At 40.4% G+C, this 144,179-nt stretch overlaps 3 protein-coding genes across 4 annotated transcripts in view; 2 read left to right on the forward strand and 1 right to left on the reverse strand.

The window, feature by feature from the left end:
* The window catches only part of LOC149012978 (upstream activation factor subunit spp27-like), a 23,425-nt gene extending 16,930 nt beyond the window's left edge, over positions 1 to 6,495 (forward strand). The window contains exon 2 of the mRNA XM_089157876.1: positions 5,913 to 6,495. Coding sequence (XP_089014002.1) covers positions 5,913 to 6,038 — 126 coding nt within the window. The 3' untranslated portion in view covers positions 6,039 to 6,495. The remainder of the gene's footprint in view (positions 1 to 5,912) is intronic.
* A 34,263-nt stretch (positions 6,496 to 40,758) lies between these two features.
* Positions 40,759 to 66,503, forward strand: LOC149012979 (pentatricopeptide repeat-containing protein DOT4, chloroplastic-like). Of its 2 annotated transcripts, XM_089158404.1 has the most exons (3): positions 40,759 to 43,005; positions 43,133 to 43,191; positions 65,314 to 66,503. In XM_089158404.1, exon 1 carries the CDS (start codon positions 40,870 to 40,872, stop codon positions 42,703 to 42,705), a length of 1,836 nt encoding a protein of 611 aa, XP_089014530.1. In that variant the 5' UTR covers positions 40,759 to 40,869; the 3' UTR covers positions 42,706 to 43,005; positions 43,133 to 43,191; positions 65,314 to 66,503. The 2 variants fall into 2 exon arrangements, with proteins under 2 accessions (XP_089014530.1, XP_089014529.1); XM_089158403.1 differs by lacking the exon at positions 65,314 to 66,503 and having other exon boundaries at positions 43,133 to 49,126.
* Positions 66,504 to 82,066: 15,563 nt separating this feature from the next.
* Positions 82,067 to 99,917, reverse strand: LOC149012980 (wall-associated receptor kinase 2-like). The gene is made up of 4 exons (XM_089160233.1): positions 98,931 to 99,917; positions 98,620 to 98,808; positions 82,550 to 83,582; positions 82,067 to 82,370 (listed from the first exon to the last, which is right to left on the reverse strand). Exons 1-3 carry the CDS (start codon positions 99,835 to 99,837, stop codon positions 82,579 to 82,581), a joined length of 2,100 nt encoding a protein of 699 aa, XP_089016359.1. The 5' UTR covers positions 99,838 to 99,917; the 3' UTR covers positions 82,067 to 82,370; positions 82,550 to 82,578.
* Positions 99,918 to 144,179: the final 44,262 nt, after the last annotated feature.

Raw genomic sequence — 144,179 nt, forward strand, 5'->3', positions numbered from 1 at the left:
ATACAATCCTCCACACCATGCCAAAATGTTGTAGAAAAAGTTGTTTCAGCTACTTCTTCCCTGCTTCTGTCTTAGACAAATTGGAATTTGTCCACTCCTCAGAAATGAATAAGTGCCTTAAATCATCCTTGTGTTTCAACAAGCTTTGCAATGTCAAGAATGAAGTGGCAAACCTAGTCACTGCAACCCTCACAAGATCTCTGCCATTTGTCTTCTGTCTCAAGGCCTCCAGCAATCTTGTGTGCCTATAAATGAAAGTGGTAATTCTCTTCCCCTGAATTATCACTTTCTTATATTGTTTCAAATTCCCAATGTCCTCTAACATCAAATCAAGACAATGGGCTGCACAAGGAGTCTAATATAATTTAGTCCTCTTCTCCATTAATAATGCCCCTGCTGCTTTGTAATTTGAGGCATTATCAGTCACCACTTGAAGTACATGGTCTTCCCCAACTTCTTCAACTTTGCTATCCAATAACTGAAAGAGCATGTTTGCATCTTGCACCTGGCTAGATGCATCCACAGAACCAAGGAAGAATGTTCCCTCTGGACAATTGACAAGAAAATTGATGAGATGCCTACCCTTTTTGTCAGTCCACCCATTAGACATGAGTGTGCATCCATACTTCCTCTAATACTTTTCATACTTTTTCCTTATCTCCATTGTTTTTTCTTTTGCACTCTTCAACAAAGGCACCCTGACTTCATGGTAACTTGGGGGATTATACTTAGAACCATATTGTGCAATAGACTCAACCATCACCTCAAAGCTTTTAGCTTTAACTGCATTGAATGGAATGCCACACTGATACATCCAATCAGCAATGTGGTTATCCACTCGCTTCTTTTCTTCAGGAGATCTCATTCTATTCAAGATGGTTGTTTGAGTAGCACCCTTAGCCCTCATTTCTTCAACAAGTTCTTCAGAAGTGCGTCTAACATGCATATCCATGGGACCCCTTACTGGTGCCTTATTAAGGGCACTTTTCAGTCTCTTTGATGTAGTCCCAGAGCTTGGTATCTTGGAGCACACCTCAACCTCAGACCCCACACTAGGTAATGTAGTTCCTCCACTAGAGGGCCTAGAGGCAAGAATAGGATGTTCTTCTCCAATTTGAATGTCATCATACTCCTCATTATCCAAATCAGTAACAACAACCCTCTTTTTATTTTTCATCAACACTTCATTCATCTCTTGGGCAATTGCTGCAGTGGTCTTGGTGCACTTCACAACATCCCCATATCCACCCACTAGATGTTGCTTCAATCTTTTAATTCCTCCTTTAAAGTTTTTGTTGCACAAACTGCATCTGACTGTATTTCTATCAGCAACATCTGGCCAATACCCATATTTCCACCCTGGGTCATTTGACTTGGCTTTTCTCTTTGGGTCTTTTGAGGGATCATAGGCTTCACCCCCACTAGGAATAGGCTGACTAGGAGCAGCCGCTTGATTATCACTTGAGGGCCTTGAGGTCATTTTAAATAACTAGTAAATATCTACAACAAAAATCATGAAACATACACATATAATCAGCCAAAATAAAAAACAATAATAAAGTTGATAATGATACCGTATAATTTTAATTTTGCATCATACCGCACCACAATAAAATTAAAAATACCCCTCTTATTTAAATATGTTCACCCAAAACTAAATTCAATGGGCAGCAACAATATTCATGATTTTCCATGGAAGCAATAGTGCAATACAAGCTGAATGGGGTAGCAAATGCATTAGTGTTGTGGTACTATGATTCTTGCACACTCTAATGCCAATCTTATCATTCCAAGTGAAAATGGCGGCTCTACCTTGCTAGTTCCTTGCCAAAAATAGTTAAATAAATAAATAAAAAATAAGTTGCAAGGAAATCCTCCCAAAAAGAAAAAGTAAACAATTGAGATCTAGAGTTTGTCAAAAATAATCCATAGGTAAAATGGGGCTGGGGTGTTCCTTTTAAGGAGAACTTTTGTCAATTTAGAGCTGTGAGATCCCAATATATGATTGTTATCCACAGTGCTAACAAATGCATGCAGCCAAAATTAATAGTTTATAAAATCATAGTATTAAAGGCCTCATAAATCAGAGCATTAAATACAGACTATTGACAAAATAAAATCTTCATCCACAGGTAACTATAACAACAGAAAAAGGAGCCTTTCAGCAACTAACATCACAATTCACAAGCCATTAAAATAGCATGGAAAACAAAAACTATCTAGCCATCGAGCTTTAAATTACCATACAAATTTTAGCAAAAATTCATCCTAACAAATTGCAGGAAAAAGAAGAAAAAAAAAAGGGCAACACACAGTGATAAATGATAATATAGTCTAACAGTCATACACCAAGCACTCAAGCAATATATGAGTATATCAAGAATGCAACAACCAAACCAGAAAAAAAAAGGAAAAAAAAAAGCAAGTTGTAACAATCGCAGGAAAAGAAAAAAAATCCGGCGACAAACCGTCGCCTGAGATGGTGACCGACGCCGCTACAATTTGGTCGCTGCAACTACGGTGGCCTATGAGGGGGGGGGGGGGGAAAGAATCAGCAGAAGTAAGAGAGTAGTATGATTCGCATGAACATTGCAGAAGTCGAGCAATTAATTAAAATTTGGACTGAAAAACAGGGTACAATACCCTATTGGTGTCGCCTGAGATGTTTCCAGCTGTCGCCGACATTGCTGGCTGTCACCGGTGATGTCTCTGACTGTCACCGGTGTCGCTGGCTATCACTGGTGGTGTCGTCGATGCTCAGGGAGAGGAGTAGCAGAGGGCGAGACGAGAGTAGCATTGTAGCAGAGAGCTAGAGAGGAAGAAGACTCGAGACTACGTCGCCGGTGTCACAAAGGGCGTCGTCGATGTCACTGGTGGTGTCGTCGATGTCGCCGGCGGCTTCGCCGACGCTTAGGGAGAGAAGTAGTAGAGGGCAAGACGAGAGCAGCACTGTAGCAGAGAGCCAGAGAGGAAGAAGACTCGAGACTACGTCGCCGGTGTCACAAAGGGTGTCGTCGATGTCACTGGTGGTGTCGTTGATGTCGTCGGTGGCGTCGTCGATGTCGCCGGTGGTGTCGCCGATCCTAAGGGAGAGAAGTTGCAGAGGGCGAAGAACCGAGAGGGAAATGAGAGTTAGGGATTTGGGTTGGGTTTCGTTCGATTTACCCTTTTTGCGTGTTTTTATTTATTTATTTATTTTATTGAATTAATGTTAGAAACTGATCCCATGTTTCTCAAGTAGCATTTTATGTAACCATTCAGCCATTAGATGATTTCCAATTGGAATCTACTTTTCAATTCAGTTTTGGCCTTTGATTTGGAATCAATAAAATTGTAAATTTTTTAAAGCCATAAGGCGGTCGCCTAGCAGTAAAATGCGTCCAAGGCGTCGCCTTGGACGCTTAGGGGACGCCTCATAAGCTGAGGCGAACACCTTATGGCATGCCTTTGAGGTGACTCTCGCCGCACTCTCTCTCAAACCGCCAGGACGCCAAGGCGTCGCCTTGACAACTATGATCCCTTCCCCTAAACTATAATCCCCATATCACTTTCCTAAACCTTTTTCTTATTTTTATTTTTACTTTTATTTTTCTGAAGTTTTTGCACTTCTCTAAGGACCTAAATTCAAGCTAAGATTTATGACAATCTAACTGTTAGATCTGCCCCAAACAATAAGAACCTCATCCCTCCAACCCCAGTGACTTTTACTCCCAACTTCAGCTAAATCAGATCAACCAAACCCTAGTCTAAACCTAAATTCTTTTGCTGCCCTACGTTCCCAAAAAGACTGAACCCTAGGACTTCTGGAATTCAAGCTTGCTGTTTTGAGCTTGTGTTTAATAAAACCTAGTTTTAAAGCCTACACGAATCTACTATCCCTTCCCTACAAGCCCTAACAACCCTGTCAGCCCCTATGCACTAACCTCAAAGCTTAGGAACCCTACAACTTTGTACTGCAGAATTCAATTTGATTGATCCTACAACTGGCCCTCAATTTAGCAGTTACATCATCAATCCTTGCAAAAATTAGAAAAAATAGAACCAAGTAATAGAATTTTGGATAAGGGCTGTGAAGGGTTGTTTTGGGGATTTTAGGACCCTGGATTGAGGTGTGGCTAGAGATTGTAGGCCCTAATGAAGGACCGTTTCAGCCTATTCCAAATTCTCCTAATTTTTTGGGGATTTAGTTGAGTTAAATTAGGAACCATTAATTTAAAAATTGACCCCGAACCAACAGCGGAAACTTCACTCTGCCTATACTTGGTACTTGTAGCCTATGATGCATGTAAACTGAAACAGCAAAATAACTGAAGCAGTAACTCGTTCATATTCTGGAAGAAATCTGAATCCTCAAGTTTGCACTGGCTAAAAAATCCTTTCTTATTCTGTCTTTCCATGTTATCGTTTAACAGCTTCTTTGTGACTAGTCTTTCACTAAAGGTTGCGCTACATCTTTCATTCCATTCCCCTAAAGTTGCAGTCTCATTCATACCCTAAAAACACATTAACCTAGCCCTCCAAAACAACCCTCAACTATCTCCTAACTTTTAGGAACTTTCGAGATTTCACCAATTTAAAATCAGTGCTAGATCTGACTTTGTTAAGTACTGTGCTAAAGCGCCATCTCCATTGGATCAGCACAGCCTACAAAGCCCTACACAGTTTGGTTCAAGTTCCCCAGGTAATATATTGGTTTTGACCTTTGGTTGGTCCCCAATTTCGATGCTATCTTATGCTGACTTTAGAAAGGTTTGCTATTGTGGGCTTTCACAGGGGAAAAAGAAAAGAGACAAAGAATAAGGAAAACAAAGGAATACACAGGGCAAGGGGGAAGGAACCACACAATCTAACTGCAAATAACACTCAAAATTCTATCTCAATTAGCCCTAATAATGCTTGGTTTCAAGCATGTATTTAAAGACAAAAAAACACATCCTAGTTGAAATGCAATTCAAACTCTTTATCTCTGACGTAATCCTACATAGGAAAACTAACTTGATTAAAAGACTGAAAATAAAAAGTCTTGGACCTGTTTTTGTTAGGTTTGTGTTGCCAGTCCAACCAATCTATTAATACTGCGTCAACATCACGGTGAGTCTCTTGTATGAAGCATTGTTTGATATTTGTGGTGGTGATGTATTCATGTAGAAGAGTTCATCATTTTTGTCAAGTTGATCAGACAATTCAAGGAACGGGAAAGTGGAACCTGCCTAGGTGTGCAGTATGTGTAATATTACAATTACTATATAGAATGTGACTAACTATATATAATTATGCTTGTATGCAATATAAATGCCATATCAATGTGATATGTTATTATTATTGCTAGTAATGACCGATTATGACGAAACCAATGCACAAGAAACAAAACATGTGGCTGTTAGATAAACATCTTAGTGGAAAAAGAAGTTTCTGTTAGATAAACATATTCATAATAAAAAAAGTTGCTACAAAGTACGGCATAAACTTGTGAAGTCAAACAGAGACATTCTGTGATAGGATTATAACAAAACTCATAGGTGCTTGGACAACAGTACACAGCTGCTTTGGGAATTGTGGTTCATTGTATTTTCCATTGTATGCTTAAGTCCTGTTTTATATATACACAGAAAGGCCTTCTCCTAGAATCCCCAAGCACAAGTTGGGGAAGGCATTGATTCCTGGTCAGTGTCCAGAATAGAGAACTATGGATGTAATGATTTGTCTCACAGTTTAACAAATTTGAATTTGATAATTTTTTCTTGAACCATTGCCAGTTCGATTAAACATGTTTGTCACATAATACAGTTATTTGATTTCGGTGAAAGCTTTCCATTTTGGATTAAACATTTCTGTCAACAAAGTTGCAGTTGCTTCGCAAAGTAAGATAAGACTTGTTATCTCTGATTGCGTGCCTTATGGATGCTTTACAGAACCCTACAAATAAAAGGGAGATACGTTGTGATGCAAAGTTGAAGACTATATTTGATGGGAAAGATACGGTTGGGTTCCTCGAGATTGGAAAATTGCTGACTCCCCATTTTGTGAAAGCTGGCTGAGACTAATCACACAGTATGTTGGTACATACTTTTTATCATTGTTCACTATCATTGTTAACTCTTGGTTGTGGTGGGGTTCATTTTGTTAGTCTTTTTAACTTTTGAAGTGGAATTCGTTCGGAACTCGCCTTAGAAACTTAGGATGAAGTTTATGTACAAAATGGTTAAGATGGACTTTCTTCGTTTAGGTTCTGGAAGGAAGTTTGCCCACTGCTATTCTTGGCTAGGTGGAAACTTGTCATCAGTGCCTGGCATCAACAATGCCTGGAGTTACCCACATTGCTAGCCTCTACTTTATTCATGATCTATACATTCAGATTTAATCTGGTCCTTGGCCATGGTTCTTTGATGGATCAGAAAAGATGGAGTTGATTAATTGGAAGCTGTAGGTCAGGTTGTTTGTCATTTAACAATAGGTGGAATTCAGGGCCAATGGTTTGCAATAAGAGATTCATGAAAATGAATTGGTAACTAGATGATATTAGTTGTACTTTTTTTTTTTTTTTTGGGGGGGGGGGTGTTGAATATTACATTTCTGCTAGATACGGGCTGAAGATTGATGAACATATTTACCTTGTGGGTAAAATTCGACCTTATTAGGAAACTCACGGGAAACTGATGTAGTCTTAGTTTGCTTCCTTCAGTTCTGGGCATTTAATGCACTGACGGTTAACCTATACATCTTGGCCCGTCGGATGGAGATTTTGTCGAGATCGAAATCTCGACTGTAATTTTGGATCCGATGGTTTGAAATTTCGTTTGACCATTAATGCACATGATGGAAGCAATTTGCGTCTTGGTCTTAGTGATAATGGTGGAATAACCATAGAGTGAAACACCTTTAGGCATCAGCCATGGACGTGATATGCGTTGAAGTTGGATGGATCATGGAAAGAGCATCTAATAAATGAACACCGAAGATGCTGGCTATCCTTTAGAGGAGATAGAGACTATGCTGGCAGCGCTGGAGTCTCCACTTGAATAGGTTACTGAGAGCTCCAAAGGCTCAAAAATAGCAGTGATTGGGACAGTTTATTCTGAGCGAAAGATTATCTGTGCTCCTATATATCAAATAGGTGACGGACATTAAAAACTTGATTTTAAATAAAAAAGTTCCACTAGTCTTTTATTTCATCTTAATTTTAGTCTTCTATTTAGCGTATAGGTGTGTACGTACTGCCGTTCGTAGCAGAGGAATTCTTTTTTAGTATAGCCGTGTGTCTTTTCTCTCTGTCTATTTACGGTTGCTACTTCAGTATGATTAGTCCTCAATTTTAGATTTTCCATCACTCGATCTGGGCGAATTCGAAATGTAAGTTAGGCCCTTCCTTCGATTTGTCCACGCTTGAAGACAAAGTTGGCAATCGTTAATCAGGCCTTTAGTCGCCCTAGGCGTCTTCGGTGCTACTCCTCAGCATCACTCTCAAGAAATAAATGAATGAGGTTCACCAAAGCATGTCTATTTCTCAATACACCTTCAAGAATTTCTGATTCTTTCGCAGAGGACTAACCTTTTATCACATCCCATTCTGTTTTCCGCCGAATGACAACCAAAAGTGCGACTCCCAACCTGAACATTTCAACCAAATCAGGATATCGATGTTTCAAACTTACGTTACGTATCTCAAATAGTAGATGAAGACAAATATCGAAGTACTTCATAATTGAAGTAAATCAAGTTGTGTTTAATATTTACTTGAAGTTTGCGATGAAATAACATATTGATTTTTAATTGATAGCTGTGAAGGAATGAGTTTGGCCTTGATGATCTGGACTCTCCCTAACCCATCTTGAGCCCAAATAATGTTTAAGTTTTGTGAGGCAATTGACTTGACCACTCTTGGAGAAATAGTTATGGAAATGATCCAATTACCCTTCAAGTGTTTTGATGGTCACAAACACATTTAATTGAAGAATAAACACAAATTAAATGTAATTAAATACATTTTTGATTGAAGAATAAACACAAATTAAATGTAATTAAATACATGATATTAAATGTTTTTATGGTCACAAACACGTTTAAGATTTTTCTTTTCATAGTGCTTGAACTACTCGGATGCGTACGCTCTTTATTTGTCTGATTAAGATTAAGATAAACACATATAAAACCAACCACCCAAATAGAGAGTGTACGCATCGGAGTAGTTCAAGCACTATGAAAAGAAAAATCTTAAGCAGTTAGAATTTTGTTTGAGAGAGAATTTTTTCACACAAATTTGTGAGTGAGAGATGTATATTAATATTATTTAAATTATAATTCAAATATTTGAATTTGAGTTACAACTTGTCTACAATCAGACTCTACAATTTGTTGATACTTCAACTATAACTCAGACTCTTCTTGATCAGTTGATATAAGATCAATCGAGGATAGAGTTAGTTACCGTGGATTTGAATTTGAAATTGAATTTAGAGGCTTACCCTTTACTCCTCTGCAAGGTCATTGGTTGAGAACAAACAATGAGCTTGGATTTTTAAAAAAATTGAATAGCGGAGCTGATAAGTCTTTGGTGAGAATGTCCGCGATTTGGTCTCCTGTGGGAACGAATCGGATTGAAAGATTTTTTGTGGCGACTTGTTCGCAAACAAAATGATAGTCAATCTCGATGTGTTTGGTTCATGCATGAAAGACCGGATTAGCGACAATGTAAGTAGTTCCAATATTATCGCAATATAGAGTTGGTGCAGAAGTGACAACCCCAAGTTCATGTAGTAGCTGACGTAACCATATCAACTTAGCGGTAGCATTAGCAACCCTTTGTACTTAGATTCTATAGAGGAGTGGGCAACAATGGGTTGTTTCTTGAAACTCCAAGATATTAAGTTAGGGCCCAAGTAGACACAATATTCACTTGTAGATTGTTAATCAATAGTTGAACTGGCCCAATCAGCGTCACTAAAGGCAGTGAGAGAAAGATTAGTTGTGGGCCGAAATAGAAATCCATGGGATGGGGTCTCTTTTAGATAACAAAGAATTCGTTTAACCGCAACCCAATCATCAATTGTAGGGCGATGCATTTATTGACAAACCTATTGACAGCAAATGTTATAACAGGGTGTGTGAGAGTCAAAATCTGAAGGGCACCCACTGTACTTCTATATTGGGACGGATCATCATAGAGGGGACGTTCCTTAGAAGTTTCCTTGGTGATGGAGGTCGGGGTTGCTATTGATTTTGCTTCATGCATATTGGTCCTTCGCAAAAGATTTGAAGAATATTTTGACTGGCAAAGATGTAAACCATGAGACGACCCCTAAAAAGTAGTTTAAATCACCGATCTTTGATGGCGAATTCCTTGCCAATGGCTATAATGACAGAATTAACCTTGGAAGAACTAGATCCAATAAGGAAAATGTCGTCCACATATACAAGAAGATAGATTGTTTGATTTGCTGAAGTATGGAAATATAGTGTTGTATCAGATGAGGACTGTGAGAATCCCAGAGTGAGAAAATCACTGCCAAGTCAATGAGACCATGCCCTAGGGGCCCGTTTTAAACCATATAAAGCGTTCTGAAGGTGACATACATAAGTAGGTCTCTCTGGTTCAATGAAACCCTGTGGTTGAACCATGTAAACCTTTTCAGATAATTCACCATTTAAAAATGCATTTTGAACATCCAATTGGCGAATAGTCCATCCGTGGGCAACTGCTAGTGATAAAATCAAGCGTGTTGGAAAATGTCATATCAGCATTGCCACATCTGCCTCCATTAGTTTTGATGATAATAAACATAATTTACTAATGTCTACATTAAGCTGTGTTTTTTGTCTAGCTCATTCCTGAAGTGGATCGATTCCAGCTCATTGGACCAAACTCATTGGATACTCAAGCCCAAGTCAAGTCAAGCAATCTTGGACAAAGAACCAAAGTCAAGATGAGTATCAAGTTCAATGCACAAGAAGATGCAAAGATCAAATCTAGAATAAAGACTTAGATGAATTTAGGACTTATGACACTTTCACATACATGAATATGTAATCACACCAATTATATGCATTTCATGTCACTAGACTGACCTAGGACATAGTAGGAAGGTTTATGTGGCTTGGGTTTGACAAAAAAGACCAAAAACCCAAGCCAAATCCAAGTCCTAAATTAAGTCAAGCTATTGTGCACCAGACGGTCGTTCGTCTGGTCACAGTAGGCCAGTCGGAATATCCGTCTAGCTTGTCGTATGTCTGGTCCTGATTCAAGCCCAACGGCTATTTCTTGAGACGGAGCTCCTTCGGAGTAAAATTTCACTGAAATTTTATATTCGTGGGGAGGTTGGGCCAAGCAATTGGAGGACTTCTTTATAAGCCCAACCACCCCCATTTGAGGGGTTCTACCTTTCCATTTGACCTATTACTCCCTCACAAGTCTAAAAGAAATTACTTGAGTGATCTAGCATTGATTACTAGTCTTCCAACTCCATCCAACTTTGAAGAACATTCCAAAGTTGTCAAGCAAGCTCATTGAAGTCAAGCTTGGAGTAATTGAAGGTCATTAAGACTTCTTATTGGTGCATTGCATTTCTTTAAGCATTCATTCATTGCATCACACTCACACAAGGGGTAAAGTGTTACTCCTCTTGTTAGGTAATATCCATTGCTTCTTATACTTGTATTGATTGTTTCAATTCTAGTCTAGATTGATTAGAATTGGTAGAGGGTGCTCTTGTGCTATTTAGAACAAAGATTGTAAAAAGGTGCTCTTGCCCTACTTAGTGAACAAACATTGTAAATAGTACTCTTACCCCGTAATAAAGATTGTAAGGGTTTGATTCTCTACCCCCCGTATTGAAAGATAATCAATAGTGGAATACTCTCATGAGGCCAAGAGAGGAGTGGACGTAGACTTGTAAAGTCGAACCACTATAAACTCTTGTGTTGTGATTGCTTGTTATTAACTAATTTCATTTATATCTTCAATTTATATTGAAATTACAATTAAACCAAGAATTTGGGACAATCCACTAGATACAACCTAATCACCCCCTCTAGGTTGTATTAACAAAGCGTATGGTAGTAGGTTTGATAACAACACTAAAAGTATCAAAATAATCAATTCCTTCACGTTGATAAAATCCTTTAGTGACCAAACGAGCCTTAACATGAAACAGAGCCATCATTGTTTTGTTTGATTTTGTAAACCCATTTATTTCCAATCAAATTCATTTGGGCCGATGAGGAATTAGACTCTAAGTACCATGACGTAAGAGAATCAAATTCGTCACTCATAGCAAGCCTTCATTTGGGGTCTTTACTAGCAGTGGTATATGAGGTGGGTTATGTTTCAAGATTATCAACAAAAGAGGTGACTAGGAGGTTCAGTTTAGAGATGGGTTTGGGATGACCCGTCTTGGATCGGATTTGCACATGGTAAGGTTAAGGTTGAGTTGGTTGGGATGGTGCAGGTGGGTTATGGGCAAGGGTTTTGGCTAGGTTTTTAGGTGGGTTATGGGCTAGGGTTTCGGGTGCAGTGAGAGGTTGAAATAGAGTTTTCAAAATTTCAAAACTTGAATTTGAATTTCGACTGGGAAAGGAGAGTTCAAATTTTGAATTTGAATTAGAAGTTCGGGTGGGGTGGGAAAATTCAAATTTTGAATTTGAATTGGAAATTCCGGGTGGGATGGGAGATTTCAAAATCTGAATTTGAATTTGAAAAGAGATTATCAGCTGAAACTATGGTAGGAGTGGAGTGAGAGTGGGAAGGGTGGTTGGGAGGTTGAGTTGCGAAGGGAAACTTAGTTTCATAAAAAAACTACATGTCTAGAGATGTAGGATTGGCCAAGAGTTGGATCATAACGTACATACCCCTTGTGTGAGTTGCTGTATCCAAGAAAGATACATTGCTTGGAGCGATATTGCAGCTTGTTTTTGTTCTAAAGCTGTAACCAAGGAAAACATGCACATTCGAAGATTTTGAAAAATCAAAGATCTGGATCTTTGTGATATAATACCTGAAATGGAGATTTATTCCCAAGTATTTGTATAGGCATTCTATTAATTAAGAAGATAGTCATTTCAAAGGCAGCTGGCCAGAAAATAAGGGGGACTGAAGCACGAGCCATATGAGCGAGATCTGTTTCAACTATATGTCTATACTTCCGTTCCGCTCTCCCATTCTGTTCAGAAGTGTGTGGGCATGAGTACTGATGAGATATACCATTCTCTTTAAAAAAAATGATCAAAGTATTCATATTGGAATATTGGAATTAAAGACATTGGCTGCATAATAATAGAATTGCTTAAATACTGAAATTGTATCAGAACAACATACAAGTGGAAAAAGCCATGTAAATCTACTGTAATTATCCAAGAAAGAAATATAATAACTATAACCTTGCGTAGATGGTGACAGAGGGCCTCCAAATATTAGAGTGCAATAACTGGAATGGAGATACAACCCTTGATTTATTCAACTTGAAAGGTAATTTATGTGATTTTCCCATCTGGCATGGGACACACAAAACTAGTGAAGTAGATAAGGTTGGTGCAGGCCAAAACTGCGAAAGAGAGATCCAAAGTTCTCTTCGACGGATGCCCTAATCGGTCATGCCACACTTCTTGAGACACGTTCGCTAAGATGAACAGAGGGAGATGCGGATGGTGGATGGAAGTGATAGAGGCCAACTTCAATTGATCCTTGAAGTATAATAGTCCCCATTTTGAGATCCTTTACAAAACAAGAACTTAGATGAAATTCCACATAAACATCATTATCACGCGTAAATTTACTCACAAAGAGAAAATTTTTAATAATAGAAGGAACATGTAGCACTTCAGATAAAGTAAGAATTTTTGAAGGGGTTGATAGAGAAGCACTTCTAATATTTTTTATATGCAAACCTAAGCTATTACCAATGTGAAGTTGATCAATACCATAGTAAGGCATTGTTGTATCCTTGTGGGTTACATTGGATGTAACATGATGAGTGGCATTTGAGTTAGGGTATCAAGAAGGATCGAATGAAGCAGTGGGTGCTGCTAAGAAAGCTTCTAGAGAAGAATTCAGCCTGAAGACATTGTCACTTGGTGCATAACGAAAATAACATTGCATCGCCGTATGATCAGTTTTGTTGCAAATCTGACAAGAAACCATCGGGGTAGGGAGGATAGGTGGAAGATGTTTTGCATGTCGACCCCGATTGGAGTAACCTCGAGCTTGTCCTCTGCCATAGTTGTGAAAGGGGCCACGATTTCGGTTAGTGGGTGGGTGGGGGGTTGATCTAGTGGATAAATTAACTTCTGATGAAGGCAAGAAAAGTTGTTATCTTGTTTGATCTTTGAAGATTTTTTGATTCAGTAAAAGGCCTATGAAATCATTAAGGGGAAGAGGGTCAAGATGAGAGGTAATAGAGGTGGCAAGTGATTCATATTCATGGCCTAGGCCATGAAGCATTGTGAGGATAATATCAGCATCAGAAACTGAGTGAGCAGCAACGACAAGATGATCAACAATAGATTTAATGTTCTTAATATATTTGGCCATAGAAGAGTGGCCTTTGCGAATTTGCAAGAGTTGGTATTTCAGTTGCATTATGCGGGCTTGAGATTGGAAGGCATAAGTCCGTTCAAGGGAACTCCAAGTAGTGTGGGAAGTGGTGAGACCAACAACTTGAGAAAAAACACTTTCAAAAAGGGAGGAGATGATTCAAGATAAGATCTGGTATTGCTTGCGCCATTAAGAATATGCAAGGTTAGGAATGGATGTTGGTGTGGGTGATGTGGTGGAGGGATTGGGTATGGTTTGAGGAGGAGCTAAATTGGTTCCATTGACATAGCCATAAAGGTCATGTGCAGGAAGTAAAGGGAGAAATTGCGATTTCCAAAGGAGATAGTTGCTTCGATCAAGCTTTACAGGTAGGAGAAGAATTATGTTGGTAGGTGATGAGCACATTTATGTGTGAAATCTTAGGGCATAAAGCATGCATTTTACATACTTAGAGTGGAGCTACCTTATGTTTTATGTTGTTTTTGCAGATTTTATGAATTTTTAGGACTTGAGCGAATATCTGGAGTTTTGGGTATTAAACATGCGATTTTACATATTAAGAGGTCCATTCAAATTCTCAAGTGTAAAAGTGAGCCTGATTTGGAGCATGATGGGCTAGAGATACAATTATGGGCCAACTCCAAAATACCTTGTAAAATTAGATTAGGATTTTATTTTATTTTTCTTTATTGTAATTGAGAATTGTATGGGGCCCACAATTAGTCAAAGATTAGAATTTTCTATTTTTCTAGAAGATTTTATTTTTTTAAAATTTTATTTATTTATCTAATTAGTTTTTCTCTCTCTCTCTCTCTCTCTCTCTCTCTCTCTCTCTCTCTTCCCACTTTCTATTCCTTTCACTATTTTGTTTTCCTTAATTATCCCAAAATCACTTTTCTAAAAGTATATATTTTCTTTCCTTTCCTTCTTCACTCTTTCTCTTTCTTCTCCACATCCACTACGTGTAAGTAAAGTAAAGTTTTATATTTATTTATTCCTTCTTTCCACTTTCCCTCTTCACGTATTTTTTCTCCACACATTCTTTCTCTCTCCCTTGGAATTTCTAACGGATTTTGCTCTTTCTTTATTTGCTTTCTTTTTCTATTTTACTCTTTTGTTATTATTATTATTACTAGTATCATTATTATGTATTATTATTTTATTTCCTTGTTTGTAAATTACTCTCCTTCTCCTATAAATATTACCTCCTCCTTAGGTCTAGTTTACACTTTATTTTTATCTTTAGTTTATTTTAGTTTTGCACTTTCTATTCTCTTTAGCTTGTGATACGGGAAAAATCATTGTTGAACCGAGTTTGCCCTTGGTTTAACCCTCGACCCCGGTTGGGAAGAAACGAACCGACTCGCATCTGAGCGAGTCGGTTTAAAGATAGCTTGCTGAGGAAGAAACTTGACTCAGTGAACAAGCACACCCGAATTTGTAATTACCGAGTGGACGAATCGTCAAGGAGACAGTTAACGACACTTACGGGAGCAAACGATCATGCTTACTGGGATAACTGTCACGCTATGATCGTGCTAACAAAAATAGTTATTCATTATACCTCCAACGAATGGATCTATTATCAACGGATCTAATCGTTAAGATCGGACAAAGAAGGCTCAAAAAAATCCAACGAAGGAGATTCGAAGGTAAACACTATATAAGACATGACCTACGTGCAAGAGAGGTATTTGAATCGTATTCTCAATACTTGCATTCATACTTTTGCTCTGTACTCAAGCAGAGCCTTTTATGATCAGTTCATCAACTGACTTAGCCTTCGGAGGTGGACTCCTGACCCCAACAGTTGAGCCACGTCTAATGATTGTTTTGCAGGTCATTCATCAGTGATCTAAGGGCTGAGCGGATTTTGGATGCATCATTTGTCACACCCCACCCAGCTGGATCCGGTCATACCCGAATACCCGTGGGGGTGATACACCGCAAGATCTAGGTTCAGTGACAAATCCATACAAAACAGGATATAGCATAATTAATTGGACAAAAATAAATCAAGTTCAAGTAATAAATTATCAAAATCGAAATAATGGTTACAGTCATCCATTACGTCAAAATAAAAGGTATAATCAGAGTTTTGAAAAGAAAAGAGAGTAGGTTTATTCGCAGCGGAAAAACTAAATTAGACTAGTTCTCTAATGGAATCCCACCCAAAAGAATAGTCTTGATACTGGCATGAAGCTCCATGTGCATCCACTTCTTTTTCGATCACTCCTTCAAGAAGATATGTTGGTAACGCATCCTCCATTTGGAAGAAGTCCTCATAACCTGCAACATAATCTAAAAGAAAAAAAGACATATAAAAGGAATGAGTTCAACAGAACTCAATGAGGTCAACTCAACATCATATCACACATTCATTCTCAAGATTCCACATCACACATATAACATGAATATCAATAATGTAATTAATGACAATGATATGATATGTGAATGATTATGCTCCTAACTCTATCATGAAGTCTCTATGGTAGACACGCATTAAGTCATACACCAGTCTTCTTTGGGCGGTCTCATCACTCTTCCCTCACGGCTCTGATGCACGTCTGTTGGGTTCTCCGCGGTTGTTGTGTAAAGTCCTGTCAAGCCATGGTTGGGGATTAGGTCACCACTCTCTCACATCACCATTGGTATAAGATCTGGCGCGTGTCAAGGATAATCCTAAGCCAATGCAAAGTCATACGGTCTCGTACTACATGTGGTATAGATACTTCCCCTATGGCACCAACCAACTCGGTTCAGTATCCAATATCTCCCCTCATGCCTAGTGCCCTGTTGGTTCGAAACTTTCCCACCTAGAGTCAACGTATCCTATGGCACCAACCAACTCGGACTACGTTGACCCCTAACCCTATAGTCATCCACATATAATGGACAGGATGTTCTCCATGTCCTCTCACGGGTCATTTCACTGGTCTTGAGAGCCCATGAGCCCTTGTCTATTATATGCAACCCTACCATCTCATGATGATAGTGGGCCTGCTTGACACACAGGACCCAGCCACTAACATCACAGGTTACCCGGCTTCAATACCCCTGCCGAAAGGGTAGTAGTACTCATGAGGTCACCTAACCAAACACTTCTAGACATGCCCTAAATATGTAAATCAGTAATCGGGAAAGAGCCAAGGGCACCATAGGAATGCGTCTCATACCGCCTCCTCTGGTATCCTATGGCAAGAAATGCCAAAAGGGCATTCCCCATTCCCAACCACAATATAAGCAATCATATAATATCACTAGGGCAATGGGTGAACCCACAACCCTAGTAGAAAATACAAGGTAGAAGAAATAATAATATTTCTCTCTCATACAATCACATTCCATTTCATAACAACAATAATAGATTTCAAAGCAGGAGCAACATCAGAAGTAATAATAAACATATATTATAGCAATTCATATTTAACAAAAGACATAAAATAACCATAAGATAATACTAAAACAATACAAGATATCAATAATGAAAAGTAACTAACATCATTACACATGTAATATAAAGTTAAGTATAATCCTCACCTTTTATTTTGTTCTTCCTCCAAATCCAAGAATCCACTCCCACAAATTAGTGATTAAAGATATATTAACCTATTTATGCAAAAGAAATAATTATCACAAATTAGAGCCAATTTGGGTTTCAAAGAATATCCTAAATCTTCCAAAGAAAACCCAAATCTGAAAAACTAGGTTAAAAAAGGTAGTTCTCAACCTTACTATTGAATGGTCTTTAATTCGTCACCAATTCGAAGTTTATAATGAAGCAAAACTTTGGAAAAGTCTAATTGGAAACAAAAGGATCCTATGGGTACCTTCAATTTTATTAAATTTGACCCATCTCAAAAAGCCCCAAATTTGACTATCATAAATCACCCGTGTGTGACCAGAGGAGTCAAATTCTAAAATCTTTTGCAAGGAGATAAACCAATACTCCCAAATTCAAGGGAAACATTAATATAAGAAAATATAAGCATCTAGGGTACCTATCATTATTCCCTTTCATAGATCCCTTAAAATAAGATTAAAGAAATTACTCCCACAAACTAGGAAGGGACATTAATATAATAAAGGAAAGCATCCAAGATACCTAACAACCTTCCCTTTCAAGATCTCCACAAAAGAAGAGAAGATAAATTCTCGCCAACTATGATTAAAGGGAAGGGTTAAAGAAAACTAACCTTTCGTAGTAATTTTGCAAAGATTCCGATCACATACACCTTCAGAAGAATGGAAATTGCTCCTCTCTTTCATTTCTCCTTTTCTCCAAAGCCTCCGCCTCTTTCTAACCTCCAAAAATGCGTTTACGGATGAGATAAAACATAAATAGGGCTTAAAATCCGTATTTCCAATTTTGCCCCTAAACAGAAAATGGGATGGGGTTGGTTCACCCAAACGAACTTCGATTTCAATAATTTTTGGCTCGTTGGAAAGGTCTTTCGATGATATTCAATTTGATATCTTATTCGCGTCAATCGGATTCTCCATCATTGATCTACAGATATTCCAAAATTACCCTTTTTACACTATCGAGACTAATCTTCTCTCTTCACTTAAACTCTAAGAGAGTTTTTGAGTCATTATAAGGGTCATCTACCAACATTGATTCAATTTCCAATCCTTCGGGCTTGAATTGAATGGTCCACAATTGTCGCCGAATCAAGGCCCAGGTTCTCGGTCTTAAAACCATGGGTTAAAGGGGTAGAAATCCGAGGGATTTCACATCATTTGGTGCCGTTTGTGGGAAACGCTTCAGAAAGTCATGGTTACCAGATCAGCAGCAGCAGCGGCTGGGGCGGCTTAGCGAGATGCTAACACTCAACTTCCTATAAGAAACCCGAATGATATCCCTGAAGGAAGTCAAGATCGTGAAGTACGTGAAGATGGTGGACAAGGGGGCAATGACCAATAACATCCTCCTAATCCACTCCAGCAGCAGTTGGATCAACTGCAGCTCCAATTTCTAGAGATGAATTAGACGCTTTGTACGTTGGTCAGACAAGTGGTGGTGCCGCAGGCTCTTGATCAGCGGGAAGCGAGAAGGCATGTAAGAGAAGGAGATGAAGTATTTACCTCTCTTCCACAAGGGCATTCCCCGCGAAGGGAAAGAAGGCTTCTGGAAGACCAGAATGTTGGTCAGAATTTCCGGGAGGATGCCCGGAGTCAAGGCAGAGAATCAAGAAGAATTGGAGAACTCCTTAGAAGAGACGAGTGATTTGAATGACCGCAAGGAAGCACAACATATTCAACAAGAAGGTTGGGCACAGGAGTGCGAACTCACTCCTCAACCCCCAGGCGTGCAGTTCGGGACAAAGCTCGTGTCACCGGTGGACATTCAGTGCATATTGGCCAAGAATTGGCTAATATTAATTAGAGACTCGGACAACTGTCCAGAGGAAAAATAACCGATGATATATATTCGGTCATTAGAAAGACCCCGTTCGTTGAAGTAATAGCCGGTATCAATTTCCTCATAATTTTCGGTTACCAACTTTTTCTTCATTCGATGGTTCGGGAGATCCTATTGCTCACATTAGTTACTACCAGCAAACTATGGCTATAGCTGGTAACTCAGATAAAATCCTGTGTAGGGTGTTTGGTTCTTCTTTGATAGGAGCAACACAAAAGTGGTTCTTGAATCTTCCCTCGGGAGGGATCATGGACTTTAAGGAGTTGGCGAGAAAATTTATTGGTAGATTCCAAAGCGAAATTCAGATCAAGAAGACCGAGGAAACCTTGTTCACTATAGGCAAGGGAAAAGTGAGTCAATTCGGGAATACCTGAAAAGATCCAATAGGGTCACGATGGAGATCGAGAATCTAGATGAACAGGTAGCTAAAATTGCTCTGTTCACTAGACTCACCAATTGGAGACTCTTGGAGTTATTACTTCAAGATATGCCTACCACCTATGCTGAACTGGTGCAAAGGTGTCAGAAGCAAGCGGAGGTAACAGAGATCCTGGATGCACATCAGGGAGACATGAAGGCCTCTACAAGAGAGCAGAAAGCTCCTGAGATAAAGCAAAAGCCCAAACAGAATGTTCGGGATCAAGTAGGAAGGCCCCGTACGGCGTGGTGACAGAGGTCTCTTGATCAAAGTGAGTATACACCCTTGAATACTCCTCGGGCAGACATCTTGAATATCATCAAGGGACAAAATATCCTAAAATGGCCACCGAAGGTCCCAGAAAAGCCTGGGGATCGAAATATGGAAAGGTATTGCGTTTTCATAAGGATTACAATCACTATACCAATGATTGTAAGCACCTGAAGGCCGATATCGAGAGATTGATATCTCAAGGTCACCTATCCAGCTTCATCAAGGGGAGATAGTCAGGGTCGCTAACAACTGGTGACAAAAGCGAGCGTTCGGTAAGTCGAGAGCGGCCGACCAAAGCTCCTAGGTCTAAGAAAGGCAAAGAAGTGATCGGTGCCACCCGATCACCCATATTGACAATATTCGGAGGGCCCGAGCCTCAGTCGCTCCGAAAACTGAAGGCCAAATCCAAGTTCATTGGAACTGGAGAAACGCAGAAGCAAAAAGACCGAATGGTGAGGGTTCAATCACCTTCGGTGAAGAAGATGAGAGAGGCATCTGTATACCTCATGATGACGCCATAGTCATCAAGGTAGAGGAGAAGTCTAACAAAAGATACGGTACAAAAGGAGTGAGTTTCAAAAGAAACCCAGTAAGGCAAGTTAACTCATAACAACATAAATAACATACGGCAGAACATAACAAGATGCATTGCAATATGAAACAGATAATGTATGTAATATCTAGCCCTATTCTAACCCTGACCCTAACCCGGATCCACTGTTGTATTTAAGTCCGAAGACCCAAAGCTGTGGTAGAAGAGACTTATGGACCATTCTGATTGATGATCATGATTCAGAGACTGAGCCTATGGACATTGATGATGATACCCTTTGCTTAAATGCATTGTCAGTGTTTAAGGAAAGTCTGCACATCGGAGAAGATTAACCTAATTGATGTACCTAATGACCTCCTATGCACAATCCGAAGGTGTTCCCCGAAACTAGACTTCTTGATTGAATTGTGGAAGAAAACCTCACTCAAATTGACCTTGTATAGACTTTCAAATCCCTACTTGAAGTTGCTGAACTAAACCTGTTTTTCTGCTGAGAAAACATTTTGGTTGATCCTTTTGGTTGATGCCATTGACCAAAGTTTCCTAGTCTGCCAAGTTAATGATTCCATGGAATATTCCCATTCTATTTATTATAACCTCGAGCCTTGAGCCCTATTGCAATCATTTTCTCACCTGAAATCGTGGGGAGTGCTTCCCAAAGCAACTCCTTGGCTAATGTGAAGGGCACCTCATCAAAAACTCATTGTTTACTATTGATTCTTGTCTACATCTTCCACAGCAAGGTATGAATCACCATTCCACTCTCTATCCTACCATTTTCTATTCTTTTCTATTCCTATCTTGCTTGTGAGACATTGGAAATGGTGCTGCAACCTTGCAACCACCACTCCAAGTGTCTACACATGATTAACCTATGATCTTCTTAACCATCCATTGATGCTATGCCTCCATCTCATGCCTAACATATGTATTCCTTAAATTTTCTATTAACATCATGCCATTTTGTACCAAACTGAGTTATAGGGCATGCTATGTTCATGTTTATCACTACTATATGATTCCAATCGAAATTCTATTAGTTCCCCTAACTACTACATGCCATTTCCATGTCAATGCAATCAATCCCAACTCATGCCACGATGTTTGTCACTTGAACTTGTTACCTCAATTTGGGGCTTTTTGTTTGGACCATTGGATTGGGTAAATTTCTTGACTTATAGTGTCCTACTACTGTTGTTAAGCATTCCTCCAAGTTTGATCCGAACACCGGAAAACCAATTTGGATGAAAACCCCCAAAATCTACTATTCTGTCCCGAAGAGATTTTTGGTCGATCCTTTTGGTTGATACCATCGACCAAAGTTGTTGCTGACAGCAACCTTGGCCAGTTTTGATCCAATTAATATCCAATCTTTCCAATTTCTTCTCTAACTTATTATTGATGTTTGTTTAGGGCCTTAATAATTATTTTGGACTATTTCTTGATATTCTCAATTCATCATCAATTCAACCCAAGGTAAGGATGGTGATCTCTATAAACATATAGATCACCAACTTATGATTTATGTTCTTGTTTATGAATAGAATCTCTTGATTACTTTTAAATCTTTATAAGACTGTTATATATGTGTTAGAACAGTAGTGTTGAAATCTTTATACTCTTGTCATGTTACATTACTATTCTTGTTTACTTATGTCTATGATGATTCATTTCAATATCATGATTTAACTTTTATGATAAGATGTATTGGATGCATGAAAGATGATGAACTTGAATATGTGATTGCTTATGTATTGACTTGGGATTGGGGAGTATTCTATTGATACTTCTGTCCTTAGGCATCGGAGGGAATAGTATGGGATGTTCTCCGATGGTGCCAATCGACACTCTCCCGGGTTATTGGATGATATACATAGGACTATCTAGTTGGGTGGCCAGGTTTATCCTTTTCGTGTCAGACCCGAACCGGAAGGGCATTGAGACCAAACAACCTGTGGTAGTGTATGGTTGGATGGGCGCTCTAGGCCGGTAACCTATCCGGTAGGGGACATAAACCATACTACGGATACCCGAAAGGGGCCATTTATTGGTAGGGTTGCAAATGGCTAGAATTGGGCTCACGGGCACTCAAGACCGGTAACCAATCCGTGAGAGGACGTGAGAGCTTCCCGTTTACTATTTGTGGATGACCAATAGGGTTGATGAGTCTGAAATCCGGGATTTCGCTGACTCTAGTGTGCAAGATACCGGAAAGGATCGCCGGGGGCGAGGAATGGACGTATTTGGATCTAACTTGACCGACTGAGTAGATGACTTGCATTGGGCTAGGCTTTACTGTGACATGCGCCAGTACTTATACCAAACGGTGATGTGAGAGAGCGGTGACCTATTCCCTTACCATGGTTTTTGAGATGACTTTATCGAACTTCCATGGCAGACCCAAGATATCTTGTATGATTGAGGGGGAGTGACTGACCACCCAAAGAAGTATGGTGCTATGACTTAAAGCATGTCTACCCTAGAGACTAGCATTCATAGAGTTAGAATCATACTACATCATATGTTCCATATCACATTGCATTATGTATGTTCTGTATGTGTATGATTTCTAATTATGGAATAACTACGTTGCTGAGTTCTTCGAACTCATTCCTTTTGTACAAATGTTTTTAGATTATCCTACAGGTACTGAAGATTATGATGCCACCCCCTTCGAGACGGACTATGATTCCGCATACTACCCTTCGGGTAGTGGCATCTGTGAAGATCCGAGTGTTGGTGCCGAGGAGGGTTACTATTCGCACCAGGGTTAGCCCCACGGTTGTGCGGGAGCGGCAAAGTTGGGTTTACTTCATCCGTATCATTGAGGAGACTATTATTAGAGTAGAGGAAACCCTAACTTTGTGCCCCATTTCCCTGGTGTATTTTTGGAGTACTTGGACCTGTAATTAACTTGTTTTTGGATTATCTTTAAATACTTGGACATGTAATTAACTTTATCACACTTCTTTTCCACTGCTCTGAGAGAGTGGTTATCATACCTTCTCTCACCTTTATGACTATCTTGACACTTTGATATTGTCTGTCTTCCGCACTCTGATTTATTTAATCTTACCTTATTCATGATACTTAGTATTAGTTGTTTTTACCTTGATTATCATTGTTCATGATTATGTCATTGTGTATGTGGGATGCATGGACCTACGAATCTTGATCCTTGGACTGTGGATCACATTCCCGGGTATCCCAAATGGGGTACCGGCTGGGTGGATTTGACAATGTATGTATGCATCTAAACTCTATGTATGCTGGTCTCTATTGGCAGACATGCTTTAAGTCCTAGCACCGTACTTCTTTTGGTAGGTCAATCATACAACGCCTTTTAGTAGTGGGCCGGCATCCCTCGGGACATTCCATGGCTAGGGGTTAAGTCACCGCTCTCTCACATCACCGTTGGTCTAAGTACTGGCGCATGTCAGGGTTAAGCCTAGCCCAATGCAAGTCATCTACTCAGTCACATCAACTCAGTTCCAGATACGTCCATTCCTCGTCCCTAATGATCCTTTCCGGTATCCTTCACACTAGAGTCCTAATAGTCCCTAACTACGGACTCATCAACCTTATTGGTTATCCACATATGGTAAACGGGAAGCTCTCATGTCCTCTTACGGGTTGGTTACCGGTCTTGAGCGCCCATGAACCCAAGTCTATCCATATGCTACCATCCAATAAATGGCCCCCACAATGTGATTCCCGTCCTCTCACGGGTTGGTTACTGGTCTTGAGCGCCCGTGAATCCCCACTGCTGCCACGGGTCGTTTGGTCTCAATTCCCTTCTGAATCGGGTCTGATATAACGGGGACATCCTAGCCAAACACTGCTAGACAGTCCTAGGTATGACAATCAATGATTTGGGAAAGCGTATATGGGCAACCCCGGAAGCATCCCATACTATTTCCGATAATGTCCAAGGACTGAAGTGTCAAAAGGACACCACTCAATCCCAAACCATACCTAATCAAACACATTCTCAGATCAGTCATATCATATCCAATCAACACTTCATCATATAAAAGAGAATATAAAAGCATAATCTAATCATTAAACAATATAGTAATAAGCAATTCATATAAGCTTGAATAATGAAAAAGAAAACATAAGTGAAGTGCTACTGTACTTGCAGTAGTACATCAGAAGTATAAAATACAAGAACTATAAATAAACTCAGAGTTTCTTAAAGTAGAAACAAGAGAGTATGCGATCTATGTTATTATGAAATAACTGTCCTTACCTTGATTATCGCCGAAGATAATCCAAAGATCAAAGAGAGAGACTCCAAACTTAGCAAATAAACCCCTAACAATCATAGATATAACATTAGGAAAGATACCTAAAAGATTAGAGAGCAAACGAATCAAACTGAGCGAAAAATGAAGCTACTGCCTTCATTGGTCGAGTGCTTGGTCTACTGACCCAGTCGACCAAGCAGTCGACCAACCGAGTCAGTACGGAATTGCAGAAACTAGATTGGTCATAACTTCTTCGTTTGAAGTCGGATTGATCCAAAATTCGAAGGGGAACTTCCTAGAATGTATTAGAACTATATAGGAAGGTAAAATCATCAAGTCAAGGTCAAGAGATGGGTTCATGATTTGAACCAAGAAACTAGGGTTTCAACCTTATGGCTCCCATGAAAAGGCTATGATCATAGGATGAAAGGGAATAAATTGCTTGGCCAAATATAACAAGAAAATCATTGAATAATCAAGTTTAGATTAATCTAAACATTACCCATGAGGTTTCCCTCGCATGGGAGGTTACCAAAGGTTTCCAAAAATCAAACAAGGGTCAGGGTTTCAAGAAAATATTCGGCTAGGGTTAAGATCACAATGATGATCATAGATCTCAAAGAATAGAATGAGATCATGGAATAGATGGTTGCAAGAATGCAGCATCTTCTTCCTGATCTCAATCAAGAACAAGATTGAAGAAAGAATAATTTAGAATTTAGAAGAGATACTAACCTTGAATTATCAGATCAGAGATGAGAGGCTTCAGATCTCCGGTGGAATCTTCGAAATCACGGAAAAGAGTTTTGGAAAGGTCTTCCCACGTTCTCTGGGTGTTTAGGAGGCAGCCGTAACTAAGAAACTCGAAGTAGGGTTAAATAGAGAGTGAAAAACCCTAAATCGAAGATTTTCTCGGATTTAACACACCATTGGTCGATTGATTGGTCTACTGGCCCCAATCGACCAACCAGTCGACCAATGCACAGTTCAACAACTTCGGATAGGGATTCAGAGGGCTATACTGGGTCAAATTGAGTGGGATTTTCTCCTACAAGTCAATCGAGAAGTCTACTTTCTAGAAATACCTTTGGATTGAGAATGGGAGTTCATTAGGTACTTCAAATAATTCACCCCTCTTCGATGCGCATTTTCTCACTAAACACTGGCAATGCTTCCAAGTAGGAGCACCATCAACAATATCCATGGGTTTCGGGTCACACACCATGTCATCTATAGAGAGGGCCCACAAAGACTTATTCCTTCACTTCGGGACTTTGAATTTACCCTAAGGAAAGGTTTGACATGACTTCCTAAGGCTTTCAAAGGGTAGTAACACTATTATTAAGGTCCAACTTCAAGGTCAAGCATTAAACTAATCTTTCTTCACCCAAAACAGGTAGGGTGTCCTGGCTAGGTTTGGGCCGGATTTCACATTCTCCCCCCCTTAAAATAATTTCGTCCTCGAAATTGGGAGAGTTCCTGGATTCCGAAAGACAAGGGTACTTTCCTATTATCTTGGCTTCCTTCTCCCAAGGTCCACGGAAAACAAATAACAATAAGTCTTTTTGTAAGAAAACAAGGAGTAAATCTGACATGCTTTGAAATCAAATCGAAGTATGATCATGGCTTCATGAAGATTTCACAAGGATCATGGCGAAGATCAATATGAAGATCATAAAACCTTAAGAATTAAAGGAGATTGTAGAAGAGATGGTTGCAAGGATCAATATGTTGCAAGGATGCAGCATCTTCTTCATAATCTCAATCTCAAAGAATAAATCATAGCAAGAGTAGATCAATACAACACAAGAGAGATTACAAATCTTTGATTGAAGAATAGGAGATGAAAAGCTTGAAGTCTTGAAACAATTAGAAGGAATAACAAATCATGAAGATCACACTTGATTTCTCTTCGAAATCATCATGCGGAGAATTCACAAGGTTATAGAGTGTATGGAGATCCACTCTAGAATAGCAGGGATAGAAGGATCAGTCATGGGAATGATTTAAGATCATCCTCCTATCAAAGGGAATGCAAGGCACAAGAAGAAATCGTGGAGAGAATAAATCAGCTTTGGGGTAAACTTCTACCAAACGAAACTAGGCAATTCGTACAACAGAGAATAAATTGAACAATGCATATGGTATATATGCATTTGGTACCACAGCAAGGTTAGGGTTAGGTGGGATCTCACACCTTTTTTTTTCTTTTTTTTTTTGTATGTTATACTAAACTGTACAGATGGTTGCACGTCGTCGGAAATTGGAGAGAATTTGTATGATCGAACCCTCTCGTATGAAGAGGATGTGGCATAGTCAGTGGGAGATGGAGATAGCTTCTATGAAGCCTCCTGCGAATGCTTGGATTGCGCTTATAGCACCCATTGATGGACGAAGAAGGCAGATTGCCAGATATTTTGAGGTCTGTTTGGAGAAGAACTGGAGAACCCCCTTTCTTGATAAATTTGAAAAGCATTATTTAGCTTTAGAGAAAGAAACTAGAAAGAAGATAATTTAGTTTATTTGTTTGCTTCCGCTGAACTCGATATTTCTTTTGAACTTGATTCTTTATTGGAGTATTTGGACTCCTATAATCCCTTTAATTAATTATTTGAACTTACTTTTGCTCTTGCTCTTGATTATCTATTTCTTGCATTATTATTATTATTGATGGATAAGACCGTGGATCTTGTAACGGATTGCACCCACAGGTTGTTGGGTGGGTAGCCAAGACTGGTAGGTGGGGTGTGACAAGAGGTGGCATCGATCAACTAATCAACTCGTGGCAATGGGTAGTAGTCTTTTCGGTAGGCTTTGTTCAGATCACTATAATCTATGCACATTCTACATTTGCCGTTATGCTTTTTCACCATCACCACATTTGCGAGCCATTTAGGACATTCAATTTTCTCTATAAATTCTGATTTTTTTTCAGCTTTTCAACTTCAACTTTGATTGCTTCATGTTTTCTAATGAGAAATTTCTCCTTCTTTGATTCACTGGTTTGACAATACTATCAATCCAAAGACAATGTTTTGCAACTTCCCTGCTTAGCCTTGGCATGTCTTGGGCTGTGAAACCCAGCCCTAACCTTGACCCGGAAACCTTGTTGTTTGTAGGTTCGACAACCCGAAGTAAGGCAAGAAGTCAGCTTTGGGCCATTTCAGTAGAAGACTTGGTGGCTGGATTGAAATCCATGAGTGTTGATGTCAGTGTTCCATTTATGGAAACTGCATCCTGTTGAAAATCGGATAAGTTGATGGACTTGGAGTGCTCTCTGTATTGGTTTGAAGGCATTTCTACCTACTAGGTAAGTCACTTTAGGTGTGTGCAAAACCCCATTATGTTTGGACTTGATCTGAGCCTTCAAATCCACTGTTTGAATTTGCTGTCCTCATTGGTCGACTGGACAGTCGACCAATCCAATCGACCAATTGGTTCTGTTTTGCTAATTAGGACGTGGCTACTCTATTTAAGTCTAAATCTCAGGATTACTCCGCCTCCTCTGCCTCCTAAGCCTCTTGAACGAATTAGAACTCCATTCTAATCAATTTCCTTGCATCCTTGGTTGATATCTCGCAAGAACTCAAGTAATCTCCTTCTTCCTGCATCAAAGGTATGTCTACGCTCTCTTTTTCTTCTCCATCTCTGAATTTCTTTTCTTTAATCTTGTTCTTGATTGAGATCAGGAAGGAGATGCTGCATTCTTGCAACCATCTATTCCATGATCTCATTCTATTCTTTGAGACCTATGATCATCGTCATGATCTTAACCCTAGCCGAAGATTTTCTTGAAACCCTAACCCTTGTATGATCTTCTGGAAACCTTTGGTAACCTCCCATGCGAGGGAAACCTCATGGGCAATATTTATGTTAATCTAAACTTGATCATTGAATGATTTTCTTGTTGTTTTTGACCAAACAATTTATTCCCTTTCATCCTGTGATCACAACCTTTTCATGAGAGCCATAAAGGTTGAAACCCTAGTTTCTTGGATCTATTTTATTTGATCATATTAGTAGTCAATCAATGTGTTTTCTTTACAAGATTTGTAACCTATTAACCTCTAGTTCTTTATCCTTGATCATACCATACTTTCTTCATGATCCATGATTAACCTAATTAGGTTAACTTTTTGGTTCCTAATTTGTAACTTGAAAACTTGATTTCAATTAGTGTTTTGATGTCCTCTATATACTAGTATGCTGCCATTGTAGTTTCCCCCTTATTTTGTACCCTTTTAAACCACCAAATTCGGTTCTATTTTCCCAAAATTTTGATTCTTGAAGGCCACTGTCTCTGTTGGTCGACTGGGGCAGTAGACCAATCCAATCGACCAATGAGTACAGTAACCTCATTTTTGGTCTATTTTGATTGTTTTGATATCTTTCCTTCTAGGTATCTTTCCTAATATATTGTATACACTTGTTTAGGACTTTCTTCTTAGGTTTAGTCAAGGTCTTACTTGATTCCCTAAGATTCCTTTGTGAGTTATATAAGGTAAGGATAGTTATTTCCTTAATTACATAGATCGCATACTCTCTGGTTTCTACTTTTTGAAACTATGAGTTTGCTTACTGTTCTTGTACTTTATACTTCTGATATACTACTGTAAGTACAGTAGCACTTCACTTATGTTTCTTTTAATTACTCAAGCTTATATGCATTGTTTATTACTATATTGCTTAACGATTAGCTTATGCTTTTACATTCTCTTCTATATGATGAATTGTTGGTTGTGTATGTCATGACTGATCTGAGAATGTGTTTGATTAAGTATGGTTTGGGATTGGGAAGTGTCCTTTTGATGCTTCTGTCCTTGGACATTGGAGGGAATAGTATGGGATGTTCTCCGAAGATGCCCATCAACGCTTTCCCAAATCATTGGTTGTCATACCTAGGGCTGTCTAGAAGTGTTTGGCTAGGATGTCCCGTTATATCAGACTCAAATTGGAAGGGTATTGAGACCGAACGACCTGTGGTAGCAGTGTGATTCACGGGCGCTCAAGACCGGTAACCAACCTGTGAGAGGACGGGAATCAGATTGTGGGGGCCATTTACTGGAGGGTTGCATATGGCTAGACTTGGGCTCATGGGCACTTAAGACCGGTAACCAACGCGTGAGAGGACATGAGAGCTTCCCGTTTACCATATGTGGATAACCAATAGGGTTGATGAGTCCGTAGTCCCGAAATATTAGGACTCTAGTGGAAAGGATACCGGAAAGGATCGCCCGGGGCGAGGAATGGAAGTATCTGGACCTGAGTTGATGTAACTGAGTAGGAGACTTGCATTTGGCTAGGCTTTGACCCTGACATGCGCCAGTACTTAAACCAATGGTGATGTGAGAGAGCGGTGACTTAACCCCCAGCCATGGATTGTCCTGAGGGATGCCAGACCCACTACCAACCGGAACCGTGTGTGTGACCTTCCTAAAGAAGTACGGTGCTATGACTTAAAGCATGTCTGCCAATAGAGACCAGCATACATAGAGTTTAGATGCATACATACATTATCTGTTTCATATTGCATTGCATCTTGTTATGTTCTGCCACATGTTATTTATGTTGTTATGGATTAACTACCTTACTAAGTTTCTTCGAAACTCATTCCTTTTTGTACAATCTTTTGTTAGACTATTCTATAGGTACTGACTACTATGAAGAACAATACAATGAAGCGCAAGCCGATGAAGCATACTACACGCAAGGTGTTGGCGACAATCAAGATTACTCTGATGATCCCTCAGGCGATCACATTTCGTACTACGATTAGAGACAACGTGGAATTGGAACATCTCTGTTGGATTGATGAAGTCCACTATTTTGAAGATGTCATCTATAGGATAGAAGACTCTTAAGTTTAGTTATTTTCTTATTTCTATTGTTTCAGTTGTAATTCCTTTTAGACTTACATACTGCGTTCCACTGTGTCTGTGGAGTGAGTTTCCACCTCTCTCTACTTCTTTTGATATCTTCGGATATCTGGTATCATTTTCTACACTCTGATTATATTGTTTATTCATTTCTTGACTTTAAATCTTTTGTTTATAATATTAAAACCTTGATTATTTCTTGTTTATGATTATGTTATTGTATATGTGGGAGGATGATTTCCTCGATACTTGATCTTCGGGGCTGTGGATCACACTCCCGGGTATGCCAGTTAGGGTACCGGCTGGGGGGATGTGACATGGGATAACTAGGCAAACACATCCACATTCTTTTAAAGGAACTCCTTCAGCAAAACTTTATCTTGATCAGTCTGATCAGCTCCAATCATGGTCCCCTTCTCAGGATTTTTGAGATTTAAGGAAAATTTCTCCAATTTTTCTACTAGTTCCCCTCTTTGAATTTTCTCCTCATCTCTATTATCCATAATTTCAACAGTTAGGGCTAGAGCTTTACCTTGGGACTTTGAGTCTTTCAAGAATGTAGTATAGCACTGCCTGGAGTGTAATATCCAGCCCTATTCTAACCCTGACCCTAACCCGGATCCACTGTTGTATTTAGGTCCGAAGACCCGAAGCGGTGGTAGAAGAGACCTAGGGACCATTCTGATTGATGATCATGATTCGGAGACAGGGCCTATGGACATTGATGATGATACCCCTTGCTTAAATGCATTATCAATGTTTAAGGAAAGTCTGCGCATCGGAGAAGATTAATCTAGTTGATGTACCTAATGACCTCCTGTGCACAATCCGAAGGTATTCCCCGAAACTAGACTTCTTGATTGAATTGTGGAAGAAAACCTCACTCAAATTGACCTTGTATAGCCTTTCAAATCCCTACTTGAAGTTGCTGAACTAAACCTCTTTTTCTGCTGAGAAACATTTTGGTCGATACCATCGACCAAAACCATCGACCATGGTATCGACCAAAGTTTCCCAGTCTGCCAAGTTAAAGATTCCATGGAATATTCCTATTCTATTTATTATGACCTCGAGCCTTGAGCCTTGTGCAATCATTTTCTCACCTGAAATCGTGGGGAGAGCTTCCCAAGGCACCTCCTTGGCTAATGTGAAGGGCACCTCATCAAAAACTCATTGTTTACTATTGATTCTTGTCTACATCTTCCTCACTAAGGTATGAATCACCATTCCACTCTCTATCCTACCATTTTCTATTCTTTTCTATTCCTTTCTTGCTGGTGAGACATTGGAAATTGTGCTGCAACCTTGCAACCACCACTCCAAGTGTCTACACATGATTAACCTATGAGTTTCTTAGCCATCCATTGATGTTATGCCTCCACCTCATGCCTAGCATATGTATTCCTCTATTTTTCTATTAACATCATGTCATTTTGTACCAAACTGAGTTGTAGGGCATGATGTGTTCATGTTTATCACTTCTATATGATTCCAATAGAAATTCTATTAGTTCCCCTAGCTATTACATGCCATTTCCATGACAATGCAATCAATCCCAACTCATGCCATGATGTTTGTCATTTGAACTTGTTACCTCAATTTGGGGCTTTTTGTTTGGACCATTGGATTGGGTAAATTTCTTGACTTATAGTGTCCTACTACTGTTGTTAAGTGTTCCTCCAAGTTTCAGATTGATCTGAACACCGGAAAACCAATTTAGGATGAAAACACCCAAAATCCATCATTCTGTCCCGAAGGAAATTTTGGTCGATACCATCGACCAAAGTTGTTCTTGATAAAGACAACCTTGGCCGGTTTTGATCCAATTAATATCCAATCTTCCTAATTTCTTCTCTAACTTATTATTGATGTTTGTTTAGGGCCTTAACAATTATTTTGGACTATTTCTTGGTACTCTCAATTCATCATCAATTCAACCTAAGGTTAGGATGGTTATCTCCATAAATATATAGATCACCAACTTATAATTTATGTTCTTATTTATGAATAGAACCTTTTGATTACTTTTAAATCTTTATAAGACTGTTATATATGTGTTAGAACAGTAGTATTAACATCTTCATACTCTTGTCATGTTACATTACTATTCTTGTTTACTTATGTCTATGATGATTCATTTCAATATCATGGTTTAACTTTATGATAAGAAGTATTGGATGCATGAAAGATGATGAACTTGAATATGTGATTGCTTACGTACAACTTGGGATTGGGGAGTGTTTTATTGACACTTCTGTCCTTAGGCATCGGAGGGAATAGTATGGGATGTTCTCCGATGGTGCCTATAGACACCTTCCCGGATTATTGGATGACATACATAGGACTATCTAGTTGGTTGGCTAGGTTTATCCTTGTCGTGTCAGACCCGAATCGGAAGGGCATTGAGACCAAACAAACCGTGGTAGTGTATGGTTGGATGGGCGCTCTAGGCTGGTAACCAATCCGGTAGGGGACATAAACCATACTACGGATACCCGAAAGGGGCCATTTATTGGTAGGGTTGCAAATGGCTAGACTTGGGCTAACGGGCGGTTAAGACCGGTAACCAATCCGTGAGAGGACGTGAGAGCTTCCCGTTTACTATTTGTGGATGACCAATAGGGTTGATGAGTCCGAAATCTGGGATTTCGCTGACTCTAGTGTGAAGGATACCGGAAAGGATCGTCGGGGGCAAGGAATGGATGTATCTGGATCTGACTTGACCGACTGAGTAGATGACTTGCATTGGGCTAGGCTTTACTGTGACAATGCGCCAGTACTTATACCAAATGGTGATGTGAGAGAGGGGTGACCTATTCCCTTACCATGGTTTTTGAGATGACTTTATCGAACTTCCCTGACAGACCCAAGATATCTTGTATGATTGAGGGGGAGTGACTGACCACCCGAAGAAGTATGGTGCTATGACTTAAAGCATGTCTACCCTAGAGACTAGCATTCATAGAGTTAGAATCTTACTACATCATATGTTCCATATCACATTGCATTATGTATGTTCTGTATGTGTATGATTTCTCAATATGGAATAACTACCTTGCTGAGTTCTTCGAACTCATTCCTTTTGTACAAATGTTTTTAGATTATCCAACAGGTACCGAAGACTACAATGGCATCCCCTTCGAGACGGACTATGATTCCGTATACTACCCTTCGGGTAGTGGCATCTGTGAAGATCCGAGTGTTGGTGCCGAGGAGGATTACTATCCGCACCAGGGTTAGCCCCACGGTTGTGAGGGAGCGGCAAAGCTAGGTTTACTTCATCCGTACCATTGAGGAGACTGTTATTAGAGTAGAGGAAACCCTAGCTTAGTGCCTCATTTCTCTGGTGTATTTATGGAACCTTTGGTCATGTAACTAACTTGTTTTTGGATTATCTTTTGATACTTGAACTTGTAATTAACTTAATCACACTTCTTTTCCGCTGCTCTGAGAGAGTGGTTATCATACCTTCTCTCACCTTTATGATTATGTTCACACTTTAATATTATCTGTCTTCCGCACTCTGATTTATTTAATCTTATCTTATTCATGATACTTAGTATTAATTGTTTTTACTTTGATTATCTTTGTTCATGATTATGTCATTGTGTATGTGGGAGGCATGGACCTACGGATCTTGATCCTTGGACTGTGGATCACATTCCCGGGTATTCCAAATGGGGTACCGGCTGGGTGGATGTGACATGGAGAATTTTTTATCTGACCAGCACTCTCCAATGCCCGGCTTCGCTGGAAATTTCATCTTTAAGTGCCTTGTTGAGACAATAGCACCAACTGAATTCAAGGTTGGTCTTCCCAGGATCACGTTATATGCTGAGAGATTCCTTAATAGCAAGAACTTGGTTACTGTTGTCACATCCACCCAGGGGGTACCCTATCTGGATTTCCCGGTGGAGTGATCCACAACCCAAAAGATCAAGTTTAGGAACAATCATATCCACTTAGCACAATAATATAATCAAAAGCAAGAACAAATTTTTGTATTCAAATAATTTGATAAAGAAAGTCGAGAAAGGATCTTAGAAGGATCACAAAGAACATTAGAGTGCGGAAATGATACCAATAAAATAAATAGTCAAAGTGTGAAAAGAAGGGGGAAACCCATTCTACAACAACAGCGGAAGTTAGATCAAATGAAAGAAAAGGTTACAACTGGTTCCCAAAAGAAGGGAAAGAAAAAGATAAGCAACTAAGTTACAGTTTCTTCTAACTTATACAATGTTTCCTCAATAATATAATCATATGAAACTAGACAAGGCCGAATCTGCTCCTGACAAATATTAGTCTCGTACTGATAGTCTTCACCAACGTAGTCACCATGATCAGTAGTGTATGAGTCATCAATTTGGTCTTCATAGTGTTGAGCATCATAGTCAACAGTAGTAGTACCTGCAGATAAGTCTAACAAAAGATGTTGCAAAAAGGAGCGAGTTCAGAACTCCCTAAGGCAATTATTCCATAATAACACAGATACATGATACAAAGCATAGCATGATGCAAGATGATATGAGACAAATGATGAAAGTATGAAACTAACTCTATGTATGCTAGTCTCTATAGGTAGACATGCTTTAAGTCATAGCACCATACTTCTTTGGGTAGGTCTCAAATCACTCTTCCCTTAACCATTTAAGGTATCTTGGGTTCTCCGGTGGTATTTGGGTCCTGCATCCCTCTCGAACAATCCATGGCTAGGGTTTAAGTCACCACTCTCTCACATCACCAATGGTATAAGTATTGGCGCATGTCACGGTAAAGCCTAGCCCAATGCAAGTCATCTACTTAGTCATATCATGTCAGATCCAAATACGTCCATTCCTCACCCCGGGCGATCCTTTCCGGTATCCTTCACACTAGAGTCATGGATATTACTTACCGGACTTATCAACCTATTGGTCATCCACAATTAGTAGACGGGAAGCTCTCACTTCCTCTCACAGATGTGACTAACAGATCTTCGAGCGCCTATGAGCCCAAGTCTAGCTATTTGCAACCCAACCAATGAATGGCCCCTTTTGGGTATCCGCAATGCGATCTATGTCCTCTCACGGGATGGTTACCGGTCTTGAGCGCCCACAAATCCACACTACTACCACGGGTCGTTCGGTCTCAATGCCCCTTCGATTCGGGTCTGATACGACAGGGACATCCTAACCATACATCTAGACAAGTCCTATGTATGTCATCCAATAATTTGGGAAAGCGTCGATGGGCACCTTCGGAGAACATCCCATACTATTCCCTCCGATGTCCAAGGACAGAAATGTCAGTAGGACATTCCCCAAACCCAAATTATACCTATTCAATCACATTCCCAATCCATCACATCATATACAAATGATATTTCATCATATAGAAGATATTGAATAAAACATGATCAATTGCATATGTAATTAGCAAGAATGAACATTCATGATAACAAAAGAATAGATAAACATAGCACTATTGTACTTGAGGTACTTACAGCAGTCATATGTTATAAGAAATATGATAAAGAAGGTGAGTATACTAAGTTTCCAATCATAAAAGTAATATTCACATAATCCATGTAATTATGGTAATAACCGTCCTTACCTTAATCGAATTGGGAATAATAGCAAATACCATTTAGAATAGTCTCCAACTTAGTGCTTGAACCCTAGACAACATATATGCAACATTAGAGAAGGAAACAATCAAATCGGAGATCAAACGGAGCAAATTGAGCAAAGACAGAGTTGCTGTTTTCCTTTGGTCGACTGACCAGTCGACCAAGCAGTCAACCAAGAGGAACAATAATGGGCAGCAATGGAAATTTGGCTCAAAACCGATCTTCCAGGGCTCAGATCGATCCGAAACTTGGAGGGAATGATTATAGCAGTATAAGAACACTATACAATGAAAATTATCATGATCCAATGGTCCAATTAGGAATACCCAAATTGAAGCCCTATGTTTTATATGCTAACATCAAGAATTGAAATGAAATTTGTTGCAATGGCAAGGAATGATGGGGAATCAGCTAAGGAAGTGGTAAGAACTATAAGAGAATCATAAACCAATAGTAAATCAGACCTAGCATACATCTACAGATCACTTTAGATCAATAAGACAAGTTGGAATGACAAGAATCATAGAAATGCAATGCTATTGATTGTATTGAATGCATAGCATAGCAAGAATGAAAAGAAATTAATGGAGATGAAAGGGGAAACACATGGCCAAGTGTTTGCAAGGTTGCAGCACTTCAGCCATGGTCTCAATAGTAAGAAAGAGTGGAAGAAAGAGTAGATTAGAGAATGAGAGAGAGGAATCATACCTTGAGGAAGTGATGGAGAGGGAATGCAATGATTGAGACCAAGAATCTTCACCAACTTCAAGAGAGGGCTTTGGGAAGCTCACTCCTCGTCTATGGAGTGCCAATGATTAGGTTAAGCTTCTATTCACGGGTTCCCATAAAGTAGGGTTAAAATAATAAGGAATTTTGTAATTTTTGAATTTCCTATTTTGTTGGTCGACTGGCCAGTCGACCAAGCCTGAACAGCAACTTCAGACAGGGATTCGGAGGGCTATACGGGGTCAAATTGAGTGGGGTTTTTTCCTACAAGTCAATCAACAAATCTAATTTCAAGAACTACCTTCGAATTGGGCTTGGGAGCTCATTAGGTCGACCAACTAAGCTCATCTTCTTAACTGACACTGACAATGCATCCGAGTATGAAGCACCATCAACCATATCCATGGGTTTCGGGTCAATTACCATGTCTTCTACAAAGAGGGCACATAGAGACCTCTTCCTTCACTTCGGGACATGGACCTACCCTAAGGCAAAGGTCTGACATGACTTCTTAGGGTTTTCAAAGACAGTAACATTGAAATCAAGGCCCAACATCAAGGTCCAACATCAAACAAGTCTTTCTTCACCCAAAACAAATAGGGTGCCCCGGCCTAGGTTTGGGCTGGGTTTCACAACTTTGGTAACCATTCATGGATGAGTCCCCAATGTTACAGTTAGTTTAATGGTTCCTTCCACAGGAGTAGATTCTCAAACAATCCGAATAGCCTAGTCCCGCGTGGCTTTATCGTCATAGAATCCAACTTTAAACGCAGGAAAGCTTCATAAGACATGATGTTTACTGAATATCCCATATCAATTAAGACTTTGTGAACATCTCTGTTTGCCACTTCAATGACAACCACAATAGCATTATCGTGTGGCTCTTGAATCCCAGTCATCTCCTCTTCAGTGAAAACCATTTCTTTCATTTTTCTGATTCTTTTTTGAACAATATGAGATTCAACAGAGTGGACGAACCTCGTGTGAGCTCTAGATTTGGAAGCTAAATTTAAGTGTAGGCTCCCCAGTATGGTCATAATTGGAGACTATTTCTGTTGAACTCTTTGGTTTTCCTGGTCCCCAAGCTCTTCTACTGGAGAATCAGATTGAGAGTCTTTCCTCGTCTAGTCCTCTCTTTCTGGTCCTCTATTATTCCATCTTCGAGGCTGATCAGTAGCGTTTTTTCTTGTGTCCTCTGTTTCATCTTTGAACGTACTGATCCAGTCGTCCTTAACTGATCATTCGTTCAATTTCATTCTTAAAGATTCTATAATCACTTGTGTCATGGCCATGAGCTTTATGGAATTTGCAATATTTGTTTGGATTCCAATCTTCTGCCTTTGCAATCATCGGTGCTGGCCATTTCACAAATCTCTAATTTTGAATCTGCATTAGAATTTCTGATCTCCTAGAGTTCAAAGGCATGTAGTTTTCTGGAAAAAAGACATGGAATATCCCTTTTGATCTGGTGATCATTTTTTGGATAGTTCCTGTTGTTCCTTCGATCCCTCTGATTAGATCCTAGTGTTTTGTTTTCCTTCCTTTTGCTGCTATCACCGTTAGCCTCCTTCCTCGCCTGCAAAATATCTTTCATGTTTGCATATTGGTTGCATCGTGATGTCAACTCTGCGATATTTGTAGGTTTTTTCATGATTAAGAACTTCAGTAGATGATCGACAATTAATCCTTTGAACATTGCATCATAGGCCACTACTTCATTGAGATTCTTAATTTGAATTGATTGAATCTCTTCATATAATTCCGCACTGACTCTCCTTGCTTTTGACGAATTGTTGCCAGATTATCTACTATCTTACTACTCTTCATGCTACTTTGAAATCTTGACAGAAAAATTCTTGTCAAATCTTTGAAGTTTCCAATTGAGTTTGGTTGTAGGCTAAAGAACCAGGTCGTTGTAGGGCCTTTTAAAGATGAAAGAAACGACCGGCACTTCACCACATTAGAATTTCCTGCTAGCATCATGATAGAATTGAATTGAACTAGATGCTCCAACGGATCTGCGCTCCTATCATACATAGTAAACACTGGAAGTTTGAAATTATGCGGCAGTGGAGCTATCATTATTTCTCTTGAAAATTGATTTCGATCCATAGTCTCTTCAACATTTTCTCCAGTGTCTTTATTTGTTAATCTCTGAATCTGATCATTCATGATATGAAATCTCTTACTGATTTCAAATCCATGAACCTTAGAGTGGCTGCTCATTAATTGCTCCCTTTCCTTGCAATCTCTATAACTTCCAGGAGTTTTTCTTTTCCTACTTTTGGCTTGATTGATTTCTGCTTGAAAATTGATCATCAAATTCCGATGGAATGAAATGTGGATCAATACTTTCTCCTTCAGCTTCTCTGAGGTCCGACTTTCTTTGGTTTTGTCTCAATCTTGCATCCGAGGATTTTGGTTAGAGACCGCCTCAACTAGGGAAAGAGTACAAGATCTAATGACTGGTGTTACTGGAATTCTCCTTCCCTCCAGAATTCCGATCTGCTTTATGTATGACCTCATCAGATTCTGTGTTTCTAGAATCTAGCGTTGCATGCTTTAAAACTGAGCAGTAATATGATTTGAATCAAATCCTGGTTGAGAAATCATGACAGGTGCTTTTGCAAGTTGTTTCTCTCTGTTATGGACTTCAACCAGATGTGGTGAATGCTCCTCTGTCATCTTTTGCTTCTGACGACTTTGTACTGCTGAAATTTGCAGCAATGATGCTGCTTCCTTCGTCTTCCTCTTTGGATTGATCCTTCTTGGCTCTTTTTGACTACCCTCCACCATTTCATTCACTAGAATCGTCTCCTCTCACTCATGTGGCTGAGCGATAGCTTTTGTTCTGAATTTGCTTAAATTTTTCCCACAGACGATGCCAAATGTTGGTGTAGATTTCGCCTGGATCTCTGAACCAAGAATCTCACACCAGTCGTTCAGATTTGGATCGATCTGGTTCAAGCTCACACTTCCTATAAAACAAGTAATCTGTTAGAAACGGAGTTGATCAGCTGGAACGGTGTTCCGTCTCCGACCTCAGTAGTTGACAAGAAATAGGGTTTAGAGCTCTCTTGAGAGCTTCTAAAGAGCTTTAATGGAAAAAGCAGGAAGAGTGTGAGTGTTCTTGAGAATTTGAATGTGTTACCTTCTGCGTGTGTGTGTGCTTCATCCCTCTTTATAGATTTCATGTGTGGCTCTCTATTGCTGATAACCATCGGATGAAAGTTTAGGTTGGACAGATGTGATTTGATCCTTGTTTAATTTTCGGGCGGACCCATAGTATAACTTGTGACTCCGGTTGAATCTGGTTGGACCAATGTGAACCAGAGTTGGGGTAATTTATTCACAAGAAGAACTAAATCTGAAACTACACATACATGGTAGATGCGAAGGCAAATGATAATAGTTTAGTGTAAAACAAAAATGATTCAAGTTATGTAGCAACTAGTAATGCAACACAGGAAAATCACAAAGGTTTCGGGTAACCTTTTACCTTTGTGAGATTAGAGAGTAAGAGTGAGTGAGAGAGAGCTCCCATGGAGACAAAATAGAAGTTACCGCCATGAGCAAAGAGGAGAGTCGAGAAAATGACAAAGGACTTTGCAAATTCGTGAGGTGAGAGGAGAGAGGAAAATAGAGTCTTAGAAAACTTCTTATTTTGGTTTGAATTAAGCTGACCACTGAATGATTGTATACTAGATAGCACAATCTCAAATAGGAATTATAGAAAATTGCAAGAAAAGAAATTATAGAGGATATGAGGAATTTTATCAGTTCACCATCCATTTTCCTTTGGATGAAGGACAGTTGTATATGGATCACATCCAAAGGTTGAGGTTAAATTGAAATAAATAAAAAAATTTATCTTCAAAAATATTACATCCATTTTTGGATTTGATTGGTGATAAGTGTCATTCATTTGGAAGAAAATGAATGATTCATTTTTAATAAAAGTCCGAGGATATGAACTGAGAAAATCTGCAAGACACATCTTCTGAACCCATTATCATTGCCGGTTCGATCTCCAAGCACAAACGAATGAACCGGTTTATAACCGATTTATCAAATTCACATTCGACTTCTGGCGGAACAAAAGAATACAAAAACCGTTCTGGAAGTGCGTTATCAACAGCGTATTCAGTTCTGTTTCCATCCGTTTACCAATGCATCATATGCGTGTCTATTTCTGGAAAAGGATGCCCGTAACCAATGCATCGTTCGCATCACCTCGTTTACAATGTGAAACGGTCGTTATTCCTATGGAATTTGATGATTCGAACTTCTGCAAGAGATGGGTTATTCACAGAAACACTCGAAATTTACTCTTCCATGTTTAAATCTGGGGTTCGCGGCAGTAACTTCACGTTTCCTTTGATTTTAAAGGCATGTGGGAAACTTGGTTTGCCAAGAGATGGTATAAAGATACATGCTCATACGTTCCTGATGGGTTTCGATAATGATGTCTTTGTACAAACGGCTTTGATCGACATGTACGGCAAATGCTCAAATTTGGCTGCTTCTCGTCAAATATTTGATGAAATGCCCATGAAAAGCTTGATTTCCTGGAATTCCATGATATCAGCCTACTGTGGTAATTCTTTGATCAATGAATCATTTAAGCTGTTAAAGCAAATCGTGGTACTCGGTTTGCAACCAAGCTTGGGTACTTATTTGAGCATTGCTTCTGGTTGCTCCGGGTCCGGCTCTGATTCCGTCGTTTGGCATGACTTATTGATACACTGTTGTGGTATTAAACTTGGGTTTGAATCTGACTTGCACTTTTCTAATTCAATTATGAACATGTACGTGAAGCGTGATGATATCAATGCTGCGCTTTCTATCTTCCATTCGATGGCTGAGAAATCAGTCGTTTCCTGGACAACAATCATTGGCTGGTATTTGGATAGTGGGGATGTTGCCAAAGCTTTTGATATTTTCAACCAGATGAGAGGAGAAGATGTTGGTTTGGACTCTGTCGTGTTCATTTATCTTACGTCAGGTTGTCTCCAAGTGGGGAGTGTATCTTTAGTTTCGTTGGTCCATGCTTTGATCTTTAAATCTGGGTGCAACTATGAAGAATCAATCCAAAGCTCTCTTATAAGCATGTATGCAAAGTGTGGAGATCTTGTATCTGCTCTAAGGGTTTTCAATTTAGGGGATAAAAAAAGTGTAGTCCTATGGACATCAATGATTGGTGGATATGCCTATTCTGGGCATCCAAGTGAAGCCTTGAAACTCTTCAAAAATATGTTGGGGACAAGTATCAGGCCAAATAGGATAACGTTAACAATTGTACTCTCAGCTTGTGCTGACTTGGGGGCATTGAGCATGGGAGAAGAAGTTGAGGCTTATGTTAAGTTGAATGGATTAGAATCAGACTTGCACATTCAGTCTGCATTGATCCACATGTACTGTAGATGTGGAAGCATAACGAAGGCAAAAGAAGTATTTGATTGGGTCTCCAACAAAGATCTAGCTGTCTGGAGTTCCATGATAAATGGTTATGCCATCCATGGGAAGGGAGAAGAAGCTTTAAATCTCTTCTTAAACATGCAGAATGACAAGGCATTAAAGCCAGATGCAGTTGTATTCACTACTGTGTTATCAGCGTGTAGACATTCAGGCTTTGTTGAAGATGGTCTGAAGTACTTTCAAACTATGCACAGGGATTATGGATTGGAACCTACTATAGAACATTATTCATGCTTAGTTGATCTTCTTGCTCGAGGTGGGTACTTGGAGTTAGCTTTTAAAACCATCCAAGAGATGCCTTTGCATGCCCAAAAAGCTCAAGTATGGATGCCATTGCTCAGTGCATGCAGAACCCATCACAACTCTCAGCTTGGGGAGCTTGTAGCTAAGAAATTATTTGCTGTGAAGCCTCAGAGTCCTGGTAATTACGTATTATTGGCTAATACTTATACATCTGTTGGAAAATGGACAGATGCAGTGGCAATGAGAAGGTTGATTAATGAGAGAGGAATGGTGAAGGAAACTGGGTGGAGCCAGATTGAGGTTAGTGATTCGTTTGGTTCTTGCCCATAAGAGATGAGTCGCCACCATTGATCCTTTGAGATTTATGCTGAACAAGGAAATCTAAAGAAGGTCAGACGTGTAAGGTGTTGCAAATTGGAAGTTGTGATGCACTACCTTGAGTAGGAAGAGGATGCATTGAGATTGCCAGTTTGTCTATCTTAATCTTTTGCTTCTTGCTGAGTCACGTTCTACCATGCAGACCATGAAGAATTGATGTTCTTTGCAGTGACTCTCATTATGTCCTCATGGTTTGTCTTGAAAATCACTTTCCTGTTGCATTGCCCCACTCTCATCCAATTCTTGATTGTGGTATGTTTTTGCATGCCTAAATTACTGGTTTCTGTTGTGGTATAAATTACGAGTTCTCTAATTTACTAGTTTGGAATAAATTACCTAGCATTCCTTACATAAACCTATCACATTTACCGAATTGCAGATTGAAGAGATTGAAGAAAGCACATGTTTGGGAATTTTCTGTCTTCTGTGGTTATTTTGGTGAGCAATTATTTTCAGTTTTAAAATGTCACGACTTACATATTTTACTTGTGGCTCATAGAGCCTTAAATCATGAATTTCCACAGTAGAATGTTAAAGTTAACTAGTTTATACCACTTTGTGTTGGTTGTGGGGCACATGATAGATATCTAATGTTGTGTGATGTACATATCGTAAGCTGTTGTTTATTGTCTTTTATGAGCTAGGGAATCTTCTCTCACTGGTTTCTTTTTTCCTTAAAAACAACAACAACAACAATAAGCCTTGTCCCGACTAAATGGGGTCGGCTACATGGATTCTTGCCTTCCAATCAGTTCTGTTTGAGGCCATGCTAGATACAAGGCCTAAGCTATGCATATCCTTTCTGACCACTTCTCTTAAGGTTATCTTAGGTCTACCCCTAGCTCTGGTTTCTTTTTTCCTTAAGTTCTTATTTTATTGACCAAACTACTAACTCAAATATTATACAAATCTATAAGCAGTTACTTCCTATTTTGACTGTTCACTTATTATATAGAATCATTATATTGTAAGTGACTTTTTCCTCCCTGGTGAAAGGTCAGTTTATTAATGAAGGAATAAGAAAGTATAGAGTACATCAACTCATCAAGTAAGCTATAGAAACAATCCCTTAACATCAAACCGGGCTGCGCCCTAGTAATTTCAGAACCAAAATCTCGGTCTAGCATCCATCTCCATCTCTTTACAGATGACACTTGCCACCAGGTCTGAACTCTATCCAAAGTCTGCTCCTTCACAGCTGATTTGGCCAGATAGTCTGCATTGACATTTGTCTCTCTGTAGCAGTGAGTAATCTGCCATTTGATCGCCTCTAAATATGGCTGCATCTTCCACCATCTCTGAAGCACAAACCTGGAATTTCCTTCTTATTTTCCAAAATTACCCCTGCGTTTGTGTCTGTTTCTACCCATGTCTTGTTCCAACCTTGTGCGTGTGCTTCCTCCAATCTCGTACCAGTGCCTCAAACTCAGCTTCAATTTTTTTTTTGATGCCAAGAAAGAAACAGAAGTGATGCATCATCGGGTCTTCTGCATCTCCAAAATTTCCTCCTGCTCCTGCTATGCCTGGATTCCCATGGAACTCCCATCTATGTTTGGCTTCATCCACCCTGGAGATGGCAACACCCAATTAACTTCATCAGGCCATCTTTTTGCACTTGCCAACACTGTCACCCTATCTTCTTCGATTGAATCAAATCTGATTGCAAAAGGTTGTCCTTGTTCACCTTGATAAGCCTCCAGCCAACTCATTTCTAATCACTTTGATCGCCCACATATTTGGTCAGGGCATACCTTCATATCTTCTCAAATTCCTTTGCATCCATATGAAGTAAGCTGCCAATATGAAGCCTTTCAACCATGCTACACACAGCACAGTTGTCTTGTTCTTCCATCACCACCAGCTGCACGTACCCGCTAAATCCTGTTGCTCTTCCCATTGTGTGTTGTGAAGTTCTCTATGATATTCTGCCATATTACTTTTCTGTATGAACACCTCACCATAATATGATCCAGGTCTTCTTCCACCATAGTGCAGTACTCACATGTGACACAAGTTGATTTCCTCTCTTTTAATTCCACATCCACTAGGAGTTTACTCTGGAGAAGCCTCCACCCAAAGGAGATTGTCTTGGCAGCAGAATCTTCCATGGCATATTGGCCCACTCTACCTTAGGATACTTTCTCCTAGTGCAATTCCGTGCCGATTATAGTAAACCTCCCATAGTTGTTTAGGCGACAATTTGAGGTGAGGCGAGGAGATAGAGGACAACGAAAACCAAGGTGACACCAAGCAAGACGCCAAGGCGTCACCTAGGCAACAGGGTGACACCGAGTTGCCTTGACCCAAAAAAGAGCCAGGGTGCCAAGGCGCCAAGGTGTCACCTAGGCGATGCTTAGGCGACACCTTTACAACTATGCTACCTGCAGATGCATTTATCTTGTGAACTCAAGCTTGGCAGCTGGGTTTTAGATGCCTCCTCTACCAACAAAAACCCAAGTTCCATGTGAGGGAATCCCCGTTTACCTTCCTGAATAAAATTTGCCATGACTGCCCTCCCTTACTTGGTGTCCCCCTCTTTTTCTGTAGGGCACTCTACAGTAGAAAAAGGTACCTATCCACCAGTCATACCAGATCCTTCCATTCCAGACAAGCCACTGCTGTCCTTGCTTCTCTAGGTGTTGTACTTTCTTCAACCTTGGAAGGACCAACGAAGAAATGTTGCTTGACTTAAAGAATTAAGCTCTAAGACATTCCCCCACCTTTGTCTGATCATATTTAGTTTTCTATACTAGCCTTATCAAGCATGCCCTGTTAACATCCCTTAATTTTCAAATCCCTAAATTTCTCTCATCCTAGGCATGATCCCACTTTACAGTGATTTTTTCACCGCTTCTATCTTCCGTGTCCAGATAAAGTTCCTCATCCATTGCTCTGCTAACTTGATTGTGCTTGAAGGTCACCAATAAATTAAGAAGTTGTGAATTGGCATACTTGATATCATTGACCGAACCAGCTCCACCCTCCTTGCTTGAGATTGTAATTTTCCCCTTGATTCTTGTAGTCTATTCTTTGTTTTATCCATCATAGGCATCAACCTTTCCCTCATTACCCTACCTTTGAACTGATCTACACCAAGGTATCATGTTGGCAAATCAGCTGTTGGGACACCCAAAACTTCATAAATTCTTTGCTGCCTATGCCATGGTACCTTCTCAAAGAAGACCTTGCTCTTCTCTAAATTAATTTTCTGACTTGAGTAGGCTTGATAATGGTACAAAAAAGAGACCAACTCTTTGACATACCTCATTGATGTGTTGGGAAACAAGAAAATGTCATCAGCAAACAACACATGGGACCTCTACACGTCTTTGTTGGTTGAGTCCTACTAGGAGTCCAACTATATTAGAGTTTTTGTTCATGTAATTTTCTATTTTCTTGTTACCCAAGAAAGGGTATTTATGTAATAGTGTTCTTTTCACTTTATTATATATAGAGGGATTGAGATCACATTGATTAATTCAAGCCATTCTACCAACATTGTGTTTCTCAACATGGCATCAGAGCCTAAGTTCGATTAGGGAAGAGAAAGAAAAAATAAAAAAAGGGAAAAAAGCAAAAATCTCTCTCTCTAGCTAACAAAGACCAACCTCCACTGCCGTTGCATCTCCTCCGTCACCGAAACCATCCACTGCATCCTCATCTTCTTCAGCAATTGCTCTGCCTTTCTCTTCCTATCGCCCACAATTGAACCCATCTCTGCACTTCTCTTCCTTCTGTCTTCTTCTTCTGATTTCTTTCTTTCTTTCTTTCTTCTTCTTCTTCTTTTGAAACCATTGGGGAAACCCAACACAAACCCATCAACCAACATCTGCCCTTCTCTTCCTTTTGTCTTCTTCTTCTTCTGAAACCATCACAGAAACCCATCGCCCATCTCTGATCTTCTCTTCCTTCTATTTTTTTTTCTTTCTCTTTTCTTCTTTTAAAACAAGAGCTTAAAACCTTTATAACCCTTGAACCATTAAACCATTGAACTGAAATCATGGACCAAACCAGACCAGGGGTCTAATTATAATTGCATATGTATGAAGGGGTCTCTTTTGAGAATTCAAAGATCTACATGGTCTTATATGGAATTATCAATATTTCCAGGGGGCTATCTATAACTATCCATATTTCCAAGGGGGGTTATTTGCAATTTTCCATATTTCTAGGGCCTATTTGCAATTTTCCATATTTCCAGGGGCTATTTGCAATTATACATATTTTAAAGGGTCCATATGCAATTATACATAGCTCTAGGGGTTGAAATCCCACATGGTTTCTCCAAGGATAATACTGCAGGGAAAGTTTGTCGGTTGAAGAGATCAATTTATGGGTTAAAACAATCTCCTAGATGTTGGTTTGGACGCCTCCTAAAGGCAATGAATTCTATTGGGTACAAGCAAAATAATGCTGAACATACACTGTTTGTCAAGAAGTCAAGTACTAATATCACACTTCTCATTGGTTATGTGGACGAAATGTCATCACAGGGAATGCTGGTGAGGAAATTCAAAGGTTGAAGGAATTTCTTGGCAAAGAGTTTGAGATTAAAGATCTAAGGAAGTTACAATACTTTTTAGGGATTGAGGTGGCTTTGATATATACCTATTCCAAAGAAAGTATTGTCCTAGATTTATTATCAGAAGTGGGAATGTTGGGGTGTAAAGCAGTTGATACTTCTATTGAAGTTGGAGCTAAGCTTAAGGAAAAAGAGGGAGAACCAGTGGACAAAGGAAGATACCAAAGTCTGGTAGGGAAGCTTATTTACTTGTCCCATACCAGGCTAAATATCACTTATGCCATGGGGATAGTAAGGACAGTCCATACATGATCCATATTTAGCTTATATGAAGGCTATTACCAGAATACTGTAATATTTGAAGGGAACTCCTAGAAAAGAAATACTTTTGTCGCCCACATATAATTTAAGAGTAGAAGCATACACTGATGCAGATTGGGTTGGATCTCCTGACAGGAAGTCGATTTCAGATTACTGTACTTTTGTTGGAGGTAATCTAGTAACTTGAAGAAGTAAAAAACAGAATGTGGTAGCTTTATCCAATACTGAAGCTGATTATTGAACTATGGTTCATGGAGTTTGTGAGCTACTATGGTTGAAAGGCTTGCTAGAAGATATTGGAGTCCAAGTTCCAAATCCTGTGATGCTATATTGTGACAATAAGGCTGCCATTAGTATTGCCAATAATCCTGTACAACATTATCGAACTAAGCACATTGAAATTGACTGGTTTTTTGTCAAAGGAAAGCTAGAACAAGGGCTCATCTGCATGCCTTTTATGAGGTTTGGAGATCAAATGGTAGATATTTTCACTAAGGGTTTGAAGGAAGGAGATTTCCTCCTATTGGAGGCAAGTTGGGCATGACTAACATCTATGCCTCAACTTGAGGGGGAGTGTTGGTTGAGTCCTATTAGGAGTCCAACTCTATTATACTTTTTGTTCATGTAATTTTCTATTTTCTTGTTACCCAGGTAAGGGTACTTATATATTAGTGTTCTTTCCACTTTATTATAAATAGAGAGCTTGAGATCACAGTGATTAATTCAAGCCATTCTACCCACATTGTCTATACCTATTACTTGATATTGCAGTCCAAATCTGGAAGGCTACTACTGAAACATATGGACAATTGGGGAATGATGTACAGGTTTTTGAGCTATAGAAGAAGCTTCATGAGACTACACAAAAGGAATTGACTGTGGCCCAATATTATGCTGAGTTGCAATCTCTTTGGCAGGAATTGGATCATTATGGGGACTATCACCCCACTAATCCAGATGATGTGGCTACTTATAGGAAGCATGTTGATAAGATTTGGGTATATGACTTCTTGGTAGGTTTGAATGTAGAATATGATCAAATTAGAGTGCAAGTATTGAGTCGTTCTCCTTTTCCTACACTTGAACAGTCTTATGCCCTTGTTCAATGTGAGGAAAGCCATTGATTAGCCATACTTTATGCTCCTATTGTGGAGAAATTAGCCTTATAGTTTATTACTTGAATGTCATCATCGAACAACATATGGAACCTCTACTCGTCTTGGCTTTCAATGCATTTGAGTTGCCTTTCTTCCACCAAAATTTTGAGGTTTCTACAAAACACTTCCTCCACAGTAATAAATAAAAGCAGGGATAGGGGTCACCTTCATGCAACATTTTTGTACCCTTAAATACCCCACCAATCCTCCATTGAGAAATATCGAAGGCCTTGATGATTCTAGCAAATTTCTCACCCAATCACTCCATCTTCTTGGGTACCCGAACTTAAGTAACACATTTAAGCAAAATTCCCATGCCATTTTGTCATAATCTTTCTGGACATCTGTCTTTAACCCCAGGCCTCCCCCTCCTCGACTGATGTATGCATCAAATTTGTCCACTCGATGCCCAGGTTGATTTTTTTAGAAATTATCTTTCCTTTCTAAAATGGCCCTTGCTCTTTTGAGACTAACCAAGGAAGAAAAGGTTTTAAACTGATCGTCAAAATCTTAGAGAAAATTTGCAAAAAAAGTTAGATATTACACAGGCATGAACTCATCAAGTGACACTGTTGTTTCTGTGATGTAGAACCTGGGTTGAATTGAACCGGTTTCCATTGGACCAACTGGTGGCCAAATTAAACGAATCACCTAGTCTTCTAAAAGGATCAAAAAGAGGCCAAAACACTGTTCACATATACAGTAATGTGAACAGTGTCACGGACCTTTTTTGGCCTTAAAAGGAATAGTTTTGAAGACTTTGTGGTGCCCAAGAGTAGGTTATATGAAGTTCTCTTATAAAGATTGGAGACTGAAGACTATTAATTTTAGGGTAATTTTTAGTTGAATCCCTGAGGTTTGGCCTAAGATTTAATCCCAAACAAATTGTGTTTTGCACTTGGCTCCCCTGACGTATCCAAAAACTATTGAATTGTCCCATGCCATTAGTTGATTAACAGATACTATTAGTTTAGTAAATTTTATGACAAAAGTAACCTCATCTCTATTAAATAGGAATAGATTCTTTCTTTCTCTCCTCAACCCATCTCTTCATAAATTTAGTTGCTCTTTGCTTCTTCCACAAAAAGCAAAACCAAGCTTCGCTCATTATTTATGCCTACAATCCCTTTCTTTCCCTTCTCAATGAGACTAGTTATGATTGCTGCTGTTGGCGGGGATCCTGAGAGCCTAAGAAAGGGAAACCCAGCTTTAGAGTGTTTAAAATCTAATAATATTGAATTGTTCCTTCAACCATATTTTTCTGCAGAGAACAGTAAGAGGAGCTCCGCTGTATAGAAAAAACAATGCGATGAAGTTGTGGATGATAGAAAAAAAAACTTTATCAATAAAATTTCCAATCAAAACTTTTTTGGGTACATTTTTTTCGCTATTCTTCAGTGAATGACTGAAGTTCTGAGTCTTCAAAGAAAGGTTCCAAAGACAAGGACTTAGTTGGAGAGAAGGTCTCTTGCACTAACTGCTTGTAGTTTGCGGTACCTAAACTTTGTTTTTTTAACCATAGAAGAAAATTCACCAAAATTGTCAAAATTTTGGTCGAAATGTCTGCATTTTTAAAAAACGAAATGAAATTCCAATTATTTTGGAGAAGTGTCAAATTTCAACTGAAATTTTGGAGATTTGGACCATTTCAACATTCCAATTAGTTTTTCCTTAGTTTTTGTTGATTTCTATCCCATTTTCACCTAATTTTCATGACTCCTTTGCCTTCAAACACCTCTTTTGCTAATGTTTTGCCTCCAAACACCTCCTAAGCCACAATAGCGATAAAGGAAACTCTGGCAACAATAGAATGTGAAGCATAAGCCATACCCAATAGTTCCAAACTTCCGCTATTTTTATTGTTGTTTTGTTCATGCCTTTAAATGATTTTGTATTGCCTTGAAATTAATATATGTTTAGCCTAGGGCTATGATCTTTTAAACTTATCTTTTTATTATTTGCTACCATTTTTTCATTTTCTGATTTTAATAATTATTTTCTAAAATTATGTACTTCTATTTTATGTATATATATGATATATAGGCTTCAACTTAATATATGTTAGACACCATCACTTGATCTAGTTGGTCATTTTATTTTGTTGTCTTGTTGTATATGTAACCATTCTACCAAAACATGTCATGTATGCTGATGATTTTATGCCTGTATGCAATACAATTTGCACTTGTTGGAACCAGTCATTTGTTAGTATACTTGAATGATAAATTTTCAATGATTTTTTTTTAGCAAAATACTAGTTCCATTATGTTTATTATGCTTGAAATAGGTAGTATGCAAAAATCAAATCATTTTAAGTCCATATGAGGCTTGAAAATGAAGTTTCAATTTCTAGAAAAAAGTGTTCGGTGTCAATCGAAATTTCAACTGAAACATCAAAATTTCGGCCTTTTGCAAGGTCAAAATTCTTGTTTTGGTCAAATTTTCTTCCTTGGTTTTAACAGTTTTGTTCCAGCTATTCTAGTTCAGTTGAAAAATATGTTAGGAAATGTTTTCAGAAACAGGGTGCCCAAGACAATTGAGACAATTGCTATTCAGATTCACACAAAGATTCAAGATCATCAAGGGTGACATCTAAACTGAAGTAGAGGGATTGTGTTCAATTTTGTAGGTCATTTCAGAACATGGGCACAACATTTTAGGAAGGGGACAATTTGTCGCTAGAAATCTTTATGGGTTTAATATTTTTGACAATCACCCAAAATCTCCAGATATTTGACTAGGGTGACCAGCAAACATGTCATACGAGTTCTTTTCAAGCTAAAACTTTGCCTTTGCCTAAATTTGATCACTTAGGGGTAGTTACAGGTATACTTAAAGGGAAAAAGGCAGATGTTTTCACTTTCTTGGCAACTTGCAGTTTGCAAAAGTTGGAGGTGTGCCACCAAGTATGGTAGGAGTGACTTCTTCTGTCAAAGTTAGAGGTGAAGATGATGTCTCTGCCAGTAATAGGGAAGAAAGCAGTCACCTCAGATTGATCATAAAGCAAAACCATAACTAGTTTCATAGAGAAGGGAAAGAAAGCTTTCAAAGGTGTGAATGATGAGCGAAGCTTGGTTTTGCTTCTAGTGGAAGCAACTGGATTTATGGAGAGATGGGGTTGAGGAGATAGATAGCATAGGTAGGAGACCTATCTATTCCTGTTTAACTATTTAACAAAGATGATGGCATTTTCATCATAAAATTTACTAAAGTAAGAGTATCTGTTAATCAATTAATACAGTGGGTCTATTTGATAGTTTTAGTATCACAAAGAAGCCAAATGCAAAATGTAATTATTTTGGATTAAATTTGACTTAGGCCAAACCTCAAGGGGTCCAACTGAAGATTACCCTTAATTTTATTTAGTTTTCTAATTTAGTGTTCCCTAAGCTTCTAAAAGTTAGTTTCCATTTTAGCATTCAAGTATGTGGCTGATTTATAAGGTGTCTATTCTTTTTTATTTTATTTTATTTTATTTTAAATTTTAGTAAGTTCTATTTTCTTTCTTTTTTGAGATAATTAGCTAGATCAGTAAAAATTCTCTGCCCATAATTTCTATATTTTATGCAACTTGGAGATCAATTTATAGTGCACTCTCTCTCTCTCCTCCCCTATATATATATAGACACGCAAACACTGCTCGCTCGCTCCAATCCTTAACAGTCTTGAAGGCCTCCTTGCAGTTCTCCCTTTAACACCAACGGTAGATAGGAACCGAACTGTCTCACGACGTTCTAAACCCAACTCACTAAATAATTAACTTAAAGTGGGATAGGCTAAATAATTCTGGGCGTAAAAAGGGCCATTTAGAAGGTTTCGACTTTTTTAGAGGACTCGTTGGAGTTCTCGACGAGCATTCCCCAGCGTCGGCAGGTAAATCTACCTCTCTTTAAGCAGCAAAACAAGAGTTGCGCCTAGCTAAAGCAGGTGAAGAAGGGAATGGTGTGGAAGAAGAAGATCCCAAAACCGTGGAAAGTGAAGATATTGAAGAAGAGATAGAAGCAGATGAAGGCTCCGTGATAGGTACCCAAAATTCTAACGGCGGAAGCGCTATATTGAATGTCAAGATGGTTTGGATCATTGTTGTCAAAGCATTCGCTTAGATGCGCCTCGGCGGGCACCTTGTCGCCTTGGCCCATTGTTGGGAGGTGACTTCGTGTCACCTTGTTGCCTTGGTTTTTGTTGCCCTCCATCGCCTAGCATTGCCTTGGCGCCTTGAACAACCATGGTTTGGATTGATTAAGATTTGATATATGAATAAAGGAGAAAGCTGGAAAGTTGAAAGAAAAGAAATAGTAACTTAACAATAACTGGTGCAAGCTCTCCCACTCTGATAGAAGTCTGTCAGCCAAAAACCTAACTGAATTCTTTGATAGCGTCCCACACTCCTCCCCTCCCCCCCTTAAGCAGAATTGCACTCCCCTGCCCAACCGTTTCTTACCCAGCCAATCAGTTGCTGGTTATTTCCAAAAGGCCCATTCTACCCTTATAGATCCTTTTTATTAGGGGTCAATACTCCCCACCGAGCCCCCTAAAAGAAAGGGAAAGTCGCACCTTGTCTTCAAGGTGAAATTCCGGGTAAAGCTGTGCCACCTCAAAGAAATTTACCTATGTGTTTTTCCGATAGGGGTACAAATCCCCATTAGATGAGGACTTCAAGATCTCTTGTTTCTGAATACTGAGTGGCCATCAGTGCTTCCAGATAGAGCTGTGACTCCCAGTCTTCCACTAGACATGGTGGCAATGGCTGAGCTGGTGTGTGAGGACCAATTAGTTTCTTGAGCTAAGATACATGAAACACTGGGCGAACTTTAGACTCAAGCTGCAGCTGCAGCTTGTAAGCTACCTTTCTCACTCGTTCAACTATTTGATAGGGTCCATAAAACTTGGGGCTTGGCTTCTCAATAGGTCTCTAGACCAAATTTTGGAATCTGTAAGGCTGAATGCGTAAGAGGACCTGATCTCCCACTGCAAACTCTCTCTCTTTGTTTTCCATAAGCATAGTGTTTCATTTGGTCTTGAACTCTAAGGAGGTTTGCCTTCAACTCATCCACCATGTAATCCACTGCTATAAGTATTCATTGACCTCGTTTACTTTTGAATTGTGAGCTTCCCAGTGGTACAACCCAGGTGGTTCCCTCTCATAAACAGCTTTAAAAGGTTTCATCTTGGTTGTGCCATGGTATGTAGTACTATACCAATACTCAGCCCAAGGAAGCCACTTACAACAGTATGTTAGGACCCTAGAATGAGGCCATGTGGAGGAGAGAGAGAATTAGGGTTAGTTGGGGGTAATAAATAGAGGGACAATAGAGTGGAGAGGGGATCGAATGTTTTGGAGAGTTTTCTTGGGTAGTCGTAGGCTAAGGGACACCTTTGGGTGTGGGGGTGACTGGCACCATTAAAACCAGTTCTATCTTGTATTTTCATATTGATTTTTTGAAGTATTAGTAGGGTTCTATCAACTGGCATCAGAGCATTCAAGATCCACGGAGGTGATCAAATTGCCTTCGTTTTTTGGTGAGGGAGAAGTTCAGAGATGGATTCTAGAGGTTCTTTTGTTCTGTTGGGAGAACTAGATCAAGGAATAGCAGTGGTTGGGGTGGCGATCCAACATTTGGAAGGAGAGGCACTCGACTGGGTCTATTGCAAGAACTGGATGGAATTTACCTGGACGTACTTCAAGAAGGCGCTGGTTATCGATTTTGGTAACGGGAAAGATGCAAAGCTTCCTCATATCGAATCTGCATCGGTTCTTAGAGAGGAGGAATTGCAGCACTACTTCAATCAAGCGTAGGGAAGTGCGCAGGAAGCGGCCGAGGGTTGTGACTGATTAAGTGCAGAAGATGTTTCTCACCTAACCATGAGAAGAGTGCCAAATAAAGGTTTAATGGTTGAGGTTATTGCTCTTAGCAATGGAATACAAAACAAGGGTCACACAGGGAGTGGAAGCTGTTCGGAAGCGCCTAGTGGGCACCTAGTGGGAATCAGCAGACGACGGCGAAGATGTCTGATCGCAGAAAAGGGAGAAGACGATGGAGTTTTAGAGTTTTTGGGGTTGGTTCGGCTCAACTCAATCCGGGTTATGGGTTTGGTTCACATATTAAGAGCCAAAATTCTTATCAATTGGGCCCAACCCAAGTATCCAAAGTATCAACCTTAGGCCCAAAGAAACCAAGTTCAAAGATTGGGCCGTTAGTTTCCCCAAGAAACCCCCTTGGGCCCAACCCATTCCATTAGACCCCAGCCCATCTTAAAGTCATCGAATGTGGTGCGTGGGTGCTGCTTATGCTCTTCCATGTTAGGGCTGTGAACTAAGATATCATCGAAGAACACCAAGATGTAATGCCGCAACTGCTGTCTAGAGACATCATTCACTGGGGCTTGAAAGGTGGCCGGAGCATTGATTAGACCAAAAGGCATGACTAGAAACTCATAGTGATTGTTGTGGTACAAAAGGCAGTCTCCTTGATGTCATCCTCAACAACTCTTAGTTGGTGATACCCTGATTTCAGATAGCTTGCTGAACACTGTGGCCTTCCCTATCTCATCCAAAAGCTCATCGATGGCAGGTATTGCAAACTTGTCAGGAATGGTTATGCTGTTAAGGGCTCTGTAGTGGACACAAAAGCGCCAGCTGCCTTCTTTCTTCCTCACTAGTTAGACGGGGCTTGAGTATGGGCTGGTACTTGGTTGAATAATCCCAGCGGTGGTCATTTCTCCTACCAATCGTTCTACCTCTTTTTTTGGGATTGTGGATAGTGATAGGGCCGTATGTTTGGTGGCTGGCTGCCAGCCACTAAGTGGATAGCATTGTCATGGTCCCGCCGTGGGGGTAGCTCAGTTGGTTCTTTGAACAGCTGCTGGTACTCCTCCAGGAGCGGTTCTAGTTGTGTTGCTGCCACTGGTCGTTCTTCTGGCACGCTGGTTTGGAATGCTTGTTGTAAAAAGCCTTCTCCCCCAGCTTTGATGGCTTTCCAAACTCCTTTGAGTGTGGCCTCAAGTTGTTGAAGAGTTGGATCCCCTTTTAGTTTCACACTTTCACCATTCCTCCTTGCTGCTTGAAACTCATAGTATGTAGTTTCCAGTTGCTCTGAATTTCTCCCAAGGTAGACAGCCAAGCCATGCCCAGGATGATATCGACATTCCCCAAAAGAAACGGAAAAGTCTTCAACCATGGTGATTCCCTGTAGCTGCAAACCAAGTACTTGGCAAGCCCCTTTGCGTTGCTCCTGTTGTCAATTCCCAAGTAGCACCTTAAACCCCCTATTCTGCACAACAAAGTTGTGGGGTGCTCCACTGTTGATAAGGACCACAACGTCAACTCCCTGCAACACGCCTCTGATTTTGAAGGTTTTGGGAGTATGGATTCCAACAACTGAATGGTGGGAAAGCTCAATTGCTTCGTCTCCTCCAAGCACCCTTGCAATTTGGGTCCAGGACCATCGCTGTGGTCTTCCGTCTTGCCATCGTCTTCCCACAGAAGCACAACCTGCAATTGCTTGTGTTTGCATTGGTGATTGTCATGGTATTTTTCGTCACAGTGAAAGCAAAGACCCCTATTGAGTTTATCACGCCATTCTGCATAGGTGAGATCCTTTATGGGAAAGCTTTGATGTTGCTGTCCCTCCTGCACTGCAAACGGTGGCTGCGGAAGGTGGTTTCGAGCCTCTGCTGTTGCTGATAAGGGAAGGGAAGGCAGAGGATAGGCCATCGAGGGTTTTCTTGTGGGGCTCGTTACTAATGGCTTTGGAGGGTTATTTGGGCCTGTTCTATTAATTCCAGCCTTCGGGCCATTGCTTATGTAATTAGGTTGTAGGTTATGATTTTTAATGGGGCCACTTAAAGCCCAGTTCTTGACTCAATACACTGGGCTAAATTCATCATAGAATCCAGCTCTGGGGGTGTGAATATTTGTATTTCAGCTTGGATTTTGAGTGGGGGGGGGGGGGGGGGTGTGTGAATATTCGTATCTCAGCTTGGATTTTGGCTGAGAGTCCGGCCAGTAAGACGCCCTTCAGCCACACCTCATCTACGTGTCCCACTGTTGCCGTCAAAGCCTTAAATTTTTCTGTGTATTCTGCAAGTGTCCCAATCTGCAGCAGAGAAATGAGTTCTTGAGGGGTCTTCAATTGAGCATTGCCAAAACGATGAATTAGTTCATCTTGTAACCGTTCCCACGATTCATATGGTTTCCTCATCTCTCGGTATTGCATCCATCCTACAGCTGCACCTTCGTTGCACACCAGGGCAGCCAGAATTTTTTCCTCCAGCATCAAGTGATGGTGAAATATTGCTCTATTTCTAGCAATCCAACCCAATGGGTGATCTCCATGAAAATGTGGTAGTTCAAGACGATATGATTGTTCGCATGGCGCATTAGTCACTTCAGTTCCTGATATTTGAACAACCCTGGTTGAGATCCTATCAAAGCTTCACCTCCAATGTTCGGCAATGTTAGTGGTCCCCCATTAAACGGCATCACCAACCGCTGTTCTTCGGTTTGGTTTGCCTTTCCCCGTATTTGAGTGCTCGTGAACGCCTGCATGTTGCTCTTGAATTTTTCCATGGCCTCAAACATTTGTTCACTTTTCCTAATGTTCTGGATCAGAGAATCTAACTTTGAGTCCACACTGGACAATTGTTCCATCACGTCCTTTACGGTGCTCTCCAAATCTTTCACTCTACCCTCCATTCTTGATTTAACCATGCCCCAAGATCAAACTTGCTCTGACGCCACTTGATAGGTACCCAAAATTCTAACTACAGAAGTGCTGCGGTGAGCTTGGATTGATTAAGGTTTGATATGTGATTAAAGGAGAAAGCTGGAAAGTTGAAATAAAAGAAATAGAACTTACAACAACTGGTGCAAGCTCTCCCACTCTGACAGAAGCCTGTCACCCAAAAGTCTCACTGAATTCTTCGATAGCCTCCCACTCTCCTCTCCTCTCCCCTTAGCCAGAATTGCAGTCCCTTGCCCAACCGTTTCCCACTCAGCCAATCATTTAGTTGCTGGTTATTTCCAAAAGGCCTATTCTGGTCCTCCGTTTATAGATCCGGTTTATTAGGGGTCTATCATGTACATACGTATATACATATATGTATGAAATTGGCTGTTCTAAGTCATGCACAGATTTATTAAATTGATTATGAAGCTTTGCTTTGTGTTATTTTCTTGCCTTTTCTTTGATTGACAAAGAAGGGTGAGGACTTAACTGTTGAGAGCTAACCACCTAGGGCTGAAGGAGCCTTGCTGTCGAGAGATAAATCCATCTATCCCCATTCTCTGTTCTTTTTTATTTTTATTTTGTTACTTCTAATTCTCTGATTTGTGGGTTTAATTGGGGCTAAGTCATCCTTGATCTTAGCCTTACATTATTTTCTATCAGATCCATTGTGGAAGAGGTCAGTTCTGAGTTCTGACGACCCTAACCATGCTCTAGTTTCATATAATAATCTACTTCAATCTCTATGAAGGCTAATGGACAGATTGGACTCTATGGAAAGAGCAATCCATGAGTGGAGCTGAAGATTGGACTCTATGGAAAGAGCAATCCATGAGTGGAGCTGAAGTTTGTCACAAGTACCATCCACCTCCAACAGATACTACACTAAAGTCATGAAAGTTTTGAAGATGGATGATTCCAAGAAGATAGGCCTGGTGAGTACAATATTTGAATCCGTTGTGCAAGTTGGTGTGTTGAACCAGAATATGGAGATGAAATGGGTTGTTGATGTTGCCCTTGAAGTAGAAGAGTGTGAAGACACCATAGATGGAAACAATGACATCTATGAGGCTAACGTTGGAACTCCAATTATCGTTGCAATTGAAGAGTCAATTCTTGATATTTCAAATATTAAGAATTGCAGTGAAGAATTCGCAGCCAAAAAAGTTGCAGCCATGGGCAATGTAGGAAGTGATTGAAGAAGCCATGTAAAAGACCATGAATGAGAAGAAAGATATTTATTGTCCTTGAGCTTGAAGGAGTTGAAGACCCAATGCATACATCTGGTGATGTGGAAGTTGGACGCTTGGAATTTGTTATTCCACCTAAGTACTTGAGGAGTACTCCACGTCTTCTAGATTATATTCATATCTTCATTTCACTATCTAAATATTAATATGGATTGAAGACAGACGTGCACAACATAAAGTTCAGACCTACTCTACAAAATTTGAGGAAGAACTTTCTCTAAGAAGGGGAGAGTTGATGTAAAACCTGGGCAAAATCAAACCAGTTTCCATTGGACCAATTGGGCCAAGTCAAACAAGTTTACCTGGTTTTCTAGAAGGGCGAAAAAGAGGCCAAAATGCTGTTAGCATGTACAGCAACGTGAACAGTGTCAGACCCTTTTTTGGCCTTGAAGGAATATTCTTTGAAGATTTTGTGGGGTCCAAGAGTAGATTATGTGAAGTTCTTTAATGAAGACTAAAGACTGCTGACTTTTATCTTATTTAGTTTCTATTTCAGTGTTTCCTATCCTAATTTTCTAGAACCTAGTTTGGTTTCAAGCTTGTGGCTCATTTATAATGAAAGCCCAAAGAAGAAATAATAGCACATAGTCCCCACACATTAGAACGAAAAAGAGAAAAGGGTATCAGCCAATTATTGACCTGAGGGTGATAGCTCATGTGATGAAGCTTCTGCAACTGGCAATTCTCAAGGTAAATAAGAAATTGAATAAAAACATTTGTCTAAAATTTCCAAATTGTCTAATGAAGGCTGGTCCAGACAGCATGGTGAAGGATAGATGTGCTTGAACATGCAATAGGGGAAACATCATCAAACATGTCTCCCAATTGCCTCTACTAAGCGCGTGCTTTGTTGTAAAATCTTGAAACACTCAATTACCATGTAAGAAAGTAACATAATTGTTGTAAGTGGTCGTTAGTTTATGAACAGGTGATACATTAAAAGGAAACTCAAGTACCAATAGAACAGAGGATAGGGATAATGTGGGTGTGAGACTAATAGTTCCTGTGCCTTAAACATTACCATGGAACCATCAGCGGGGGTGACAATGGATGGGGATGGGTGAAAAGATGAAAGGTTACTTGAGACACAGAGATATGGTTAGACGCCCTTGAGTCAATGATCATGGGATTGAAAGTAGAAATACAAGCTATAGCATTACCTGTTGTTTGAACAAAGGTGGCGATGGGAGGTTGAGACTGAATCGCGTAGAACTTGCTAAGCCAAAGAATATTTTCATAATCTTCCCATTTAACTGTGGAGTGGCAGTAGTAGATGGCTTTGTTGATGCAGCTATAACATGGTGAGGCGGCTTGCTGTGAAGTTTACAACAAAACCTCTATATATGACCTGGATGACCACATTTGTGACAACTCCTAACTGTTGAGAAAGTTGATTGTGGTAGAATGACTTATATTGATCAGTGTGATCTCAAGCCCTCTATTTATAATAAAGTGGAAAGAACACTATTACATAAAAACCCTTACTTGGGTAATTGATAGGTCACTTAATTGCATTAATATTATATCAAATCCTTTGTATTTTAATGAGACTAATTGGTTGTTTTATTTGGATATGGATAGACTATAGCCTTTGGATATCAAATCCATAAAAAGAATGGTTAGAACCATATTGACACATTTTTAAATCAAATCAAAGAATCACACCCAAATTAAGATGAAAGATTTGATTATGTCCAAAGCTAGAGGTTTGATCTAGCCCAAATCAGAAGGATTTTCGTCAAATGTCTTAATTCAACAAGCAAAATATTTCGTTTTCTCTTGCAATCAGACATCTAAGGAAGAAGCTGAATTGGAAAGTGACTAAATTGGAAACCATTGCATTGGCAAAGAGGAAGAAAGGAAACAACTGAATTGGGAAGGATTGCATTGCCAAAGCGAACGATGGAAATAACAGAATTGGAAGGAATCCTCTATAAGAAGGAACGCATTTTCAGAGATTGAACATCACAAGCTATAACAAGAGGAAGCCACAATTCTGAGGAAGAACGGCACAATGTTTTCTATTTTCATTTCTTTGTTTTTCTTTTCCATGTCTAGCTAATTCCAATCTTTCGATCAAGATTAATGGATGTTTGATTTTCGCCAATTGTGAGATTTCGGATTATTAGTTTTCTTTAATTCTTAGGTATTTATGGGTTTTCCATATTTATTATGTTATTGTATTAATCCTTAGACAAGAGGCCTGTTGTTTTATGATTAATACAATATTTAGTCAATTAGAATAATTATTTATTATTCTTATATAAGTGACAAATAGCATTCTCGAATGGGTAATCAATGCCCTGGAGATTTTGCTATGAGAATGTATATCCTAGTTTAAATAAACAAGGCTTTTCCGGGTTTATTGACTAGGGATTGGGTCTTTCAAATTTTTATGCGATTAATAGACATAACTCAAAGGACAGATCCGAAGGTTATGTTTATTAATTAGGGAATAACTCAAAGGACAGATCCGAAGGTTATCAATAAAGTAGGGAAAGATTGGTTGTTAGAGGACTGATCCTCAATGACCATAACCAATCTACCCGAAATTAAAAGTTTTTATTTTTTAAGTCAATGATCAATTGAGAGAATCAATTCTGAAGTTGAATCTTGATCAAAAGTATTGTTATTCTAATTTTCTTGTTAACTACTGCATTCGTTTATTTTTATTTAATTTGTTCATTCAAAACCACCCAATTTTTATCAAAGAATAAATCTTCACCAATCTCTGTGGATTCGACCCTACTCACTACTAATACAAATTCAGTTGAGAGAAGGATTATCTTTGGTGGATTCGACACCCATCAGTAATAAGAAGAAATTTACATGAACAAAAACTCTAAAAGAGTTGAACTCCTAGTAGAACTCTACCAATACTCCCCCTCAAGTTGAGGCATAGATATTAGTCATGCCTAACTTGCCTACAATTAGAAGGAAATCTCCTTCTTTTAAACCCTTAGTGAAAACATCTGCCACTTGGTCTCCAGATCTCACAAAAGGCATGCAAATAGTCCCTTGTTCCAGCTTTCCTTTGACAAAAAACTTGTCAATTTCAACGTGTTTAGTTCGATCATGTTGTGCAGCATTATTAGCAATACTAATAGCAACCTTATTGTCACAATATCATATCTTAGGGTTTGGAACTTGGACTTCAACAACTTGTAGCAAGCATTTCAACCATAGTAGCTCACAAACTCCACGAACCATAGTTCTATATTCAGCTTCGGTACTGGATAAAACTATTACATTCTGTTTCTTACTTTTCTAAGTAACTAGGTTACCTCCAACAAAGGTATAATAACCTAAAATCGACTTCCTCTTTAGAGATCCAACCCGATCTGCATCAGTGTATGCTTCTACTCTTATATTATCAATGGGTGACAAAAGTATTCATTTTCCAAGAGTTCCCTTCAAATACTATAGTATTCTAGTAACAGCCTTCATATGAGATAAATATGAATGATGCATGAATTGGCTAATTATCCCCATAGCATAAGCAATGTTTGACCTGGTGTGGGACAAGTAAATAAGCTTCCCTACCAGGCTTTGGTACTTCCTTTGTCCACTGGTTTTCCCTCTTTTTCTTTAAGTTTAGCTCCAACTTCAATAGGGGTATCAACTGCTTTACACCCCAACATTCCAACTTTTGATAATAAATCTAGGACATACTTTCTTTGGGATAGGAATATACCTTTCTTTGATCGAGCCACCTCAATCCCTAAGAAATACTATAACTTTCCTAGGTCTTTAATTTCAAAGTCTCTGCCAAGAAAGTTCTTCAACTTTTGAATTTCTTCACCATCATTCCTCGTGATGACAATATCGTCTACATAGAAAATGAGAAATGTGATGTTAGTATCTGACTTCTTGATAAATAGTATATGATCAGCATTGCTTTGCTTGTACCCAATAAAAGTCATTGCCTTCAGGAGGCGTCTAAATCAACATCTAGGAGATTGTTTTAACCCATAAATTGACCTCTTCAACCGATAAACTTTCCCTGCAGTATTGTCCTCGAAGAAACCATGTGGGTTTTCCATATAGACTTCTTGCTCTAACTCCTCATGTAAGAAGGCATTCTTTACGTCTAGTTGGTGCAAGTTCCAATCTTTGTTCACAGCTACAAACAATAAAACTCGACAAGTGTTCAATTTTGCAATAGGTGCTAAAGTCTCCTGATAATTAATCCCATAAGTCTGGGTAATCCCCTTTGCAACTAGTCTAGCCTTCAACTTGTTGGCTGATCCATCCATATTTTGTTTAACCACAAACATTCATTTGTAGCCCACTGGTTTTTTTTCCTGGAGGAAGTGTAACTAACTCTTTAAGTATCATATTTCTTCATTGCTTGCATTTCCTCTACCATAGCTGCCTTCCATATCTTATTAGCATAGGCTTCCTGCCAACTTTTAGGAACAAATATAGATGACAAAGATGATATAAAAGCACGGTAAGAGTCAGACAAAGGGTCATAAAAGACATATTTAGCTATGGGATGCTGAGTACAAGATTTGACTCCTTTTCTAACGGCAATAGGAAGATCATAAGAAGATACCTTAAGGGGAACAGTAGAATCTGATTCTGGAGCAAGAGACTGAAGTGGAAACGTGTTACCTTTCTCCACATGCTTTAGCCGGTTGTAATTCTTCCTCTGATAAGTCTGTACCTCCTTATTCTGGTCAATCTTGGTTTGAAAGACCTCCACAGTGTACCTTAAAAGAGTGGTCTTCACCTGGCTAGGTTCTTCACATGGTTCAGAAAACAGAGGGGGAGAATTAGAGTCCTCAAGTATACTAGATGAAGTCTCCCCCTGATCAGGAAACACATTTTGAACTCCTAATTTGTGTTCGGGTGGTGTGATAGAAAGGTCTAGAGTTGGAAAGAGCACATCTCCTCTAGGACTCTCCCCCTGGAGACGTGTATAGTAAGGGCAAGACTCATTAAAAATGACATCCATAGAGACAATGGTTTTCCTAGAAGGAGGATGACAACATTAGTACCCTTTATGAGTAGCAGAATACCCGAGAAAAATACAGCGTAGGCCGTGGGGAGCCGGCTTACTTTGATGGGCTGTGATTCTAGCATAACATACACATCCAAAAACCTTTAAGGGAATAATAAAAGAAGAGGTTCATTGGAGAAGCTCATTAGGACATTTAAAACCAAATATCTTATTAGGCATCCTATTAATAAGGTAAGCGGCAAAGAGTATAGCATCACTCCAGTATTGGTCAGGGACATTTATAGCAATCATAAGTGAACGGGCTATCTCCAAAAGATGTCGATTCTTCCTTTCGGCAACCCCATTGGGCAGCTGTATCAACACAACTGGTCTAGTATATAATGCTAGAGTCAGAGAGATATCTTTGAAATTCACCATCAATATACTCTGTGCCATTGTCACTGCGAAGGATCTTCACAATGGCATTGAACTGAGTTTTAATCATATTATGAAAATCATGAAAACATCGAAAAACCTCATTTTTTTTTTGTTTTAAAAGATAAATCCATGTAGAACGAGAGTGACAATCAATAAAAATAACAAAGTACCTATGGCCAGTAATAGACACACGTCGGTAGGGACCCTACACATCAGTATGAATTAGCATAAAATGAATAGTTTTTCTATTATGAAGAGAATGTAAATAAGTAGAATGAGTCGGCTTTGCAAAAATGCAAGCTTCAGAATCAAAATTATACTCATCTAATAAGAAATCATAGGTAAAAAATATATTTTCTTAAGAGTTCAACAAAAGGGGGATGACCTAGCCTACGGTGGCCAACTTGATGAAGGTCCGATCGACCAACCGAATGGACCAAGGATTAGAAGATGAAATCAGCCTCAAAGTCATATTTCACACTCCCCAATTGGCATTTCTAACAACTAAAGACCTTGGCGAGTTTGCCACGAGAAAACATTTCCAATGTTTATCAAGGTAATTCAAGGTGGTTTAGTGCTTCTACAACAACACCACAACATACTTTGATCTTCAACACAAGGTAACCACTTCACACTTCTCTCATATCATGTTCTTCTCTTTGATTTCTTTCAAAGCTATAAAATGTTTGCTGTTCTTGGTTAGAAACATGTTTAGGGATACTTAGAAACATGCTCCAACAATTTTCCATACAATGCCAAGCCTTAACAACAAGTACAAACACAAACAAGCTCACTTTTACTATTCACACAACCGAAAATTCTCCTTTTGAAAAACTTCAATTATTTTCAAACCGCAAGGAATTTTAACACCAAATCAATTTCTACATGCTTGATATGATATGGTAGTTGTGTGCATGCAATTTGATTGAACCAATTTCAAAAATTCCAAAAATCCACTTTTGACCTAAAATGCAAAAATCTCCTTTCCATTCTTGTTGAATATTTACCTTTAGACCATGAATTTGATGGATTTTCCTCAAACAAACCTCTTATCATGTTATTCCAAGTATTATGCACATACTAGTATGTTCAAATTGCAACTGTGCCAAAATCAAAATTTTCTGAAAAATTACAAAAATACCCTTCTTGATGAATTTTCTACAGAAACACTAACATCAAACTTCTTTTGTCTTCTCCACAGATATACACATCATGCCACCACAGGGACATCTGGTAGGTGGTAGGAGAGGTATAGGTTCGACACCATGCAGTGGACACATCTCTTCATTGCAGATTTACCCGTATATCTAGAGTTGGTGAGGTTGTTCTTCAGCAACCTATCATCATTCAACGAGGTTAGAGCTCGGGGTTCTTTCCATTTGATCATTGAGAGTCAGGTCCGGGAGACACGCATCCGATTCTCTACGAGGACATTAGCACAGATTCTGTAGGTACCGTACTATTCACATGAGTGTAGATGGATACCTACGGGTGTCGATGTATATTCCTTTCTTCTTCTGTACGAGCTTCACGAGATCTGTTCCATGCTTTGGAACGACGATCATTGTTACATTCCATAGACGAGTGCTAGGTGAGACCTTCGGCTAGAGTCATTGGTCGTATCGTGGGCCAGAACATCATACCGAAAGCCGAACATCACCATTGGGTCATAGTGATGGAGGCTTTGGTCATCTACCGCATCTACATGGGGTTCGAGATATATTTGTCCTTCATCATTCAAAACGCCATGGTAGAGATAGTAGCGCATCCGAGTACGAGGAACCTTTGCTTCGGATGGCTTTTGACTCTCATCTTCAGGTACTTCGAGGTGAGACTGGAGGACACAGTTGAGCTTACTGGAGCCCTAGGCTATGCCATTGGGACGAGGACTATCAATAAGATGCAACTTAGCCATGCTGAGAGATCTGAGGGTGAGGGTGATGATGAGTCGGATGAGGATGCTAGTCCAGATAGTGATGACTAGACAGGAGATGATATAGAGATGCATGAGGCTGATACCAGTCATCATGAGATTCCCACATTATCACATTTCGAGATTGGAGGTCCATCACATCAAGGTTCGACATGTCGACTCGTGTCGCCAAAAGTCGCTCGACTTTTGGCAAGGGTTCGATGAAAAATCAAACCCCTGTTTCGAAGGGTATTTAGGTCATTTTGACATGAAATTTGACGTGTAACCTAATTTGAGGCCAATAAACACATTGGGAGTGTTATTTTGACCTAAAACATCACCGAACCTAAAGTTTATAATTGGCACATGTCCAGCTATATGCGGGCAAAACTGGAAGTTTGGAAAATTCATATAAACTAATGTAAATATGCAAAGAGAACACAAATACACAAGTAGTAAAGAGATGTACTAAAGTTTACAATTCATTATACAATTATGTTGAGTATGGCTCATGCTTCACATATTGTTGTCTACGAATATGGGGGTCCCGCTCACTTTGGCAAAAAGCAAACGAAAAATCGGCAAAAAACAAACGAAAGGTTGTTATATATGGCGAATGTAGCGATATATTGCCGATTTTTTGGCGATATATCGACTTGTCGGCGACATATCGCCGACACAGGGCGATATGTCGCCGACATTTGGTATATATCGTGTCGCTGGGGGAGTCGTGTCGCCCCCCAGCAGCATGGCGACATATAGCCCTGTGTCGACGATATGTCGCCGACACAATGAACCATGCATCACATGCAGTTCCTGAGACACCAGACTTGTATGCACAGATGTTAGCTATGACTTCCATACTGGAAAAGATAAAGGTCAGTCAAGAGCAGATACACAGTAGACATGAGAGGATAAAGTCGAGATAGGAGATGATGGAGTCTTAGCTCACTCAAATTACAGATGATGTTAGGACACTCAAGAGATCGAGACGGTCTCCTAGATAGATTGTACTAGGATTTCCTTTTATGCTTTAATAGATGTAACTCTTGTAAAAATTCCTAGAAATTAATAAAGTTCACTTTGTTTCACTTTATTATTGTGTATTATGCACTTTTCTTTATTGCACTAAGTGATGTTTGTTAAATCATAATTATTGTGTATTATTCAACAAACAAATTATGCTTCATTTATTAAGTTTCTAGTACAAGTTATCTATTATTCACATCTAAGAATACTTGAGTCATTTTTGGATCTATGACTCAAGAATGTTCCATTATTGTTTCCTATGGTTAAGATTTCCTTTAACTGTGGGCTCTGATACCATTTTGTCACATCCACCCAGCCCGGTACCCTATCGGCATACTCGAGTGTGTGATTTCCAGCCTCAAAGATCAGTATCGAAGAAACCAACCTCCCACATTTACAATATATTAATCGCGAACAAGACATAATCAATGTTATATTACATAAACAAAGAGATCAAGATAAGATGCAGAGAATAATAATATAATCAGAGTGCGAAAATAATGATACCAATATAATAATCAATGTAGATTGAGGCGGAAAATCACTCCACACAACACAACGGAATAATATATTGAATGTCAAAAGAAAGATTACAACTGGTTCCAAAAATGAAAGGAAAAGAAAAGAATATTCAACCCTAAACTAAGGTCTCTTCTAGCTTAAAAACACAACACCTAAAAGTGAAAGTCTCAAAATCAAAATAGCGCATAACAAGCATGCGAGTACGACTAATCCTGACACGATATATCATCACCCATGAATTCTTCACTTTCATAGTCACCGTAGCCACCTTCTTCGGAGTAGTATGTGTCATCAGTTTGTGCTTCATAGTACTAGCCTTCATAGTCTTTAGTACCTGCAGGATAGTCTAACAAAGATATTTGCAAAAAGGAGTGAGTTCAAAAGAACTCAGCAAGGCAAGTTATATCCACGATAAATTAGTAAACATGATAGCAAAACATAACATGATGTAGTATGATATGAGACAGACAATGCATGTATGAATCTAACTCTATGTATGCTGGTCTCTATTGGCAGACATGTTTTAAGTCATAGCATCATACTGCTCTGGGTAGGGTCTAAATCACTCTCCCTCAACCATCTTGGTATCTTGGCTTCTTCAGTTGGCAATGGGTCCTGAAACCTTCTCGGATAACCTTGGCTGGGGTTTAGGTCAACACTCTCTCACGCCACCATTTGGTCTGAGTATTGACATATGTCAAGGTTAAACCTAGTTCAATGCAAGTCTTCTATTTAGTTTTATCAAGTCAGAGTCAGATACTTCCATTCCTCGCCTCTTGTGATCCTTTCTGGTATACTTCTCACTAGAGTCAGTGTATCCTATGGCTACAACCAACTCTGACTATGGACTCATCAACCCTATTGGTCATCCACAAATAATAAACGGGAAGCTCTCATGTCCTCTTATGGATTGGCTACCGGTCTTGAGCGCCCATGAGCCCAAGTCTACTACTTGTGACCTTACCAATGAATGACCCCTCACAATGTGATCCATGTACTCTCATGGGAGTTACCTGTCTTGAGCACCCACAAACCCACATTGCTGCCATGGGTTACTCGGTCTCAATACCCTTCCGAATCGAGTCTGATATAACAAGGGACAATCAACTCGAACATCTAAATAGGGAGGCCAATCTTCTGTGCAACAATGAGATCAACCTTACTATCCATCATCTCTTTCGGAAGGTGTTGGGTAATTGTATTACAAATTCTAAAAATACAATAATTGAATTACAATACAATTAAAAGTATGAAGATCCTTAGCTAATCCAGAGAACTTGTGCAATTGAACGAACCACCAATGGATGAGGTTGAGTCACACCTTGAGTGTTATCTTTAAGGTAATTGATGCACCCTACTACCAAGGGTTCTTCACACCACCACCTCCAAGATAAAACAACCTCCAACTAGAAGATGAGGTAGTTCTTCTAGTCTCTTCAAGGAGCCAAGAGTTTTAGCACAACACTAAGACAAATTCAAAGGAAGAAACTTTGTAAATAATAAGCAACAAATAATGTAAGTGTGAGGAATGTATCTGTCGCACACCACATTCAAGGAAGAGGTTGGGTTTATATAAGCCCAAACCACACCTTACACCCCTTGAGATTCTCAAGGTAATGAATTGGGTCATTCAATCACAATAACTCACCTCCTCACAAAGGGGAGAATCAATTCCCTAATAATGGAGAATCAATGAACTTGTCCCTTCTCCACTAATGGCAATAAACCACCTTGACCTAACCTCCCCACTAAATGGAGAATTAAGTTTCATATTCACTTATTTTGCATGAATTGGATTTAATCCATTCAATAGCTTAACGTCACTCATGGTAATGGCTATGAATGGTCATAAGGTGCAATAAGAACTTAAGGTTGATGGCTTGGATTTGAGTAAATTTTACCCTACAAGTATGCTACCTCATCACTATGATCAAGACCTTTAAGATTCTCATATCAATTGCAATTGATATCATAACCACCTTACACCCCATGATCAATGTCATGAAGAGCCTCATAATCAAGGTCATGAAGGGCCTCCTTTACTCATAAGTGCCTCATTACCACCCTTACCTCATGGGTCCCACACACTAACAAAATAAATAAAAGAAAAGAAATGCAAAAATTAATTTTGAAACTTAATATAGATTTTAATAAAAACCTAAGAATGCCCCACAAGTTTCAAAATTGCACAAACGGACACATGTTGTAACTGTATTAGACACTGAAGGACACATCATTGTAGGTGTCTTTAAGACTTGAACCTACACTAGGTTAAATGAGTTGCGCTACAAAATATGTGTAGAGTCAACTCCTTGAACCTTTCCTCATTAGTGTAGTTGACCGTCCCATCATCCTTGTCATAAAGGTCGACTTTTGGAGCTACCCTTTATATTACACTTTGGATTTTTGAACCGGCCTTGTACCTTATCTTGGATTCATGAATGTTTAGAGAACTCACCTATAAGTTTTCATTGGCGGCGGCCAAACCCCCAACATCCACTTAGGTTGGTCTCTGATGTGCACCACAACTAACACACCCCCACATTCCTTAGGATTAGATTAATTAAGAGCTTCACACAACCTTTCCCTTGTGGTAGTTGTATTACCTTCATCTACACCCTAGAATGGACAATTAACACACCCCCGCATTCCTTAGGATTAGAGTAATTAAGAGCTTCACACAACCTTTCCCTTGTGGTATTGTATTACCTTCATCTACACCCTAGAATGGACAATTATAAATAGTAGTACTGAGTCGGTCATCCCATGACTTCGTTTGTAGGTATTTGGCCTCTTCACATAGGCAAGGTATCCATCATGTAACCCGAGGATTAGGCCTTAACCCCATTCCTAGAGATGCAATACACAAGTTTGTGAAGAGGCCAAAACCAAACGAAGCGGGGCCGCCCAACAAAAAAACAGGATTAGGCCTTAACCCCATTCCTAGAGATGCAATACACAAGTTTTTGATAGGATTAGGCTTTGTGAACATGTCAGCTTGATTCCTTTTTGACTCCACATAATCGATAGCTATGATTCTTTCATCTATGTACTATTGCACAAGATTGTGCTTAAGGCGTATACGCCTCCTTTTGCCATTTTACACTTTATTCTTGGTTAAGTGAATAGCTGCTTGGTTATCACAATGTAGTGATACCGATGGCGTCGATTTTTCCCACAACGGTATATCCGTCTTAAATTTCTAAGTCATTCAGCTTTTGTTCCTGCCTTCTCTAAGGCTATGAACTTAGCTTCCATGGTAGAGCCTGTTCCACATGATTGCTATGTGGACTTCCAAGGGATTCCACCAAACTACTAGTGTAAACACATACCCATTAGTGGCTACGAATTTGTTTGTATCCGAAATCCAATTGGCATCGCAATACCCTTCTAGAACCGTTGGATTACCACTATAGTGTAAACTATAGTTTACAATACCTTTTAGGTACCTTATTAATTTATCAATTGCACTCCAATGCTCCTTAATTGGATTTTTAATATGTTGACTCAACTTTTCTACCTCAAGAGCAATATCCAAACATGTACAATTCATAAGGTATTGCCTTGCTTGACAATCTTGATCCCAATAATCATATCAGCTTCCCCTAAGTCTTTTGTGTCAAAATTAGACATCAAAAGATGTTTAGTTTGATTCACTATTACCAAGCTTGTCTCCATTATCAACATATCATCTACATAGAATATAATAAATACACCTTTCCCACCAGGAAACCTATTAGATAAGCATCTTTTGGCGTTATTGATAACAAAGCATTTGAAATTAGAGCATTGTCTAACTTTTCATGCCATTGCTTTGGCGCTTGCTTCAATTTTGTCCTTTTACAATACAACATTTTGGTTGTTTATGTAAATTTCATCTTCTAAATCACCATTTAGAAAAGCAGCTTTTACATCCATTTGATGGATGACCAGGTTATGTATTGATGCTATTGCCAACATAACCTTTATTGAGGCAATTCTCGACACAAAGGCAAACGTGTCAAAATAATTGATGTGTTGGTTTTTGCCTAAGTCCCTTGACAACAAGTCTAGCCTTGAAACAATCAAGTGATCCATCACTTTTTAACTTCTTTCGAAACATGCACTTGGTCTCCAAAGTTTTAAAGTCAATTGGTAAATCCACCAATTCCCAAGTATTATTTGCCAAAATTGAATCAAGTTCACTCTTGATTGTCTCCTTCCAAAAGATGGCATCGAGTTGTAATAGCCTTTTTATAATTAAGAGGATCCTTATCTACCAAGTAAACAAGCCACTCATCATCCTTATATTTGGGTCTTTTGAGTCGCTTGCTCCTTCTTGGTTGATTTGCATCATTATAAACCAATTCTTGATTGATATTCTTTTGAATTGGGTCCAATTCCCCGTTGGTCAATTGGCTCTCCTTACTCATAGGTGAGGCGGAGTTAAAGGGGAATATACTTTCAAGAAACTCAATGTCTCTTGATTCTATGATGCTATTTGGTTCAATAACATCATCCATGGATTTAATTACCATGAATTGGTATGCTATGCTATTTATCACATACCCCAATAACACATAATCACATGTTTTGGGGCCCAATTTTCTTTTCTTGGAATCCGGTAATAATACCTTGGCCAAATAGCCCCAAACACGTAAATGTTTTATACTTGGTTTTCTACCAAACCATTTTTCAAATAAAACCATACTGGTTTTATTATGTGGGATTCTATTTGATAGATAACATGCTATTAGCATGGCTTCCCCCAAATATCAAGTGGTACATTAGAACTCAACAGCATAGAGTTCATTATCTCTTTAAGAAATCTATTTTTCTTTTCCGCTACTCCATTTGATTTCGGTTGGTATGGAGCGGTTGTTTCATGGATAATTTCATTTTCCTCACAAAACTTATCAAGATTAAAATACTTAGTCCCTCTATTAGTTCTAAGTCTTTTAATCTTCTTGCCAAGTTGATTTTCAACTTCCGTTTTGTAAGATATAAATGTTTTTCCAGCCTCATCCTTTGATTTGAACAAATATGTCATGGTATAGCTAGAATGATCATCTATGAAAGTGATAACATAATTATTTTCTCCCCTTGAGTCATATGACATATAGTCACTTAAGTCACTATGGATTAATTCCACGAGATCACTCTTTCTATCCATAGTCTTGCGAGGCATTTTGGTTAACTTAGCCTCTACACAAGTTTTACACTTGTCCTTAAGAGATTCCACCTTATCGGTGATCATGCCTAACTTGCATAGTTTGGTGATATATTTCACACTACTATGGCCTAACCTACCATGCCACAAATCTAAAGAATTGGACGAAACAACAGAGTATGTAAAAGAAGTACTATCTTTTTTATTACAACATTGGAAACCCTAAGCACAAATAATCCCTCACTAAGGTATCCCTTCCCACAAATACATTGTTTTTAGTGATAATTGCCTTATCACTCTCAAAAGCCAACTTCATTTATATTTTATTAAGAAAAGGAATTGAAAACAGTTTTCGCCTAATATCCGGCACATGGAGAACATTTGTGAGAACAATAGTCTTCCTCGAAGTGAGTTTCAAAGTCACCTTACCTTTTCCATAACAGGGGCACTTTGAAAATTTTTCATAAATATCTTTTCATCATTTGAGCCCATGGAATAGGAGAAAAACATCTTGAGATCACTACAAATGTGTCTTGTAGCACCGTTACCCAACACCCAATCTTTTGTTTTTTCAACCAAATTGGCTTTTATGATCATAGCTACAAATACATCATCTTCAACTAGGTTTACCTTTTCAATCTTTTTCTTCTTGAACCTACAATCCTGCTTTAAATGGCCAATATTTCCACAAGCAAAACAAGCCAATTTCCTATTCTTAGAAGATTCATCATTGTCTTGATGACTTTTCCTCTTCTTGTTTTGCTTGTTGATTTCCACCAAGGTTGCTTTTAAGCATTTTTCTCCAAGGTCTTTTTCACCCTTGTCTTTGAGCAGATTCCTTTCTTTAATTTTGATCCTTACAACCAACTGATTTAAGGTCAATCATGTCTTCTTATGTTTCATTGAAATCTTAAAAACATTTCATGGAGGTCAAAGTTTCTTAATCAAGGCACCGGTCATGAACTCTTCTAGTAGGACCATTTTTCCTTTTGCTAAATTCCCAACCAAAGTTTGAAATAAATCAATTTGGTTGATATGGTGTCATTATTTTTCATAGAAAAATTTAGAAAGCTAGCCACCAAGTATTTCTTTGAACCGGCATATTTAACAGAATACTTCTTAACCAAAGCATCCCAAATCGAATAAGCATATTCTAATGAACTATACATATAGTATAAGTTATTAGATAATGCATTCAAAATTCAATTCTTTCTTTGGTAGTTTGCTTGAATCCAAGCCACCCATTCGCTCTCCTTTACAGGATCATTTCTTTTCCTGGCTTGGGTTCAGTCAAGGCAAATGCCACCCCAATTTGGGCTAGGGAAAACAACAACATTTGCCTCCATTGTTTGAAGTTTTGACCTCAAACTGTTTGATTTTGTTAAACTTAGTGACAATCCTCATCTTACCCAAGTCTGGGATAAGATCTGTCACTGTTGGGATTACATTGGTAGGGATTGAATCATGGGTAGCAAGAAAATGGATATTTCATACCATCATGGGTAGCAAGGAATGGATATTTCACTATCATGATCGATGAATGTGTCCTCTCTTTGTTTGTTGACATTTCCTTCAATGGTGTTGTTTGAGGGATCTCCTCTTGTATTAACTCTATCAACAACCACAATGTTGTTGTTCTCGTCTTTATTGAATATTTCATCTCTAAGGTTTTCCATTTGAGCTTTCAGAAATCAATTACCTTAAACTTGTTGGGTAATTGTATTACAAATTCTAAAAATACAATAATGGAATTGTAGTACAATTGAAAGATGAAGATCCTTAGCTAATCCGGAGAACTTGATGTTGCAATCGAACGAACCACCAACGAATGAGATTGAGTCACACCTTGAGTGCTATCTTTAAGGTAATTGATGCACCCTACTACCAAGAGTTCTCAGCATCACCACCTCCAAGATAATACAACCTCCATCTAAAAGATGAGGTAGTTCTTCTAGTCCCTTCAAGGAGCCAAAAGCTACAGCACAACACTAAGACTAATTCAAAGGAAAAAAATTTGTAAAATAATAAGCAACAAATAATGTGAGTGTAATGTGAAACCCAGCCCTAACCTTGACCCGGAAAACCCTGTTGTTTGTAGGTCCGACAACTCGAAGTAAAGCAAGAAGTCAGCTTTGGGCCATCCCAGTGGAAGACTTGGTGTCTGGCTTTGAATCCATGAGTGTTGATGACAACGTTCTATTTATGGAAACTGAATCTTGATGAAGATCGGATTAGTTGATGGACTTGGAGTGCTCTCTATCATGGTTCGAAGGCATTTCTACCTATTAGGTAAGTCACTTGGTGTGTGTGCAAACCCCCTTTATGTTTGGATTTGATCTGAGCCTTCAATTCCCTGTTTTGAACTTGCTGAACTGATTGGTTGACTCATTGGTCGACTGGGCCAGTCGACCAATCCAATCAACCAATGGGTTTTGTATTTGCTAATTAGGTTTTGCTTGCTCTATTTAAGTCCAATCTCGAGTCTACTTCGTATTTTCTGCCTCCAGACTCTTTGGAACGAACCAAAGACCTCTGCAAGTCATCTCCCTTGCGTTCTTGGTGTTTATCTTGACGGATCTTTGTCAAAACTCGTGTTCTTATACAAAAAGGTATGTTTACACTCTCTTCTTCTTCTTCATCCTTGTTTTCTTTCCTTTTTGAGTTGAGACAGTAGAGGAGATGCTGCATTCTCTGTTGCAAACATCTCTGAACTTATCTCTCATGATCTTTCTAAGGATTTATGGCTAAAGTAATGTCCGTAATCATGATCATTGCAAGCTTTTGAAGGAATCATGATCTTGTCTTCGTTCGTCTTTGATTTAAATTCTGATCTTCTTAGATCTATTTTACTGCTCATATTAGTAGACAATCGTTGTGTTTTCCTTACATGATCCATGATCTATCAATCTCTAGTTGTTTCTCCTCTATCATACCATGTTTTCTTCAAGTATCATGACTGATACATCTATGGTAAGTTTTGTTTCCTTATTTAGATTCATGTTCTTAGATCTAATTCTTGAAAATCTATGTATGCCTTCCATGATATCTTTATCAAAATCAATGATTCATTCTCCTATTGTTCTTGTCTATGATTTGTATTTTGAATTCTTCAAGAACCATGATTAATCTAATTATGGTAACTTTTATTTCCTAATTTGTAACTCTAAAACTTGATTCGATTAGTGTTTTGAAGTCCTCTTTATGTTAGGATACTACCATTGTAGTTTACCCCTTGTTTAGTACCCTTTTGAACCACCAAATTCGGTTCTTTATTCTTAAAACTCTGATTTTGTAGGCCACTGTCTCTGTTGGTCGACTGATTGGTCGACTGAGACAGTAGACCAATCCAATCGACCAATGAGTACAGCAACTCCAGATTTGGTCTGTTTTGGATGTTTTGATATTTCTTTTAGGGATCTTTCATAATATGTTGTATACACTTGTTTAGGACCTTCTTCTCAAGTTTGTCAAGGTCTTACTTGAATTCTTAAGATTCCTTTGCAAGTTATAAAAGGTAAGGATGGTTACTCCCTTAACAACATAAATTGTATATTTTCTATATTGAATCTTGTTAGTTTATTTCCTTAATTAGATTCTTACAATGTTATACTACTGTTGTACTGTCTTGATATCAGTAGCATTACTTGTTTATATTAAATTGACTCATGTATGATTTACTTACCAGTTATATACAAGTTGAATGTTATTATTGATTTCTTTCCAAAGATGAAGTTACCATACATGTGAAGTTATGGATTGATGCTTGTGTATGCTTAAGTATGGTTTGGGAAGGAGAGGTGTCCTTTTGACACTTCTGTCCTAGGACTACTACGGGAATATTATGGGATGTTTCCGGAGAGGCCCTTTGGACACCTTCTTAAACTGTTGGATGACATATTAGGAATGTCTAGTAGTGTTTGGCTAGGATGTTCCGTTATGTCAGACCCTAATCGGAGGGGTATTGAGACCGAACGACCCGTGGTAGCAATGGGGATTCATGGGCGCTCAAGACCGGCAACCAACCCGTGAGAGGACAAGAATCACATTGTGGGGGCCATTTATAGGTAGGGTTGCATATGGGTAGACTTGGGCTCACGGGCGCTTAAGACTGGTAACCAACCCGTGAGAGGACGTGAGAGCTTCCCGTTTACCATATGTGGATGACCTATAGGGTTGATGAGTCCGTAGTCAGGGACTATGAGGGCTCTAGTGTGAAGGATACCTGAAAGGATCGCTAGGGGCGATGAATGGACTTATCTGGATCTGACTTGATGTAACTGAGTAGGAGACTTGCATTTGGTTAGGCTTTGACCCTGACATGCGCTGGTACTTAAACCAATGGTGATGTGAGAGAGTGGTGACCTATACCCCCAGCCATGGAATATCCTGAGGAATGAAGGACCCATTACCAACTGATGATGAGTGAATGAGACTTTCCTAAAGAAGTACGGTGCTATGACTTAAAGCATGTCTGCCAATAGAGACCAGCATACATAGAGTTAGAATCATAATGCATCATGTGCTTCATACCATATAGCATTACTCTGTTTGAAATCCTGTTATATCTGTTGTCATGGTTTAACTGCCTTACTGAGTTTCTTTGAAACTCATTCCTTTTGTACAATGTTTTGTTAGATTACTCTACAGGTTCTGAGTATCATGACTACTCGTATGAAGAAGCGCAAGGAGAAGAGGCATATCTCCAGGAAAGTGATTGCGGTTACGACAATTACACTGAAGATTCCGCGGGTGGTTATGCTCCGTACGATGCTTAGTCCGACCATAGAGTGGAAGCGCCCTTGTGCCATTTATGAGATTTATACTTATAGAGACGTTGTCTATAAGATTGAGAACAATTTAGTTACCTATTGTACCTGCTATTGGGATTAGATTTCATTCTGTCTTTTTCTTTTAGAACTACATTTCTGCTGGTTGTAGAGTGGGATTTCGCCTCACTTTACTTTATTGATTTAGACACTTTGATTATAAATCGTACTCTGATTATATATACGATTTACTCTTTCTTTATTTGGATCTTTGGTTTATCTGTTGCACCGATTATTATTGTTCATGATTATGTTATTATTTATGTTGGAGGTTGATTACTCGATACCTGATCTTCGGGGCTATGGATCACATTCTCGAGTATGCTAGTTAGGGTACCGGCTGGGAGGATGTGACATGTAAGGAGTGTCTATTGCAAACCACATGCAAGGAGGGGTGTGTTTATATAGGCCCAAAACACACCTTACACCCCTTGAGATTCTCAAGGTAATGAAGTGGGTCATTGAATCATGATGAGCACATTTATGTGTGAAATCTTAGGGCATAAAGCATGCATTTTATACACTTAGAGTGGAGTTACCTTGGGTTTTATGTTGTTTTTGCAGATTTTAGGACTTTTCAAGATTTAAGCAAATATTTGGAGTTTTGGGCTTGAATCATGCTATTTTACATGTCAAGAAGTCCATTCAAATTCTCAAATGCGAAAATGGGCTTGATCTGGAGCATGATGGACTAGACATGTGTGATTATGGGTGAACTACAAAATATTGAAGAGATAAAGAAGGCAAATCTGATCTACGGCTGAGATTTTAAATCAAATCTACAGAGATATTATTGAGAGAGTCCAAATGGAAAAGAGTCCTTGCATACCTCAATATCTTATTTCCTATCTTGGATTTAATTAAAGAAAGAAAAAGAGGAAAAATAATTATATTCAGAAAGAAAAAGAGGAAAAATCTCGTTTTTGAATGCCTCTGTTCAGTTTAGATCAAACCCTTCATCGAACGGTCATCCGATGTACGATCGTGCTGATTTTTGGAGGAGAGCTTCACGACTACTTAAACCTCAAATCCAACGGTGGAATTATGCATCTGATCTCTCTAAGTCGGCGCGATTACTACGTCAAAACCCTAATTGGCTGAGTCAGATAGAAACCCTGAGTTTTATTCAAATTCAGCCGTGCTTCATATCTCATGTAAACTCTATAAAAGGAGATCATATTCCATCAAAGGAGAACATGTTCTAGAGCTTAGTAGAAGCATTCTTTATTCTCTCTTTAGTTTATTAAGGTTTTCTCTAGTTTTCTTTGCTTGCATTAGTGAGATTTAAATTTCTAAATTCAATGTTTAGGTTTAATCTTTTTATGTAATGCAATTCAAGTTCAAGCTTCAAGTTCGAGTTTCAATTTTTTTAGATTCGTTTTTCTCTGGGTCTAGCAATTGCAGATTTAGATCATTCTAGATCTAGATCTGGTTGTTAGGGTTGGTTGAGATTCGAATCGTTTGTTCAATTCGCAAGTAAGTAACTTTCTTTATTAATCTTCTCTCCTCCCTCCATTCCCGCTTCTATCTACCCCTCCATATTCTTAATTTAGGATTTACTTTCAGCATTATTTATTGTTCTGCCTATTCATTCATAATCTCGGAGCAAGCCTACAGTCGTGCCTCTGCTTCTGGTGACGGGTGGTGTTGCATCTGCATTTTAGTTATTTCCTTTTCCTTTTATTGCTTTGTTTATTGCTTTGTTATTTACTTTTTGTTATTTACTTTCTGCCTATTCATTCATTATCTCGGACCACATAACCGGAGCAAGCCTACAGTCGTGCCTCTGCTTCTGGTGACGGGTGGTGTTGCATCTGCATTTTAGCTATTTCCTTTTCCTTTTATTGCTTTGTTTATTTCTTTATTTATTGCTTTGTTTATTGCTTTGTTATTGTTCGCATTTTTTTTTTCCTGTCTTTTATTTATGCATTGATTGTGTTTAATTTATTTTTCGTTTCAATTCAATTGCATTAGACATATAGATTAGGATCGTTTAGTTTAGTTAATTAGTTAACAAAAATTGAATCATTCCACTCTCGCATTACTATTAAGAAGTTCAATTCTAAGTGGCATATCTCCCTGAGATCGACCCGTTAGCTACATGATACCGTGTGCTTGCGGTTACTTTTAAATTTCACAGACAAATCACAATAACTCACCTCCTCACAAAATGAGAATCAATTCCCTACTAATTGAGAATCAATGAACTTGTCCGGTCTCCACTAATGGGAATAAACCACTTGACATAACCTCCCCACTAAATAGAGAATTAAATCTCATATTCATTTCTTTTGCATAAATTGGATTTAATCTACTCAATAGTCTTAACCCCACTCATACATGACCATGAAAGTGCAATAAGAATTTAAGGTCAATGTCTTGAATTTGAGAAAATTCCACCTTACAAGTATGCCCACCTCATCACCATGATCAAGATTTTTAAGATTCTTGTATAAATTGCAATTGAATTCATAACCACCTTAGGATTTTGCTTGGAAGCAGTGCCTACGTGGCACTGCTCCAAGCAGTGAACGCCCAAGATTTAAAGTTAAGAGTTAGATGAAATCTATACTGTTTATTATTTACATGTGCATTAAACACTAACTTAAGTGACAATAAACCGTTTTTACTTCAAACAAAACGAACCATATGGGGTTCAACTGGACCAAACCAACGTTAGTTTTCATTCTAGAACCAAAGCCACCTGAAATTCTGCCTCTACCGCCAAACTCTCCCCTGACATCATCCCTCACGAGCTTAGAGGAATTCTTGAAGAGCCTCTTGGAAATGTGAAGAAGAAATTAACTCACCCTTTTAGTACTCTTGGACATGCGGTCAAGGGTATGCTAACAGCTTGAGGGAAAGATGAGAATAGTGGGTCAACAAATCTCCTTCAGATTGAAGCTCCTTCACTCGATGTTCTCAAAATACCAAAGCATCTACCTATAGGCTTGCCAGTTATGGGTTTAAATGGTAAAGATGACCGGATCTTGTCTTCTTTTGGTTTTCAAGGGAAAGCTTGAGATAATGTCTTAAACTCTTTTATGAAGGAAGGATCAGGAACTCATGTGCCCTTGATTCCGACGAAACCAGAGGCATTTCTGTTGCAACAGTAATTTGTTTACATTTAATTAGTCTGTTGGCGAAGATCATGTAGAACTAATAGCATTTGATTTTGGTAGAACTAAGAGTTTTCATGATGCAAGGTCAGCTTAGGCAGGGCTTGATCTGGCAGGTTCAAGGATGAACTCGGCATCATCGTTGTCTTCTTCACCGAGAGGTGGGAATTCTCAGGTGATTCCTGTGAATTCTGTTGGGTATGAGGTGTTCTTGTTGCTATTGCAGTTCTACACTGGGATCCACAGAAAATAAGTGGGATCGATTTGGGTTAAAATTTTCAAGTGGGAAATTTTCTATTTGATGTCTTTGAAATCTATTATCCTTTGATGAAGTGGGTGAGTTGGATTTCAATTAGCAATCCAACTTTCTTCCCATCGTTTTCTTTAGGATATGATAATTTATGATCTCATGGCCATTTGGAGTTTTTTTGAACTGATTTTCTATGGATCTCTTTTTTTATTTTTTTTCCCTTCTAAAAAGAGTGCAATACTTTTGTGTTGTATTGTGTTGTGGGTTTCTCCTATTATTCTTCTTCTGCTGCTGCTTCTGCTTATAGAAAAAAAAAACCCTGTTCTTCTTCGTCTTCTTCTTTTGTTGCTGCTTTTGTTTTAGAGAAAAAACCCTGTTCTTTTTCTCCTCCTCCGCTGCTTCTAGCGAAAAAATGATTTGGGGTTTGATTTGGTTGAAAAGAGGTCTTGAATTTTTTAAATCCTGGCAGTGTACCGGATTTTCCAGTCCCACCAACACCATCACCGCTTGGTCCCAACATGGCGACATTGCCGGATAAGTTCCACCACCATCGGCTAAGGTCGTACCACCCTTGAATGAAAACTAACGTTGGTTTGGTCCAGTTGAACCCCATATGGTTCGTTTCATTTGAAGCAAAAACGGTTTATTGTGACTTAAGTTAATGTTTAATGCACATTGTTAATAATAAACAGTATAGATTTAATCTAACTCTTAAAAAATCCACCACCTTATACCTCATGATTAATGTCATGAAGAATTTCATAATCAAGGTCATCAAAGACATTTTTTATTCATGGTGCCTCAGTACCACCCTTACCTCATGGGTCCCACAGACTAATAAAAAAAATAAAAGAAATACAAAAACTATTTTTATAAAGGTTTGAGTTTTGCCGCTGACCCAGTTTTCACTGGAATCATGATCATAGAGAGGTGGAATGACATCACAATAGTCAGCCGGCTAGATTCTCAGAGAAGGAAACACGACACTCAGCCAGAAAAATCTGAACTTCTAAAATAAGAAAAAGTTGTTGCGATCTATAATATCTTTTGAAATGGTTGTGCTATCCGGTAAAGTTGATCAAAGGAAGACGAAAAAGGGGCACAAATTCAATCCCTCAACCCCTGTCACCCTCCCAGTAGAAACAAAATTCGGTGAGTCTTCTGTCTTCCAACGATTTCAATTGTGAATAAGTCTCGAACAGTGACATCCACACAAAAAAATAAAGATAGATTGTAATAGAAACCAATTAGCATAGAAAACCTAAACCAAATGCCTAATATCCCAGTCCACACAATAAGAAGAAAAGAAAAAAGAAAAGGATCAGCAACTGCTTCAGCATCCAACAGAACAACATGCCTTGAAACGGATAACTCAATAGCAGGTTTCAACAATCCATTACTGTAACCATGTTGAACATGTTCAGCAGAGAAGTATCCTTCTTTCTTCAAACCTGAACAAAAAAAATAGACTCATTAAGACAAAATTTGAAATCCTGGAATCTCCCATTCTGCTCATCTACTTTGCATTTTGAGACTACCGAGCTACCCAGCCTATAGAATTAAATAAATAAATCAAAACACCTAGCTTAGTTGACCCATTCATTCGATCCAGCCTTCAGACGATATTTACCAGATAATTTCAAGCTGCAGTAGATCATGTCATGGATTACTTGCAGATAAGAAAGGTTCAAGCTCCTTTTTAACTTTCTTCATTGCGGGCCTATCTTCGCTTCTATCCTGAAGGCACTCCATTACAAGCTTAGCAACTACCTGTAGTTGTTCTTCCTTTGCATCCTTCGCTATCTTCTGATCCAGAATGGTAGAGAGATCCATACCTTCTTCCGTTAGTTTCATTAGGTTGGATATGAATACGGGTGTATCTCTCTTTTCCCCAGTCAGAAGCTCCACTAGAACAACACCAAAACAATAAACATCACATTTCTCGATGGCTTCAAGTTCATCACTTTTATGATCAGATTCACCTTTTAGAGTTTGATACAGAGGAGCCAATCTCGAAGCTTTAAAATCACAGACTTTAGAAACCAATTCTGAGGACCCATCATTCTTCTTCTCTTCTCGTAGTAATATATCAGAAGATACGAATTTCCCATGAAAGACAGGTACTGATTCTGAATGCAAATAATCCAGTGCGTCGGCCGTCTCTGCTGCAATTCTCAAGCGATCATCCCATGAAAGATGTTGCATATGCAGAAGCAGGTTCTCCTCTGGAGAGCAATGCTCATAAACTAACATTGGAATCTGTGTGCCCAGGCAACAACCCAAGAGTTTGACCACATGTTTGTGATTGATCCGAGAGAGAATATCAACCTCATTTACAAACTGTATGATCTGCTCTTTCATCTGGTTTTTGTTCAGTGGATATCTCCTAACCATTACTGTCTTGCCATCTGGTAAAGTTCCTTTAAAAAATGAACCAAAAACTCCTTGGACAGGTAAGACTTCAAGGAAATTTTGCGTTGCCCTCTTTACCTGGTTTATGGTGAAAAATTTGAAATCTACTCTGGCCTCTTTATGTGAATCCAATCGTTGCATCAATAGTTTACCTCCATTTTCTTGGAAAAGCATCATGCGTTCTCTTTTCTTTTTTGCCCAATACAAAAACCATATAAGGATAGGTAGAACAAGGAAGCTTGCACTGATACCTGAAAACACCAGATTCAATATACATTTTAAATTTTTATTATTTCAAACACATTTCTTTAACATTAGGGCTGCTGCACCTTGCAATAACAAAAGTTGGGAAATTGGTAATTATTCAATGCGTGAGCTCAAAGCAGTGTTTGATATATCTCTTCATGTCGCCGTGTCGGTGGCTGGTGACACCACTGACACGGCGATATTTTGCCGATACTTCGGCGATTTTTGGATATATGAGTTGCAGGTTGGAGAGTGCAGAAAAACTATGTTTTGTCATCTGTGATCCTCCCTCTCCTTTCTTGAGATCAACCACATAACTCTCCTCATCAAACCCAATTTTCTGAGCAAACAGAGGATAAAAGGATTAGAAAGGGAAGCAGCAAGCAATAGGGCTCCAAATTAATAATGAAAGGAAAAGAATAACAGAAGAAGAAAGGAGGAACCTTGGGAGCGATATTGATCTGATAGACGAGGCCAATGTTCTTGGTAAGCTCTTTACCGGCGTCGGAGGCGAGGTGAAGCTTCATCTACTCCAGTATCGCTGCAGATTTTAGATCGGTTTTTTACATGGTTAAAATCTGAAACAAAATTGGGGATCTGACGGAATAAAGAAAATGCAAGCAGAGAGAGAGTGGGAGAGAGAGATATTGAAGAAAAAGTTGCAGGGAACAGTAGCGGTAAAGTTTTCCGTCCTTAGAGTTAGAGAAGGTGAAGAGCCAGCAACGATAGTTCGATTTTGGCCGATATTTCACCGATTCGCCGATTTTCCAGCGACTTTCGGTCAGTGTCGTATCGAAGCTCGGTTTCTCGTCGCCCTTCAATGAAACCAAGCTCAAAGTCTTGGCTTTGATTATTAATGTTTCGCCGATTTATCGCGACATTTCGGTGACATAATGTACCATGGCTCAAAGTCTTGGCTTTGATTATTAATGTTTCGACTAAAATGAAAATTATAAGATGCGAGTTAGTCCAGTTTTGTTAAAAGCAATTCCTAGAAGAATTTTGAAGAACAAAGCATATCATTTCAACTCATGGACTGTGAAATCTTAAACCCTTTTAAGTCTATCTAAAGGTATTTTCATCCTCTACAATTCGGTTTCTGTAATTCCCTCCATGTAGGTATTAGGATTGTGGCACCTAGCTACGTAATATGCAACAGTCAGTCTTAAAATCAAGATTAGGAATTAACCGCATTATCTCCTATAATTTCTACCCTAGTTTTTTTGTTCTTCTCTGGTGAGGTGACAACCCAACTTTTCCATTCCAAACCTTTTTCAAAATGAATGTATGGAACTTTTTGGAAAAGTAAAATATAGGACCCACAATTAGTATTTTTCTACATTTTTCTTTCATTTCCTTCTCTTTTTGAGAGGCTATGGAATTAGCACAACTCTTTTTTTATTTATTTTTTTGTTAGAAAGATAATTTATTGAAAATCAGGGCACAAGGAACACTCGACAACTTGATTTCAAAGATAAATAAGCCAAGGCAAGGAAATGGGCCAGGATGTCTTACTTGCCAAAGAAAATGCCTTCCTATCTAGAGCATAGACTACACAATTAGCCTCTCTAGAATAGAAAAAAAAAAAAAAAAAAAAAAAAGGACAAAGACCAACCAAGGAAGAGCTGTGAAAGATCTCTAATATCCTCTAGAATCGGTCAATCCTCTAACAGATCATCAAGACCATCACCATAACTAGAGAAAGCAGCTACTGGCAATCAGATTCAAAGCACACCTGGGAAAAATTCGCTTCAATCGCTGCAAGGAGCCCCTCATGAAGAGCTGCTGCTTCACCACACAATACTGAAGGGTATAGACATGGATCAAAAACAACAACGCAAATTGAACCAGTTGAGAGTCATGGATGATTACCCTCACCTCGCCCTTCTCACCCGAACTATCATGCGCATAGTCCGAGTTGACTTTGAAGCCTTGTGTTGGGCTGTCCAAATGGGCATATAGTCCAATTGATCACGTTTGTAATAGTATTGGGCATCATTCCATCCTCCATTGTAGTCCAAAACTCCATATGGGCTTGCTTAGCTTTATTCACTATTTTCTCAAGGCTCCAATATTTATCATTAAAGACCAAATCATTACGAGCCAGCCACAGGGTCCAACACCCATATAGAAGTAGGCTTAGCATCTTCTTACTTGTTCTCTTATCTGGAAATTTAACTTTGCTCTAGTTGTTAAGGACCTCAGCTAAAGATGATGATTCCCATGAAGCTAGAACAAAGGCTAAGTCGCACCCAAACCAAATTGCCCTAGTATGTTCACACTCAAAGAAAATGTGATTACTGGTATCCATTCCTTTTCAGGACCTCCTACATTCGATGTCCACCCTACCTTTCTTTGATACAGCCCCTCACCAGTTGCCAAACCTTCATTTAGGGCCTTCTTCTATATGAAGTTTTCTTGACCTTTGGAAAACACTTAGCACTCCAAACATACCTCCAAGTTTGTGGCTCCACTAATTCCCATTCATGCCTTCTTGGTGACTAGCCTTCCAAGCTTGCTACAAAATCCCTACGGTTACATAAGAGATGATAGGTAGTTTTCACAAAGAATTTCCCATCCTTAGCTGCACCCCGCACCAGTTTGTCCTCCCTTTGTGTCCTGGATTTTAAGGATTGCCTTCCTTTCTTCTTGTGTAAATAATCAGGTGAGTAAATCCCTTTTCCATAAATTATTAATTGGGTCAATCAGTTCATGTACCCATACTCACTTCTGCATTTATTGGCTGCATAGATGTGATCTGAAAAGTGGGAAGACTCGGGACCCAGTTACATCCCTAAATCGGAGTATTTTCTCCATCCCCAATTGTGTTCAAAAGGCCCATTTGTAATACCTCCCTTCCTTTCAATGTACTCTACCAAGGCCATGATGCACTTGAACCTTTGCGGGCCTCTCAAAAAAAAGTATTGGAAAAGTACACGGTCTTCGTAAACCGTGTCCACAATGTAGCTCCTCCCACAATCTCCAAGCCACCTTTGCAAGGAGGGCCTTGTTATGCAGAAAAAGAGTCCCTGAAGCCCAGCCCACCACGGTCTTTGGACCTACATAACCTTGACCAAGACACTCAATGGAATTTCTTCTCTTCCCCAAATTGCCCCAAAAAGAAATTAGACAAAACTTGTTCGGATTTCGTCATGGACCCCCTTAGGAAGAGCAATGTGTGACCCTTCAAAAGTTGCCATAGTTGAGCCCATTGATTTAGTAAGTACTTCCTTGCCTGCTTGAGAAAGTAATCTGTGCTTCCACCCTTGGGTCTAGACACCTTTTCTCCAATTTCCTTAAAGAGCTTGGACTTAGAGGTCCCGAAGTTTGTGGGAAGGCCCAAATATTTAGCTAGCCCCTCACCATATTTAATCTTCATAACTCTTGAGAACCACCTCCGAAATCTCATAGGGTATTAGGGCTAAAGGTAATGGTTGATTTCTTCAAATTGATCGCTTACCCACTTGTGTGACAATACAGATCTAGACAGGCCTTAAGGTCACACATATGGTCTAATTTCATGTCCGAAAATATTAAACAATCATCTACGAAGAGAATGTGAGAAATACTTGGGGCCCGGTTTTTGACACTTATCACCCTAATGAGTTGTTCTGATTCAACCCTCTCAATCACAAAACTTAACACTTGTGAGCTTAGGATGATAAATGGGGTAAGTGGATCACCCTACCTAGTTCCCCTTGAAGGAATGAAAGAACCCTTCTCTACCCCATTCACCAGCAGAGTGTATATAATTGAGGTAAGGCACTCCATGACCATATCCACTCATCTAGAAGAGAAACCCAACCTCAAAAGAGAGACCCAAATAAAGGGCCACTCCAAGCGGTCATATGTTTTTTTCATATCGAGTTTTAAGGCCATAAACTTTCTCTTACTTTTCTTTTGATGCCGCACATATTGATAAAGCTCATGCACAATAAATATATTATTAGAAATCTACCATTTAGGAACAAAAGTAGACTATTGGGTGAGATGATACCTGCCAACACCACTTTAAGCCTCTTAGCAAATATCTTTGATACAATCTTGACCACAACTCCGCATAAGCTGATTAGGAGAAAATGTTCTGGTAATTTTGGGCTCTCCACTTTTGGAATCAAGCATATGTAGGTTCTATTGAGATCACTGGGGAGAACACTATCTATGAAAAAATTCTGCAAAAATCTACACACCTCCTCCTTTTTAATGTTCCAATATTTTTGGTAGAAAAGGGGAGGATAGCCATCAGGATCAAGGGACTTTAAGGAGCCAATTCAGCATTAACCTCCATGGGAACTAGTGGTTGCATTGTAGCTAAGGCTCGGCCCAAGGAATTTTGGTCAATTCTTGCAGTTGTTACTACTTCACAGAAGTGGTTCAACAATAGTGTATGAAGTTGCTCTTCTGATGACGTCCATGTTCCGTCACATTGCTCAAGTTTGAGGATTTGGTTGATGTGGTACATTTGTAAGGTTGATGCATGAAAGGAGGAATTTCTATCTCCCCACTAGATCCACTCAACCATTGATTTTTGGCACCAAAGAATCTCCTCTCTTAATAATTCTTCTTCTAGTTTGTTTCTCACCTCACCTCATTTTCCTCTTCTTGATTAACCTCGTCTTCCCCTTTACTTTGTATTGCCCCCAACAAAAATTTCAGCTCTTTGATTTTAGACTGGATATGCCCAAATTCATCTCGATTCCACTTTTGAAGAGCCTTTTGCAATTATCTACCTTCCTGATTATTGGGTGAGACTCTGAGTTATCTTTTGATGAAGACCAAGCTTGTTGAACCACCTCCTTGCATTTAGGTTCCCTGATCCACATTGCTTCAAACCTAAATGGACATTTACCCATCACTCTTCCCCCATCCGTATCAATGAGCAATAGATTGTGATCTAAGCACACAGCAGGCCATATAAACACACATGCATTCTCAAACATTACCCTCCAAGCATGATTGGCCATAGCTCTATCCAATTTGATTCTAATATTAGCTGCACCCTTCCTCCTATTATTCCATATAAAGCATGGACCTTTGGAGCCAAGATCTATCAACCCACATTGAGAAACCATGTCCTTGAACCTCTGAGAATATTTGTCCACTTTATCAATACCCCCCGCCTTCTCATACCAACCAAGTAGTTGTTAAAGTCCCCAAAGCAAACCCATGCATTAGTTCGGTTACTCCCTATTGGAATTAATTGATCCCACACTTGCTAACGTTCACTTCTAATTAGGTTACTATTGGGAAATGCCATGTTACCATTGCCACATCAGCCTTCATTAGTTTTGATGATAACAAACACAAAATTACTAATGTCCATATCAAGTTGTGATGGTCTAGTTAGTATGAAAGCAAGTGCACCAAACCCAACTCATTAGACCAAACTCACCGAATGTCTAAAGTCAAGGCCAAGACCAAGCCAAGATGGACATGAATTCTAAGTCAAGATGAGCATGAAGAATGGATTACAAGAAGACTCAAGAACATCAATGATCATCAACTCAATCTCAAGCAAGAAGACTTAGCAAATTAGGACTTACGTCACATCATGTACACTCATATGTAATTGCACTCAAGTATACACATATCATGTCATTAGATTGACCTAGGACATGTTAGGAAAGTGTATGAGGCTTAGGGTTGGCTAGAAATACCAAAAACCTAATCAAGTCCCTGTGCACCTAACTGTGCAATTTGTGCTTCAGATGGAATTCTGTTTGGTCACAGAGAGCCAGACGGACGTCCGTCTGGTACTGACTTAAGCTTCAATTGCTAGTTGTTAAATGGTCACTTCCAAACGGACGACTGTCTGATTAGACGGACATCCGTCTAGACTGAAATCTGGACTAAAATTATGTCCGTTTTCTATTCGTTGGGGATTGGGCTAAGGCACTCAAAGGCCATCTAGATAAGCCCAATTCACCCCATTTGAAAGGCTTGAACCTCACATTTGATCAACTACTCCCCAAGGTAATCTCAAGCTCTCAAATCACAAGAAAGCAATTGTGCTTTGTCTCTCATCCTCTCTCCAACCTTGAAGAACATACCAAGGTGTTAAGTAAGCTTGTGGAAGTCAAGCTTGAGGTGATTGAAGGCTTTGGTGGTGCATTCATTTTATAATTGAGCATACAATTCTTATTGCATCACACTCACACAAGAGGTAAGTGTCACACCTCTTGTTAAGTAACATCCTTCTCTTGTAACTATTTCAATTCTAAGTCTAGGTAGATTAGAATTGGTTTCGAGTGCTCTTGCCCGTGAACAAAGATTGAAGATGGTGTTCTTGCCCTAGGATAAACAAAGATTGTAAAGAATACTCTTGCCTCGTAACAAAGATTGTGAGAGTTTGATTCTCTACCCATTGTATTGAAAGAGAATCACTAGTGAAAATCTCTCTTGAGGCCAAGAGAGGAGTGGACGTAGACTTGTAAGTTGAACCACTATAAATCTTGTGTTGTGGTTGCTTGTCATTGTTTAAATTTATTTGAATTCTCAATTTACCTTGTATTTCCAAACAAAACGAAAAATTTGGACAATCCACTAGTTGCAACCGATTCACCCCCCCCCCTCTAGGTTGCACCAACAATTGGTATCCAAGAGGGAGCTCAATTTGAGATTGAAATCAATCTCTGAAAGAGTAAAAGATCATGGCTTTTCCTTTTGACCAAGTTCCTTCAAGAACCAAAGGACTTAACACTTCTGGACCTCCATACTTTGATGGAGAAGGTTTTGCCTATTTGAAAAGTAGGTTTGAAGATTTTGTTTGTGCACATGATTTTGATGTTTGGAACATCATCACATGTGGACCAAACGAAGTTCATAAAGTAGATGAACAAGGCAATAGAATACCCAAACCCAAAGCCAAGTGGACTTCAGCCAACAAGGTTAAAATTCATTTAAACCACAAAGCAAAAATGTTTTTGCAATGTGCTTTAAGTGAAAGAGTCTACAATAGATATGGGATTTGCAAGAGTGCTAAGGAAATATTTGATAAGCTGGTCGTCACATATGAAGGGACCGACCACATCAAAAAGATGAACTTAGATGTCTATATGCTTCAATATGAAGAATTTAGAATGTTAGATGATGAGAATATTACTTCCTTATTCACTAGATTCACTAACATTGTTAACAAGTTGTATAGTCTTGGTAAGGAGTTGGAAAATGAGGATGTGACAAGAAAAATTCTAAGAGCCATTCCACCTTCATGGAGACCCAAAAAAACCACCATTCAAGAAGCGGGAAATTTATCCAAAAATCACCCTTGATGAACTTATGGGATCTTTGCTTGCTCATGAAGCAGAGCTTGAAGAAGACAAGCAAGCAAGTGTGCAACAGGATCGAAGAAAGGATTCTATATCCTTAAAAAATGCCACCAAGAAAGAAGAAAGTGAAAGGGAAGGAGAAGACTAGGACACTAAGAAGAAGCTTTACCTAATTGCCAAAGAGTTCAAGAGACTTCTCAAAAAGAAAGGAGGAAAACATCCTCACAAAAGAGAATCCTCAAAGGAACACAAAGGTAAAAGTCCTTCTAAGGAAAGAACTTGTGTCTCTAATGTCACTTGTTGTAAGTGTAGGAAACCGGGTCACATCAAATCCGAGTGCCCGAATGAAGAAAAGAAGAGAGCTTATATGGCCGAAACATCCTACATCACTAGTGATGATGAAGAAGAAAAGGAGGAGTCCGATGAAGAGAGAATTAACTTGGCTCTGATGGCAAAGTCCAAGGAAGAACAAGAAGACCTTGAGGTAAATTCTTCCTATAGTCTTAATTCCATTAACAAAGATGATAGGGGTTTATATGGAACAAATGACATGGATAGGGACAACTTAATTGGAGTCTTGTCCAAAATACTTAAGGATCCTGAAAAAGGTTATTAAGAGAGAGAGTGTGGTGTTCTTTCTTCCTTTATGCATTCATGTAGGGGGAGAGTGCATATGTGAGGGAGAGAAATTGTTTTTATGCATTAATTTTAGGGGGAACATATGTTAAGGGGGAGAGTTATTTGAGGGGGAGCATTCCATGCTTTTCTCATTTTTTTTGTTGATGACAAAGGGGGAGAAATTTGGGGAACACAAACATGTATATGGTGTTTTATGTAATGATCCATGATTGGAGGTATTTAGGGTACTTCATAGTGATATGCCTTTCTGGGGGCATTTGAAGTACATCATGCATAAGTGATGATTTTAATGTCTACAATGATCATTCATATGTTTGATCACTTGTGTGTTTGTCATCATCAAAAAGGGGGAGATTGTTGGGAAATGCCATGTTAACATTGCCACATCAGCCTTCATTAGTTTTGATGATAACAAACATGAAATTACTAATGTCCATATCAAGTTGTGAATGTCTAGTTAGTATGAAAGCAAGTGGACCAAACCCAACTCATTGGACCAAACTCACTGGATGTCTAAAGTCAAGGCCAATACCAAGCCAAGATGGACATGAAGTCTAAGTCAAGATGAACATGAAGAATGGAGTACAAGAAGACTCAAGAACATTAATGATCATCAACTCAATCTCAAGCAAGAAGACTTAGCAATTAGGACTTTAGTCACTTCATGTACACTCATATGTAATGGCACTCAAGTATACACATATCATGTCATTAGATTGACCTAGGACATGTTCGAAAAGTGTATGAGGCTCAGGGTTGGCTAGAAATACCAAAAACCCAATCAAGTCCCTGTTTGCACCTAACTATGCAATCTATGCTTCAGACGGAATTTTCTCTAGTCATTGAGAGCCAGAAGGAGCTGGCTTGTTGAAGCCAGACAGAAGTCCGTCTGACCAGATGAACGTCCGTCTGGTTTTGAATTAAGCTTCAATGGCTAGTTTTTAAACGGTCACTTCTAAACGGACGATCGTCTGGTTAGACGGACATCCGTCTGGACTAAAATTATGTCCATTTTCTATCTTTTGGGGATTTGGCTAAGGCACTTAAAGGCCATCTAGATAAGCCCAATTCACCCCATTTGAGAGTCTTGAACATCACATTTGATCAAATACTCCCTAAATAATCTCAAGCTCTCAAATCACAAGAAAGCAATTGTGCTTTGCCTCTCATCCTCTCTCCAACCTTGAAGAACATACCAAGTTGTTAAGTAAGCTTGTGGAAGTCAAGCTTGAAGTGATTGAAGGCTTTGGTGGTGCAATCATTTTACAAGTGAGCATACAAATCTTATTTCATCACACTCACACAAAAGGTAAAGTGTCACACCTTTTGTTAGGTAACATCTTTCTCTTGTATCTGTTCCAATTCTAAGTCTAGGTAGATTAGAATTGGTTTTGGGTGCTCTTGCCCTTGAACAAAGATTGAAGAGGGTGCTCTTTCCCTAGGATAAACAAAGATTGTAAAGGGTACTTTTACCCCGTAACAAAGATTGTAAGGGTTTGATTCTCTATCCATTGTATTGAAAGAGAATCACTAGTGAAAATCTCTCTTGAGGCCAAGAGAGGAGTGGGGGTAGACTTGTAAGTCGAACCATTATAAATCTTGTGTTGTGGTTGCTTGTCATTGTTTAAATTCAATTGAATTCTCAATTTACCTTGTATTTTCAAACAAACCGAAAAATTAGGACAATCCACTAGCTGCAACCGATTCACCCCCCCCCTTAGGTTACCATAAACATAGATCATGAAAAATTGCTTTCCCTCCACTTGCATCTCCAAGTCCAACAAATGTTCATCAACCTCCAAAATACTAACTTGAGCTGAATTATTCCATAACAGTGCCAACCCACCAATACACCCCACTACATTAATAGAAAAAACCTTATCAAACTTCAACCCTCTTCTTACCACTTTCATTATCTATTCTTGACTTTTAGTTTCAACAATAAATAGAACATCCATTTTCTCAGCACTAGAGAGATTATGAAGGGCCCGAATTGCCTTGGAGCTCCCTAAACCTTGGCAGTTCCACCCAAGAAGCCTTATAAAGACCCGTGGGACTGATTCACCCCAGTCCCCATAGGTCCAAAAGTAAAAAGACTCCTCCTTAGAATTATTAGCCACTTTTCTACCTTGTCGAGCTCTCTTCACCTTGGTTTGGAAGAGTCAAAAAGGGAAATTTAGCGTCTTCAACGGTTGTTGCAGAACGAGAACACTAGCTATGTTTATAGAGTTGATAAGAAGTTCAATAGGTCGACTCCATACCGTACTCCATCATTTCAGCCTAGCTGTATGAGATATGGATATGGGAATGCACATAATGGACAATATGGACAGAGTGGTGTCAATCGACTAGTTGGTGCTACTTAAGCCCCCAAGCTAGTTTATGCTAATCAACGCCAGTAAATCAAAGACCTCTGGCACCAATGATAACCGCAGGACAGAAAGAACCTATTTGTTTCTACTGCCAAGACAACATGCTCGTATTTGCCCTCACCAACCATGTCAGCAAACTAGAATAGTGGCAGAGCCAATACAAGCCCCTCCTTTTGGAAAGTTATATAGCATTGGCAAGACTACGCAAGATTAGAGTCACGATGTTGTGACAGGCACACTATTTATAGCCTCAATTCCTTTCTTCGTTTTATTTGACACTTGTACATCTCATACACTCATATCATTTGCAATTGTGATGAAATTTTTTCTCTATTGTTTAAGAAGTTAGCCAAGGGTCTAGTGATTAGTACACCTACTAGATCTACAGTTCGACTAGATGAAGTAAGTAGAATCGTGTCCTATAACTATAGATGGTAGAACTAGGAAGCCCACGTGGTGGTTTTAGACAAGAAGGACTGATCTAGAGTTTCAAGTTGGGGTAAGAGCTTTTCTAAAAGTATCACCTATGAAGAGAGTAATGATATTCAACATCAAAGGAAAGCCTAGCCCTCAGTACATCGGACCTTACGAGATTGTTGAAAAGGCTAGACATGTCGCATACCGTTTGGCTTTACACTCATCGTTGGCCAGTGTACATGACGTATTCCACGTGTCGATGCTATGTCAATGTGTTGAAAATCCTTAGACTCTTCTCCAGTAAGAACTGGAAGGTTCAGATGCAGGCCATACCTAAGAAGAATAACTAGTCAAGATCCTGGATAGGAAAGACAAGCAGTGTGGAATAGGACCATAACCTTGGTGAAGATCAGGTGGAAGAACCAGACCACTGAAGAAGCTTCTTGGAAAAATGAAGATGAGATGAGAGAGAAGTACCCTTACCTCTTAAAAACCCAGGCACACTTCCAATTTCGAGGATGAAATTTCTGTAAGGAGGCAAGGATGTGAAATCCCTCACAATCCTAACCCAAAAATCCATATTATAGATTTGAAAACCCACAGTGCAGGTAGAAGGCAATTGTGGGCCATTCAAATAGAGACAACGGGATTGGAGTCTAAGCCAATGGAAATAGATGGAGATGATGCTGAGTTGGGAGTTCTATCAGAGTTTAGAAAGAGATCTAACTTCGGCGTTGTTAGACTTGGAAGATGGATCAAGTATACTGTGATGACACGTGTAGAAGGTCCCAAAATTTTATAGTATAGAATAGGAACTAGGGCAGAGCATGGGCTTTCAAGGCGTTGATTCTACTCTTGGAACAAAAGTTCCATGGGTTGGTCGATTGGCCTGGTCGCCTTAGGTGACCAACCTGTTTCCGAGTGAAAAAGGGCAAAATTGGAATTTTAGTTTTTGAAGCCTATTTACTGTGTGTTTGTTCTAAAACTTGTCATTATGATATGAAGTCATCAGAGAACATCAAAGCTCATTAGAGAACACTCTGTGAAGGTGAAAGACAATGTGGAGAGCATCCGACAAAGTTTCTGAAAGACAATTTACTTTCTTGATGGTTAGCATTCATCTTCTTCTTTTTGATTCTCTTCTATGATTAATTCCTCCCATTGCCTAGACCTAGTTGAAGGCTTCTAGTTACTATATCAATTTTATTCTTCTATCCTCTTTCCTCTAGAGTGAATTCCCATTCACTCTAGCTTATCCATGAATCTTCCGAATCGATTTCGGAGAAGACCTAATGTAGGATTCGTTAGGTTTTCATTCCTTTCGCACTTTGATTTTGTTTGTGATCCTTATGAGATCCTTGTTATTTGATTTACCTCTTTAATATTATATATGACATTGATTTATTTTTGCTCATGATTGGACTATTGTATGGAATGGTTTGTGACTATTTAGACCTGATCTATTGAGCTGTGGATCACTCCCTCGGGTATTCGGGTGGATTATGAATACCGCGGGCTGAGTTGATGTGATACTTTACTTGCTAGATGGTAAAGACCATCACCATTGACTATAGTTCCCAATTTCTCTTCTCTTGCTTTATTTTCTTTTCTTTAGTGGCATTATTGTGTCTTGGCCAGCCTGCTTTGTCTAATTTAGCTAAACTTTTTCCTAATTTAATCAAACATTGTAATCTAAATGATTTTCATTGTAACACTTGCATTTTTGCAAAACAAACTAGACATATTTACTCCGATTATAAAAAATAAGACCTTTGAGATTTACAAAGCAACCACTCGAGATATAGATGGTTTGTCACTTTTATTATCATTGCACTAGAGCCATTTGGGTATATTTGTTTTACCAAAAAAGGTTGTGTTTTCTTGTTTTCAAACTTTTCACAAAATGGTAACCACCCAATTTGAGGCTTCCCTAAAAATTTGTTGCCCCAATAATGGAACTGAGTACATAATTGGGAGTTCCAAACCTATTTAGCTAATCATGGCATCATCCACCAACTAGTTCCATTGACAACCCACCTCAAAATGGGAGGGCGCCGAATGCAAGAATAGGCACCTTCTTCAAGTTACTCAGTTATTGATACCATGCATGTTCCCTCTTGTTTTTTGGGCAATCAACAGAATGTTATCTCGTGTCCTACAACAACGTTGTCCCCTTGAGGTTCTATTGGTTTCCACTTCCTTTATAGTTCCCCCTAAGGCTTTTCGGTGTATTGCCTTTGCTCAAAACCATCCTATTGATGGTAAACTTGATCTTTGGGGTTTAGAGTGTGTTTTCTCTGGGTTGTGAAATTCCCTAGGATCCTCACCCAAAACCCATCTTGTAGGTCTGAGAACCCAAAATACGAGTATAAGACAGTTGTGGGCCACCCAAGTGGAGACCGTTGGATCTGAACTATAACCAATGGAATTGGATGGTGGAGATGAAGATTTTGGTGTTTTATTGAGTTTTAGAAGAAGATCTGGGATGAATAGTGATGGACTAGGGGTGGATTACGAATTCAGACATGGTGCATTCTAAAAGTCCCCAAATTCAGGTAAGACCCTCATATAGTGTGTGTGCTAAGTGGTATGACAGTGCCACAGTGCAACCACTCAAGAAAACCCCCTCTTCTAGGGGTGGGTTGCCCCAAGCAACCACCCTTGACGTCCGTGGGTGAAAAAGGGTAAATTTGGGTTTTTTGACTCTGTAGACCCCTATTTAAAGCCATTTTCATCCAAAAACAGATTATTTTATTCCTAGCCATTAAAGACCACAATCACATGTCAAATAAGCCTTTTCAAAGAAAGAGGAAGTTGCGGAACTAATTTGAAAAGTGATCTGAGTTTTTTACCATAAAATTGAAGGTTAGTTATTCCTCCAACTTTTCTACTTCATCTTTTTTGATACTATTGACGGAGGAAAACATGAGGGGAAGATCAATTTATTCTAGGGAACCTAACCTGATTAGATCTAGAAATACAAACTTAACTAATTCTAGGCTAACTTGTGCAAGGTCGGATTACTTTTGGGAACACTCAATGTCCATATTGATTGGAGTAGGTTAAACATAGTACTTTGTTCTTAAGCTAGTCAAGTTAGAGTTCTTCTGTTATTTTTTCTTTTGGAGGAACCAGGGGGTCCAAATCCAACCACAACAAGTGGCCGTTTTGTAAGTACCACCAAATAGGACAAAATTATGGCGGTTTTATATGTACCGCCACTAAATAGGGACCCAATTAGTGGCGGTTTTGTACGTACCGCCACTAAATGTGACACAATTAATGGCAAATTTGTATGTATCGCCGCTAAATAGGGACCCAATTAGTGGCGGTTTTGTACATACTGCCACTAAATGTGACACAATTAATGGCAAATTTGTATGTATCGCCACTAAATAGGGACCCAATTAGTGGCGGTTTTGTACATACCGCCACTAAATGTGACACAATTAATGGCAAATTTGTATGTGTCGCCACTAAATAGGACACAATTAATGGCGGTTTTGTATATAGCACCACTAAATAGGCTTAGTTTAATTCCCCCTCCCACCTGTGCAAAGACAATTAGTGGCAGTATTATCTGCCACTGGTGTATATTCATCTGATTAGTGGCTGTTTTATTAAACCACCACTATTTGCACGTTACATGCGTGGTGCCTTCCGTGGCAGATTTGTGTTGGTTTCCAAAACCACCACCAATCAAATGGTGGCGATTATCCGCCACTAATAGCGAATTTTTTTGTAGTAGATGCTAGGTTTCTCTTGCCTTGGATGGGAAGGAATTTCAGCCAAGGGCTTCAAATTGAAAATCTAGCAACTGAAAGTCCTAGAATGTAAATAGAATATAACCGCCACTAATAGCGATTTTTTTTTGTAGTGGATGCTAGGTTTCTCTTGCCTTGGATGGGAAGGGATTTCAGCCAAGGGCTTGAAATTGAAAATTTAACAACTGAAAGTCCTAGAATGTAAAAAAAATAAAAAATAAGAAAAATAAGAAAAATGGTACTTTACAAGTAAAACCATCATATTCAGTTTGTACCATCAAATCTTATCTTGAAGGCATGGTTTAACCCCAGAAGACACAAGGCAGCTTACCACAAGCTTCCAAGAAAAAAATCCCAATTTCCCTCAATTATTCTTTACCCAAAAAAATAATAATGAATAAATAAATAATTAACCACAAGACTTCTCCCAAGTCTCAACTAAATGGGTCGGCCACATGATTTCTTGCTGTCCAATAAAACTTGGTTTGAGGCCGAATAGATACAAGGACTAAAGTACATTTATTCTTATTTTAGTGTGTGCTTAAGGTGGGGGTCGTTGTGGTATCAAGACACAGAAAATACCTGCAATAATGGGTAAGAGATTGCCTTGGCACTCACTTCCTTTTCTGGTCTCACCGTACAAAGAAGTTCCAATTTCCCAGCCATCCCCATGATAGCCCAGTGGACAATGACAACTGTAGCTTCCAATGCTATTCTTGCATTTAGCAGTTATGCTACAGTTATGGGAGCGGAGTTTGCATTCATCTATGTCTTCGAAGTTCGAAACATCAACAAAAACAACAAAGAAAGATATAATCGGTCAGTAACAAACAAACAAACACAGTAAAGTCGATAGCTGGGGTTGTGACTTGTTAGTTTGTATATATGATTACCTTGGCATCCGCGTTGAAGGTACGGGTTCCCTTCATAACCACTTGTACAATTGCAGTTGTAGCCACGGTCATTCTTGGAGGTGACACATCTGCTCTTTTCTGCCCTGCATGCGTAACTAGTCTTGTTTTCAAGAACTTCGCCACAAGACTTGGTCTCTATTGCCCAGTCTAACACGAGAGGGACGAGAGGGACATATGTCGAACCATTTTTTGTATAATGTGGAGTAGTAAAGTTGGAGAGATATGAGCTTGAGAAGTTGAAGCAGCTAATTTTAACGATGAAAGCGTAGCTGCAGGGATTGAAATCAATGACCTTTGTACGGTTTTTATTACTGCTAACAGATATACTAAAGTTTGAAAAGCCCTTTGGAATTAAAGTCCGACTGCACCCGATGCCCGAGCAGGAACCATTGATCACATCAGTCTTGTTTGGGCAAAACATTGTAGACCCACTCTGGAAATCGCAGCCATTGGAGCCTCTGAGTTCAGAGGTGGTATCACAACCCAAAGTGATGAATCTGTTCTCTGTCTCAGAGACGCTGAATTGAAAATTGGTCCACACGTTCCACTCGTCCCACACGTCCCAGGATGACCCGCAGCTTGAAGCGACAGGAGATAATATAGTAAGTTGCCCTTCGTATGAAGGATCGATAACCTCTAAATCTTCAAAGGATAGTTTTGGAGGATTCACGCTTTCGTTGCAGAATAGCTTAAAACGTTCGTCGTAGAAACACTCTTCATCAGCTCCGAGGCCGAAGGGGTAGGGAACTTGGATATCACCACATGTGGATTTGCAATTGGGCTTTGTAAGTGGTAACGTTGATGTTGCCACCGCCAGACACAAGAGGAGAATGAAGAAGAAGAAGAAGAAGAAGAAAGGAATCAAAATCATAAGATGCTTACTCATTGCTAAATAAACTCTTTGTTGCTCTTAATTCGTTGGCTGCTCTTCACCAGTTATGCTAGCTATGGTAGTTTCATCTGGGTTCAAACCCATAAAAGAATGAGAAGAGAGAAACATGCTTTTTGCTTTGGGATAAAATTAGGAAACTTTATTTTGTAATCTATTCGATTTTTTGTATTGGCACATCGAGTGTGACCCATGTTCTTTTCTTTTTTTTTTAATCACAAACTTTGGACGTTAAAAATCATCATAGAATTGTTTGATTGATAATAATCAAAACCTCATAGAATGTGTAATATTCCCATCCCATATAAAGTGCCCCTTACCCCCTAAAAAAAAGTAAATCCCTAAAAAAATCCATGTGTTAACTTTTGCAAAGTAGAAGCAAAATACTAAACAAAAGTTCCCATAAAAAAACCACTCAAACCAACAATAATTAGATGAACCTCATCTAACCTGAATAAGAAACACTTTACTTAAAGTCGCATGGCATCACTGGCTTTTTTTAGAAGGAAACTCTTGGGTTCCATGCCAAAGCTCAAAAGAAAAAAGAAAGACCATTCCGAAATCGGAAGCACATTGTCATGCTGTGTGTTCTTTTCTTATTCAAAGATTCTATTCCACAGCCGAAAAGACGAAAAAAAAGACCATTCTCAAATACAAATCGTATCCTCATGATGTTGCGTGTTCTTTTCTTTTTTTAAAAGTTTGAAAAAGCTAAAAGAATTCCCCAAAGCCATATCATTTCTTCGTATTCCACGTTTTAAGGTGTTAGTAGACCTTCGCGTGCAAATGCATATTGTTGGTGTCGAATATGCCAAGATTATGGATCGCGAATCACACCAAGTGGTTTTTGTTCTGGCTTCAACTGATTGGATCCACTAATAACTGTAAATTCACTAGAAGATGCTGTAAGAAACGGTGTCGATAGTTTTGATCGACGATCCGTCTTCGACGATTAAATCAGCGGTGAGCTAAGTGAGATCAAATTAGAGTTTAGGTGAACCCTAGGTTTGAAAGAGCTCAGAGCGGGAAGCTGCAGGTTTTGTAAAGAATGAAGTGACGTACCTTTTTTCTCTCTTCCCCTATTTATAGATTTTCCTTACAGATTAAGTCTTATTTGAACCGTTGGATGCGCGCCTTTAGATTGACGGCTATGAGTAGATACTTATGCACTTGATGGTTCCGCCTTGTGTTCTATTTGAACCACTAGTTGACTTAGTGCAAACCATTAATTAATGGTTTACCCATAACACGAACACCCAAGCTTGCTAACACTACAAAAAAATTGGTATTAGTGATGGTTTAACCACCCAATAATACTGCCAAAATCCTCCACCAATTTGAAAGACCATAACGGATCTGTTATTGGTTTGAATTTGAATTTTGAATTCAATTTTTGAATTCAAGTTTTGAATTTTGAATTCAAATTTTTAATTTTGAATTCAAAATTGAATATTGTAAACGAATCTTGTACAACAGTCATGTTTATTTATAAATACATAAGACTTACCCATCAAGGTGAGTAACATACTTATCAAAATTAGAGTTTTTCTTTGCATTCTTTCATGGTTTTAAAGCTAAGGTTTTGATAATTTTTTTTTCTTTCCAAAACACTACATTTTCAATGGCCACTGCTAACACTCCATTCCCCATTACCAATCTCTCCAATCTTGTTTCTGTCAAGCTTGATGGAGCAAATTATCTCATGTGGAGAGAACAATTAGAATCCATTTTTATTACCTGTGATCTTATGCATCATCTTGATGGTACTGGATCAATGCCAAATCAAACTATCACTACTGGAGAAACTCAAACGCCGAATCCAGCATTTCAAACCTGGAGAAATAATGATCATTTTGTTCGAGCATGCATCAATGCCACCCTCACACCGTCTCTTTCTTCTCATATTATTGGCCTTCAAACAGTGAAAGATGTATGGGATTCTCTTGCCCAATTTTTTCAACAACAGTCCATTGCTCGAAGGACTTATCTTCGCAGTGAATTGCAGATGATCAATAAAGGAACAAGCACAATTATGGACTATCTTCACAAAATTAAGTCCATCGCAGATTCCTTAGCGGCAATCAATGACAAGGTAAATGACTCTGACTTGGTAGCATATACATTAAATGGTCTTGGGTCGGATTATCTCACTTTCATCATCATTGTGGAAAATATTACCCCACCCGCCACCTTTACCGACCTAAGGGCCAAACTACTTACTCATAAGCAACGATTACGCCGTGGCTATGGGAACACCCAATCAATCTTAACTGATTCCCATTCCTCTACTGCATTACTTGTTACAGATCAACCTAAATTTAATCGGCCTAATAATAGTATTAATTCCTATCCACCCAACAACCGAAACCCACCTAGATCTGACTTCCGAAATTCATCAAATGGCCCCCCAAGATCTCAAAATTTCTATAACCGAACAAACCAAAACACATTTAATACTAATTCCTTCAAATGTCAAATATGTGCTAAGCAAGGCCATTCGGCCAATAGATGCTATTTTCGTTATACCTAGAGCCGAAATAATCCTAATCCACCACCTCACATTCCTTATGCTGGCTTACATGGTACCCAAAATACCCAACACATTACACCACAGAATGATGCACAGTGGATACCGGATTCAGGTGCTACCAACCATATGTCATTTGATCCAGCCATGCTACAGCGATCTGCCAGTTACAAAGGAGAAGACCAGGTTTTAGTTGGTGATGGTAAGAAACTCCCTATAACTCATATAGGCTCCTCAACTTTGAAAACAAATTCAAATCATTTATCTCTTAATGACATACTAATAGTTCCCCAATTGTCAAAGAATTTAATTTCCATTTCTCAACTTACATCTGACAATAATTGTTCAGTTGAATTTTTTCCATGGGGTTTCTGTGTTAAGGATTTGGAGTCAGGCATCACTTTACTGAAGGGTCCAGTCAAAGATAAATTGTATTCTTTCTCGGCCAATGCTATGCCTCCTTTGGCTCTTTATGGAAATAAAGCTCCTTCTGATATTTGGCATCGCCGGCTTGGTCATCCTTCTTCTGTAGTACTTACTCATTTGAGAAATAAAGTCTTATTTAATTCCTTTGAAACACTTAGATCCAATAAAATTTGTGATGCTTGCCAACTTGGCAAACATCACAAAGTACCCTTTTCTATTTCAGTTAGTAGAACTACTCAACCATTACAGCTTATTCATTGTGATTTGTGGGGTCCCACTAAAATTTTGTCAATTAGTGCATTCAATTCATATATTATTTTTGTTGATGATTTCAGTTGATTTACTTGGTTTTATCCTCTGCGATTTAAATCTGATGCAATTCATTGTTTCAAGCATTTTAAAAATATGGCTGAAAACTTGCTTTCTACTTCTATTAAATTTTTTCAAAGTGATGGAGCCTTAGAGTTAACAAGGGGAGCTTTCAAAACCTATCTTGATGAATGTGGCATTGTATCTAGGATTTCATATCCTCATACTCCAAAACAAAATGGAGTATCAGGAAAAAAAAACACAGACATATTACAGAGATGGGTTTATCCCTTCTATTCCAAGCTCACATGCCCAAAGAATATTGGTTAGAAGCCTTTACTGCTGCTGTCTATTTAATAAACCGGTTACCAACACCAGTATTGCAGGGAAAATCTCCTCATGAAGTACTGTTTGGCTTCAAACCAGATTATTGTTTATTGAGAGTTTTTGGCTGCCTTTGTTACCCCAACTTGACACCCTACAAAGAAGACAAATTATCGCCAAAGTCCAAGGCTTGTGTCCTTCTTGGTTACAGTCTCTATCACAAGGGTTATAGATGCTTAGATAAGGACACTGGCAAGGTATATTTATCCAGACATGTTATTTTTGAAGAAAATGAATTTCCCTTTTCAAATCCCCCATCACATCAATCATCAAACAAACCACCAGTCGAACTTATTTCTCTACCTGTTTTCATCCCACACACCCCACCAAATGTGCCTCCACTCACTTCACATTCTTCTTCACCTATTTCAAACAACCAACCATCACAAACAACTCCTACAACATCATCACCAGCCATATCAATGGAAAATCTAACCCAAGATGTTAATCAATCCCCACCCACAATAGACCAACCACGGCCCTAACCATCTCATCCTATGATTACTAGGAGTAAAACCAATTCTGCCAAACCAAAAACCCCCCTCTCTTTACTCACTATTAGACACCCAATACCTCAAACCTTTCTTACCACCATCTCCAACATCCCAACTGAACCTAAAACCTACAAATCAGCCTCAAAAGACCCAGAGTGGATTGATACAATGCAAAAAGAATACAAAGCCTTGATAGATAATCAGACTTGGAACTTGGTGCCTTATTCCAAAAGTATGAATATTGTAGGTTGTAAGTGGGTGTACAGGATCAAGACAAAAAGTGATGGTTCCATTGAGAGATACAAGGCCCGATTAGTTGCCAAGGGGTTCAACCAGCAGGCAGGAGTGGACTTTCATGAAATATTTAGTCTAGTTGTAAAGCTAGCCACCATTCAGACAGTATTAACCGTTGCACTCTCAAAGTCATGGGCAGTATATCAACTTGATGTGAAAAATGCCTTCTTGGATGGCAACTTAGCAGAAGATGTTTACATGAAACAACCACAGGGGTTTGTTTCCACATCTAAACCAACACATGTTTGTCATCTACGAAAAGCACTTTATGGTCTCAAGCAAGCTCCACGAGCTTGGTTTCACAGATTCAAAACCAACCTACAAGGAGAAGGTTTCAAGCAAAGCGTGGCAGATTCTTCCATGTTTACACGCAAAATCCAAGGTACAATGATAGTATTGCTGTTATATGTAGATGATATAATATTGACAGGAGCCAATAAAGCTGCAATTCAAGAGGTTATTCAAAGCCTGAGCAAAGAATTTGCAATGACAGATTTGGGACACTTGCATTACTTCTTGGGAATTGAGGCTAATCGAAGTTCAGATGGTCTTTTACTCACTCAAAGTAAATACTCCATTGATTTATTAAAGTCTACAGGAATGAAGACTTCAAAGCCATGCACAACCCCAATTGTTGTTGGAACAAAGTTATCATCAACAACAGGTTATCCCCTACCTGATCCAACACCATACAAACAGTTAGTAGGAGCCTTACAATATCTGACGATCACGAGACCAGATATCTCCTATGCAATCAATCAAGTGTGTCAGTTCATGCAATCTCCCACAGAAGATCATCTACAAGCAGCAAAACGTATTTTACGTTATGTCAAGCATACTATTGGTGATGGTGTTCTCTTGAAACCAACCCAACTTTCTTTCATAGCTGCTTACACTGATGCAGATTGGGCAGGATGTCCAAACACACGCCGATCAACTAGTGGGTTTTGCATTTTCCTTGGGGATAATTTGTTATCATGGTCTTCCAAGAAACAACCTACAGTATCTAGATCAAGTACGGAAGCTGAGTACAAATCCCTTGCTGTCACAGCATCTGAGTTACTATGGATTTCTTATGTTCTACGTGATTTGCAAGTACAACTTCCAAGAGGAATGGACATTTATTGTGATAATTTGTCTGCAACACAAATGGCTACAAATACAGTACTACATGCTCGCACAAAACATATAGAAGTTGACTATCATTTTGTCCGAGACTTGGTTCAGAACAACACCATAAAAGTGCACTTTGTTCGGTCAAATGATCAAATTGCAGATGTGTTTATTTAGGGCTTAACATCACAAGCTTTCTTCAAGCATAGAGACAAACTCTTGCACCTGCTAATGCAGAGTTTGAGGGGGGTGAAAGACCATAACGGATCTGTTATGGTTTGAATTTGATTTTTGAATTCAAGTTTTTAACTTTGAATTCAAATTTGAATATTGTAAACGAATCTTGTACAACAGCCATGTTTATTTATAAATACATAAGACTTACCCATCAAGATAAGTAACATACTTATCAAAATTAGAGTTTTTCTTTGCATTCTTTCACAATTAAATGGTGGCAGTTTAAACAAATCTGCCACAAAATGCACCGCAACCATTTAATGGTGGCAGTCTTCGATACCATGTGTAATGTGTAAATAGTAATAATATGAATAAACACCGGTAGATAAAATTGCCACTAATAATTGTCTTTGTATATTGAAGCGGTTCAAAAACTGCCACTAAATAGCAGGGTAGGGGGTATTAACTAAATGGTCTTTTTGAATACGCCACTAAATTAGTTCACATTTAGTGGCTATTTTCGTGAATCGACCACTAATTTAGTTCACAATTACTGGCGGTTTTATATTTACCGCTGATGCGTCCAAAATCTGCTCAGCCCTTGGATCTCCACGTGATGTCCTGCAAAACAAAAGCGTCAGATGTGGCCCGACCGCTGGGGTCGGGAGTCCACCTCCGAAGGCTAAGTCAGTTGATGAACTTAATCACAAACGGCTCTGCTAGAAACACAAAGCTAATAAATGAAGAAACAGGAAAGGTGATCTAGATAGCAGGACGCTGATAGTTTGGATCTATCAGTATGTATCTGAACCTGAGTCTCAGATAGTATTCTTTTTGATCATTTGATCCGTCCCTCACCTTGTATGGTAGTGAGGTTTATATAGAGTGTACCTTCGAACCTCCTTCGTTGGATGCACTCGAGCCTTCTTCGGGTAGTCGTTGGATCTTATCAATAAGATCCGTTGAGCGATAGACTTCTACTAGTTTGGGTTAGTAGAGGACTCCTGAGATAACCGTTAGGTTATACGATAGTTATCCCTTTGATGATGATTATCCGCAGCCGTCAGTTTGAGTCTGCCGTCATCAGGGTGATTACCCTAATCCATAAGTAAGATTAGGGCACGCTTGCAGCAGAATAATCTTTCTTCTTCAGCAAGCCATCTTCCGGCTCCGGTTCGCTCGGGAGCGATTCGGTTTTCTCCGTCTCGACCGGGGTCGAGGGTCGGACCAGGTATGAACCCGGTCAGATCATAAACTCTCCATATCACGAGCCCCCCAGACCAAGCGTTCGGTCGATCCCGAGGGCTTGGTTTTTAACTGGGTTCGTCATCAGGTGATGATCTCTGCGTGCTTCATTAAATGTCATATCACATTTAATGCGGTGGTCACTTTTCCTCGAGCGTTGTGAGCGTAAGGCCACGTATCTGCGTTGTAGTTGATCTGTCGTGGCTCACGTCATCCAAGCGACGGTTTCCGAACGCCTATTTCGGATTCGTGAGTTCAAACTTTCAAAACGTCTTTCAATCTTGATCGTTGATTTTGAATCAATCTCGATCGTTTAGATTCCCGAACACTCGTGCGGGAGTTTTAAAAGCGGTTCGTTGTCTTCGTAGGTTTCATTCTTCTCCTGTCCGGAATTTGAACCTTTGTTGTCCGCTTCGCGCCTTCCTGCTCTCAAGCTTCCGTCTCACCGAATCGGTAAGTTTCTTGGTCTTTTCTTTTTGTAGTTTTATGAAACGAGTAATGGCGGACGATAGGGCTTCTTTAGTACCCCATGTTGGTGATAGCAGTGATGCTTTTGCTTCTCCTGCTCCTGAACAGTCGGATAGTGATAACAAAACCCTAACCGTCCTCTGGCAGGAGTTCCCTGAAGTTTCTCAAAAAGGTTTTGAAAGAAAAACCGAAACTTCACCTGTCCTTCTCGAGTCTGGATCTTCCAAGATGGTTGATTCTTCTAGGCAACCTCAAACCTCCGGGTCCAATGGTGGGCCTGGCTCTGTTCCTTCCATTTATAATGGAGAAACCCTTCTTTCAGCTGTCCAAGATTTTGACCTTCCTTCCTCTTATCAAGTTAGGGCTCCCCATCCTGATGAGAGGGTTGATTCATCCCTTTCGGGTGAATTTTCTCTGTACATAGATGCACTGGAAAGCGGGGTTCGCTTTCCCTTTTTTAATCCTTTATTCTCCGCAGTTTTGAATCACTGGAACATTTGTCCCGGAATGCTCCTCCCCAATAGCTGGCGTCTCATCGTCGGCTTCTTGGGTTTGTGTTTTGAGCTTGGCATTACACCATCTCTTTCTCTTTTTGTAAATTTTCATGTTCTTTCTATCTCCCATCCTCCCGGATGGGTCTTTCTTTCCAAAAGCAATAAGGCTGAACTTGATTGGAGGGGCAGCATCCTTGTCAAAGAAACTTGCCCTTCTAATCACAAAAGATGGCGCGAACGATACTTTTTCTGTCGAGCGCCTCCATCAGATCTTAACTTCCCGACCACCTGGAGGAGGTTTACTTCTTCGTCTGAAAGTAACTGGGGCCTTCCCTTATCCAAAGAAGACGAGGCGGCCATCAGGAAGATCAAATCCATTCCGTGGTATCAAGAGATACATGGATATGAAATGGAGTATAACTCCATCCTTTAGTACTGGGGCTTGGCTCATTGTGAGCTTCTAACCATCATCCTTTGATTTGATTGAAGTGATATGTCTTGAATTCTCGATTCTTGTCCTTCTTCTTTGCAGTGCCTCCCGAACGAACCCCGAAAGCTCTGCGGGTGAAGGCCGCTAGGGCCGTTGTGACAGGCCGAGCAACGATCGCCCGGGGTCTTGATCGCAAATCAAGAGGCTTCTCTTCCCTCTCCCGACCCCTCTTACAGGGGGTATCGGGAATATCGGCCCGTAGCTGATGCTTCGGGTAAAGGGAAGAAACCAATGGTGGAGAGGGCTAACGTCTCCTCCTCCATCCGAACCAAGAGGAGGCATGACAAAATTGATGCTCCCTCCAACAAAAAATCCAAAGTTTCGGCGGATGGTGAGGAGGTCTTCATCCCCCAGTGGACCCCGAAGATGACCGACGAGGGTCACTCGGGATCCCGAGAAAGCCGCAGAGTGGAGCTCCCTCGGTCTTGCTCCTTCGATTGCCAGGAGTTTGAAGCCCTGGATGACACCTCCCTTGTTAGTCAATCTACAAGGTATCGGTCTTCTTGCTTACTTATGTTTTCATAATTTCTTATGACTTCTTCTCGATATCTTCCGTCTTCCCGAGGAATGCTTGTGTTGAGCTTTTATCAACACATGGAAGCATTGAGCCGGGTTGGTCGCACCAGCTCCTTGCCGCAAACTTGTGAAGAGAAATTGGCCAAGGCCAATTCTGAAATAGACCAGCTGATCGCAGCTACCGTGGAGCTGCAGAAAAAGCATGAGGAAGAAGTGATCTCCCTCAAGGAAGCTCTTGAAGCTTCGAGAATTCGTGTCTCTGCTGCCGAGCGCGAGGCCAAGAAGCAAAAGGCAGCTGCCACGTTATTTGGTAACAGCCTTGAAATCAAAAGTAGGGATCTCGAAGAACATCCGAAGTTGGCAATCCCTAGCAAGCCCGAGCATATAAAGCCGGACCTTCGGAAGGAGTGCATTTGGAAATACCCGGACAGCGATACCTTTCTCCGAATTGCTAGGTTTCTACAACATTCGGGCTTATCGCATGGGGAAAAACGACGTTTGGGAGCAGATCCTTGGAACGATCCCCGACTTCGACACTCGCTCCTTTTCGCGAGGTATGCCACCCAGAGGTCTTCGGGAAAGTTGGTATGGATCTCCCAGATTGGGCTCAGGGAGTAGATGATCCTTTTCCAACTGACCCTCAATATGAGGCATATCTAGATGACGAGCCGGCACTTCCAGAGGAGAAATCACAATCCGAGTCTCAAGTTGTTGGTGTAGAGGATTCAGCCGATGCCACTCTTGAGGAAGGCTCTTCTCATGGTCCTGAGAAAAGTCATCCCGACCAGGGTCCCTCGGGCAACAATGAAGAAAAGGCTTAGGGAGTTGTTCTTTTGTAAAGATGTACCCTCAATTTAATGAATAGAAATTTCTTTATTCATGTTGGCCTCAAAATTTCCCCGTCTCCTGGCGAAGTCTTGCCTTGAATATCAAAGTATTAATGATAAAACTTATCACTTAACTTTTCATTCCTTGCCGAATAATGATCTTGTAGAAATATTGTGAAGATGCGTTTCGAGAAGATGCGTTAATATTCCCCACTAGTTCATTTATTGCAAAGTCCGCACGTTTCCCTTCTGCGAAGTTCAAACGTTTTCCGCTTTTTGTATACCATTCATTGTTTCCAATGAATCGGAAATACATCCATTATTTTAATGACAAGTGCGACGATTGGAGGTTTCTCTCGCATCAGGTGCTCGCTTCCACATGTTTCCATGTGGCATCCCTACGACCGTTGATCTTGCTTTTTGCGGATTTCGAAGCGTCGTTTCGTCGATCCGGGTCGTCGGTTGTCCTTAGCCTTCAACCGTCGTCTTATACCTTAGGCTATTTAAAGCCTTCGTTTGTTCTCTCCATCTATCCCGACTTCGCAAGATAGATTTGCTAAAGTGCCAAAGCAACCTTTCGTCCTTCGGCTTCCGGCTTTCGTATTCCTTGTACTCCAACGACAGCTCTATCCATTTCGAACAAGTGAGTTTTTTGATTTCTCATCTCTTTCCCCACTTCCCCCAAAGTAAACCGCACAGTAGTTATACTTGGGGTTTAGGTTGTTGGTCTGTCGAAGCTTTAGAAAACTAGGGTTTCCCATTGTTGCTTGTCGTTTATTTCTCAGATCGATACGGCTGGTTTTTTTTTTTTTTGTTGTTTTGCATAGTGGCTCCCAAGATCAACCCGAACTTTATCAGAGCAAATGCTTGCAAGAAAAGAGTTGCGTCGGTGGTGGTTGGGGCCAGTGTGGTGTTTTCAGCTAGTGAATCCCCCAAGCGTAAGGCGACTGCTGGCGGTGAATCTTCAAGTCAGATTCCTGCAGCTTCTGTTGATGCCGTCCGTACGTCTCCTTTGCCCGAAGTGATCGCTCGCCTTGCCCAGGAAGATCTTGATCACTCCGTTGCCGATGGTGCTGCCGGCACTCCCGCCGGTGAGCCTGTTGGTGAGCTGTTGGTGCACCCCCGAAGAAGACTCTTCGGGCATCCGAGGCAACTATGTTGGCGTCTGATGAAGGTGTGGTCCCAGCAGGTGATGCTCCTATTTCTAATTCCAGTGCTTGTTTGGCATCCTCCTCCTCTCCTTCCGAGTTGGAGGATTTTGCCACTAGGAAGCGCCGTCGGGTGACAAGTGATGAAGCTCAGCCTTTGCTTGGTGTAGTTCATCCTTCTCATCCTTCGCTGAATTAGTGTCAAACGAGTTTGACAGAGCGTTGGAATGGTGTACCGCTGCTCGAATGACTTCGAGAGCGCAGTTCTTTCCAAATTTCCGGATGAAGTCTTTACGAAGTCACCGGTGATGTAAGTCTTTCTTCATTATCCTCTCGATTTGAAAAATTACTTTTCTCGCTCCTCGCTAACTCGAAAGTTGTTTGCAGGAGTCTTGCTGGTAACTTCCACAACCAAGTGGAAGCAAGTCACTAGACTCGAAGAGGTTGAGCAATGAAGTTTCTAGGCTTCGGGAAATCTCTGAAGCTAAAGATGTTGAGATTGCTCGCCTTCGGAATCTAGCTTGGGAGGTGGCAGGAGAAAAGAATTCGATGATTGGTCATCTTCGGTCGGACTTGGATGATGCCAGGGAGAAGATCCGGCGATCGGAGCGGACAGTTGGAAAGTCGGGAGCTAAAGGATCTGAAACATTACCCGAAAGGCAAGCTGTCGTTCCTTTGCCCGAATCCCTTCCAACCGATGTTCGCAGAGCCTGCGTCTTCAAGTATTTACACAAGTAAGCCTTTTGTTGATATGCTGAATGCTTATAACTTGCAGGGCGTATCGGGATGGTGAGAACGAAGTATGGGAATCAATATTAAGGAAAGATCCTCATTTTGATATGACTCCCTACATCGTTGTTTGCCATCCCGAAGTATTTACCGACCCGGGTATTCCTCCTCCCGACTGGACCAAGGATAAGATTGATCCTCCACCTTCCGATCCAGATATTATGCAATATCCGGAAGATTCTCCTGTTTATTCTCCGTTGGAAGAAGTCAATTATGACGAGCTTGTACCGAATGCGAGTTTGGTCGAGGACCATTCTTCTCTTGGACAAGCTGGACAAAGAGTATGAAATTGCGGAGGATTTTCTGAATATCAAAATATTTTTGTAATCCTCATTTCTTCTCTTCTTTTCCTTGACTCCCCACCAATGGTTGACTCATATGTTTGTTCTAGCAAAGTCTCGTCGATCTTGTATAACTTGTTAACAACACCTGTAATGACTTTCTTCCTTGATCGGGAGATTGTATCCAGCTCTTGTAATTATTTTGATACCTGGCCTCTTTGGATCTTCTGAAGAAATAAGAAATTACTTTATCTTTGAACTTTGCTAGCCACTTGAATCGCCGTTGCATTAGGTCTTAGTTGTCTGAAACAATGCCTTTACTTAAGGATTTCCGGAGAAATACAATAAGTCAGAAGGAACTCACTCGGGTTTTAAACCGATGCCTTATACTTAAGGATTTCCGGAGAAATACAATAAGTCTGAGAAGGAACTCACTCGGGTTTTAAACCGATGCCTTATACTTAAGGATAATTCAAAAATTCAATAAGTCTCGAAGGAACTCACTCGGGTTTCAAACCGACGCCTTGCTAAAGGAACTCACTCGGATTTTCATCCGATGCCCCGACTTAAGAAAGTTCGAAAAAGTTTCCATAAGCGTTGAAGTGTTGAAGGACCCACACGAATTTTCATCCGATGCCTTATAGTTGGATCTTGTTCTTGAATGTGGTGTATGCTGCCCCCCAATCAAAAGATAGTTTGTTGAAAGCCAAAAATTGCATTGATTGAGTTGAAAATGATTACATCGCGAACAAAATTGAAATCATCCTCAAGGATAAAACTTTTTGAGATGCCTAGCATTCCACGAACGATCCAACTCTTTCTGGGAATCTATGTTCTTCAGCCTGTAAGCTCCTGAACCGACCGGTTTCACTACCATATAGGGTCCTTCCCAGGAAGGGTCCAACTTTCTTTGGTGACGCGGGTCGGAAGCTAGGGTGTTTCTCAACACCAAATCTCCGGCTAAGTACCGACGATTCTTCACTCGAGTATTATAATGAGACGCTATCCTTCTTTGATAATGTTGAGTTCGTGCTATTGCCTTTGCCCGAACTTCGTCCAACAAATCAAGACTATCAAGCAGTCCTTGTTCATTTGCTTTTTCCTCGAACTCACGATCCCGTAACGTCCCCGCCATTATCCCCACAGGTGCCAATGCTTCGGATCCATATGCCAACCTGAATGGAGTTTCTCCTGTAGGTGTTCGAACCGTAGTTCTCTAAGCCCACAATACATTATGTAGTTCTTCGACCCAAGAAGGTTTGTCAGCTTCGAGTCTTCTCTTTATTCCTTCCAGTAGCGTTCGGTTAGTAACCTCTACCTGGCCATTGCTTTGGGGGTATGCCACCGAGGACATACGATGCTCGATCATATATGTTCCACATAATTGCTCAAATTGTGGACAATCGAACCGAGTACCATGGTCGGTGACAATTATCTTTGGAATCCCAAAGCGATATATGATTGATTCAAGCACAAATTTCTCCACTTTTTTCTCAGTAATTGTCGCCAGCATCGGCTTCTACCCATTTTGTGAAGTAATCAATTGCTACTATCGGATATTCCCGTCCGCCCGATGCCTTGGTGAATTTGCCCATGATATCAATGCCCCACATTGCAAAGGGAATGGGATTTAGAATTGAAGTCATAATTTCCGCCGGGCGCTTCGATATCGTAGCATGAATTTGACAAGTTACTACATCGACGAACGTAGTCCATAGCAGCCTCTTGGATCTTAGGCCAATATAACCCAAGTCTTAGAATTTTGTGGGCCAGGGCTCTGCCACCCATGTGAGCGCCACAAATTCCTTCATGAACCTCAGCCAAAGCTGATTTTGCTCCTTCGGGGCCTATACATCTCATAAGGGGTCCAGCATAAGATCTTTTGTATAGTCTCCCATTCCGAATGACAAATCTAGCTGATCGAATCTTGATCAACCTTGCCTCTACCGGATCCTCGGGTAACTTGTCATCTCTCGGATATTCGATTATTGGATCCATCCAAAGCAACGTTCGCTTCAATATAAGAAATTTCTTTCTCATGATAACTTGGAAAAGTTATCTCTTCAATGTAGACCGAAGGGTCTAGATTCTTTTCCTTGGCATTGGCTAGTCGGGATAGCTCATCTGCCACTGAATTTTCATTCCTCGAAATCTGAGATATCTTCAAATTCCGAAATTGGTTTCTGAAATGCCCACACTATCTCCCGATATTTTTGCAAGCGTGGTTCTTTAATGCCATACTCCCCCCGGACTTGGTTGACTATAAGCCGAGAGTCACTATAAATAGTAACATCTGCAATAGCTAATGCCTTTGACAACCGAAGTCCCGCTATCGTGGCCTCATATTCCGCTTCATTATTACTTGCATCAAATGCGAATCTCAAAGCATATCGAATAATAAATCCTGCTGGACTTTTTAATAGAATTCCAGTGCCGCTCCATCTTTATTACTCGAACCATCCACATATACCTCCCAAGTGGTTGGTATGATGGGATCCTCAATGGTGGGTTCCACTGGTGCAGTAGTTTCTACTACAAAGTCGGCTAATGCCCGAGCCTTGATTGCGTTCCGGGCTTAAAACTCACTTGGAACTCACTTAGCTCAACCGACCAGGATACCATCCTTCCGGACAAATCAGGTTTGTTAAGAACTTTACTAAGAGGAAAAGTTGTAAATACCTCAATTGGATGAGCCTGAAAATATGGCCTTAGCTTCCCGGCGGCCATCATGAGAGCCGAGCCTCGCTTCTCAATCTGCGAATATCTCGTCTCCGCATCTAGCAACACGTGGCTTACATAGTAAATCGGCCATTGTTTCTTATCTTTCTCCCGAACAAGTACCGCACCGACCGCCGAAAGGGATGTCGCTAGATATAGCTGTAATATTTCCCCCTTCTCTCGGGTCCGGACAGGATCGGTGGTTGTCCAAGTGCTTCTTTTAATTCCTCGAAAGCTTTCTCGGCACTCTTCATCCACTTTGCTTCCTTACCGCCCTTCAGGTCTTTAAGCGCCTTGAAGAAAGGCAAACATTTTTCTCCGGACTTGGAGATAAATCGATTTAAGGCAAGCAACTCTCCCCGTCAAACATTGTACATCCCGAACGGTTTTGGGAGCCTCCATATCAATCGAGCTTGTATTTTGGCAGGATTTGCCTCAATTCCCCTCTCGTGATACCATGAAACCCAAGAATTTGCCCGAGGAGACTCCAAAGGCACATTTTTCGGGGTTCAACTTCATTTGATGTTTCCTCAGCATCGAGAAAACCTCGAGCCAAATCTGCAATGTGATTTGCTTTTGTAAAGCTTTTCACCAAGCATGTCGTCAACATATGCTTCAACATTCTTTCCTATCAGCTCTTTGAAAATCTTGTTGACGGCCCTCTCGATATGTTGCTCCCGCATTCTTCGGGCCAAAAGGCATGACCTTGTAATAATGCTTTCACGATCAGCATGAAAGCCGATACTCTCATCCTCCTTATTCATAAGGATCCGATTATACCCCGAGTAGGCATCCATGAAACTTAAAGTTTCATATCCCGCGAGCATCTATCAAGAGGTCAACCGAGGCAACGGGTAGCAATCTTTTGGGCAAGCTTTGTTTAGATCCGTGTAGTCCGACACATCCTCCACTTCCCATTCGCCTTTTTCACCATCACCACGTTGGCCAACCAAGTTGGGCACTCGATTGGTTCTATGAAACCGAATTCTTAAGTTTTTCAACCGTTCCGAACGGCTTCATGCTTTTCAATAGAGAAATTTCTTCTTTCCGTATCACCGGTTTCGCCTTAGGGTCTATCCGAGTTTGTGCTGCAATGGCCCGATCGATCCCCGGCATGTCCTCGCAGACCATGCGAATACATCCTTATTCTCGTTGAAGAAATAACTCAACTCATCTTTAAACTCTTCCACTGCTCGACCCGACATAAGTAATCTTTTCTCATCCCGGACACAGCGGATTTGCCCAGCTTTCTCCACCGGTTCGGGCCTGCATCTCGTCTCTTCCCGATCATCTCGAACTTCTATGGGGAGGGCAGAACCTTCCTCGGACCCTCCTTGTCTTTTAAATAGGCAACATAACACCGCGAGAGATCTTCCGGGTCGAGGAGACTTGACCGATTCCCATACGCGGGAATTTTATCTTCGTGTGCTTTGTCGAAACAATAGCACCTATCTTGGATAAAGATGGTCGCCGAGAATCATATTATAGGCTGGTAGTTCTCGAACCACCAAAAATTGATTCGGACAGCTTGTTTCTTTAGGAAAACTTCCAATGGAAAGATCAACCGAACCGATCCTTCCGCTACCGCAGATGACCCCGCAAAGCCATATAGGTGTGTAGATGAAGGTTTCATCAAGTCGATCCACCTTCAATTTTTGATACACTTCGTAAGAAATTAGGGTCAGCGAGACTCGTATCAATCAAACTCTATGCACTTCGCGTGCAATCTCTACCTTGATGACTATAGCATCATCATGAGGTAAACAAACATCTCTTTCGTCTTCTTCCTAAAGGTGATAGAATCTTCACCATTCAGCTTCTTCCGCTCGCGCTCTCCGGCTCCAACAAATTTGGATTTGGTTTCAGACTCGGAATGATTCGGGCCTGGACCCCGAAGATGGTAAGAATCGGTGACCGAGAGCAGCTTCAATCACCTCCTGCCTTTTTAGACTTCGGGGCCTCCTCGATCGTTCGAACTAACCGAACGATTCCTTTTAGGGGCAGCCGCACGGGCCCGCGTGGCTCCTCCCTTCTCCGCTAACAAACCGGAAGATGTCCCCGAGATATCAATCTCTCAATATCGCCTTCGGATGACGAAGTCATTAGTGTAATGACCATAGTCCTTGTGGAATCGGCAATACTTTCCCGATCCGCCGCTCTCCGGTTTCAAAAGAATTTTAGGCGGCCACTTCAAAATATTTTTTCTTTTGAGGATATTCAAAATATCGGCCCGAGGAGCATTCAATGGAGTGTACTCACTTCTACCGGGGGATCTTTGGCGCCAAGGTTGGGATCTTCCAACCCGATCGCGAACATTCTTCCTTGGCTTCGCTCGTCAGAGCCTTTGTTCCTTATTGGAGACTTTATTATCTCCTTGGGCGCATCTAGAATCTCCATGACTTCAGCCGCTCGGCATCTCGTACCAACTCAAGCATAAGTCGTGGGTATATCCCGTAGTAATAACCCAGGAGTTTCCGATTTGTGAGTCCCGTGAATAGAGCGGTTCCCGCACGTTCATCCAAGTTTTCTATCTCCATCGTCACTTTGTTGAATCTTTCGAAACTCTCGATCGATTCGTTCTTTCCTTGTTTGACAAGAAACAAGGTTTCTTCCGCTGACCGTATCCCACTCGAATCGCCCATGAATGCGCCCAATTCGCCAAAGTTTACGATCCTTCCCGAGGGGAGGTTAGAAAACCACTTTTGTGCCGCTCCAGTAGAGATGAACCAAAACCCCGCATAAAATTTCACGAATTACCGAAACCGCCATGGCCGTGGTAATAGCCGATGTGAGCGTTGGATCTCCGGAGCCATCGAATGTTGAGAAGGTAGGCAAACGGAAGTTATGGGGAAACCGATATCCCGCAATTGGCTCAGAAAGGAGTCTTCGAATGACCGAGTAAATATCCTCGCTATTCTTCCCTTAGCCAATTGCCCTAACTTCTCATTGATGTTGGCCAATTCTTGACCAATCTGGGTCGGGTGATCTTCAGCAATGCGATCACGACCTCGATTAACACGATCATCACGTGCTACTCGATCATCACGAACAACCCGTCCTTCACGAACGTTTCTCTCGCCACGAACCGCTCGATCGTCACGAACGGTTCTTCCGACAAGTGGGTGAGTGAGTTCTTACCCCTGTATCAAACCTTGTATTTGAATCAGTCGTACTCTCTTGCGGTCTGTCAAACCGATCGCCTCGCCTTGGTTGATCATCAGTCCTCCGAAGTCCTCGGTCTCCTTCACGGAAATTCTGATCAACATTCCGGTCTTCAGCCATTCTTTGGTCACGTGGTAATGCACGCTCTCCCCGAATCGTGTTGATCGGGTTCTTGTGGTAAAACCACCCGTCCTGGTGAGCATGCGGAGTGCTTGGCTCACCTCCAAGAGTTGAATCTTTACCTGATCCAATTGATCTTGGATTGTATCGGGAGGAAGATTACGTCCTCCCTGGCCATCATCCACCTCGATAGGATTTTGGCTTTCCTGGGGAATATCTGGATTATTCACCCCAGGTATTTGAACACCGGAATTGCGTTGTGCAGCGGCTGCTGCGGCTGCCGATCTAGTCACCATGGCTTTTTCAAGTCTTTCCCACAGACGGCGCCAAATGATGCGTCCAAAATCTGCTCAGCCCTTGGATCTCCACGTGATGTCCTGCAAAACAAAAGCGTCAGATGTGGCCCGACCGCTGGGGTCGGGAGTCCACCTCCGAAGGCTAAGTCAGTTGATGAACTTAATCACAAACGGCTCTGCTAGAAACACAGAGCTAATGAATGAAGAAACGGGAAAGGTGATCTAGATAGCAGGACACTGATAGTTTGGATCTATTAGTATGTATCTGAACCTGAGTCTCAGATAGTATTCTTTTTGATCAATTGATCCGTCCCTCACCTTGTATGGTAGTGAGGTTTATATAGAGTGTACCTTCGAATCTCCTTCGTTGGATGCACTCGAGCCTTCTTCGGGTAGTCGTTGGATCTTATCAATAAGATCCGTTGAGCGATAGACTTCTACTAGTTTGGGTTAGAAGAGGACTCCTGAGATAACCGTTAGGTTATGCGATAGTTATCCCTTTGATGATGATTATCCGCAGCCGTCAGTTTGAGTCTGCCGTCATCAGGGTGATTACCCTAATCCATAAGTAAGATTAGGGCACGCTTGCAGCAGAATAATCTTTCTTCTTCAGCAAGCCATCTTCCGGCTCCGGTTCGCTCGGGAGCGATTCGGTTTTCTCCGTCTCGACCGGGGTCGAGGGTCGGACCATGTATGAACCCGGTCAGATCATAAACTCTCCATATCAACCGCCACCAATGAAATTGACTTTTTTTTTTTTTTAAATAATATTCTATATTTGCTTTTAATGTAGTTAGTGGTGGATTTTAAAATACCGCCACCAATTCGGTTAAACTTTTTATTTTATTTTATTTAAATCCTCTATATTTTTTATTATTACATTTATTCATGGAAGACAATACAAATATATGGATTCGGAAAAAAAGAAAACTAAAAGAATTCAAAGAACAAAATTTAAGAAAAATAAATACAAAATACATATTAATCAAATCAACTTGTGTCAGAATATACAAAAGCTATATGTAGTACTCTACTTGAAGTTGCATTGAAATCTAAACACTAATAAGAGAAGAAAGAAAAAAAAAAAGAAAAAAAAAAGAAGACACAAATTTGGCACTTGGGCGATCTAAATGTTGCACTCCCTTTTTCCTAATTTGCAAATATGAACACACATTATATGTAGAGATAATTTGTAAATAAAAAAAAAAATCATATAATGAATAAATATCTACTTAACTAGAGAAACAAGTGCAACCCCATGCCTTTACTTAATTAAAAGCTAAAAGCAGAAAAGAAATGAGAAAATATGACTGACCTTCTCAGGATCACTACCTTTGTAGGGATGATTCTTTATCGCAGCTCATGGTTCTCAAACTCTGATAAAATGAAATGTGCAATATCAGATGACACAATGTAGCTATGCCCATTCACATATGGTGGGCAAGTTTCTTCCGGCCATTCTTGAAATAATTCAAAGATGAACAAGAGAAATATTAAAATGATTTAATTTTTCAACATCTAAGTCTTCAATTGGTGGCAAGGGAAGTTAAAAGAGAAGGGGAGTGAAGGTCTTCAAATTCGAAAAAATATATATAAACTACATCTTGTACCACATATGGTAACAAAAAATTAGATAATTGGATGTCAAAACAGTACGGTTGAGAAATACTTAAAAGCATATTCGAGTCAATTATAATCTGTAAAAGGAAAGCAGAAAAGAAAAGCCAAAAAATATACATCATATGTCACTGCCCATTTACCCTCACGCAAGAGCTTGTGATAGTAATTTTTGTTCCCTACACATAGGCAGTGGCGGAGCCACGTTGGGACCGGAGGAGGCCATGGCCCCCACGGATTTTTTGAAATTGTAAATATCCTTGTTTTTCTCCTTATTTCTCTATCTTTAAATGTGAAATATCATTATTGGTCCCCTCCAAAAATTAAAAATAAAAATTTAAGATAAAGATGATGGGTACAAATGTCATTCATAATCTTTATTTAATGGTTATCATTAAATCCCTAATTTTAACGAATAAAAAGTTAAATTCTAATTAAAAACTAACTTAAAAATTAACTCACGATCCATGAATTTCTCCTTATATATTATCTCCTATTTTCATTTCTATTTATTCTCTCATGAATCTCCTCTTTTATTCCTATTTTTCTCTTCTTTTTTTTCTCACATGTCTCCCCAAATATTGAAGTAGTTAGCAAACTTTGGAATTTTCCTAAATCTTCTCCACATCAGGTATTCACTCTCTTTCTCAAATTATTCATTTCTCTCTCTCTCTCTCACACTCACGAATTTTCTATTAATTTACCTAATTTTTAATGTAGACTCCACATTAAAATATAATAATATATTCTGAGATGGGACCTACAGTGGGTCCCACATTGACCCACATACATTTGGCCCCCCCCCAATGTTCAATCCTGGCTCCGCCCCTGCATATAGGCTCCTATCACCTGGTATCTTCTTCACTTCTTTCACCACATCCATCATTACAAATGTGTCATCGTCACGCTTCATGATGTAATTTGCAGCTACCTTGCGAACCTGTGATCCAACAAAGTTCTCAGATTAGGAAATTATCTATAAAAACTCTGGCATGTATTTTAAATTCAATCTTCTTATTTCTGAACTCACCCCATACTCGCAGATAACTACAGTCTTAAGAACTACAAGATCATAGCTATCTATAAATGGAACTATAACACTATCACCAAAGAACTCAGCTTCTTCCTTTGGTTCTGCATTTATCTCTTTTCTTCCATTCTGTCCAAGGAATCAAGCCCAGTGAACATTAGCACTCCGAGATAGAAGCTTAGGCTAGAAATATTTTAAACTGTCCTCATAATTGTTCAAAACTCAAGTTGCATATGCCATAGAGAGCTTGCCCTTACCACTGCGGCACTGCCATATACAATCATATGATATAACAGATTGGGGGGGGGGGGGGGGGGGGTATCTTTAACAGAACTTAAACTCAGGAAGTCAGCGAACAAATGGCTTGAATTCATCCGAACCTTTAGTTGGCAATGAAGCCCACATCCAAAACCCCCAGCTCCCCCACTGGATCAACCTTTGGCGACAGAAACCCGACCAAGAGATTCAAAACACATATCCCAAAACCGTAGAACACTACGTAAAACCCTTTGAACATGGCAAACACGCAAAACATAAATGGCAGCGACACAAAAATAGAGTTCCCAGCCACCTTTGGAGTGGATGAGGAATAGATCTATCCAAATAGTATTGAAAAGTCCTCGAGAAGTCACTTCTCCATTTGGCCATCGGTGCTGCGGCAGAGGCAGCATCGCCCCCTTCCATTGCTAATTAAAACAAGACATCAAACTTACCCAAAAAAAAAAAAATCAAGACATCAAAGGCTTCTTTTGATGACTTCATTCCCATGCATGAGAGACGATGATATTGAACACCCCTTCATTTATTGGTGAATAATTAGAACAATTTACTGCTGCTTCATGTCACCTAGACTCACCCTCCAAAAATGCTTGCATTTAGCCTGGAAATCTTCTCAAGCCCACCTCCCCACTTGTTAAGCAAGCTTGTTGGGTTAAGTTGTTCAACCTTGGCTAATAATGGCTAGGTACCAAATGGAAGAAGGGAAAATGTCTTATGAGGAATATAGTGCGATTTGTGACATGCTTTGATTATAAAGAAAACATGCAGGTTTTCTTGATGAATCTAGCTTCAACCAAAAATAGATGCAAACACTTAGTCATTATTGATGAAAAGACCTCAACAAAGCAAATACTAATTGGTTTTGCTTTACAAAAGTAGATCCTTTGGGGGCAATGTGAAGCTTCTTTGGACAAAAACTCCCATTTACATTCTCAGACATGTAGAATTGCCAACATGCTTGAGCCCCTTGGAAAATTGTTCTTGCCACAGCACCAGTTTTGTTCCAAAAAAAGAGAATGCTCACACACGGGTTTTAAAAGGTTAGTTTTGGTAAGCATAACAACAAAAGCGTATGTATTTTTTAACCACCAGGTATCTGGCAGCACACAGATCATTATCGGAGAAAGAGAAAGGTTTTTTTGTACTCACCCAGGCTGAAAATAAACAAAATGCTACAGCAGCAAGCTGATTAACATAAAAATATTATGTTAAGAAAACTAACCTAACGCAGCGGAATAATCAATCACAATAGAAAGAAAGAAGAAATCACACACACACAAGACAAGATTTACTTGGTTCGGTCAGAGACCTACATCCAAGGATGAGATATGCTCTCACCAAGCATATGCAATCATCAAATAACAGAGGAAGGTTACAGCCCTAGACAGTGACAAAACTCTATACAAAGACTAGAGATAACAACCGAAACAATGGAACAACCACACCTGAATCAAGATGCAACCAGAGCTTCAAGTATCTCCTGCGTGAACCCAAGAGCATCAAATACCGAAGCCTTTACACGCACCAAACAGTATACACTGTTTCAGCTTTGTACAAGAGCAAAGAACCATCACCAAGAACACATTAGGGCTAACCGAAACCCTCAACAGCAGATGAAGAACCAGCAGAGACCGAGAGCAATCGCCAGAGAGCAAAACAGAGAGGAGAGAGAGTGATATCGTGCGAATGAGATGAGTTTTCTCAAAACCCCAAATACATATCCTCTAATAAGGTATGCAATTACCCTATTGCCCTCAGAACATAATAATAAGACAAGCTATCCTATTACATGAAAAAGACCATACTGCCCTAGCTAACCCCTGTTACATATTACATATTAGTTTGTTGAAGAAATGGGGGTAGACAATTAGAAACTTTAAATAAAAGCCAAAGAAGTACTACCCCTTTCCCTAATAAAAAGAAATCTACACTTAACAAAATTAAGGCATTTTTGGGTAACTTATACGTATTCTGCTTTTGGGCTCTTCCAAGCCAGCTTTTGGAGGTTTAAAAACATTTGTAATTTTTTAATGGTTGAAAAGCAGGAAGCCCAGTAACCCAATTGTGCAGATTTCAGGCTTATGCAGTAAAGATTCCAAATGTTTTGGCCTCATGTTTTTAAGCCGCCAAGAAAGTTACAGACATGCACTTTATTGTGCTACCACAAAGTGTTATTCCTTATGGAATCATCCATGAAAGATGAGAAGATTTTCAATATCAAAATCGCATATTATTTATTAGCAAGTCAAGTTCCTAATAGTAAAAAACTAGTCGATAGATCATGATGGGTCAGTTACCAACACTAAAGAATTCTACTTTTACCAGACTATACCACAATCAATAAGTTCAGAGACAAAAAAACATAAGCATATGTGAAGACAGTTGTATCACTAGCTTCAAGAAGCGAGGGCAAAGGACCAGGATAATATAGATGCAACAATAAGGAAAATGGACAACACTAGCAATCTGCACGTTCACACGGTAAGAAATTCTTCTGAGTAACAAGTTCAGTAGAAAATCAACTAGATCACCCGTATGAGGACAATATTTACAAGCTGATGCGTCCAAAATCTGCTCAGCCCTTGGATCTTCACGTGATGTCCTGCAAAACGAAAGCGTCAGATGTGGCCCGACCGCTAGGGTTGGGAGTCCACCTCCGAAGGCTAAGTCAGTTGATGAACTTAATCACAAACGGCTCTGCTAGAAGCACAGAGCTAATGAATGAAGAAACGGGGAAGGTGATCTAGATAGCAGGACGCTGATAGTTTGGATCTATCAGTATGTATCTGAACCTGAGTCTCAGATAGTATTGTTTTTGATCGATTGATCCGTCCCCTCACCTTGTATGGTAGTGAGGTTTATATAGAGTGTACCTTCGAATCTCCTTCGTTGGATGCACTCGAGCCTTCTTCGGGTAGTCGTTGGATCTTATCAATGAGATCCGTTGAGCGATAGACTTCTACTAGTTTGGGCTAGTAGAGGACTCCTGAGATAACCGTTAGGTTATGCGATAGTTATCCCTTTGATGATGATTATCCGCAGCCGTCAGTTTGAGTCTGCTGTCATCAGGGTGATTACCCTAATCCATAAGTAAGATTAGGGCACGCTTGCGGCCGAATAATCTTTCTTCTTCGACAAGCCATCTTACGGATCCGGTTCGCTCGGGAGAGATTTGGTTTTCTCCGTCTCGACCGGGGTCGAGGGTCGGACCAGGTATGAACCCGGTCTGATCATAAACTCTCCATATCACGAGCCCCCCAGACCAAGCGTTCGGTCGATCCCGAGGGCTTGGTTTTTAACTGGGTTCGTCGTCAGGTGATGATCTCTGCGTGCTTCATTAAATGTCATATCACATTTAATGCGGTGGTCACTTTTCCTCGAGCGTTGTGAGTGTAAGGCCACGTATCTCCGTTGCAGTTGATCTGTCGTGGCTCACGTCATCCAAGCGACGGTTTCCGAACGCCTATTTCGGATTCGTGAGTTCAAACTTTCAAAATGTCTTTCAATCTTGATCGTTGATTTTGAATCAATCTCGATCGTTCAGATTCCCGAACACTCGTGCGGGAGTTTTAAAAGCGGTTCGTTGTCCTCGTAGGTTTCATTCTTCCTGTTTGGAATTTGAACCTTTGTTGTTATGCCTTCGCGCCTTCCTGCTCTCAAGCTTCCGTCTCCTTGAATCGGTAAGTTTCTTGGTCTTTTCTTTTTGTAGTTTCTTGAAGCCGAGTAATGGCGGACGATAGGGCTTCTTTAGTACCCCATGTTGGTGATAGCAGTGATGCTTTTGCTTCTCCTGCTCCCGAACAGTCGGATAGTGATAACAAAACCCTAACCGTCCTCTGGCAGGAGTTCGCTGAAGTTTCTCAAAAAGGTTTTGAAAGAAAAACCGAAACTTCTCCTGTCCTTCTCGAGTCTGGATCTTCCAAGATCGTCGATTCTTCTAGGCAGCCTCAAACCTCCGGGTCCAATGGTGGACCTGGCTCTGTTCCTTCCATTTACAATGGAGAAACCCTTCTTTCAGCTGTCCAAGATTTTGACCTTCCTTCCTCCTATCAGGTTAGGGCTCCCCACCCTGATGAGAGGGTTGATTCATCCCTTTCGGGTGAATTTTCTCTGTACATAGATGCATTGGAAAGCGGGGTTCGCTTTCCCTTTTTTAATCCTTTATTCTCCTGAGTTTTGAATCACTGGAACATTTGTCCCGGAATGCTCCTCCCCAATAGCTGGCGTCTCATCGTCGGCTTCTTGGGTTTGTGTTTTGAGCTTGGCATCACGCCATCTCTTTCCCTTTTTGTACATTTTCATGTTCTTTCTATCTCCCATCCTCCCGGATGGGTCTTTCTTTCCAAACGCAATAAGGCTGAACTTGATTGGAGGGGCAGCATCCTTGTCAAAGGAACTTGCCCTTCTAACCACAAAAGATGGCGCGAACGATACTTTTTTCCGTCGAGCGCCTCCATCGGATCTTAACTTCCCGACCACCTGGAGGAGGTTTACTTCTTCGTCCGAAAGTAACCGGGGCCTTCCCTTATCCGGAGAAGACGAGGCGGCCATCGGGAAGATCAAATCCATTCCGTGGTATCAAGAGATACATGGATATGAGGTGGAGTATAACTCCATCCTTCGATCTTGGGGCTTGGCTCATTGTGAGCTTCTAACCATCATCCTTTGATTTGGTGAAATGATATGTCTTGAATTCTGATTCTTGTCCTTCTTCTTTGCGGTGCCTCCCCGAGCAGAACCACGAAAGCCTGCGGGTGAAGGCCGCTAGGGCCGTTGTGACAGCCGAGCAACGATCGCCCGGGGTCTTGACTGCAGATCAAGAGGCTTCTCTTCCCTCTCCCGACCCCTCTTACGGGGGTATCGGGAATATCGGGCTGTAGCTGATGCTTCGGGTAAAGGGAAGAAACCAATGGTGGAGAGGGCTAACGTCTCTTCCTCCGTCCGAACCAAGAGGAGGCATGACACAATTGATGCTCCCTCCAACAAAAAATCCAAAGCTTCGGCGGATGGTGAGGAGGTCTTCATCCCCCGGTGGACCTCGAAGATGACCGACGGGGTCACTCGGGATCTGAGAAAGCTGCGAGTGGAGCTCCCTCGGTCTTGCTCCTTCGATCGCCGGGAGTTTGAAGCCCTGGATGACACCTCCCTTGTTAGTCAATCTACAAGGTAACGGTCTTCTTGCTTACTTATGTTTTCATAATTTCTTATGACTTCTTCGATATCTTCCGTCTTCCCGGGAATCTTTGTGTTGAGCTTTTATCAACACATGGAAGCATTGAGCCGGGTTGGTCGCACCAGCTCCTTCTTTGCAAACTTGTGAAGAGAAATTGGCCAAGGCCAATTCCGAAATAGACCAGCTGTTGCAGCTACCGTGGAGCTGCGAGAAAAGCATGAGGAAGAAGTGATCTCCCTCAAGGAAGCTCTTGAAGCTTCGAGAATTCGTGTCTCTGCTGCCGAGCGCGAGGCCGGGAAGCAAAAGGCAGCTGCCACGTTGTTTGGTGACAGCCTTGAAATCAAAAGTAGGGAGCTCGAAGAACATCCGAAGTTGGCAATCCCTAGCAAGCTCTGAGCATATAAAGCCGGACCTTCGGAAGGAGTGCATTCGGAAATACCGAACAGCGTACCTTTCTCCGAATTGCTAGGTTTCTACAACATTCGGGCTTATCGCATGGGGAAAAACGACGTTTGGGAGCAGATCCTTGGAACGATCCACGACTCCGACACTTGCTCCTTTTCGCGAGGTATGCCACCCCGGAGGTCTTCGGGAAAGTTGGTATGGATCTCCCGGCTGGGCTCGGGGAGAAGATGATCCTTTTCCGGTGACCCTCAATATGAGGCATATCTAGATGACGAGCCGGCACTTCCGGAGGAGAAATCACAAGCCGAGTCTCAAGTTGTTGCTTGTAGAGGATTCAGCCGATGCCACTCTTGAGGAAGGCTCTTCTCGTGGTCTGAGAAAAGTCATCCCGACCCGGGGTCCCTCGGGCAACAATGAAGAAAAGGCTTAGGGAGTTGTTCTTTTGTAAAGATGTACTCTCAATTTAATGAATAGACATTTCTTTATTCATGTTGGCCTCAAAATTTCCCCGTCTCCTGCCGAAGTCTTGCCTTGAATATCAAAGTATTAATGATAAAACTTATCACTTAACTTTTCATTCCTCGCCGAATAATGATCTTATAGAAATATTGTGAAGATGCGTTTTGGGAAGATGCGTTAATCTTCCCCACTACTTCATTTATTGCAAAGTCCACACGTTTCCCTTTGCGAAGTTCAAACGTTTTCTGCTTTTGTATACCATTCATTGTTTCCAATGAATCGGAAATACATCCATTATTTTAATGGCAGTGCGACGATTGGAGGTTTCTCTGCATCAGGTGCTCGCTTCCACATGTTTCCATGTGGCATCTCTTCGACCGTTGATCTTCGCTTTTTGCGGATTTCGAAGCGTCATTTCGATCTGGGTCGTCGGTTGTCCTTAGCCTTCAACCGTCGTCTTATACTTTAGGCTATTTAAAGCCTTCGTGGGTACTCTCCATCTATCCCGACTTCTGCGCAAGATAGATTTGCTAAAGTGCCAAAGCAACCTTTCGTCCTTCGGCACTGGTTCCGTATTCCTCGTACTCCAACGACAGCTCTATCCATTTCTGAACAAGTGAGTTTTTTGATTTCTCATCTCTTTCCCCACTTCCCCCCGAAGTAAATTGCATAGTAGTTATACTTGGGGTTTAGGTTGTTGGTCTGTCAGAAGCTTTTAGAAAACTAGGGTTTCCCCATTGTTGCTTTGTCGTTTATTTACGTATCGATACGGCTGGTTTTTTTTTTTTGTTGTTTTGCATAGTGGCTCCCAAGATCAACCCGAACTTTATCAGAGCAAAATCTTGCAAGAAAAAGGTTGCGTCGGTGGTGGTTGGGGCCAGTGCGGTGGTTTCAGCTAGTGAATCCTCCAAGCGTAAGGCGGCTGCTGGCGGTGAATCTTCAAGTCGATTCCTGCAGCAGCACGTTGATGCCGTCCCTACGCCTCCTTTGCCCGAAGTGATCGCTCGTCTTTCCCGGGAAGATCTTGATCACTCCGTTGCCGATGGTGCTTTGCCGGAACTCCTGCTGGTGAGCTTGTTGGTGAGCCTGTTGGTGCACCCCCGAAGAAGACTCTTCGGGCATCCGAGGCAACTATGTTGGCGTACGATGAAGGTGTGGTCCCAGATGGTGCTGCTCCTATTTCTAACTCTAGTGCTTGTTTGGCATCCTCCTCCTCTCCTTCGAGTTGGAGGATTTTGCCACCGAGGGAAGCGCCGTCGGGTGACAAGTGATGAAGCTCAGCCTTTGCTTGATGTAGTTCATCCTTCTCATCCTTCGCCTGAATTAGTGTCAAACGAGTTTGACGAGAGCGTTGGAATGGTGTCTGCTGCTCGAATGACTTACGAGAGCGCGAGTTCTTTCCAAACTTCCGGATGAAGTCTTTACGAAGTCACTTGGTGATGTAAGTCTTTCTTCATTATCCTCGATTCTGAAAAATTACTTTTCTGCTCCTCGCTAACTCGAAAGTTGTTTGCGGGAGTCTTCTTTGTAACTTCCACAACCAAGTGGAAGCGGTTACTAGACTCAGTAGGTTGAGCAATGAAGTTTCTAGGCTTTGGGAAATCTCTGAAGCTAAAGATGTTGAGATTGCTCGCCTTCGGAATCTAGCTTGGGAGGTGGCAGGAGAAAAGAATTCGATGATTGGTCGTCTTCGGTCGGACTTGGATGATGCCGGGGAGAAGATTCGGCATTTGGAGCGAACAGTTGGAAAGTCGGGAGCTAAAGGATCGAAACATTACCCGAAAGGCAAGCTGTCGTTCCTTTGCCCGAATCCCTTCCAAGCGATGTTCGCGAGAGCTGCGTCTTCAAGTATTTACACGTTAAGCCTTTTGTTGATATGCTGAATGCTTATAACTTGCAGGCGTACCGGGATGGTGAGAACGAAGTATGGGAATCAATATTAAGGAAAGATCCTCATTTTGATACGACTCCCTACAGGTCTTGTTTGCCATCCTGAAGTATTTACCGACACGGGTATTCCTCCTCCCGATTGGACCAAGGATAAGATTGATCCTCCACCTTCCGATCCAGATATTATGCAATATCTGGAAGATTCTCTGTTTATCCTCCGCTGGAAGAAGTCAATTATGACGAGCTTGTGCCGAATGCGAGTTTGGTCGAGGACCATTCTCCTCCTGGACAAGCTGGACAAAGAGTATGAAATTGCGGAGGATTTTCTAAATATCGAAATTTTTTTGTAATCCTCATTTCTTCTCTTCTTTTCCTTGACTCCCCACCAATGGTTGACTCATATGTTTGTTCTAGCAAAGTCGCGTCGATCTTGTATAACTTGTTAATGATCTGTAATGACTTTCTTCTTTGATCAGAGATTGTATCCAGCTCTTGTAATTGTTTTGATACTGGCCTCTTTGGATCTTCTGAAGAAATAAGAAATTACTTTATCTTGAACTTTGCTAGCCACTTAAATCGCCGTTGCATTAGGTCTTAGTTGTCTGAAACAATGCCTTTACTTAAGGATTTCCGAAGAAATACAATAAGTCTGAGAAGGAACTCACTCGGGTTTTAAACCGATGCCTTATACTTAAGGATTTCCGGAGAAATACAATAAGTCTGAGAAGGAACTCACTCGGGTTTTAAACCGATGCCTTATACTTAAGGATAATTCAAAAATTCAATAAGTCTCGAAGGAACTCACTCGGGTTTCAAACCGACGCCTTGCAAAAGGAACTCACTCGGATTTTCATCCGATGCCCCGACTTAAGAAAGTTTGAAAGATTTTCCATAAGCGTTGAAGTGTTGAAGGACCCACACGAATTTTCATCCGATGCCTTATAGTTGGATCTTGTTCTTGAATGTGGTGTATGATGCCCCCCAATCAAAAGATAGTTTGTTGAAAGCCAAAAATTGCATTGATTGAGTTGAAAATGATTACATCGCGAACAAAATTGAAATCATCCTCAAGGATAAAACTTTTTGAGATGCCTAGCATTCCACGAACGATCCAACTCTTTCTGGGAATCGATGTTCTTCAGCCTGTAAGCTCCTGAATCGACCGGTTTCACAACCATATAAGGTCCTTCCCAGGAAGGGTCCAACTTTCTTTGGTGACGCGGGTCGGAAGCTAGGGTGTTTCTCAACACCAAATCTCCGGCTAAGTACCGACGATTCTTCACTCGAGTATTATAATGAGACGCTATCCTTCTTTGATAATGTTGAGTTCGTGCTATTGCCTTTGCCCGAACTTCGTCCAACAAATCAAGACTATCAAGCAGTCCTTGTTCATTTGCTTTTTCCTCGAACTCACAATCCCGTAACGTCCCCGCCATTATCTCCACAGTGCCAATGCTTCGGATCCATATGCCAACCTGAATGGAGTTTCTCCCGTAGGTGTTCGAACCGTAGTTCTATAAGCCCACAGTACATTATGTAGTTCTTCAACCCAAGAAGGTTTGTCGACTTCGAGTCTTCTCTATATTCCTTCCAGTAGTGTTCGGTTAGTAACCTCTACCTGGCCATTGCTTTGGGGGTATGCCACCGAGGACATACGATGCTCGATCATATATGTTCCACGAATTGCTCAAATTGTGGACAAGTCGAACCGAGTACCATGGTCGGTGACAATTATCTTTGGAATCCCAAAGCGATATATGATTGATTCAAGCACAAATTTCTCCACTTTTTTCTCAGTAATTGTCGCCTGCGGTCTGGCTTCTACCCATTTTGTGAAGTAATCAATTGCTACTATCGGATATTCCCGTCCGCCCGATGCCTTGGTGAATTTGCCCATGATATCAATTCCCCACATTGCAAAGGGGATGGGATTTAGAATTGAAGTCATAATTTCCGCCGGGCGCTTCGACATCGTAGCATGAATTTGATGGTTACTACATCGACGAACGTAGTCCATAGCAGCCTCTTGGATCTTAGGCCAATATAACCCAAGTCTTAGAATTTTGTGGACCAGGGCTCTGCCACCCATGTGAGCGCCACAAATTCCTTCATGAACCTCAGCCAAAGCTGATTTTGCTCCTTCGGGGCCTATACATCTCATAAGGGGTCCAGCATAAGATCTTTTGTATAGTCTCCCATTCTGAATGACAAATCTAGCTGATCGAATCTTGATCAACCTTGCCTCTCTTTGGATCCTTGGGTAACTTGTCATCTCTTAGATATTCGATTATTGGATCCATCCAGCAACGTTCTTCTTCAATATAAGAAATTTCTTTCTCATGATAACTTGGAAAAGTTACCTCTTCAATGTAGACCGAAGGGTCTAGATTCTTTTCCTTGGCATTGGCTAGTCGGGATAGCTCATCTGCCACTGAATTTTCATTCCTCGAAATCGAGATATCTTCAAATTCCGAAATTGGTTTTGAAATGCCCGCACTATCTCCATATATTTTTGCAAGCGTGGTTCTTTAATGCCATACTCCCCCCGGACTTGGTTGACTATAAGTTGAGAGTCACTATAAATAGTAACATCTGCAATAGCTAATGCCTTTGACAACCGAAGTCCCGCTATCGGGGCCTCATATTCCGCTTCATTATTACTTGCATCAAATGCGAATCTTAAAGCATATCGAATAATAAATCCTGCTGGACTTTTTAATAGAATTCTAGCGCCTGCTCCGACTTTATTACTCGAACCATCCACATATACCTCCCAAGTGGTTGGTATAATGGGATCCTCAATGGTGAGTTCCACCGGTGCAGTAGTTTCTACTACAAAGTCGGCTAATGCCCGAGCCTTGATTGCGTTCCGGGCTTAAAGCTCACTTGGAACTCACTTAGCTCAACCGACCAGGATACCATCCTTCTAGACAAATTAGGTTTGTTAAGAACTTTACTAAGAGGAAAAGTTGTAAATACCTCAATTGGATGAGCTCGAAAATATGGCCTTAGCTTCCCGGCGGCCATCATGAGAGCCGAGCCCGCTTCTCAATCTGCGAATATCTCGTCTCCGCATCTAGCAACACGTGGCTTACATAGTAAATCGGCCACTTGTTTCTTATCTTTCTCCCGAACAAGTACTGCACTGACCGCCGAAAGGGATGTCGCTAGATATAGCTGTAATATTTCCCCCTTCTCTGATCTGGACAAGATCGATGGTTGTCCAAGTGCTTCTTTTAATTCCTCGAAAGCTTTCTGGCACTCTTCAGTCCACTTTGCTTCCTTATCGCCCTTCGAGGTCTTTAAGCGCCTTGAAGAAAGGCAAACATTTTCTCCAGACTTGGAGATAAATCGATTTAAGGCAGCAACTCTCCCTGTCAAACATTGTACATCCCGAACGGTTTTGGGAGCCTCCATCTCAATCAGAGCTTGAATTTTGGCAGGATTAGCCTCAATTCCCCTCTGTGATACCATATGTAAAACCCAGCCCTAACCTTGACCCGGAAACCTTGTTATTTGTAGGTCCAGTGACCCGAAGTAAAGTAAGAAGTCAACTTTGGGCCATCCCAGTGGAGGACTTGGTGTCTGGCTTTGAATCCATGAGAGTTGATGATGAAGTTCTATTTATGGAAACTGAATCTTGATGAAGATCGGATTAGTTGATGGACTTGGAGTGCTCTCTATCTTGGTTTGAAGGCATTTCTACCTATTAGGTAAGTCACTTGACATGTGTGCAAAACCCCTTTAGGATTGGATTTGATCTGGGTCTTCAATTCCTTGTTTTGGAATTGCTGTCTGCATTGGTCGACTGATTGGTCGACTGGACCAGTCGACCAATCCACTCGACCAATGGGTGTTGTCTTTGGCAATAAGGTCTTGCTTGCTCTATTTAAGTCCAATCTCGAGTCTACTTCGTATTTTCTGCCTCCAAACTCTTTGGAACGAACCAAAGACCTCTGCAAGTCATCTCTCTTGCATCCTTGGTGATTTTCTTGACGGATCTTCGTCAAAACTCTTCCTTTTGCATCAAAGGTATGTCTACACTCTCTTCTTCTCCTCCATCTCTGTTTTTCTTTCCTTTTTGAGTTGAGACAGTAGAGGAGATGCTATATTCTCTGTTGCAAACATCTCTGGACTTGTCTCTCATGATCATCCTAAGGATTAATGGCTAAAACAATGATCTTAACCATGATCATTGCAAGCTTTTGAAGGAATCATGATCAAACCATGATCTAGTCTTTGTTTAACTTCTGATTTGAATTCTGATCTCCTTGGATCTTCTATATTGATCATGTTAGTAGTCAATTACTGTGTTTTCTTTTCATGATCCATGATCTAACAATCTCTAGTTGTTTCTCTTCTACCATACCATGTTTTCTTCATGAATCATGATAGTTACATATATGGTAGGTTTTGTTTCCTTATTTAGATTTATGCTTTTAAGCCTATTCCCTTGAAGATCTAAGTATGCTTTTCATGATACATTTACCTGAAGCAATGATCCATCCTCCTATTGTTCTTGTCTTTGATTTCTATCTTGAATTCTTCAAGATCCATGGTTGATCTAATTATGGTAACTTTTTGTTTCCTAATTTGGATCTTGATGTCTTGATTGGATTAGTGTTTTGAGGTCCCCTATATGTTAGAATACTACTGATGTAGTTTACCCCTCGATTAGTACCCTTTTGAACCACCAAATTCGGATTTTATATCTTAAAACTCTGTTTTTTAGGCTACTGTCTGCATTGGTCGACTGATTGGTCGACCGGACCAGTCGACCAATCCACTCGACCAATGAGTACAGCAACTCCAGAATTGGTCTGTGTTGGATGTTTTGGTATCTTTTCTGTTTGGGATCTTTCCTAATATGTTGTATACACTTGTTTAGGACCTTCTTCTCAAGTTTGCCAAGATCTTACTTGATTTCTTAGGATTCCTTTGCGAGTCATAAAAGGTAAGGATGGTTACTTCTTTAACAACATAAATTGCATATCTTAGTTTCTATATTTGAATCTTGTTAAATTATTTCTTTAATTAGATTCTTATAATGTTATACTACTGTGGTACTATCCTGATATCAGTAGCATTACTTACTCATATTGAATTGACTCATGCGTGATTTACTTATCAATTATATACAAAGTAATTGTAATTATTGATTTCTTTCCATATATGAAGTTACCATTTATGTGATGATATGAATTGATGCATGTGTATGCTTAAGTATGGTTTGGAAAGGAGAGGTGTCCTTTTGACACTTCTGTCCTTGGACTACTACGGGAATATTATGGGATGTTTCCGGAGATGCCCTCTGGACACCTTCCTAAACTGTTGGATGACATATCTAGGATTGTCTAGTAGTGTTTGGCTAGGATGTCTTGTTATGTCAGACCCTAATCGGAGGGGTATTGAGACCGAACGACCCGTGGTAGCAATGGGGATTCATGGGCGCTCAAGACCGGTAACCAACCCGTGAGAGGACAGGAATCACATTGTGGGGGCCATTTATTGGTAGGGTTGCATATGGTTAGACTTGGGCTCACGGGCGCTCAAGACCGGTAACCAACCCGTGAGAGGACGTGAGAGCTTCCCGTTTACCATATGTGGATGATCAATAGGGTTGATGAGTCCGTAGTCAGGGACTATGAGGACTCTAGTGTGAAGGATACCGGAAAGGATCGTCAGGGACGAGGAATGGACGTATCTGGATCTGACTTGATGTAACTAAGTAGAAGACTTGCATTTGGCTAGGCTTTACCCTGACATGCGCCGGTACTTAGACCAATGGTGATGTGAGAGAGTGGTGACCTATACCCCCAGCCATGGAATGTCCCGAGGGATGCCGGACCCATTACCAAATGATGATGAGTGATTGAGACCTTCCTAAAGAAGTACGGTGCTATGACTTAAAGCATGTCTGCCAATAGAGACCAGCATATGTAGAGTTAGACTCATTCATTCATTGCTTGTCTCATACCATATTGCATTTATGTTTGTTCCGAAATCCCGCCATTTATGTTATTATGGATTTAATCGCTTTACCGAGTTTCTTTGAAACTCATTCCTTTATTGTACAATGTTTGTTAGACTATTCTGCAGGTACTGAATATTATGACGGTCCCTATGAAGAAGCGCAAGGAGAAGAGGCATATCTCCAGGAAGGTTATTGCGGTTACAACAATTACACTGAAGATCCCGCGAGTGGTTATGCTCCGTACGATGCTTAGTCCGACCATTGAGTGGAAGCGCCCTTGTGCCATTTATGAGATTTATACTTATAGGGATGTTGTCTATAAAGTGGAGAACAATTTAGTTACCCATTGTACTTGCTACTGGGATTAGATTCTGTCTTGCTTATTCTCTTTTAGAACTACTTTTCCGCTGGTTGTAGAGTGGGATTTTGCCTCACTTTACTTATCTGTTTTTGACACTCTGATTATATCTAGTACTCTGATGTATTTATGATTCATTCTTTCCTTATTGGAACTATGGTTTATCTTCCGCACTTTTATTATTATTGTTCATGATTATGTTATTGTTTATGTGGGAGGTTGATTACTCGATACCTGATCTTCGGGCTGTGGATCACACTCTTGGGTATGCCAAATAGGGTACCGGCTGGGAGGATGTGACAGATTGGTATCAGAGCCCAAGGTTCGAGGGAATCCTAACCACAAAAGACAATAACTGAACATTCCTGAGTCATTGATCTGAACTGACTCATCTACTCTTAGAAGTGAATAATAGAACACCTAGATTAGAAACTTAACCTATGAAGCATAACTGAACATTTCTGAATAACATACCATAATTATACTTAAACAAATGTCACCAATGCAAAGAAAAGAAAGGTGCATAATATACAATAATTAAGTGAAACAAAATGAACTTCATTAATTTCAAAAGCTTTTACAACGATTACATCCGAAATGCATAAATGAAAATCCTAGGGGTACAGTCTATCTAGGTGATCTTCTCGATCTCTCGTATGCTCGAACTCCTCCGCCAGCTGAGTCACCCGATGCTCTATCCTATCCTGTCGTGACTCCATCCTCTCGTACATCTGCTCCTGTCCGACCTCCATCCTCTCTAGCATGGAAGTCATCGATCTCATCTGTGCCCCAAGATCTGAAGTCTCCGGAACCGCATGTGAAGGGCCACCCGCCTCGAAGTGTGATGAAGGAAACTCGTGATGCACCGGCTCAGCCTCGTGCATATCTGCATCATCTCCGGTCCGATCATCACTATCGGGACCGATATCCTCTCCTCCATCCTCTCCGACTCCTCATCATCCTCACCCTCCGGACCAGGAGATCTCTCTGGATCGCTGCAGTCTCATCTCGATGAATGGTCCGAGTCCCGATGGAGTATCCCCGTGAACCGTGTCCACCGGTGTATCCTCGAAACTCACCCCGAAGTGCTCGAAGATCAAGGTCGGTAGCCTCCCATAGCAAAGGTTCCGCATGCTAGGCCGTAGAACCAAGTCCAGCATGACCCGCTCGAATGATGTAGGAGAGATCGATCTCGAAGCCCATGTAGATGCGGTAGATGACTAAGGCCTCCATCACTGTGACCCGATGGTGATGTCCGGCCTTCGGCATAATGTTTCGGCCGACTATGCGACCGATAATCCGTGCAGAATCCGTCATCCGCCCGCTGGTCCACGGAGTGAAGCATCGACGACTATCCCATAGCGTAGAGCATATCTCGCGAAGCTCGTACGGCATCGGATGGTTGTCCAAATCTGCTCCCGCAGGTATCCACACACACCGCCGTGGATAGTAAGGAACCTGCAAGATCTCAGCCCGGTGCTCGGGTGGAAAAGCAAATCCGAGTCCGGAAGACCCCGCTCCTTAGGACAAGTCTAAGTGGATGTCCTTGACCTCGAGCCTCCTCTCGTGTAGGTAAGGTTGTCGAAGAACAACCTCACTAGCTCCGGGTATACCGGCAGATCCTCGGTGAAGAGATGAGTCCACCGCAACGTGTTGAATCTCTCGCCGAATCCTGAAGACTCGAGCTGGCGTAAGTGAAGTAGACGTCCCATCTCGATATTACAAGAACCGAAGTAGGCCTCGTACAGACAGAACTCGGCTCGAGGTGTGTCGAACATGTCTGGTCTCCTAACCTCCTGTCTAGGCTCTGAAGGAACCTGACCTCTGCCCCTAAGTGCCCCTACAATGCGACCACGACCTCTCCCTCCCCTCTGCGTAGTGTGTATCTGTGAAAGAGACAAGAGACAATTCCAGTTAATGCTACCTTAAGATTTGAGCCAAAAGGGTATTTTCGTAATTTTTCAGAAAATTTCAAATTTGGGGGAAATTTGATTTGAACATACTAGCATGTGCGCAATACTTGGAATTTCATGTCTATGAAGTTTGTTTGAAGAAAATCGATCAAAAACTTGGATTAAAGCGAAAAATTCAGCAAGAAGGAAATTTGGGGATTTTGCAATTTAGGTCAAAATTGGATTTTTGAAAAGTTGGAAATTGGTTAAATCAAATTTTATGGACCTATCTACAATAACATCTTGAGCATGTAGCATTTGATCTCGTGCGAAAATTTCAAGCGGTTTGAGAGAAAACGAAATTTTTCTAAAGATAACGATTTCGGTATGAAAACGTTGCGAGATGAACACCAATATGCTAGAACTTGTTGTTTATGCATGGCATTGTGTTTAAAACCTTGGGAATATGTTTCTAAGCATTCCTAAGCATGATTTCTAGCATTGGATACAAGCAAAGCATGGTTTTGATTGAAATGCAAGCATGAGAAGATGAAAATGGAAGAAAGAATGAGAGATTTACCTTGTTTGTGATGGTTGTGTGTTGTTGTGTTGTTGTTGAAGCACCAAAACACCTCAAGAACTCTTGTGAGAACCTTTGGAGACTTTCCCTAGAGCTCTCTCACCTTTGAAAGAAGATAGAATGAAGTTGGAATGTGGAAATGAGGCTTATAATGCGAATTTTCGCATTCTGTCTGCATTGGTCGACTCATTGGTCGACTGGGTCAGTCGACCAATCACTCGACCAATGGTCACAGAGACCTCATTTGCTGTTGAATTTTTGGAAAATGTGATTTTTGCCTTATGGATTATTATTTGATGACTATATGGATATATTTAAGCATGATTTAAGTTTTCAAATCATTTGGACTTGTGGTTTTTGTTGAAACTTCGAAATTCGGTATTTTGATGTTCTCAGTTTTGCAGAATGGTTATTCTGAGAAGTTGGCGTGGTGAATCCAGTGGTCAAGGAAGTGGTGAAATACCTCAAGGAGGTGGTGAAATACCTCATGGAGGTGGTGAGATACCTAATGTTGATCAGGGTACCCAGGAGATACCCGGTGCCCCGAATGTTGGAAGTTTCCGAGATATTGCCAATATTATGGGCAATATGATGCAGCAGCAAGCAGCTCAGTTCAACCAGATGTTGGTGGGTTTCATGACTCGCATAATGAGACTCGAGTTGGTGCTAATGTGAATCCTCATGCCGCAATCCTGAATGCGGGAGGTTTAGCTGGAACTCCTCATACTCGCCTGATGGAGAGTTTTCTGAAGATGCAAGTACCCACTTTCACCGGAGTTACCAAGGACCCCTTGTTTCCTAACAAGTGGCTTCGTGAGTTGGAGAAGGCTTTCCGACATCCGCAATGCTCGGAAGCTCGGAAGATTTTGTTTGCTGAACGAAGTTGCAACAAGAAGCTGATGCATGGTGGATCTCCACTCGGCCTGTTTTGGAAGGTTTGCATGTAGGAGTTGTAACTTGGGAGTTGTTCAAAGAGGCTTTTTGTATGAATTACTTTCCCGAGGCGGTGAAAGATGCGAAGGAAGTTGAGTTCATGGTTCTTACTCAAGGATCTCTGTTTGTGTTGGAGTACCAACGAGGTTCGAGGAGCTTCATTTCTTTGCTCCGATTCTCTCGAAGGTTGACCTCGCCAAAGCGAAGAAGTTCTTCAAAGGACTGCGCCCGCCATTAAAGCTTACCTCACCGCCCCCCCCCAGGGGGGGGGGGCCGGGGGGGGGGGCGGGGCAGGAGAGAGAGAGAGAGGGGAGGGGGAGGGGGGGGGGGGGCGAGGGCGCGGGGGGGGGGGGGGGGGGGGGGGGGGGGGGGGTGGGGTTGGGGTGGGGGGGGGACCCCCCCCCCCCCCCCCCCCCCCGCGTGGGGGGGGGGGGGGGGGGGGTCGGGGGGGGGTGGGGGGGGGGGGGGGGGGGGGGGGGGGGGGGGGGGGGCGGGGGGGGGGGGGGGGGGGGGGGTTTGTGTGTTGGTGGCGGTGGTTGGGGGGCGCCGGGGGTGTGGTGGCCCGGCGGGGGGGGGGGTTGGGGGGGGGTGGGGGGGCGGGGGGGGGGGGGTGGTGCTGGGTTTTTTGTTTTTAGTCTATCAATAATAATAAATACAAATACAGATAATCAAGAGCAAGAATAGTGCAATAATTAATAAACAAAGTTACAGGAGTCCAAATACTCCGATAAATATCCAAGAAATAATCAAAGGAAAGAATCAAGAATCAAATGTAATATCGAGTTCAGCGGAAGCAAAATAAATAACTAGATAATCTTCATCTTCGGGAGGCTTCATGCTCGCAAGTCCATGTACCACTGTTTGTGCCACATCAGCTTCAAACGAGAAGGCTCTTTCATACGAATCATCTCCAACTTCCGACGTTGTGCAACCATCTCGTACAGTTTATATAATACATACAATGAAAGGAATGAGTTCCAACGAACTCGCAAGGAACAAGCAATTCTCATATATATGTCAACACAATCCACGAATGCACATATGAAATGATATGGATGATATGCGTAAATATGAATGCTACTAAGATCTAACTATGCAAGTCTCTAATGGCTGACATGCTTTAAGATATACACCAGCCCTCCTTTGGGTAAGTCTCATCACTCGATCCGGCAAGGACTGGTTACCTCTCGTAGGGATCCCGGGCAAAGGGGTAAGTCCACACCGGCTCTCAAAACCGTGGCTGGGGGTTAAGTCAACACTCTCTCACCACGACCATTGGCAATGAGTACCGGCGCATGTCGGGGTTTCTAATCCAATGCAAGGTCATAATGGTAACATACTATATGAAGTCCAGATACTTCCCCTATGGCACCAACCAACTCGGTTCAAGATCCTTCGCAACCTAGGAGTGTGAATCCTCACGGATCGGCTACCTCTGTTGGACTCCACTCCTTAACCCTATGGTCATCCACAGATTATTGGGGCGGATGCTCTCATGACTCCTCGCGACACCCGGTCCGCTCCTTGGACGTCCATGAGCCCAACCCTAACATATGCAACCCTACCATTACATGACCAACAAGTGGACCACCGAGTCTCCGCACGGGACTGGTTACCGCTGTTGGATGAAACATAGTCACGTCACCATTGTCACGGGTCACCCGGCTTCAATTCCCCTGCCGAAAGGGTAATAGCATGTGGGGTACCTAGCCATGCAATTCTAGACTCCCTAAGTATGTCATCAAGTAATCATGATAGTGCTGGAGACATCAGCAGGCATGTGTCCCATTCCACAACCTTCTGATATCCCAAGCCAAGATATCCCAATGGAATACCCCTTCCATCACAATCACACTACAACCCTCTATCATATCATGAACAGTTGTGCAATATCATAAAAGATGAAGTACATCAATGAATACCACAAACAGCAAGTGTACAATAAGATTCACATACTTTATACAATTACAGCAAGTTACATGATCAAAGAATAGTAAATAGAACAACAGAATCATCATGTATATGTAATTGCATATAAATAAGAATGCATGTCCTTACCTGTAATTATGTAAAATCCTTCTAACTTGAATTCCAGAAACTATTATAAGACTTCTACTTGAAATAGAGAACACCTATATAGAGGGTTACAAGAATATAAAAGAGCCAAGAGTCAAAACAAATCCAAAATCAAACTTACACAGACACTGGAAACCGGCCGGTCGTTTGAGCCGGTCGCTTAGGTTGAGCGACCGCCACTAGTGACCGCCCCAAAAAAAGAGAGTTTCATATCCGAAACTCAGGCTTTTGATCATCCGTTTTCAATCCGGATTTCGAGTGATCATGGCCAAAGTCTCGAATCTAACACTCCAAGAGACACTAGGTGAAGGGAAAACTAACAAACATCATAAATGGATTACCCAGAAACTCTCCCCTTGACTGGATCTATCCATTAACAAATGCAGGGATTCGTTTCTGGAAAGGATCTCATCAAGAACATTGAAAAGGGAGTACAACAAATCAATTGGGTAACCACTAACAAAAAGGAGATGGGTTCATATCAATTAGACGTTAAAAAGAAGAGAATTGCAGATGGAGATTCATTACCTTAATCAGAATCACCAGGAATAGAAGAGAAAAGGTTTCATATCATTAACAACACTTCAGACCTGAATCCTGCACGATTCCACTGCCGCCTAATTGCCCAAAATAGCAATCCCGAACATAATAATGCGTTAATAGGGCGAGGGATGCTATTTATAACGAACGAGGGGGCAAAATAAGGGCAAAACCTCGAAAACGAGAACCAGGCGGTGCGGTCGCTTGGTTCAATCGACCGCCACTAGCAACCGCCCCCATGTATATTGCTATACAAGGGTGCTTTGCTCATGGGGTTGAAGACCAAGTACAACCTAACCCAAATGAAGACATGGGGGAGATCATAGTTCGAAAAATCAATCATAATAGGTTTGTAACAAAGAGGTTAGGGTTTCATCATAACATATGGCTCATGAAAAGGTTATGATCACGGAAAGAGAGGGAATGATTGTTATCAAGAAAATAACAAGAAATCATAGGAAATCTAGTTTATGTTAACAGAAACATTACCCATGAGGTTTCCCGCACATGGAAGGTTACAAGAGGTTTCCAGAAAGATCATTCAAGGGTTAGGGTTTCAAGGAATTTATTTGGCTAGGGTTAAGATCATGATGATGATCATAGATCTCAAAGAATAGAATGAGATCATGGAATAGATGGTTGCAAGGATGCATCATCTTTTTCCTGATCTCAAACAAGAACAAGAACGAAGAAAGAATAATTAGAAATCCTAATTAGGTTAAACATGGATCATGAAGAAAATATAGTGTGATCAAGGATAAAGAATTAGAGAATGATAGGTTACAATTTTAGTAAAGAAAACACATTGATTGGCTGTTAACAAGATCAAACTAAGGGTTCTTGGTTTGATCCAAGAGGTTAGGATTTCACCCTTTTTTGGCTCCCAATGAAAAGGTTGAGAGCACCGGATGAAGGGAAGTAAATTGATAGACAATAAAACAAGAAAATAAAGATGATCAAGTTTAGGTTAACACAAATATCACCCAAGGGAAAGAGAAACAAAGAATCAAGATTCACCCATGGGAAAGAGAAACAAAGAATACACAATCTGAAAAAGTGTTGGGGAGTTTCCAACAAATAAAAGAACAATAGGATCTCAGATATGGTTACCTCTCATGAGAGTTGGTTACCTCCCATGAGAGTTACCCATAAATAACTCTCACAAAAACAACCCAAGATAGATAAAGGAACATCTCATTAGTATTTTAAAATAAAGAATGGAATTAGAAAGGGTCCACCAATGAGAGAAAAATAAGGTTCTCAATTAAAGTGAAGGGAAACAAATTCAAATCATACAATTAGGGATTTACTAACAAGAATCCGTGTATCCCATGAAAAGACTAAGGAGAATAAAGATTCACCTTAGGGCAAGGAATTTACAATCAAGAAAGGTTTTGGGGAGAGTCCAATGAATTGATAGAAAATAGAAGGGTTGCCAATTGTTCCAAAGAAAAACAAGGATCAACTCCTCAATCATGAGGACACAAGGGAAAGTCATGGTAATAATATGAGACCTTCCCCACAATAATAAAGATAGGTAGGAAATTAGGGAAAGTATCATTAAGAGCTTTGGTGGAATCAAATTCAAGGATCATCGCCATATGGCTTCAAGATCATAGAGTGAATTGGGGGATTCACTCTAGGGTTAAAAGAATTAAAGAAGAGGTCATTACAGTAGTGTAATACCCTTCTCAAAATCAGAATATCAGAAGTAGAGAAGAAAGAATGAATTAAAGAAGAAACGAATTGAATGCCAACCTTTTAGAAGAGGAACCGATGAAGAAATCTGAACAGATGCTTGAGGATCTTTCTTAGCTTCGAAGGAGAGGTTCTAGGGATCTTCCCACGTTCTCCAAAGACTTAGAAACAGATTGAGAGTGAAACACATGGAGTTCCCCCTTTTAAATAGCACAAAGAGTTCAAGAGTTACTAGGGTTTCACCAAACTGACCAAACTGACCCTGTTGGTTGATTGGTTGCCAAAGAGGAAGTTCAAAGGTCGATCCCACACTATCTAAAGGTTTAGAAACATAATGGAAATAGTTTACCACGAAATTAAAAGAAATAAAGCTTTTGAAAACCTTCAAAACAGATATTTACCAAAATGCCACTGCCCGGACAGCTTATTCAAAAATAGGGATTTAATGGGCCTAACTTCAATATTTTTGGATGGGCTTCTTTCAATACATAGTACTACTTACCTAGTATGGAGGGAAGTCTTCAAACTAGGTCCAACTAAGCTTTAGGTCCATCAACCAAATTCTTCTTCACAAATAAATAGTTCAACACCAAATCAAGTAAGGTTTCCATAAGGAAACACCATCATCAATATCCATGGGTTTTGGGTCAAACACCATATCTTCTACTGAGATGGCCCACAAAGACATCTTCCTAAGATTTTAAAAGATAGTAAAACTGAAATCACGGTCAAACTCAAAGGCAACATTAAACAAAACCCGGGCCCCCCCAAAAAAGGGGGGGGGGGGGGGGGGGGGGGGGGGGGGGGGGGGGGGGGGGGGGGGCCCCGGGGGGGGGGCGGCGGGCGGGGGGGGGGGGTGGGGGGGGGGGGGGGGGGGGGGGGGGGGGGGGGGGCCGGGGGGGGGGGGGGGGGGGGGGGCGCCCCCCCGCGGGGGGGGGGGGGGGGGGGGGGGGGGGGGGGGGGGGGGGGGGGGGGGGGGGGGGGGGGGGGGGTACATTGTTAGTTGCTTCTATTTCTGCATTTGTCTTATTTGATACGGGTGCATCTCATTCGTTCATGTCATCTCGCATTCATCAAGAGGACTAACCTAATCCCTGAGAAGTTGTCTAGTTGTTTATTGATTAGTACACCTACTGGTCCTGTTGTGAAACTAGATA

The sequence above is a fragment of the Hakea prostrata genome, chromosome 6, assembly GCF_041222555.1.
Source record: "Hakea prostrata isolate BN-2017 chromosome 6, UWA_Hpros_2, whole genome shotgun sequence".
In the NCBI taxonomy this organism is placed as follows: Eukaryota; Viridiplantae; Streptophyta; class Magnoliopsida; order Proteales; family Proteaceae; genus Hakea; species Hakea prostrata.

Bases quoted from the DNA above. Each gene is read 5' to 3' on its own strand.
- LOC149012979 (XM_089158404.1), top strand. From the start codon at position 40,870: ATGCATCGTTCGCATCACCTCGTTTACAATGTGAAACGGTCGTTATTC.
- LOC149012980 (XM_089160233.1), bottom strand. From the start codon at position 99,837: ATGAGTAAGCATCTTATGATTTTGATTCCTTTCTTCTTCTTCTTCTTC. The intron at 98,809-98,930 runs GTAATCATATAT...CGAACTTCGAAG, and splicing joins CCTTCAACGCGGATGCCAAG to ACATAGATGAATGCAAACTC. The intron at 83,583-98,619 runs GTATTTTCTGTG...TGGTGTTTTCAG, and splicing joins TCTCTTACCCATTATTGCAG to GTATCAGTGCAAGCTTCCTT.